The following is a 105,661-nucleotide window of genomic DNA, read 5'->3' as shown; positions in this document are numbered from 1 at the left end:
GACGCAACCCAGACGCAACCCAGACGCAACCCAGACGCAACCCAGACGCAACCCAGACGCAACCCAGACGCAACCCAGACGCAACCCAGACGCAACCCAGACGCAACCCAGACGCAACCCAGACGCAACCCAGGACGCAACCCAGACGCAACCCAGACGCAACCCAGACGCAACCCAGACGCAACCCAGACGCAACCCAGACGCAACCCAGACGCAACCCAGACGCAACCCAGACGCAACCCAGACGCAACCCAGACGCAACCCAGACGCAACCCAGACGCAACCCAGACGCAACCCAGACGCAACCCAGACGCAACCCAGACGCAACCCAGACGCAACCAGACGCAACCCAGACGCAACCCAGACGCAACCCAGACGCAACCCCAGACGCAACCCAGACGCAACCCAGACGCAACCCAGACGCAACCCAGACGCAACCCAGACGCAACCCAGACGCAACCCAGACGCAACCCAGACGCAACCCAGACGCAACCCAGACGCAACCCAGACGCAACCCAGACGCAACCCAGACGCAACCAGACGCAACCCAGACGCAACCCAGACGCAACCCAGACGCAACCAGACGCAACCCAGACGCAACCCAGACGCAACCCAGACGCAACCCAGACGCAACCCAGACGCAACCCAGACGCAACCCAGACGCAACCCAGACGCAACCCAGACGCAACCCAGACGCAACCCAGACGCAACCCAGACGCAACCCAGACGCAACCCAGACGCAACCCAGACGCAACCCAGACGCAACCCAGACGCAACCCAGACGCAACCCAGACGCAACCCAGACGCAACCCAGACGCAACCCAGACGCAACCCAGACGCAACCCAGACGCAACCCAGACGCAACCCAGACGCAACCCAGACGCAACCCAGACGCAACCCAGACGCAACCCAGACGCAACCCAGACGCAACCCAGACGCAACCCAGACGCAACCCAGACGCAACCCAGACGCACCCCAGACGCAACCCAGACGCAACCCAGACGCAACCCAGACGCAACCCAGACGCAACCCAGACGCAACCCAGACGCAACCCAGACGCAACCCAGACGCAACCCAGACGCAACCCAGACGCAACCCAGACGCAACCCAGACGCAACCCAGACGCAACCCAGACGCAACCCAGACGCAACCCAGACGCAACCCAGACGCAACCCAGACGCAACCCAGACGCAACCCAGACGCAACCCAGACGCAACCCAGACGCAACCCAGACGCAACCCAGACGCAACCCAGACGCAACCAGACGCAACCCAGACGCAACCCAGACGCAACCCAGACGCAACCCAGACGCAACCCAGACGCAACCCAGACGCAACCCAGACGCAACCCAGACGCAACCCAGACGCAACCCAGACGCAACCCAGACGCAACCCAGACGCAACCCAGACGCAACCCAGACGCAACCCAGACGCAACCCAGACGCAACCCAGACGCAACCCAGACGCAACCCAGACGCAACCCGCAACCCAGACGCAACCCAGACGCAACCCAGACGCAACCCAGACGCAACCCAGACGCAACCCAGACGCAACCCAGACGCAACCCAGACGCAACCCAGACGCAACCCAGACGCAACCCAGACGCAACCCAGACGCAACCCAGACGCAACCCAGACGCAACCCAGACGCAACCCAGACGCAACCCAGACGCAACCCAGACGCAACCCAGACGCAACCCAGACGCAACCCAGACGCAACCCAGACGCAACCCAGACGCAACCCAGACGCAACCCAGACGCAACCCAGACGCAACCCAGACGCAACCCAGACGCAACCCAGACGCAACCCAGACGCAACCCAGACGCAACCCAGACGCAACCCAGACGCAACCCAGACGCAACCCAGACGCAACCCAGACGCAACCCAGACGCAACCCAACGCAACCCAGACGCAACCCAGACGCAACCCAGACGCAACCCAGACGCAACCCAGACGCAACCCAGACGCAACCCAGACGCAACCCAGACGCAACCCAGACGCAACCCAGACGCAACCCAGACGCAACCCAGACGCAACCCAGACGCAACCCAGACGCAACCCAGACGCAACCCAGACGCAACCCCAGACGCAACCCAGACGCAACCCAGACGCAACCCAGACGCAACCCAGACGCAACCCAGACGCAACCCAGACGAACCCAGACGCAACCCAGACGCAACCCAGACGCAACCCAGGACGCAACCCAGACGCAACCCAGACGCAACCCAGACGCAACCCAGACGCAACCCAGACGCAACCCAGACGCAACCCAGACGCAACCCAGACGCAACCCAGACGCAACCCAGACGCAACCCAGACGCAACCCAGACGCAACCCAGACGCAACCCAGACGCAACCCAGACGCAACCCAGACGCAACCCAGACGCAACCCAGACGCAACCCAGACGCAACCCAGACGCAACCCAGACGCAACCCAGACGCAACCCAGACGCAACCCAGACGCAACCCAGACGCAACCCAGACGCAACCCAGACGCAACCCAGACGCAACCCAGACGCAACCCAGACGCAACCCAGACGCAACCCAGACGCAACCCAGACGCAACCCAGACGCAACCCAGACGCAACCCAGACGCAACCCAGACGCAACCCAGACGCAACCCAGACGCAACCCAGACGCAACCCAAGACGCAACCCAGACGCAACCCAGACGCAACCCAGACGCAACCCAGACGCAACCCAGACGCAACCCAGACGCAACCCAGACGCAACCCAGACGCAACCCAGACGCAACCCAGACGCAACCCAGACGCAACCCAGACGCAACCCAGACGCAACCCAGACGCAACCCAGACGCAACCCAGACGCAACCCAGACGCAACCCAGACGCAACCCAGACGCAACCCAGACGCAACCCAGACGCAACCCAGACGCAACCCAGACGCAACCCAGACGCAACCCAGACGCAACCCAGACGCAACCCAGACGCAACCCAGACGCAACCCAGACGCAACCCAGACGCAACCCAGACGCAACCCAGACGCAACCCAGACGCAACCCAGACGCAACCCAGACGCAACCCAGACGCAACCCCAGACGCAACCCAGACGCAACCCAGACGCAACCCAGACGCAACCCAGACGCAACCCAGACGCAACCCAGACGCAACCCAGACGCAACCCAGACGCAACCCAGACGCAACCCAGACGCAACCCAGACGCAACCCAGACGCAACCCAGACGCAACCCAGACGCAACCCAGACGCAACCCAGACGCAACCCAGACGCAACCCAGACGCAACCCAGACGCACCCCAGACGCAACCCAGACGCAACCCAGACGCAACCCAGACGCAACCCAGACGCAACCCAGACGCAACCCAGACGCAACCCAGACGCAACCCAGACGCAACCCAGACGCAACCAGACGCAACCCAGACGCAACCCAGACGCAACCCAGACGCAACCCAGACGCAACCCAGACGCAACCCAGACGCAACCCAGACGCAACCCAGACGCAACCCAGACGCAACCCAGACGCAACCCAGACGCAACCCAGACGCAACCCCAGACGCAACCCAGACGCAACCCAGACGCAACCCAGACGCAACCCAGACGCAACCCAGACGCAACCCAGACGCAACCCAGACGCAACCAGACGCAACCCAGACGCAACCCAGACGCAACCCAGACGCAACCCAGACGCAACCCAGACGCAACCCAGACGCAACCCAGACGCAACCCAGACGCAACCCAGACGCAACCCAGACGCAACCCAGACGCAACCCAGACGCAACCCAGACGCAACCCAGACGCAACCCAGACGCAACCCAGACGCAACCCAGACGCAACCCAGACGCAACCCAGACGCAACCCAGACGCAACCCAGACGCAACCCAGACGCAACCCAGACGCAACCCAGACGCAACCCAGACGCAACCCAGACGCACCAGACGCAACCCAGACGCAACCCAGACGCAACCCAGACGCAACCCAGACGCAACCCAGACGCAACCCAGACGCAACCCAGACGCAACCCAGACGCAACCAGACGCAACCCAGACGCAACCCAGACGCAACCCAGACGCAACCCAGACGCAACCCAGACGCAACCCAGACGCAACCCAGACGCAACCCAGACGCAACCCAGACGCAACCAGACGCAACCCAGACGCAACCCAGACGCAACCCAGACGCAACCCAGACGCAACCCAGACGCAACCCAGACGCAACCCAGACGCAACCCAGACGCAACCCAGACGCAACCCAGACGCAACCCAGACGCAACCCAGACGCAACCCAGACGCAACCCAGACGCAACCCAGACGCAACCCAGACGCAACCCAGACGCAACCCAGACGCAACCCAGACGCAACCCAGACGCAACCCAGACGCAACCCAGACGCAACCAGACGCAACCCAGACGCAACCAGACGCAACCCAGACGCAACCAGACGCAACCCAGACGCAACCCAGACGCAACCCAGACGCAACCCAGACGCAACCCAGACGCAACCCAGACGCAACCCAGACGCAACCAGACGCAACCCAGACGCAACCCAGACGCAACCAGACGCAACCCAGACGCAACCCAGACGCAACCCAGACGCAACCCAGACGCAACCCAGACGCAACCCAGACGCAACCCAGACGCAACCCAGACGCAACCCAGACGCAACCCAGACGCAACCCAGACGCAACCCAGACGCAACCCAGACGCAACCCAGACGCCACCCAGACGCAACCCAGACGCAACCCAGACGCAACCCAGACGCAACCCAGACGCAACCCAGACGCAACCCAGACGCAACCCAGACGCAACCCAGACGCAACCCAGACGCAACCCAGACGCAACCCAGACGCAACCCAGACGCAACCCAGACGCAACCCAGACGCAACCCAGACGCAACCCAGACGCAACCCAGACGCAACCCAGACGCAACCCAGACGCAACCCAGACGCAACCCAGACGCAACCCAGACGCAACCAGACGCAACCCAGACGCAACCCAGACGCAACCCAGACGCAACCCAGACGCAACCCAGACGCAACCCAGACGCAACCCAGACGCAACCCAGACGCAACCCAGACGCAACCCAGACGCAACCCAGACGCAACCCAGACGCAACCCAGACGCAACCCAGACGCAACCCAGACGCAACCCAGACGCAACCCAGACGCAACCCAGACGCAACCCAGACGCAACCAGACGCAACCCAGACGCAACCCAGACGCAACCCAGACGCAACCCAGACGCAACCCAGACGCAACCAGACGCAACCCAGACGCAACCCAGACGCAACCCAGACGCAACCCAGACGCAACCCAGACGCAACCCAGACGCAACCCAGACGCAACCCAGACGCAACCCAGACGCAACCCAGACGCAACCCAGACGCAACCCAGACGCAACCCAGACGCAACCCAGACGCAACCCAGACGCAACCCAGACGCAACCCAGACGCAACCCAGACGCAACCCAGACGCAACCCAGACGCAACCCAGACGCAACCCAGACGCAACCCAGACGCAACCCAGACGCAACCCAGACGCAACCCAGACGCAACCCAGACGCAACCCAGACGCAACCCAGACGCAACCCAGACGCAACCCAGACGCAACCCAGACGCAACCCAGACGCAACCCAGACGCAACCCAGACGCAACCCAGACGCAACCCAGACGCAACCCAGACGCAACCCAGACGCAACCCAGACGCAACCCAGACGCAACCCAGACGCAACCCAGACGCAACCCAGACGCAACCCAGACGCAACCCAGACGCAACCCAGACGCAACCCAGACGCAACCCAGACGCAACCCAGACGCAACCCAGACGCAACCCAGACGCAACCCAGACGCAACCCAGACGCAACCCAGACGCAACCCAGACGCAACCCAGACGCAACCCAGACGCAACCCAGACGCAACCCAGACGCAACCCAGACGCAACCCAGACGCAACCCAGACGCAACCCAGACGCAACCCAGACGCAACCCAGACGCAACCCAGACGCAACCCAGACGCAACCCAGACGCAACCCAGACGCAACCCAGACGCAACCCAGACGCAACCCAGACGCAACCCAGACGCAACCCAGACGCAACCCAGACGCAACCCAGACGCAACCCAGACGCAACCCAGACGCAACCCAGACGCAACCCAGACGCAACCCAGACGCAACCCAGACGCAACCCAGACGCAACCCAGACGCAACCCAGACGCAACCCAGACGCAACCCAGACGCAACCCAGACGCAACCCAGACGCAACCCAGACGCAACCCAGACGCAACCCAGACGCAACCCAGACGCAACCCAGACGCAACCCAGACGCAACCCAGACGCAACCCAGACGCAACCCAGACGCAACCCAGACGCAACCCAGACGCAACCCAGACGCAACCCAGACGCAACCCAGACGCAACCCAGACGCAACCCAGACGCAACCCAGACGCAACCCAGACGCAACCCAGACGCAACCCAGACGCAACCCAGACGCAACCCAGACGCAACCCAGACGCAACCCAGACGCAACCCAGACGCAACCCAGACGCAACCCAGACGCAACCCAGACGCAACCCAGACGCAACCCAGACGCAACCCAGACGCAACCCAGACGCAACCCAGACGCAACCCAGACGCAACCCAGACGCAACCCAGACGCAACCCAGACGCAACCCAGACGCAACCCAGACGCAACCCAGACGCAACCCAGACGCAACCCAGACGCAACCCAGACGCAACCCAGACGCAACCCAGACGCAACCCAGACGCAACCCAGACGCAACCCAGACGCAACCCAGACGCAACCCAGACGCAACCCAGACGCAACCCAGACGCAACCCAGACGCAACCCAGACGCAACCCAGACGCAACCCAGACGCAACCCAGACGCAACCCAGACGCAACCCAGACGCAACCCAGACGCAACCCAGACGCAACCCAGACGCAACCCAGACGCAACCCAGACGCAACCCAGACGCAACCCAGACGCAACCCAGACGCAACCCAGACGCAACCCAGACGCAACCCAGACGCAACCCAGACGCAACCCAGACGCAACCCAGACGCAACCCAGACGCAACCCAGACGCAACCCAGACGCAACCCAGAAGCAACCCAGACGCAACCCAGACGCAACCCAGACGCAACCCAGACGCAACCCAGACGCAACCCAGACGCAACCCAGACGCAACCCAGACGCAACCCAGACGCAACCCAGACGCAACCCAGACGCAACCCAGACGCAACCCAGACGCAACCCAGACGCAACCCAGACGCAACCCAGACGCAACCCAGACGCAACCCAGACGCAACCCAGACGCAACCCAGACGCAACCCAGACGCAACCCAGACGCAACCCAGACGCAACCCAGACGCAACCCAGACGCAACCCAGACGCAACCCAGACGCAACCCAGACGCAACCCAGACGCAACCCAGACGCAACCCAGACGCAACCCAGACGCAACCCAGACGCAACCCAGACGCAACCCAGACGCAACCCAGACGCAACCCAGACGCAACCCAGACGCAACCCAGACGCAACCCAGACGCAACCCAGACGCAACCCAGACGCAACCCAGACGCAACCCAGACGCAACCCAGACGCAACCCAGACGCAACCCAGACGCAACCCAGACGCAACCCAGACGCAACCCAGACGCAACCCAGACGCAACCCAGACGCAACCCAGACGCAACCCAGACGCAACCCAGACGCAACCCAGACGCAACCCAGACGCAACCCAGACGCAACCCAGACGCAACCCAGACGCAACCCAGACGCAACCCAGACGCAACCCAGACGCAACCCAGACGCAACCCAGACGCAACCCAGACGCAACCCAGACGCAACCCAGACGCAACCCAGACGCAACCCAGACGCAACCCAGACGCAACCCAGACGCAACCCAGACGCAACCCAGACGCAACCCAGACGCAACCCAGACGCAACCCAGACGCAACCCAGACGCAACCCAGACGCAACCCAGACGCAACCCAGACGCAACCCAGACGCAACCCAGACGCAACCCAGACGCAACCCAGACGCAACCCAGACGCAACCCAGACGCAACCCAGACGCAACCCAGACGCAACCCAGACGCAACCCAGACGCAACCCAGACGCAACCCAGACGCAACCCAGACGCAACCCAGACGCAACCCAGACGCAACCCAGACGCAACCCAGACGCAACCCAGACGCAACCCAGACGCAACCCAGACGCAACCCAGACGCAACCCAGACGCAACCCAGACGCAACCCAGACGCAACCCAGACGCAACCCAGACGCAACCCAGACGCAACCCAGACGCAACCCAGACGCAACCCAGACGCAACCCAGACGCAACCCAGACGCAACCCAGACGCAACCCAGACGCAACCCAGACGCAACCCAGACGCAACCCAGACGCAACCCAGACGCAACCCAGACGCAACCCAGACGCAACCCAGACGCAACCCAGACGCAACCCAGACGCAACCCAGACGCAACCCAGACGCAACCCAGACGCAACCCAGACGCAACCCAGACGCAACCCAGACGCAACCCAGACGCAACCCAGACGCAACCCAGACGCAACCCAGACGCAACCCAGACGCAACCCAGACGCAACCCAGACGCAACCCAGACGCAACCCAGACGCAACCCAGACGCAACCCAGACGCAACCCAGACGCAACCCAGACGCAACCCAGACGCAACCCAGACGCAACCCAGACGCAACCCAGACGCAACCCAGACGCAACCCAGACGCAACCCAGACGCAACCCAGACGCAACCCAGACGCAACCCAGACGCAACCCAGACGCAACCCAGACGCAACCCAGACGCAACCCAGACGCAACCCAGACGCAACCCAGACGCAACCCAGACGCAACCCAGACGCAACCCAGACGCAACCCAGACGCAACCCAGACGCAACCCAGACGCAACCCAGACGCAACCCAGACGCAACCCAGACGCAACCCAGACGCAACCCAGACGCAACCCAGACGCAACCCAGACGCAACCCAGACGCAACCCAGACGCAACCCAGACGCAACCCAGACGCAACCCAGACGCAACCCAGACGCAACCCAGACGCAACCCAGACGCAACCCAGACGCAACCCAGACGCAACCCAGACGCAACCCAGACGCAACCCAGACGCAACCCAGACGCAACCCAGACGCAACCCAGACGCAACCCAGACGCAACCCAGACGCAACCCAGACGCAACCCAGACGCAACCCAGACGCAACCCAGACGCAACCCAGACGCAACCCAGACGCAACCCAGACGCAACCCAGACGCAACCCAGACGCAACCCAGACGCAACCCAGACGCAACCCAGACGCAACCCAGACGCAACCCAGACGCAACCCAGACGCAACCCAGACGCAACCCAGACGCAACCCAGACGCAACCCAGACGCAACCCAGACGCAACCCAGACGCAACCCAGACGCAACCCAGACGCAACCCAGACGCAACCCAGACGCAACCCAGACGCAACCCAGACGCAACCCAGACGCAACCCAGACGCAACCCAGACGCAACCCAGACGCAACCCAGACGCAACCCAGACGCAACCCAGACGCAACCCAGACGCAACCCAGACGCAACCCAGACGCAACCCAGACGCAACCCAGACGCAACCCAGACGCAACCCAGACGCAACCCAGACGCAACCCAGACGCAACCCAGACGCAACCCAGACGCAACCCAGACGCAACCCAGACGCAACCCAGACGCAACCCAGACGCAACCCAGACGCAACCCAGACGCAACCCAGACGCAACCCAGACGCAACCCAGACGCAACCCAGACGCAACCCAGACGCAACCCAGACGCAACCCAGACGCAACCCAGACGCAACCCAGACGCAACCCAGACGCAACCCAGACGCAACCCAGACGCAACCCAGACGCAACCCAGACGCAACCCAGACGCAACCCAGACGCAACCCAGACGCAACCCAGACGCAACCCAGACGCAACCCAGACGCAACCCAGACGCAACCCAGACGCAACCCAGACGCAACCCAGACGCAACCCAGACGCAACCCAGACGCAACCCAGACGCAACCCAGACGCAACCCAGACGCAACCCAGACGCAACCCAGACGCAACCCAGACGCAACCCAGACGCAACCCAGACGCAACCCAGACGCAACCCAGACGCAACCCAGACGCAACCCAGACGCAACCCAGACGCAACCCAGACGCAACCCAGACGCAACCCAGACGCAACCCAGACGCAACCCAGACGCAACCCAGACGCAACCCAGACGCAACCCAGACGCAACCCAGACGCAACCCAGACGCAACCCAGACGCAACCCAGACGCAACCCAGACGCAACCCAGACGCAACCCAGACGCAACCCAGACGCAACCCAGACGCAACCCAGACGCAACCCAGACGCAACCCAGACGCAACCCAGACGCAACCCAGACGCAACCCAGACGCAACCCAGACGCAACCCAGACGCAACCCAGACGCAACCCAGACGCAACCCAGACGCAACCCAGACGCAACCCAGACGCAACCCAGACGCAACCCAGACGCAACCCAGACGCAACCCAGACGCAACCCAGACGCAACCCAGACGCAACCCAGACGCAACCCAGACGCAACCCAGACGCAACCCAGACGCAACCCAGACGCAACCCAGACGCAACCCAGACGCAACCCAGACGCAACCCAGACGCAACCCAGACGCAACCCAGACGCAACCCAGACGCAACCCAGACGCAACCCAGACGCAACCCAGACGCAACCCAGACGCAACCCAGACGCAACCCAGACGCAACCCAGACGCAACCCAGACGCAACCCAGACGCAACCCAGACGCAACCCAGACGCAACCCAGACGCAACCCAGACGCAACCCAGACGCAACCCAGACGCAACCCAGACGCAACCCAGACGCAACCCAGACGCAACCCAGACGCAACCCAGACGCAACCCAGACGCAACCCAGACGCAACCCAGACGCAACCCAGACGCAACCCAGACGCAACCCAGACGCAACCCAGACGCAACCCAGACGCAACCCAGACGCAACCCAGACGCAACCCAGACGCAACCCAGACGCAACCCAGACGCAACCCAGACGCAACCCAGACGCAACCCAGACGCAACCCAGACGCAACCCAGACGCAACCCAGACGCAACCCAGACGCAACCCAGACGCAACCCAGACGCAACCCAGACGCAACCCAGACGCAACCCAGACGCAACCCAGACGCAACCCAGACGCAACCCAGACGCAACCCAGACGCAACCCAGACGCAACCCAGACGCAACCCAGACGCAACCCAGACGCAACCCAGACGCAACCCAGACGCAACCCAGACGCAACCCAGACGCAACCCAGACGCAACCCAGACGCAACCCAGACGCAACCCAGACGCAACCCAGACGCAACCCAGACGCAACCCAGACGCAACCCAGACGCAACCCAGACGCAACCCAGACGCAACCCAGACGCAACCCAGACGCAACCCAGACGCAACCCAGACGCAACCCAGACGCAACCCAGACGCAACCCAGACGCAACCCAGACGCAACCCAGACGCAACCCAGACGCAACCCAGACGCAACCCAGACGCAACCCAGACGCAACCCAGACGCAACCCAGACGCAACCCAGACGCAACCCAGACGCAACCCAGACGCAACCCAGACGCAACCCAGACGCAACCCAGACGCAACCCAGACGCAACCCAGACGCAACCCAGACGCAACCCAGACGCAACCCAGACGCAACCCAGACGCAACCCAGACGCAACCCAGACGCAACCCAGACGCAACCCAGACGCAACCCAGACGCAACCCAGACGCAACCCAGACGCAACCCAGACGCAACCCAGACGCAACCCAGACGCAACCCAGACGCAACCCAGACGCAACCCAGACGCAACCCAGACGCAACCCAGACGCAACCCAGACGCAACCCAGACGCAACCCAGACGCAACCCAGACGCAACCCAGACGCAACCCAGACGCAACCCAGACGCAACCCAGACGCAACCCAGACGCAACCCAGACGCAACCCAGACGCAACCCAGACGCAACCCAGACGCAACCCAGACGCAACCCAGACGCAACCCAGACGCAACCCAGACGCAACCCAGACGCAACCCAGACGCAACCCAGACGCAACCCAGACGCAACCCAGACGCAACCCAGACGCAACCCAGACGCAACCCAGACGCAACCCAGACGCAACCCAGACGCAACCCAGACGCAACCCAGACGCAACCCAGACGCAACCCAGACGCAACCCAGACGCAACCCAGACGCAACCCAGACGCAACCCAGACGCAACCCAGACGCAACCCAGACGCAACCCAGACGCAACCCAGACGCAACCCAGACGCAACCCAGACGCAACCCAGACGCAACCCAGACGCAACCCAGACGCAACCCAGACGCAACCCAGACGCAACCCAGACGCAACCCAGACGCAACCCAGACGCAACCCAGACGCAACCCAGACGCAACCCAGACGCAACCCAGACGCAACCCAGACGCAACCCAGACGCAACCCAGACGCAACCCAGACGCAACCCAGACGCAACCCAGACGCAACCCAGACGCAACCCAGACGCAACCCAGACGCAACCCAGACGCAACCCAGACGCAACCCAGACGCAACCCAGACGCAACCCAGACGCAACCCAGACGCAACCCAGACGCAACCCAGACGCAACCCAGACGCAACCCAGACGCAACCCAGACGCAACCCAGACGCAACCCAGACGCAACCCAGACGCAACCCAGACGCAACCCAGACGCAACCCAGACGCAACCCAGACGCAACCCAGACGCAACCCAGACGCAACCCAGACGCAACCCAGACGCAACCCAGACGCAACCCAGACGCAACCCAGACGCAACCCAGACGCAACCCAGACGCAACCCAGACGCAACCCAGACGCAACCCAGACGCAACCCAGACGCAACCCAGACGCAACCCAGACGCAACCCAGACGCAACCCAGACGCAACCCAGACGCAACCCAGACGCAACCCAGACGCAACCCAGACGCAACCCAGACGCAACCCAGACGCAACCCAGACGCAACCCAGACGCAACCCAGACGCAACCCAGACGCAACCCAGACGCAACCCAGACGCAACCCAGACGCAACCCAGACGCAACCCAGACGCAACCCAGACGCAACCCAGACGCAACCCAGACGCAACCCAGACGCAACCCAGACGCAACCCAGACGCAACCCAGACGCAACCCAGACGCAACCCAGACGCAACCCAGACGCAACCCAGACGCAACCCAGACGCAACCCAGACGCAACCCAGACGCAACCCAGACGCAACCCAGACGCAACCCAGACGCAACCCAGACGCAACCCAGACGCAACCCAGACGCAACCCAGACGCAACCCAGACGCAACCCAGACGCAACCCAGACGCAACCCAGACGCAACCCAGACGCAACCCAGACGCAACCCAGACGCAACCCAGACGCAACCCAGACGCAACCCAGACGCAACCCAGACGCAACCCAGACGCAACCCAGACGCAACCCAGACGCAACCCAGACGCAACCCAGACGCAACCCAGACGCAACCCAGACGCAACCCAGACGCAACCCAGACGCAACCCAGACGCAACCCAGACGCAACCCAGACGCAACCCAGACGCAACCCAGACGCAACCCAGACGCAACCCAGACGCAACCCAGACGCAACCCAGACGCAACCCAGACGCAACCCAGACGCAACCCAGACGCAACCCAGACGCAACCCAGACGCAACCCAGACGCAACCCAGACGCAACCCAGACGCAACCCAGACGCAACCCAGACGCAACCCAGACGCAACCCAGACGCAACCCAGACGCAACCCAGACGCAACCCAGACGCAACCCAGACGCAACCCAGACGCAACCCAGACGCAACCCAGACGCAACCCAGACGCAACCCAGACGCAACCCAGACGCAACCCAGACGCAACCCAGACGCAACCCAGACGCAACCCAGACGCAACCCAGACGCAACCCAGACGCAACCCAGACGCAACCCAGACGCAACCCAGACGCAACCCAGACGCAACCCAGACGCAACCCAGACGCAACCCAGACGCAACCCAGACGCAACCCAGACGCAACCCAGACGCAACCCAGACGCAACCCAGACGCAACCCAGACGCAACCCAGACGCAACCCAGACGCAACCCAGACGCAACCCAGACGCAACCCAGACGCAACCCAGACGCAACCCAGACGCAACCCAGACGCAACCCAGACGCAACCCAGACGCAACCCTGACGCAACCCAGACGCAACCCAGACGCAACCCAGACGCAACCCAGACGCAACCCAGACGCAACCCAGACGCAACCCAGACGCAACCCAGACGCAACCCAGACGCAACCCAGACGCAACCCAGACGCAACCCAGACGCAACCCAGACGCAACCCAGACGCAACCCAGACGCAACCCAGACGCAACCCAGACGCAACCCAGACGCAACCCAGACGCACCCAGACGCAACCCAGACGCAACCCAGACGCAACCCAGACGCAACCCAGACGCAACCCAGACGCAACCCAGACGCAACCCAGACCGCAACCTCGGACGCAACCTGGGACACAACCTCGGACTCAACCTCGGACACAACCTCGGACACAACCTTCAGACACAACCTCGGACACAACCTTCAGACACAACCTTCAGACACAACCTTCGGACACAACCTTCCGACTCAACCTTCAGACACAACCTCGGACACAACCTCGGACACAACCTGCAGACACAACTTGGGACACAACCTTCAGACACAACCTCGGACACAACCTTCAGACACAACCTCGGACACAACCTCGGACACAACCTTCAGACACAACCTCGGACACAACCTTCAGACACAACCTTCAGACACAACCTCGGACACAACCTCGGACACAACCTCGGACACAACCTTCAGACACAACCTCGGACACAACCTCGGACACAACCTTGGACACAACCTTCAGACACAACCTCGGACACAACCTTCAGACACAACCTCGGACACAACCTTCAGACACAACCTCGGACACAACCTCGGACACAACCTTCAGACACAACCTCGGACACAACCTTCAGACACAACCTCGGACACAACCTTTGGACTAAACTTTTTACACAACTTCTACAGAATTTTCTCACAAGTTGTACGTATCTTTCACATAAGTCTCACACAACTTTTACACACATATTGGACTTCTTTCAAACAACGTTTTCTCAACTCTCATACAGTTCTTACACGTCTCTCTTACAATCTTTCCGCAGCTTATGACGCATAATTTAACATGAAACAGAAGAAAGTCTGGTAGAGTACTGATCGCAAATCAGACGTAACGCAAGTGGAATGTCATTGCTTCTCAGTCGCTTCTCTTATACAATAAAGACACAGGCTTGACGTAACCTTTTTCTCTTTAAGCGATTATTCGAAGGTGTCGTATAAATGATCAATCACAACCATTCCTATTCTGATGTCCACTTATAGCTTCTCCTGTGTTTAATATTATATAATAAAATCAGACAAATATGCAAAAAATTAGACAAATATTATATATTAAAATAAAACAAATATTATACAATAAAATCGGCAAATAGTATACAATAAAGTCAGACAAATATTATACTGTAGAATCAGACTAACACTGATTACTCGGAAATTACGGAGTCCCACTACCTGTTTCAGAAACCGGCCGATAGATGTACTCTACGCTCTCATTTTTACATACACACGTTCACAGGCATATGGCGGTGCCCCTAGGATTATGCAAATATGTTGTCATTTTTCGATTCTACGTAATATTAAGAAAAATAAGCTGTGCATTACAGATAAACCGGAAATTATGCGTGCTTGCTATGAGATATGAAATACCTATTAATTACCTAAGAGGGAGGAACATAAGAAAAATAATTACTCCACGTCACTGGATGGATTCGACACCATTTGTGTGGAATTACGTTGATCCACTGTAAACCAACGTAATACGAACTACAATTTTTGCAAAATTTGCTAGGGTACATAGAGACGAGCTTTATGGAAATGCTGATGGTTCCGCCGATTTTTCGATAATAACGCATACGCCACACGGTACATGCTTTTTATCAAATAATCACGTTAATATTTAGGATTAGCAAGTTGATGGAATAAGATACCCTGGAAATTACACGAACATCAACGAATGATGCAAAATTAACAAGAATTTTGACAAGCATTAGGTAAAAACATATTTATTCCCTTATGCGGACACTATGACGTTTCGCCTGACACTTGGAGGCCACCTAGATACGTTCTAGGATTGACGAAAAACTTGGGAATTGACGGCAAGTCAGGGACATCAGACGGACGTTGTGGACGTCAGGGACGTCAGACGGACGTCACGGCGTTGATACGGTCATCAGTGACATCACGGACCTGTGACAGAAATTAAGGCGTTGTTTCTATCATCTGTGACGTCACAGATCTCTGAGTGACGTTACGGCCTTGTTTCTATCATCTGTGTTTTTCTATCATCTGTGACGTCACAGATCTCTGAGATACGCTACAGCGTTGTTTTTCTGTCATCTGTGACGTCACGGACCTGTGACAGAAATTACGGCGTTGTTTCTATCATCTGTGACGTCACGGACCTGTGACAGAAATTACGGCGTTGTTTCGACCATCTGTTACGTCACAGATCTATTAGAGACGTTACGGCGTTGTTTCTATCATCTGTGACGTCACGGACCTGTGACAGAAATTACGGCGTTGTTTCTATCATCTGTGACGTCACGGACCTGTGACAGAAATTACGGCGTTGTTTCTATCATCTGTGACGTCACGGACCTGTGACAGAAATTACGGCGTTTTTTCTATTATCTGTGACGTCACAGATCTCTTAGAGATGTTACGGCGTTGTTTCTTTCATCTGTGACGTCACGGACCTGTGACAGAAATTACGGCGTTGTATCTATCATCTGTGACGTCACGGACCTGTGACAGAAATTACGGCGTTGTTTCGACCATCTGTGACGTCACAGATCTATTAGAGACGTTACGGCGTTGTTTTTCTGTCATCTGTGACGTCACGGACCTGTGACAGAAATTACGGCGTTTTTTCTATCATCTGTGACGTCACGGACCTGTGACAGAAATTACGGCGTTCTTTCTATCATCTGTGACGTCACGGACCTGTGACTGAAATTACGGCTTTGTTTCGACCATCTGTGACGTCACAGATCTATTAGAGACGTTACGGCGTTGTTTTTCTGTCATCTGTGACGTCACGGACCTGTGACAGAAATTACGGCGTTTTTTCTATCATCTGTGACGTCACAGATCTATTAGAGATGTTACGGCGTTGTTTCTATCATCTGTGACGTCACAGATCTATTAGAGACGTTACGGCCTTGTTTCTATCATCTGTGACGTCGCGGACCTGTGACAGAAATTACGGCGCTGTTTCGACCATCTGTGACGTCACGGACCTGTGACAGAAATTACGGCGTTGTTTCTATCATCTGTGACGTCACAGATCTATTAGAGCCGTTACGGCGTTGTTTTTCTATCATCTGTGACGTCACGGACCTGTGACAGAAATTACGGCGTTGTTTCTATCATCTGTGACGTCACCGATCCATTAGGGACGTTACGGCGTTGTTTTTCTATCATCTGTGACGTCACGGACCTGTGACAGAAATTACGGCGTTGCTTCGACCATCTGTGACGTCACAGATCTATTAGAGCCGTTACGATGTTGTTTTTCTATCATCTGTGACGTCACGGACCTGTGACAGAAATTACGGCGTTGTTTCTATCATCTGTGACGTCAGGGACCTGTGACAGAAATTACGGCGTTGTTTCCATCATCTGTGACGTCACGGACTTGTGACAGAAATTACGGCGTTGTTTCTATCATCTGTGACGTCAGGGACCTGTGACAGAAATTACGGCGTTGTCTCTATCATCTGTGACGTCACGGACCTGTGACAGAAATTACGGCGTTGTTTCTATCATCTGTGACGTCACAGATCTATTAGAGCCGTTACGGCGTTGTTTTTCTATCATCTGTGACGTCACGGACCTGTGACAGAAATCACGGCGTTGTTTCTATCATCTGTGACGTCACCGATCCATTAGGGACGTTACGGCGTTGTTTTTCTATCATCTGTGACGTCACGGACCTGTGACAGAAATTACGGCGTTGCTTCGACCATCTGTGACGTCACAGATCTATTAGAGCCGTTACGATGTTGTTTTTCTATCATCTGTGACGTCACGGACTTGTGACAGAAATTACGGCGTTGTTTCTATCATCTGTGACGTCGCGGACCTGTGACAGAAATTACGGCGCTGTTTCGACCATCTGTGACGTCACGGACCTGTGACAGAAATTACGGCGTTGTTTCTATCATCTGTGACGTCACAGATCTATTAGAGCCGTTACGGCGTTGTTTTTCTATCATCTGTGACGTCACGGACCTGTGACAGAAATTACGGCGTTGTTTCTATCATCTGTGACGTCACCGATCCATTAGGGACGTTACGGCGTTGTTTTTCTATCATCTGTGACGTCACGGACCTGTGACAGAAATTACGGCGTTGCTTCGACCATCTGTGACGTCACAGATCTATTAGAGCCGTTACGATGTTGTTTTTCTATCATCTGTGACGTCACGGACCTGTGACAGAAATTACGGCGTTGTTTCTATCATCTGTGACGTCAGGGACCTGTGACAGAAATTACGGCGTTGTTTCCATCATCTGTGACGTCACGGACTTGTGACAGAAATTACGGCGTTGTTTCTATCATCTGTGACGTCAGGGACCTGTGACAGAAATTACGGCGTTGTCTCTATCATCTGTGACGTCACGGACCTGTGACAGAAATTACGGCGTTGTTTCTATCATCTGTGACGTCACAGATCTATTAGAGCCGTTACGGCGTTGTTTTTCTATCATCTGTGACGTCAGGGACCTGTGACAGAAATTACGGCGTTGTTTCTATCATCTGTGACGTCACCGATCCATTAGGGACGTTACGGCGTTGTTTTTCTATCATCTGTGACGTCACGGACCTGTGACAGAAATTACGGCGTTGCTTCGACCATCTGTGACGTCACAGATCTATTAGAGCCGTTACGATGTTGTTTTTCTATCATCTGTGACGTCACGGACCTGTGACAGAAATTACGGCGTTGTTTCTATCATCTGTGACGTCAGGGACCTGTGACAGAAATTACGGCGTTGTTTCCATCATCTGTGACGTCACGGACCTGTGACAGAAATTACGGCGTTGTTTCTCTCATCTGTGACGTCACAGATCTATTAGAGCCGTTACGGCGTTGTTTTTCTATCATCTGTGACGTCAGGGACCTGTGACAGAAATTACGGCGTTGTTTCCATCATCTGTGACGTCACGGACCTGTGACAGAAATTACGGCGTTGTTTCTCTCATCTGTGACGTCACAGATCTATTAGAGCCGTTACGGCGTTGTTTTTCTATCATCTGTGACGTCACGGACCTGTGACAGAAATTACGGCGTTGTTTCTATCATCTGTGACGTCAGGGACCTGTGACAGAAATTACGGCGTTGTTTCCATCATCTGTGACGTCACGGACCTGTGACAGAAATTACGGCGTTGTTTCTCTCATCTGTGACGTCACAGATCTATTAGAGCCGTTACGGCGTTGTTTTTCTATCATCTGTGACGTCACGGACCTGTGACAGAAATTACGGCGTTGTTTCTATCATCTGTGACGTCACGGACCTGTGACAGAAATTACGGTGTTTTTTCTGTCATCTGTGACGTCACAGATCTATTAGAGATGTTACGGCGTTGTTTCTATCATCTGTGACGTCACGGACCTGTGACAGAAATGACGGCGTTGTTTCTATCATCTGTGACGTCACGGACCTGTGACAGAAATTACGGCGTTTTTTCTGTCATCTGTGACGTCACAGATCTATTAGAGATGTTACGGCGTTGTTTCTATCCTCTGTGACGTCACGGACCTGTGACAGAAATTACGGCGTTGTTTCGACCATCTGTGACGTCACGGACCTGTGAAAGAAATTACGGCGTTGTTTCTATCATCTGTGACGTCACCGATCTATTAGAGACGTTACGGCGTTGTTTTTCTATCATCTGTGACGTCACGGACCTGTGACAGAAGTTACGGCGTTGTTTCTATCATCTGTGACGTCACGGACCTGTGACAGAAATTACGGCGTTGTTTCTATCATCTGTGACGTCACGGACCTGTGACAAAATTACGGCGTTGTTTCTATCATCTGTGACGTCACGGACCTGTGACAAAATTACGGCGTTGTTTCTATCATCTGTGACGTCACAGATCTATTAGAGCCGTTACGGCGTTGTTTTTCTATCATCTGTGACGTCACGGACCGGTGACAGAAATTACGGCGTTGTTTCTATCATCTGTGACGTCACGGACCTGTGACAAAATTACGGCGTTGTTTCTATCATCTGTGACGTCACAGATCTATTAGAGCCGTTACGGCGTTGTTTTTCTATCATCTGTGACGTCACGGACCGGTGACAGAAATTACGGCGTTGTTTCTATCATCTGTGACGTCACGGACCTGTGACAGAAATTACGGCGTTGTTTCTATCATCTGTGACGTCACGGACCTGTGACAAAATTACGGCGTTGTTTCTATCATCTGTGACGTCACAGATCTATTAGAGCCGTTACGGCGTTGTTTTTCTATCATCTGTGACGTCACGGACCGGTGACAGAAATTACGGCGTTGTTTCTATCATCTGTGACGTCACGGACCTGTGACAGAAATTACGGCGTTGTTTCTATCATCTGTGACGTCACCGATCTATTAGAGACGTTACGGCGTTGTTTTTCTTTCATCTGTGACGTCACGGACCTGTGACAGAAATTGCGGCGTTGTTTCTATCATCTGTGACGTCACGGACCTGTGACAGCAGTTACGGCGTTGTTTATATCATCTGTGACGTCACAGATCTATTAGAGACGTTACGGCGTTGTTTTTCTATCATCTGTGACGTCACGGACCTGTTACAGAAGTTACGGCATTGTTTCGATCATCTATGACGTCACGGACCTGTGTCAGGAGTTACGGCGTTGTTTTTCTATCATCTGTGACGTCACAGATCTCTGAGAGACGTTACGGCCTTGTTTCTATCATCTGTGACGTCACGGACCTGTGACAGAAGTTACGGCGTTGTTTATATCATCTGTGACGTCACAGATCTATTAGAGACGTTACGGCGTTGTTTCTATCATCTGTGACGTCACGGACCTGTGACAGAAATTACGGCGTTGTTTCTATCATCTGTGACGTCACAGATCTATTAGAGACGTTACGGCGTTGTTTTTCTATCATCTGTGACGTCACGGACCTGTGACAGAAGTTACGGCGTTGTTTCTATCATCTGTGACGTCACGGACCTGTGACAGAAATTACGGCGTTGTTTCTATCATCTGTGACGTCACGGACCTGTGACAGAAATTACGGCGTTGTTTCTATCATCTGTGACGTCACAGATCTATTAGAGACGTTACGGCGTTGTTTTTCTATCATCTGTGACGTCACGGACCTGTGACAGAAATTACGGCGTTTTTTCTATCATCTGTGACGTCACAGATCTATTAGAGACGTTACGGCGTTGTTTTTCTATCATCTGTGACGTCACGGACCTGTGACAGAAATTACGGCGTTGTTTCTATCATCTGTGACGTCACGGACCTGTGACAGAAGTTACGGCGTTGTTTATATCATCTGTGACGTCACAGATCTATTAGAGACGTTACGGCGTTGTTTTTCTATCATCTGTGACGTCACGGACCTGTTACAGAAGTTACGGCCTTGTTTCGATCATCTGTGACGTCACGGACCTGTGACAGGAGTTACGGCGTTGTTTTTCTATCATCTGTGACGTCACAGATCTCTGAGAGACGTTACAGCGTTGTTTCGATCATCTATGACGTCACGGTCTTGTGACAGAAGTTACGGCCTTGTTTCGATCATCTGTGACGTCACGGACCTGTGACAGACTTTACGGCGTTGTTTCCATCATCTGTGACGTCACGGACCTGTGACAGACGTTACGGCGTTGTTTCGATCATCTGTGACGTCACGGACCTGTGACAGACGTTACGGCGTTGTTACGGCGTTGTTTCCATCATCTGTGACGTCACGGACCTGTGACAGACGTTAAGGTGTTGTTATGGACGTCAGGGACTTCAGACGGACATTACGGCGTTGTTACGGTCGTCACGGCCGTGTGACAGACGTTACGGCGTTATTTCGATCATCTGTGATGTCACGGAGCTGTGACAGACGTTACGGCGATGTTACCGACGTTACGGATGTTCGACAGACGTTTCGGATGTTCGAGTGAGGTTACGGCACTCTTACGGACGTAAGACAGACGTTATGGATGTTCGAGTGATGTTACGGCACTTTTACGGACGTTAGGTAGTTGCGGCGATATTACAGACGTTATGGAAGTTCGAGTGAGGTTAGAGCACTCTTACGGACGTTACAGCGGTTTACTGAAACTATAGCACCTAGAAGAACGGGACCGGACTCATGGGTGAGCTCTCGTTGCGCCCTCTAGGCGGATTTTTTTTTGTCCAGATCGGACCAATCATGTACGAGTGAAGTCTACAAACGATCTATATATAGTTTGGAAATTCTTCAGTCAACGCCATCTATGAGTCGATGGAAAATCTTTCCAATCAACTACTTGTACGCTAATGGCGTAATGTATAATTGGAATTGAATTATTTCTGGATTTACAAAGAAAAACAGCAAGACTTGCCGCAGCCAAAAGTATATCAACCGCTTTTATAGCTTCGGAAAAGAAAGAATCATCATCCTGGACAATCAAGAACCAATGGATCAGATTTTCTTTCACCAAAACATTTTTGTATGCATTGAAAAAGGTCAGTTTTTATTTCACGTTGCATGAAACACATAGCTATAACTTTTATTAATTTCTTTTTATTGTAGAAGTCAAAGTTACTTCTATGAAAGAATTACGAAACTTCTTAATTTCTGTTATCCTATTTTGTTGGAGATAGTTCTTGATCGATAAAAAAAGAGGCTATACGCGAAGCGTGTGACGTACAGTATGAAGAAAAGAATTGTGAAGCTGTGACAGATGAATGTCCAAAAAATAATCTTTTATAGGACCAAATCTTTCTGTAATAATTGGAGCATTTAAACCCGCAAAAATTGTCGGTATGTTTCCATCGTATATATTTCCATTTTAAACTATGCATTAACTTTCAAAAACCAGAAATAGCTACGTTACTTATTAGGTATTCCCAGAGGTTTGAAAAAACTTGTTTCCTCAAAAATGAAGAGTCTACGGTACACAGAACTTATATATTATATTATATAGAAATCCTTGGAATGCGCCACTTCTGAGTCTATTAAAAGTCTTTACAATCAATTACTTACCATACATGGCAGTAGTGTAATATAAATTTGAATGGAATTATTTCAGGACTTAGAAAGGTATCATAATCGGATATATGTGTAATCGTCTTTAATATGAATGGGTTTTTGATATAATTGTACTTTGGACGGCTCATGCTTCCTTATCGAGTGCCTCTTTGTCAAGAGCTAACAAAGTTTCATTTCAATTTAATCTCGATATCGTTCTTTGTTTTATTTCAATAATCGATTCGTTTACCCTTTCTCTCTCTCTCTCTCTCTATATATATATATATAGTATATAATACATAACAGAAATGAGTAACTAAGGGTTTACAAAAAAACATTATCATATACATATTCATATACGCCTCAATGCAATTACGACTTACATCTTGCATCAAAAAATGACAATAGTCGACTATAATTAGTGAATTTCTTAATCAGTGGTATTACATCTTACGTTGATACATTTGTGAAGAGTTTTGTTATCTACGGCCAGTTGAAAGGCATTTTAACTATTAACCGAAGTATTGAAATCTTTGATCAAAAGTCTTAACGTTAACGACAAACGAATAAAAGATTGTATTAGAGTTTAATTCGATATCTTCCATTGTATCTTCCAATATAATAATGTAAAGTTTATTAACGAGAAGTAGAATCATATATCTAATTAAAAATAAACAACTAATAGATTTCGTTCCATTACACAAATGTATATACATACATTTATGCGTACACATTAAAAGTATTGCTAATAAAAAATCAATGGAATTATAGAAAACATTTCATTGTAAATTGATGCCGACAATAACAAATACCCTTCAATAATGTGTAATTTTTTCTTTTTCTATTAAGTGTTAATTTCTTTGTTAATCAATTTAAACATTTTTAGTTCATAATGAATTCTATCAATAACAATATCAGATATTTAATTTTGGCTCATTGCAGAAGAAAGGTTGCTCGTTACTGTCTACACAATATAATAAACCTCAAGCAATACCCAAGGAAAGACTACTATATACTTTGTGTATGTGTGCGTGGGTGTGTATATTATGTATCTAGTTATGTACATATGTATCTATTTACAAACGTATGTTTATATGGGATCTTCCAACATTCCACCTTGGTGGTTGCCGAAAGATTGATCTCATACGATATTCGACAGAAAGTAAATAACATAAGGTGTATTTAGATATTTCACCTTATATAGAAACATATAAACATTGTAATAATTTTTGCTTTGTATATGTCAGCTAGTAAATGGTATAAACATTCTCTTTTTCTTTCAGTGTAATAATATTATATATATATATATATATATATATATATTAAAATTTTTATAATTTAATTAGTTAATTAATCAAAATCAAAAAATAAAAGAAAGCAACAGGAATAGAAAAATACGAGACCTCATCGAAAACTCCGTTTGTAAGAAAACAATGTACTTTCATCTCTCTCTCTCTCTCTCTCTCTCTTCCTCGCTCTGTTTTGCTATTTTTTTCTTAATTTTTCTGTATGCACGTGTACGCGTATGTACGTAATACGTATATGCCTTTTAACAAATGTAATATCGTTTGGTATCGATATATTTTATATATAGAAAGATCGTCGACGATCGAACGTGATGCGTGTACCTGATCGTGACACGCTTATTTGAATATTGTAAATATAATTTGTCAACGAGGTATAAATTCTATATTCATTTAAATACACATACATTGATATGTGTATGAATAATGCATATTAATCATAATACGCATTAAATAACACGTTTAAATAAAATCCCACATTAAAATTTACATTGTACTAGATACATATACCACATAAGAACAAGTAAGCAATATTGAATATACAAAGATACTTTATTCTTCTTCTTCTTCTTCATATTATTGTTGTTCTCATTATTGTTATTATTATCCTTATTGTATTTAGAAATCAATCATAATTGAAGATATTGGGAAATAAAGATGAGATTCCTTTCTTATTCTTCTTAACTGTTTTTTTTTCTTTTTCTTTTCTTTTATATGAGTAATAAGAAATATAAGGTATCATAATCAGATACATATGTAATCTTCATTAAGTTGAATGGGTTTTTGATATAATTGTACTTTGGACGCCTAATGCTTCCTTATCGAATGCCTTTTTGTCAAGAGCTAACAAAGTTTCTTTTCAATATAATCTCGATATCGCTCTTTGTTTTATTCAAATTCTCGATTCGTTTACACTTTCTTTCTCTCTCTCTCTCTCTCTCTCTCTCTCTCTCTGTATATATATATATATATATATATATATATATATATATATATATAATTTTAGTATATATGTATATATATATAAAATTTTAATATATATATATATATATATATATATATATATATATATATATATATATATCTGTATATATCTCAATCTGTATCAGAAATGAGTAACTCAGGGTTTATAAAAAACATTATCATATACGTATTCATCTGCGTATCAATGCAAATACGACTTACATCTTGCATCGAAAAATGACAATAGTCGACTATAATTAGTGAATTTCTTAATCAGTGGTATTACATCTTACGTTGATACATTTGTGAAGAGCTTTGTTATCTACGGCCAGTTGAAAGGCATTTTAACTATTAACCGAAGTATTGAAATCTTTTATCAAAAGTCTTAACGTTAACGACAAACGAATAAAAGATTGTATTAGAGTTTAATTCGATATCTTCCATTGTATCTTCCAATATAATAATGTAAAGTTTATTAACGAGAAGTAGAATCATATATCTAATTAAAAATAAACAACTAATAGATTTCGTTCCATTACACAAATGTATATACATACATTTATGCGTACACATTAAAAGTATTGCTAATAAAAAATCAATGGAATTATAGAAAACATTTCATTGTAAATTGATGCCGACAATAACAAATACCCTTCAATAATGTGTAATTTTTTCTTTTTCTATTAAGTGTTAATTTCTTTGTTAATCAATTTAAACATTTTTAGTTCATAATGAATTCTATCAATAACAATATCAGATATTTAATTTTGGCTCATTGCAGAAGAAAGGTTGCTCGTTACTGTCTACACAATATAATAAACCTCAAGCAATACCCAAGGAAAGACTACTATATACTTTGTGTATGTGTGCGTGGGTGTGTATATTATGTATCTAGTTATGTACATATGTATCTATTTACAAACGTATGTTTATATGGGATCTTCCAACATTCCACCTTGGTGGTTGCCGAAAGATTGATCTCATACGATATTCGACAGAAAGTAAATAACATAAGGTGTATTTAGATATTTCACCTTATATAGAAACATATAAACATTGTAATAATTTTTGCTTTGTATATGTCAGCTAGTAAATGGTATAAACATTCTCTTTTTCTTTCAGTGTAATAATATTATATATATATATATATATATATATTAAAATTTTTATAATTTAATTAGTTAATTAATCAAAATCAAAAAATAAAAGAAAGCAACAGGAATAGAAAAATACGAGACCTCATCGAAAACTCCGTTTGTAAGAAAACAATGTACTTTCATCTCTCTCTCTCTCTCTCTCTCTCTTCCTCGCTCTGTTTTGCTATTTTTTTCTTAATTTTTCTGTATGCACGTGTACGCGTATGTACGTAATACGTATATGCCTTTTAACAAATGTAATATCGTTTGGTATCGATATATTTTATATATAGAAAGATCGTCGACGATCGAACGTGATGCGTGTACCTGATCGTGACACGCTTATTTCAATATTGTAAATTTAATTTGTCAACGAGGTATAAATTCTATATTCATTTAAATACACATACATTGATATGTGTATGAATAATGCATATTAATCATAATACGCATTAAATAACACGTTTAAATAAAATCCCACATTAAAATTTACATTGTACTAGATACATATACCACATAAGAACAAGTAAGCAATATTGAATATACAAAGATACTTTATTCTTCTTCTTCTTCTTCATATTATTGTTGTTCTCATTATTGTTATTATTATCCTTATTGTATTTAGAAATCAATCATAATTGAAGATATTGGGAAATAAAGATGAGATTCCTTTCTTATTCTTCTTAACTGTTTTTTTTTCTTTTTCTTTTCTTTTATATGAGTAATAAGAAATATAAGGTATCATAATCAGATACATATGTAATCTTCATTAAGTTGAATGGGTTTTTGATATAATTGTACTTTGGACGCCTAATGCTTCCTTATCGAATGCCTTTTTGTCAAGAGCTAACAAAGTTTCTTTTCAATATAATCTCGATATCGCTCTTTGTTTTATTCAAATTCTCGATTCGTTTACACTTTCTTTCTCTCTCTCTCTCTCTCTCTCTCTCTCTCTCTGTATATATATATATATATATATATATATATATATATATAATTTTAGTATATATGTATATATATATAAAATTTTAATATATATATATATATATATATATATATATATATATATATATATCTGTATATATCTCAATCTGTATCAGAAATGAGTAACTCAGGGTTTATAAAAAACATTATCATATACGTATTCATCTGCGTATCAATGCAAATACGACTTACATCTTGCATCGAAAAATGACAATAGTCGACTATAATTAGTGAATTTCTTAATCAGTGGTATTACATCTTACGTTGATACATTTGTGAAGAGCTTTGTTATCTACGGCCAGTTGAAAGGCATTTTAACTATTAACCGAAGTATTGAAATCTTTTATCAAAAGTCTTAACGTTAACGACAAACGAATAAAAGATTGTATTAGAGTTTAATTCGATATCTTCCATTGTATCTTCCAATATAATAATGTAAAGTTTATTAACGAGAAGTAGAATCATATATCTAATTAAAAATAAACAACTAATAGATTTCGTTCCATTACAAAGATATATATACATACATTTATGCGTACACATTAAAAGTATTGCTAATAAAAAATCAAGAGGATTATAGAAAACATTTCATTGTAAATTGATGCAGAAAATAACAAATACCCTTCAATAATGTGTAATTTTTTCTTTTTCTATCAAGTATTAATTTCTTTTTAATCAATTTAAACATTTTTAGTTCATAATGTATCTATAACAATATCAGATATTTAATTTTGGCTCATTGCAGAACAAAGGTTGCTCGTTACTGTCCATACAATATAAGAAAATCTCAAGCAATACCCAAGAGAAAGACTGTGTGTGTGTATGTGCGTGTGGGTGTGTATATTATCTATCTAGTTATGTACATATGTACATATATACATATGTATCTATTTACAAACGTATATTTATATAAGATCTTTCAAGTTTCCACCTCGGTGGTTGCCGAAAGACTGATCTCAAACGATATTCGACAGAAAGTAAATAACATAAGGTGTACTTAGATATTTCAGCTTAGATAGAAACATATAAGCATTGTAATAAGATTTGCTTTGTATACGTCAGCTAGTAAATGGTATAAACATTCTCTTTTTCTTTCAGTGTAATAATATTATATATATATATATATATATATTTAAATTTTTATAATTTAATTAGTTAATTAATCAAAATCAAAAAATAAAAGAAAGCAACAGCAATAGAAAAATACGAGACCTCATCGAAAACTCCGTTCGTTTGGACAGACGTCCTTCCTCAAAAACAATGTACTTTCATCTCTCTCTCTCTCTCTCTCTCTCTCTCTCTCTCTCTCTCTCTCTCTCTCTCTCTCTTCCTCGCTCTGTTTTGCTATCTTTTTCTTAATTTTTCTGTATGCACGTCTACGAGTACGTACGTAATACGTATATGCATTTTAGCGAATGTAATATCGTTTGGTATCGATATATTTTATATATAGAAAGATCGTCGACGATCGAACGTGATGCGTGTACCTGATCGTGACACGCTTATTTCAATATTGTAAATTTAATTTGTCAACGAGGTATAAATTCTATATTCATTTAAATACACATACATTGATATGTGTATGAATAATGCATATTAATCATAATACGCATTAAATAACACGTTTAAATAAAATCCCACATTAAAATTTACATTGTACTAGATACATATACCACATAAGAACAAGTAAGCAATATTGAATATACAAAGATACTTTATTCTTCTTCTTCTTCTTCATATTATTGTTGTTCTCATTATTGTTATTATTATCCTTATTGTATTTAGAAATCAATCATAATTGAAGATATTGGGAAATAAAGATGAGATTCCTTTCTTATTCTTCTTAACTGTTTTTTTTTCTTTTTCTTTTCTTTTATATGAGTAATAAGAAATATAAGGTATCATAATCAGATACATATGTAATCTTCATTAAGTTGAATGGGTTTTTGATATAATTGTACTTTGGACGCCTAATGCTTCCTTATCGAATGCCTTTTTGTCAAGAGCTAACAAAGTTTCTTTTCAATATAATCTCGATATCGCTCTTTGTTTTATTCAAATTCTCGATTCGTTTACACTTTCTTTCTCTCTCTCTCTCTCTCTCTCTCTCTCTCTCTCTGTATATATATATATATATATATATATATATATATATATATAATTTTAGTATATATGTATATATATATAAAATTTTAATATATATATATATATATATATATATATATATATATATATATATATATCTGTATATATCTCAATCTGTATCAGAAATGAGTAACTCAGGGTTTATAAAAAACATTATCATATACGTATTCATCTGCGTATCAATGCAAATACGACTTACATCTTGCATCGAAAAATGACAATAGTCGACTATAATTAGTGAATTTCTTAATCAGTGGTATTACATCTTACGTTGATACATTTGTGAAGAGCTTTGTTATCTACGGCCAGTTGAAAGGCATTTTAACTATTAACCGAAGTATTGAAATCTTTTATCAAAAGTCTTAACGTTAACGACAAACGAATAAAAGATTGTATTAGAGTTTAATTCGATATCTTCCATTGTATCTTCCAATATAATAATGTAAAGTTTATTAACGAGAAGTAGAATCATATATCTAATTAAAAATAAACAACTAATAGATTTCGTTCCATTACAAAGATATATATACATACATTTATGCGTACACATTAAAAGTATTGCTAATAAAAAATCAAGAGGATTATAGAAAACATTTCATTGTAAATTGATGCAGAAAATAACAAATACCCTTCAATAATGTGTAATTTTTTCTTTTTCTATCAAGTATTAATTTCTTTTTAATCAATTTAAACATTTTTAGTTCATAATGTATCTATAACAATATCAGATATTTAATTTTGGCTCATTGCAGAACAAAGGTTGCTCGTTACTGTCCATACAATATAAGAAAATCTCAAGCAATACCCAAGAGAAAGACTGTGTGTGTGTATGTGCGTGTGGGTGTGTATATTATCTATCTAGTTATGTACATATGTACATATATACATATGTATCTATTTACAAACGTATATTTATATAAGATCTTTCAAGTTTCCACCTCGGTGGTTGCCGAAAGACTGATCTCAAACGATATTCGACAGAAAGTAAATAACATAAGGTGTACTTAGATATTTCAGCTTAGATAGAAACATATAAGCATTGTAATAAGATTTGCTTTGTATACGTCAGCTAGTAAATGGTATAAACATTCTCTTTTTCTTTCAGTGTAATAATATTATATATATATATATATATATATTTAAATTTTTATAATTTAATTAGTTAATTAATCAAAATCAAAAAATAAAAGAAAGCAACAGCAATAGAAAAATACGAGACCTCATCGAAAACTCCGTTCGTTTGGACAGACGTCCTTCCTCAAAAACAATGTACTTTCCTCTCTCTCTCTCTCTCTCTCTCTCTCTCTCTCTCTCTCTCTCTCTCTCTCTCTCTCTTCCTCGCTCTGTTTTGCTATCTTTTTCTTAATTTTTCTGTATGCACGTCTACGAGTACGTACGTAATACGTATATGCATTTTAGCGAATGTAATATCGTTTGGTATCGATATATTTTATATATAGAAAGATCGTCGACGATCGAACGTGATGCGTGTACCTGATCGTGACACGCTTATTTCAATATTGTAAATTTAATTTGTCAACAAGGTATAAATTCTATATTCATTTAAATATACATACATTCATATGTGTATGAATAATGCATATTAATCATAATACGCATTAAATGACACGTTTAATTGAAATCCCACATCAAAATTTACATTGTACTAGATACATATACCACATAAGAACAAGTAAGCAAAATTGAATATACCAAGATACTTTATTCTTCTTCTTCTTCTTCATATTATTGTTGTTGTCATTATTGTTATTATTATTCTTATTGTATTTAGAAATCAATCATAATTGAAGATATTGGGAAATAAAGATGAGATTTCTTTCTTATTCTTCTTAACTGTTTTTTTTTTCTTTTTCTTTTCTTTTATATGAGTAATAAGAAATATAAGGTATCATTATCAGATACATATGTAATCTTCTTTAATTTGAATGGGTTTTTGATATAATTGTACTTTGGACGCCTAATGCTTCCTTATCGAATGCCTTTTTGTCAAGAGCTAACAAAGTTTCTTTTCAATTTAATCTCGATATCGTTCTTTGTTTTATTCAAATTCTCGATTCGTTTACCCTTTCTTTCTCTCTCTCTCTCTCTCTCTCTCTCTCTCTCTCTCTCTCTCTCTGTATATATATATACATATTATATATAATATATAATATATATATATATATATATATATATATATCTCAATCTGTATCAGAAATGAGTAACTCAGGGTTTATAAAAAAACATTATCATATACGTATTCATCTGCGTATCAATGCAAATACGACTTACATCTTGCATCGAAAGATGACAATAGTCGACTATAGTTAGTGAATTTCTTAATCAGTGGTATTACATCTTACGTTGATACATTTGTGAAGAGCTTTGTTATCTACGGCCAGTTGAAAGGCATTTTAACTATTAACCGAAGTATTGAAATCTTTTATCAAAAGTCTTAACGTTAACGACAAACGAATAAAAGATTGTATAAGAGTTTAATTCGATATCTTCCATTGTATCTTCCAATATAATAATGTAAAGTTTATTAACTAGAAGTAGAATCATATATCTAATTAAAAATAAACAACTAATAGATTTCGTTCCATTACAAAAATATATATACATACATTTATGCGTACACATTAAAAGTATTGCTAATAAAAAATCAATGGAATTATAGAAAACAATTCATTGTAAATTGATGCCGAAAATAACAAATACCCTTCAATAATGTGTAATTTTTTCTTTTTCTACCAAGTATTAATTTCTCTGTTAATCAATTTAAACATTTTTAGTTCATAATGAATTCTATCAATAACAATATCAGATATTTAATTTTGGCTCATTGCAGAACAAAGGTTGCTCGTTACTGTCCATACAATATAAGAAAATCTCAAGCAATACCCAAGAGAAAGACTACTATATACTTTGTGTATGTGTGCGTGGGTGTGTATATTATGTATCTAGTTACGTACATATGTATCTATTTCCAAACGTATGTTTATATGGGATCTTCCAACAATCCACCTCGGTGGTTGCCGAAAGACTGAACTCATACGATATTCGACAGAAAGTAAATAACATAAGGTGTATTGAGATATTTCAGCTTATATAGAAACATATAAACATTGTAATAAGATTTGCATTGTAAACGTCAGCTAGTAAATGGTATAAACATTCTCTTTTTCTTTCAATGTAATAATATTATATATGTATATATATATATATATATATATATTAAAATTTTTATAATTTAATAAGTTAATTAATCAAAATCAAAAAATAAAAGAAAGCAACAGGAATAGAAAAATACGAGACCTCATCGAAAACTCCGTTTGTTCGGACAGACGTCCTTGCTCGAAAACAATGTACTTTCATCTCTCTCTCTCTCTCTCTCACTCTCTCTTCCTCGCTCTGTTTTGCTATTTTTTTCTTAATTTTTCTGTATGCACGTCTACGAGTACGTACGTAATACGTATATGCATTTTAGCGAATGTAATATCGTTTGGTATCGATATATTTTATATATAGAAAGATCGTCGATGATCGAACGTGATGCGTGTACCTGATCGTGACACGCTTATTTCAATATTGTAAATTTAATTTGTCAACAAGGTATAAATTCTATATTCATTTAAATATACATACATTCATATGTGTATGAATAATGCATATTAATCATAATACGCATTAAATGACACGTTTAATTGAAATCCCACATCAAAATTTACATTGTACTAGATACATATACCACATAAGAACAAGTAAGCAAAATTGAATATACCAAGATACTTTATTCTTCTTCTTCTTCTTCATATTATTGTTGTTGTCATTATTGTTATTATTATCCTTATTGTATTTAGAAATCAATCATAATTGAAGATATTGGGAAATAAAGATGAGATTTCTTTCTTATTCTTCTTAACTGTTTTTTTTCTTCTTCTTTTCTTTTATATGAGTAATAAGAAATATAAGGTATCATAATCAGATACATATGTAATCTTCTTTAATTTGAATGGGTTTTTGATATAATTGTACTTTGGACGCCTAATGCTTCCTTATCGAATGCCTTTTTGTCAAGAGCTAACAAAGTTTCTTTTCAATTTAATCTCGATATCGTTCTTTGTTTTATTCAAATTCTCGATTCCTTTACCCTTTTTCTTTCTCTCTCTCTCTCTTTCTCTCTCTGTATATATATTTATATATATATAATATATAATATATAATATATATAGATATCTGTATATATCTCAATCTGTATCAGAAATGAGTAACTCAGGGTTTATAAAAAACATTATCATATACGTATTCATCTGCGTATCAATGCAAATACGACTTACATCTTGCATCGAAAAATGACAATAGTCGACTATAATTAGTGAATTTCTTAATCAGTGGTATTACATCTTACGTTGATACATTTGTGAAGAGCTTTGTTATCTACGGCCAGTTGAAAGGCATTTTAACTATTAACCGAAGTATTGAAATCTTTTATCAAAATTCTTAACGTTAACGACAAACGAATAAAAGATTGTATTAGAGTTTAATTCGATATCTTCCATTGTGTCTTCCAATATAATAATGAAAAGTTTATTATCGAGAAGTAGAATCATATATCTAATTAAAAATAAACAACTAATAGATTTCGGTCCATTACAAAAATATATATACATACATTTATGCGTACACATTAAAAGTATTGCTAATAAAAAATCAATGGTATTATAGAAAACATTTCATTGTAAATTGATGCCGAATATAACAAATACCCTTCAATAATGTGTAATTTTTTCTTTTTCTACCAAGTATTAATTTCTTTTTAATCAATTTAAACATTTTTAGTTCATAATGTATCAATAACAATATCAGATATTTAATTTTGGCTCATTGCAGAACAAAGGTTGCTCGTTACTGTCCATACAATATAAGAAAATCTCAAGCAATACCCAAGAGAAAGCCTACTATATACTTTGTGTATGTGTGTGTGGGTGAGTATATTATGTATGTAGTTATGTACATATGTACATATATACATATGTATCTATTTACAAATGTATGTTTATATGGGATCTTCCAACATTCCACCTCGGTGGTTGCAGAAACACTGATCTCATACGATATTCTACAGAAAGTAAATAACATAAGTTGTATTTAGATATTTCAGCTTATATAGAAACATATAAACATTGTAATAAGATTTGCTTTGTATACGTCAGCTAGTAAATGGTATAAACATTCTCTTTTTCTTTCAGTGTAATAATATTATATATATATATATTAAAATTTTTATAATTTAATTAGTTAAATAATCAAAATCAAAAAATAAAAGAAAGCAACAGGAATAGAAAAATACGAGACCTCATCGAAAACTCCGTTTGTTAGGACAGACGTCCTTCCTCGTAAACAATGAACTTTCATCTCTCTCTCTCTCTCTCTCTTCCTCGCTCTATTTTGCTATTTTTTTCTTAATTTTTCTGTATGCACGTGTACGCGTATGTACGTAATACGTATATGCCTTCTAACAAATGTAATATCGTTTGGGATCGATATATTTTATATATAGAAAGATCGTCGACGATCGAACGTGATGCGTGTACCTGATCGTGACACGCTTATTTCAATATTGTAAATTTAATTTGTCAACAAGGTACAAATTCTATATTCATTTAAATATACATACATTCATATGTGTATGAATAATACATATTAATCATAATACGCATTAAATGACACGTTTAAATGAAATCCCACATTAAAATTTACATTGTACTAGATACATATACTACATAAGAACAAGAAAGCAAAATTGAATATACCAAGAGACTTTATTCTTCTTCTTCTTCTTCTTCATATTATTGTTGTTGTTATTATTGTTATCATTATCCTTATTGTATTTAGAAATCAATCATAATTGAAGATATTGGGAAATAAAGATGAGATTTCTTTCTTATTATTCTTAACTGTTTTTTTTTCTTTTTCTTTTCTTTTAAATGAATAATAAGAAATATAAGGTATCATAATCAGATACATACGTAATCTTCTTTAGTTTGAATGGGTTTTTGATATAATTGTACTTTGGACGACTAATGCTTCCTTATCGAATGCCTTTTTGTCAAGAGCTAACAAAGTTTCTTTTCAATTTAATCTCGATATCGTTCTTTGTTTCATTCAAATTCTCGATTCGTTTACCCTTTCTTTCTCTCTCTCTCTCTCTCTCTCTCTCTCTCTCTCTCTGTATATATATATACATATTATATATAATATATAATACATATATATATCTGTATATATCTGAATCTGTATCAGAAATGAGTAACTCAGGGTTTATAAAAAAAAATTATCATATACGTATTCATGTACGTATCAATGCAATTACAACTTACATTTTGCATCGAAAAATGACAATAGTCGACTCTAATTAGTGAATTTCTTAATCACTGGTATTACATCTTACGTTGATACATTTGTGAAGAGCTTTGTTATCTACGGCCAGTTGAAACGCATTTTAACTATTAACCGAAGTATCGAAATCATTTATCAAAACTCGTAACTTTAACGACAAACGAATAAAAGATTGTATTAGAGTTTATTTCAATATCTTCCAATGTATCTTCCAATATAATAATGTAAAGTTTATTAACGAGAAGTAGAATCATATATCTAATTAAAAATAAACAACTAATAGATTTCGTTCCATTACAAAAATATATATACATACATTTATGCGTACACATTAAAAGTATTGCTAATAAAAAATCAATGGAATTATAGAAAACATTTCATTGTAAATTGATGCCGAAAATAACAAATACCCTTCAATAATGTGCAATTTTTTCTTTTTCTATCAAGCATTAATTCCTTTTTTAAACAATATAAGCATTTTTAGTTCATAATGAATTCTATCAATAACAATATCAGATATTTAATTTTGGCTCATTGCAGAACAAAGGTTGCTCGTTACTGTCTATACAATATAATAAAATCTCAAGCAATACCCAAGAGAAAGACTACTATATACTTTGTGTATGAGTGTGTGGGTGTGTATATTGTGTCTAGTTATGTACATATGTACATATATACATATCTATCTATTTACAAACGTATGTTTAAACGGGATCTTTCAAGTTTCTAACTCGGTGGTTGCCGAAAGACTGATCTCATACGATATTCGACAGAAAGTAAATAACATAAGTTGTATTTAGATATTTCAGCTTATATAGAAACATATAAACATTGTAATAAGATTTGCTTTGTATAAGTCAGCTAGTAAATGGTATAAACATTCTCTTTTTCTTTCAGTGTGATAATATTATATATATATATATATATATATATATATATATATATATATATATATATTAAAATTTTAATAATTTAATTAGTTAAATAATCAAAATCAAAAAATAAAAGAAAGCAACAGGAATAGAAAAATACGAGACCTCATCGAAAACTCCGTTTGTTAGGACAGACGTCCTTCCTCGTAAACAATGAACTTTCATCTCTCTCTCTCTCACTCTTCCTCGCTCTATTTTGCTATTTTTTTCTTAATTTTTCTGTATGCACGTGTACGCGTATGTACGTAATACGTATATGCCTTTTAACAAATGTAATATCGTTTGGTATCGATATATTTTATATATAGAAAGATCGTCGACGATCGAACGTGATGCGTGTACCTGATCGTGACACCCTTATTTCAATATTGTAAATATAATTTGTCAACGAGGTATGAATTCTATATTCATTTAAATATGCATACATTCATATGTGTATGAATAATACATATTAATCATAATACGCATTAAATGACACGTTTAAATGAAATCCCACATTAAAATTTACATTGTACTAGCTACATATACCACATAAGAACAAGAAAGCAAAATTGAATATACCAAGATACTTTGTTCTTCTTCTTCTTCTTCATATTATTGTTGTTATTATTATTGTTATTATTATTCTTATTGTCTTTATAAATCAATCATAATTGAAGATATTGGGAAATAAACATGAAATTTCTTTCTTAATCTTCTTAACTGTTTTTTTTCTTCTTCTTTTCTTTTATATGAATAATAAGAAGTATAAGGATCATAATAGGATACCTATGTAATCGTCTTTCATTTGAATAGGTCTTTGATATAATTGTTATTTGGACGGCTAATGCTTCCTTATCGAATGCCTTTTTGTCAAGAGCTAACAAAGTTTCTTTTCAATTTAATCTCGATATCGTTCTTTGTTTCATTCAAATTCTCGATTCGTTTACCCTTTCTTTCTCTCTCTCTCTCTCTCTCTCTCTCTCTCTGTATATATATATACATATTATATATAATATATAATACATATATATATCTGTATATATCTGAATCTGTATCAGAAATGAGTAACTCAGGGTTTATAAAAAAACATTATCATATACGTATTCATGTACGTATCAATGCAATTACAACTAACATTTTGCATCGAAAAATGACAATAGTCGACTCTAATTAGTGAATTTCTTAATCACTGGTATTACATCTTACGTTGATACATTTGTGAAGAGCTTTGTTATCTACGGCCAGTTGAAACGCATTTTAACTATTAACCGAAGTATCGAAATCATTTATCAAAACTCGTAACTTTAACGACAAACGAATAAAAGATTGTATTAGAGTTTATTTCAATATCTTCCAATGTATCTTCCAATATAATAATGTAAAGTTTATTAACGAGAAGTAGAATCATATATGTAATTAAAAATAAACAACTAATAGATTTCGTTCCATTACAAAAATATATATACATACATTTATGCGTACACATTAAAAGTATTGCTAATAAAAAATCAATGGAATTATAGAAAACATTTCATTGTAAATTCATGCCGAAAATAACAAACACCCTTCAATAATGTGTAATTTTTTCTTTTTCTATCAAGCATTAATTCCTTTTTTAATCAATATAAGCATTTTTAGTTCATAATGAATTCTATCAATAACAATATCAGATATTTAATTTTGGCTCATTGCAGAACAAAGGTTGCTCGTTACTGTCTATACAATATAATAAAATCTCAAGCAATACCCAAGAGAAAGACTACTATATACTTTGTGTATGAGTGTGTGGGTGTGTATATTGTGACTAGTTATGTACATATGTACATATATACATATCTATCTATTTACAAACGTATGTTTAAACGGGATCTTTCAAGTTTCCAACTCGGTGGTTGCCGAAAGACTGATCTCATACGATATTCGACAGAAAGTAAATAACATAAGTTGTATTTAGATATTTCAGCTTATATAGAAACATATAAACATTGTAATAAGATTTGCTTTGTATAAGTCAGCTAGTAAATGGTATAAACATTCTCTTTTTCTTTCAGTGTGATAATATTATATATATATATTATATATATATATATATATATATATATATATATATATATATACATTAAAATTTTAATAATTTAATTAGTTAAATAATCAAAATCAAAAAATAAAAGAAAGCAACAGGAATAGAAAAATACGAGACCTCATCGAAAACTCCGTTTGTTAGGACAGACGTCCTTCCTCGTAAACAATGAACTTTCATCTCTCTCTCTCACTCTTCCTCGCTCTATTTTGCTATTTTTTTCTTAATTTTTCTGTATGCACGTGTACGCGTATGTACGTAATACGTATATGCCTTTTAACAAATGTAATATCGTTTGGTATCGATATATTTTATATATTGAAAGATCGTCGACGATCGAACGTGATGCGTGTACCTGATCGTGACACCCTTATTTCAATATTGTAAATTTAATTTGTCAACGAGGTATAAATTTTACATTCATTTAAATACACATACATTGATATGTGTATGAATAATGCATATTAATCATAATACGCATTAAATGACACGTTTAAATAAAATCCCACATTAAAATTTACAATGTACTAGCTACATATACCACATAAGAACAAGAAAGCAAAATTGAATATACCAAGATACTTTGTTCTTCTTCTTCTTCTTCATATTATTGTTGTTATTATTATTGTTATTATTATTCTTATTGTCTTTGTAAATCAATCATAATTGAAGATATTGGGAAATAAAGATGAGATTCCTTTCTTATTCTTCTTAACTGTTTTTTTTTTCTTTTTCTTTTCTTTTATATGAGTAATAAGAAATATAAGGTATCATAATCAGATACATATGTAATCTTCATTAAGTTGAATGGGTTTTTGATATAATTGTACTTTGGACGCCTAATGCTTCCTTATCGAATGCCTTTTTGTCAAGAGCTAACAAAGTTTCTTTTCAATATAATCTCGATATCGTTCTTTGTTTTATTCAAATTCTCGATTCGTTTACACTTTCTTTCTCTCTCTCTCTCTCTCTCTCTCTCTCTCTGTATATATATATATATATATATATATATATATATATATATAATTTTAGTATATATGTATATATATATATAAAATTTTAATATATATATATATATATATATATATATATATATATATATATATATCTGTATATATCTCAATCTGTATCAGAAATGAGTAACTCAGGGTTTATAAAAAAACATTATCATATACGTATTCATCTGCGTATCAATGCAAATACGACTTACATCTTGCATCGAAAAATGACAATAGTCGACTATAATTAGTGAATTTCTTAATCAGTGGTATTACATCTTACGTTGATACATTTGTGAAGAGCTTTGTTATCTACGGCCAGTTGAAAGGCATTTTAACTATTAACCGAAGTATTGAAATCTTTTATCAAAAGTCTTAACGTTAACGACAAACGAATAAAAGATTGTATTAGAGTTTAATTCGATATCTTCCATTGTATCTTCCAATATAATAATGTAAAGTTTATTAACTAGAAGTAGAATCATATATCTAATTAAAAATAAACAACTAATAGATTTCGTTCCATTACAAAAATATATATACATACATTTATGCGTACACATTAAAAGTATTGCTAATAAAAAATCAATAGGATTATAGAAAACATTTCATTGTAAATTGATGCCGAAAATATCAAATTCCCTTCAATAATGTGTAATTTTTTCATTTTCTATCAAGTATTAATTTCTTTTTAATCAATTTAAACATTTTTAGTTCATAGTGAATTGTATCAATAAGAATATCAGATATGTAATTTTGGCTCCTTGCAGCACAAAGGTTGCTCGTTACTGTCTATACAATGTAATAAAATCTCAAGCAATACCCAAGAGAAAGACTGTGTGTGTGTATGTGCGTGTGGGTGTGTATATTATCTATCTAGTTATGTACATATGTACATATATACGTATGTATCTATTTACAAACGTATATTTATATAAGATCTTTCAAGTTTCCACCTCGGTGGTTGCCGAAAGACTGATATCAAACGATATTCGACAGAAAGTAAATAACATAAGGTGTACTTAGATATTTCAGCTTAGATAGAAACATATAAGCATTGTAATAAGATTTGCTTTGTATACGTCAGCTAGTAAATGGTATAAACATTCTCTTTTTCTTTCAGTGTAATAATATTATATATATATATATATATTTAAATTTTTATAATTTAATTAGTTAATTAATCAAAATCAAAAAATAAAAGAAAGCAACAGCAATAGAAAAATACGAGACCTCATCGAAAACTCCGTTCGTTTGGACAGACGTCCTTCCTCAAAAACAATGTACTTTCATCTCTCTCTCTCTCTCTCTCTCTCTCTCTCTCTTCCTCGCTCTGTTTTGCTATTTTTTTCTTAATTTTTCTGTATGCACGTCTACGAGTACGTACGTAATACGTATATGCATTTTAGCGAATGTAATATCGTTTGGTATCGATATATTTTATATATAGAAAGATCGTCGACGATCGAACGTGATGCGTGTACCTGATCGTGACACCCTTATTTCAATATTGTAAATTTAATTTGTCAACAAGGTATAAATTCTATATTCATTTAAATATACATACATTCATATGTGTATGAATAATGCATATTAATCATAATACGCATTAAATGACACGTTTAATTGAAATCCCACATCAAAATTTACATTGTACTAGATACATATACCACATAAGAACAAGTAAGCAAAATTGAATATACCAAGATACTTTATTCTTCTTCTTCTTCTTCATATTATTGTTGTTGTCATTATTGTTATTATTATCCTTATTGTATTTAGAAATCAATCATAATTGAAGATATTGGGAAATAAAGATGAGATTCCTTTCTTATTCTTCTTAACTGTTTTTTTTTTCTTTTTCTTTTCTTTTATATGAGTAATAAGAAATATAAGGTATCATAATCAGATACATATGTAATCTTCATTAAGTTGAATGGGTTTTTGATATAATTGTACTTTGGACGCCTAATGCTTCCTTATCGAATGCCTTTTTGTCAAGAGCTAACAAAGTTTCTTTTCAATTTAATCTCGATATCGTTCTTTGTTTTATTCAAATTCTCGATTCGTTTACACTTTCTTTCTCTCTCTCTCTCTCTCTCTCTCTCTCTCTCTGTATATATATATATATATATATAATTTTAGTATATATATATATATATATAAAATTTTAATATATATATATATATATATATATATATATATATATATCTGTATATATCTCAATCTGTATCAGAAATGAGTAACTCAGGGTTTATAAAAAAGCATTATCATATACGTATTCATCTGCGTATCAATGCAAATACGACTTACATCTTGCATCGAAAAATGACAATAGTCGACTATAATTAGTGAATTTCTTAATCAGTGGTATTACATCTTACGTTGATACATTTGTGAAGAGCTTTGTTATCTACGGCCAGTTGAAAGGCATTTTAACTATTAACCGAAGTATTGAAATCTTTTATCAAAAGTCTTAACGTTAACGACAAACGAATAAAAGATTGTATAAGAGTTTAATTCGATATCTTCCATTGTATCTTCCAATATAATAATGTAAAGTTTATTAACTAGAAGTAGAATCATATATCTAATTAAAAATAAACAACTAATAGATTTCGTTCCATTACAAAAATATATATACATACATTTATGCGTACACATTAAAAGTATTGCTAATAAAAAATCAATGGAATTATAGAAAACATTTCATTGTAAATTGATGCCGAAAATAACAAATACCCTTCAATAATGTGTAATTCTTTCTTTTTCTACCAAGTATTAATTTCTCTGTTAATCAATTTAAACATTTTTAGTTCATAATGAATTCTATCAATAACAATATCAGATATTTAATTTTGGCTCATTGCAGAACAAAGGTTGCTCGTTACTGTCCATACAATATAAGAAAATCTCAAGCAATACCCAAGAGAAAGACTACTATATACTTTGTGTATGTGTGCGTGGGTGTGTATATTATGTATCTAGTTACGTACATATGTATCTATTTACAAACGTATGTTTATATGGGATCTTCCAACATTCCACCTCAGTGGTTGCCGAAAGACTGATCTCACACGATATTCGACAGAAAGTAAATAACATAAGGTGTATTGAGATATTTCAGCTTATATAGAAACATATAAACATTGTAATAAGATTTGCTTTGTAAACGTCAGCTAGTAAATGATATAAACATTCTCTTTTTCTTTCAATGTAATAATATTATATATGTATATATATATATATATATATATATATTAAAATTTTTATAATTTAATAAGTTAATTAATCAAAATCAAAAAATAAAAGAAAGCAACAGGAATAGAAAAATACGAGACCTCATCGAAAACTCCGTTTGTTCGGACAGACGTCCTTGCTCGAAAACAATGTACTTTCATCTCTCTCTCGCTCTCTCTCTCACTCTCTCTTCCTCGCTCTGTTTTGCTATTTTTTTCTTAATTTTTCTGTATGCACGTGTACGCGTATATACGTAATACGTATATGCCTTTTAACAAATGTAATAACGTTTGGTATCGATATATTTTATATATAGAAAGATCGTCGACGATCGAACGTGATGCGTGTACCTGATCGTGACACGCTTATTTCAATATTGTAAATTTAATTTGTCAACGAGGTATAAATTCTATATTCATTTAAATACACATACATTGATATGTGTATGAATAATGCATATTAATCATAATACGCATTAAATGACACGTTTAAATAAAATCCCACATTAAAATTTACATTGTACTAGATACATATACCACATAAGAACAAGTAAGCAAAATTGAATATACAAAGATACTTTATTCTTCTTCTTCTTCTTCATATTATTGTTGTTGTCATTATTGTTATTATTATCCTTATTGTATTTAGAAATCAATCATAATTGAAGATATTGGGAAATAAAGATGAGATTCCTTTCTTATTCTTCTTAACTGTTTTTTTTTCTTTTTCTTTTCTTTTATATGAGTAATAAGAAATATAAGGTATCATAATCAGATACATATGTAATCTTCATTAAGTTGAATGGGTTTTTGATATAATTGTACTTTGGACGCCTAATGCTTCCTTATCGAATGCCTTTTTGTCAAGAGCTAACAAAGTTTCTTTTCAATTTAATCTCGATATCGTTCTTTGTTTTATTCAAATTCTCGATTCGTTTACACTTTCTTTCTCTCTCTCTCTCTCTCTCTCTCTCTATATATATATATATATATATATATATATATATATATATATAATTTTAGTATATATGTATATATATATATAAAATTTTAATATATATATATATATATATATATATATATATATATATATATATATATATATCTGTATATATCTCAATCGGTATCAGAAATGAGTAACTCAGGGTTTATAAAAAAACATTATCATATACGTATTCATCTGCGTATCAATGCAAATACGACTTACATCTTGCATCGAAAAATGACAATAGTCGACTATAATTAGTGAATTTCTTAATCAGTGGTATTACATCTTACGTTGATACATTTGCGAAGAGCTTTGTTATCTACGGCCAGTTGAAAGGCATTTTAACTATTAACCGAAGTATTGAAATCTTTTATCAAAAGTCTTAACGTTAACGACAAACGAATAAAAGATTGTATAAGAGTTTAATTCGATATCTTCCATTGTATCTTCCAATATAATAATGTAAAGTTTATTAACTAGAAGTAGAATCATATATCTAATTAAAAATAAACAACTAATAGATTTCGTTCCATTACAAAAATATATATACATACATTTATGCGTACACATTAAAAGTATTGCTAATAAAAAATCAATGGAATTATAGAAAACATTTCATTGTAAATTGATGCCGAAAATAACAAATACCCTTCAATAATGTGTAATTTTTTCTTCTTCTACCAAGTATTAATTTCTCTGTTAATCAATCTAAACATTTTTAGTTCATAATGAATTCTATCAATAACAATATCAGATATTTAATTTTGGCTCATTGCAGAACAAAGGTTGCTCGTTACTGTCCATACAATATAAGAAAATCTCAAGCAATACCCAAGAGAAAGACTACTATATACTTTGTGTATGTGTGCGTGGGTGTGTATATTATGTATCTAGTTACGTACATATGTATCTATTAACAAACGTATGTTTATATGGGATCTTCCAACATTCCACCTCGGTGGTTGCCGAAAGACTGATCTCATACGATATTCGACAGAAAGTAAATAACATCAGGTGTATTGAGATATTTCAGCTTATATAGAAACATATAAACATTGTAATAAGATTTGCTTTGTAAACGTCAGCTAGTAAATGCTATAAACATTCTCTTTTTCTTTCAATGTAATAATATTATATATGTATATATATATATATATATATATATATATATATATTAAAATTTTTATAATTTAATAAGTTAATTAATCAAAATCAAAAAATAAAAGAAAGCAACAGGAATAGAAAAATACGAGACCTCATCGAAAACTCCGTTTGTTCGGACAGACGTCCTTGCTCGAAAACAATGTACTTTCATCTCTCTCTCTCTCTCTCTCTCTCTCTCTTCCTCGCTCTGTTTTGCTATTTTTTTCTTAATTTTTCTGTATGCACGTCTACGAGTACGTACGTAATACGTATATGCATTTTAGCGAATGTAATATCGTTTGGTATCGATATATTTTATATATAGAAAGATCGTCGACGATCGAACGTGATGCGCGTACCTGATCGTGACACGCTTATTTCAATATTGTAAATTTAATTTGTCAACAAGGTATAAATTCTATATTCATTTAAATATACATACATTCATATGTGTATGAATAATGGATATTAATCATAATACGCATTAAATGACACGTTTAATTGAAATCCCACATCAAAATTTACATTGTACTAGATACATATACCACATAAGAACAAGAAAGCAAAATTGAATATACCAAGATACTTTATTCTTCTTCTTCTTTTTCATCTTATTGTTGTTATTGTTGTTCTTATTATTGTTATTATTATTCTTATTGTCTTTAGAAATCAATCATAATTGAAGATATTGGGAAATAAAGATGAGATTTCTTTCTTAATCTTCTTAACTGTTTTTTTTCTTCTTCTTTTCTTTTATATGAATAATAAAAAGTATAAGGTATCGTAATCGGATACCTATGTAATCGTCTTTCATTTGAATGGGTCTTTGATATAATTGTACTTTGGATGGCTGATCTTTCCTAATCGAGTGCCTCTTTGTCAAGATCTAACAAAGTTTCTTTTCAATTTAATCTCGATATCGTTCTTTGTTCTATTCAAATTCCCGATTCCTTTACCCTTTTTCTTTCTCTCTCTCTCACACTCTCACTCTCTGTATATACATTAATATATATATAATATATAATATGTAATATATATATATATATATATATATATATTATTTTATATGTATATATCTGAATCTGTATCAGAAATGAGTAACTCAGGGTTTATAAAAAAACATTATCATATACGTATTCATCTGCCTATCAAAGCAAATACGACTTACATCTTGCATTGAAAAATGACAATAGTCGACTATAATTAGTGAATTTCTTAATCAGTGGTATTACATCTTACGTTGATACATTTGTGAAGAGCTTTGTTATCTACGGCCAGTTGAAAGGCATTTTAACTATTAACCGAAGTATTGAAATCTTTTATCAAAAGTCGTAACGTTAACGACAAACGAATAAAAGATTGTATTAGAGTTTATTTCCAATTTTCCAGCTCGGTGGTTGCCGAAAGACTGATCTCATACGATATTCGGCAGAAAGTAAATAACGTAAAGTGTATTTTGATATTTCAGCTTATATAGAAACAAATAAACATTGTAATAAGATTTGCTTTGTATACGTCAGCTAGTAAATGGTATAAACATTATCTTTTTCTTTCAGTGTAATAATATTATATATATATATATATATATATACATATATATATATATATATTAAAATTTTTATAATTTAATTAGTTAATTAATGAAAATCAAAAAAAAAAGAAAGGAACAGGAATAGAAAAATACGAGACCTCATCGAAAACTCCGTTTGTTAGGACAGACGTCCTTCCTCGTAAACAATGAACTTTCATCTCTCTCTCTCTCTCTTCCTCGCTCTATTTTGCTATTTTTTTCTTAATTTTTCTGTATGCACGTGTACGCGTATGTACGTAATACGTATATGCATTTTAACAAATGTAATATCGTTTGGTATCGATATATTTTATATATAGAAAGATCGTCGACGATCGAACGTGATGCGTGAACCTGATCGTGACACCCTTATTTCAATATTGTAAATTTAATTTTTCAACGAGGTATAAATTCGATATTCATTTAAATACACATACATTCATATGTGTATGAATAATGCATTTTAATCATAATACGCATTAAATGACACGTTTAATTGAAATCCCACATTAAAATTTACATTGTACTAGATACATATACCACATAAGAACAAGAAAGCAAAATTGAATATACCAAGATACTTTATTCTTCTTCTTCTTCTTCTTCATAATATTATTGTTGTTATTATTGTTATTATTATCCTTATTGTATTTAGAAATCAATCATAATTGAAGATATTGGGAAATAAAGATGAGATATCTTTCTTATTTTTCTTAACTGTTTTTTTTTCTTTTTTTTTTCTTTTATATGAATAATAAGAAATATAAGGTATCATAAACAGATACATATGTAATCTTCTTTAGTTTGAATGGGTTTTTGATATAATTGTACTTTGGACGGCTAATGCTTCCTTATCGAATGCCTTTTTGTCAAGAGCTAACAAAGTTTCTTTTCAATTTAATCTCGATATCGTTCTTTGTTTTATTCAAATTCTCGATTCCTTTACCCTTTTTCTTTCTCTCTCTCTCTCTTTCTCTCTCTGTATATATATTTATATATATATAATATAAAATATATAATATATATAGATATCTGTATATATCTCAATCTGTATCAGAAATGAGTAACTCAGTGTTTATAAAAAAACATTATCATATACGTATTTATCTGCCTATCAATGCAAATACGACTTACATCTTGCATTGAAAAATGACAATAGTCGACTATAATTAGTGAATTTCTTAGTCAGTGGTATTACATCTTACGTTGATACATTTGTGAAGAGCTTTGTTATCTACGGCCAGTTGAAAGGCATTTTAACTATTATCCGAAGTATTGAAATCTTTTATCAAAAGTCGTAACGTTAACGACAAACGAATAAAAGATTGTATTAGAGTTTATTTCCAATTTTCCAGCTCGGTGGTTGACGAAAGACTGATCTCATACGATATTCGACAGAAAGTAAATAACGTAAAGTGTATTTAGATATTTCAGCTTATATAGAAACAAATAAACATTGTAATAAGATTTGCTTTGTATACGTCAGCTAGTAAATGGTATAAACATTATCTTTTTCTTTCAGTGTAATAATATTATATATATATATATATATATTAAAATTTTTATAATTTAATTAGTTAATTAATGAAAATCAAAAAATAAAAGAAAGCAACAGGAATAGAAAAATACGAGACCTCATCGAAAACTCCGTTTGTTAGGACAGACGTCCTTCCTCGTAAACAATGACCTTTCATTTCTCTCTCTCTCTCTCTCTCTTCCTCGCTCTATTTTGCTATTTTTTTCTTAATTTTTCTGTATGCACGTGTACGCGTATGTACGTAATACGTACATGCCTTTTAACAAATGTAATATCGTTTGGTATCGATATATTTTATATAGAGAAAGATCGTCGACGATCGAACGTGATGCGTGTACCTGATCGTGACACCCTTATTTCAATATTGTAAATTTAATTTGTCAACGAGGTATGAATTCTATATTCATTTAAATATACATACATTCATATGTGTATGAATAATACATATTAATCATAATACGCATTAAATGACACGTTTAAATGAAATCCCACATTAAAATTTACATTGTACTAACTACATATACCACATAAGAACAAGAAAGCAAAATTGAATATACCAAGATACTTTGTTCTTCTTCTTCTTTTTCATATTATTGTTGTTATTATTATTGTTATTATTATTCTTATTGCCTTTATAAATCAATCACAATTGAAGATATTGGGAAATAAACATGAAATTTCTTTCTTAATCTTCTTAACTGCTTTTTTTCTTCTTCTTTTCTTTTATATGAATAATAAGAAGTATAAGGTATCATAATAGGATACCTATGTAATCGTCTTTCATTTGAATAGGTCTTTGATATAATTGTACTTTGGACGGCTAATGCTTCCTTATCGAATGCCTTTTTGTCAAGAGCTAACAAAGTTTCTTTTCAATTTAATCTCGATATCGTTCTTTGTTTCATTCAAATTCTCGATTCGTTTACCCTTTCTTTCTCTCTCTCTCTCTCTCTCTCTCTCTCTCTGTATATATATATACATATTATATATAATATATAATACATATATATATCTGTATATATCTGAATCTGTATCAGAAATGAGTAACTCAGGGTTTATAAAAAAACATTATCATATACGTATTCATGTACGTATCAATGCAATTACAACTTACATTTTGCATCGAAAAATGACAATAGTCGACTCTAATTAGTGAATTTCTTAATCACTGGTATTACTTCTTACGTTGATACATTTGTGAAGAGCTTTGTTATCTACGGCCAGTTGAAACGCATTTTAACTATTAACCGAAGTATCGAAATCATTTATCAAAACTCGTAACTTTAACGACAAACGAATAAAAGATTGTATTAGAGTTTATTTCAATATCTTCCAATGTATCTTCCAATATAATAATGTAAAGTTTATTAACGAGAAGTAGAATCATATATCTAATTAAAAATAAACAACTAATAGATTTCGTTCCATTACAAAAATATATATACATACATTTATGCGTACACATTAAAAGTATTGCTAATAAAAAATCAATGGAATTATAGAAAACATTTCATTGTAAATTGATGCCGAAAATAACAAATACCCTTCAATAATGTGCAATTTTTTCTTTTTCTATCAAGCATTAATTCCTTTTTTAATCAATATAAGCATTTTTAGTTCATAATGAATTCTATCAATAACAATATCAGATATTTAATTTTGGCTCATTGCAGAACAAAGGTTGCTCGTTACTGTCCATACAATATAATAAAATCTCAAGCAATACCCAAGAGAAAGACTACTATATACTTTGTGTATGAGTGTGTGGGTGTGTATATTGTGTCTAGTTATGTACATATGTACATATATACATATCTATCTATTTACAAACGTATGTTTAAACGGGATCTTTCAAGTTTCTAACTCGGTGGTTGCCGAAAGACTGATCTCATACGATATTCGACAGAAAGTAAATAACATAAGTTGTATTTAGATATTTCAGCTTATATAGAAACATATAACCATTGTAATAAGATTTGCTTTGTATACGTCCGCTAGTAAATGCTATAAACATTCTCTTTTTCTTTCAGGGTAATAATATTAGATATATATATATATATTTAAATTTTTATAATTTAATTAGTTAATTAATCAAAATCAAAAAAAGAAAAGAAAGCAACAGGAATAGAAAAATACGAGACCTCATCGAAAACTCCGTTTGTTAGGACAGACGTCCTTCCTCGTAAACAATGAACTTTCATCTCTCTCTCTCACTCTTCCTCGCTCTATTTTGCTATTTTTTTCTTAATTTTTCTGTATGCACGTGTACGCGTATGTACGTAATACGTATATGCCTTTTAACAAATGTAATATCGTTTGGTATCGATATATTTTATATATAGAAAGATCGTCGACGATCGAACGTGATGCGTGTACCTGATCGTGACACCCTTATTTCAATATTGTAAATATAATTTGTCAACGAGGTATGAATTCTATATTCATTTAAATATGCATACATTCATATGTGTATGAATAATACATATTAATCATAATACGCATTAAATGACACGTTTAAATGAAATCCCACATTAAAATTTACATTGTACTAGCTACATATACCACATAAGAACAAGAAAGCAAAATTGAATATACCAAGATACTTTGTTCTTCTTCTTCTTCTTCATATTATTGTTGTTATTATTATTGTTATTATTATTCTTATTGTCTTTATAAATCAATCATAATTGAAGATATTGGGAAATAAACATGAAATTTCTTTCTTAATCTTCTTAACTGTTTTTTTTCTTCTTCTTTTCTTTTATATGAATAATAAGAAGTATAAGGATCATAATAGGATACCTATGTAATCGTCTTTCATTTGAATAGGTCTTTGATATAATTGTTATTTGGACGGCTAATGCTTCCTTATCGAATGCCTTTTTGTCAAGAGCTAACAAAGTTTCTTTTCAATTTAATCTCGATATCGTTCTTTGTTTCATTCAAATTCTCGATTCGTTTACCCTTTCTTTCTCTCTCTCTCTCTCTCTCTCTCTCTCTCTGTATATATATATACATATTATATATAATATATAATACATATATATATCTGTATATATCTGAATCTGTATCAGAAATGAGTAACTCAGGGTTTATAAAAAAACATTATCATATACGTATTCATGTACGTATCAATGCAATTACAACTAACATTTTGCATCGAAAAATGATAATAGTCGACTCTAATTAGTGAATTTCTTAATCACTGGTATTACATCTTACGTTGATACATTTGTGAAGAGCTTTGTTATCTACGGCCAGTTGAAACGCATTTTAACTATTAACCGAAGTATCGAAATCATTTATCAAAACTCGTAACTTTAACGACAAACGAATAAAAGATTGTATTAGAGTTTATTTCAATATCTTCCAATGTATCTTCCAATATAATAATGTAAAGTTTATTAACGAGAAGTAGAATCATATATGTAATTAAAAATAAACAACTAATAGATTTCGTTCCATTACAAAAATATATATACATACATTTATGCGTACACATTAAAAGTATTGCTAATAAAAAATCAATGGAATTATAGAAAACATTTCATTGTAAATTGATGCCGAAAATAACAAATACCCTTCAATAATGTGTAATTTTTTCTTTTTCTATCAAGCATTAATTCCTTTTTTAATCAATATAAGCATTTTTAGTTCATAATGAATTCTATCAATAACAATATCAGATATTTAATTTTGGCTCATTGCAGAACAAAGGTTGCTCGTTACTGTCTATACAATATAATAAAATCTCAAGCAATACCCAAGAGAAAGACTACTATATACTTTGTGTATGAGTGTGTGGGTGTGTATATTGTGACTAGTTATGTACATATGTACATATATACATATCTATCTATTTACAAACGTATGTTTAAACGGGATCTTTCAAGTTTCCAACTCGGTGGTTGCCGAAAGACTGATCTCATACGATATTCGAAAGAAAGTAAATAACATAAGTTGTATTTAGATATTTCAGCTTATATAGAAACATATAAACATTGTAATAAAATTTGCTTTGTATAAGTCAGCTAGTAAATGGTATAAACATTCTCTTTTTCTTTCAGTGTGATAATATTATATATATATATATATATATATATATATATATATATATATATATACATTAAAATTTTAATAATTTAATTAGTTAAATAATCAAAATCAAAAAATAAAAGAAAGCAACAGGAATAGAAAAATACGAGACCTCATCGAAAACTCCGTTTGTTAGGACAGACGTCCTTCCTCGTAAACAATGAACTTTCATCTCTCTCTCTCACTCTTCCTCGCTCTATTTTGCTATTTTTTTCTTAATTTTTCTGTATGCACGTGTACGCGTATGTACGTAATACGTATATGCCTTTTAACAAATGTAATATCGTTTGGTATCGATATATTTTATATATTGAAAGATCGTCGACGATCGAACGTGATGCGTGTACCTGATCGTGACACCCTTATTTCAATATTGTAAATTTAATTTGTCAACGAGGTATAAATTTTACATTCATTTAAATACACATACATTGATATGTGTATGAATAATGCATATTAATCATAATACGCATTAAATGACACGTTTAAATAAAATCCCACATTAAAATTTACAATGTACTAGCTACATATACCACATAAGAACAAGAAAGCAAAATAGAATATACCAAGATACTTTGTTCTTCTTCTTCTTCTTCATATTATTGTTGTTATTATTATTGTTATTATTATTCTTATTGTCTTTGTAAATCAATCATAATTGAAGATATTGGGAAATAAAGATGAGATTCCTTTCTTATTCTTCTTAACTGTTTTTTTTTTCTTTTTCTTTTCTTTTATATGAGTAATAAGAAATATAAGGTATTATAATCAGATACATATGTAATCTTCATTAAGTTGAATGGGTTTTTGATATAATTGTACTTTGGACGCCTAATGCTTCCTTATCGAATGCCTTTTTGTCAAGAGCTAACAAAGTTTCTTTTCAATATAATCTCGATATCGTTCTTTGTTTTATTCAAATTCTCGATTCGTTTACACTTTCTTTCTCTCTCTCTCTCTCTCTCTCTCTCTGTATATATATATATATATATATATATATATATATATATATATATATATATATATAATTTTAGTATATATGTATATATATATATAAAATTTTAATATATATATATATATATATATATATATATATATATATCTGTATATATCTCAATCTGTATCAGAAATGAGTAACTCAGGGTTTATAAAAAAACATTATCATATACGTATTCATCTGCGTATCAATGCAAATACGACTTACATCTTGCATCGAAAAATGACAATAGTCGACTATAATTAGTGAATTTCTTAATCAGTGGTATTACATCTTACGTTGATACATTTGTGAAGAGCTTTGTTATCTACGGCCAGTTGAAAGGCATTTTAACTATTAACCGAAGTATTGAAATCTTTTATCAAAAGTCTTAACGTTAACGACAAACGAATAAAAGATTGTATTAGAGTTTAATTCGATATCTTCCATTGTATCTTCCAATATAATAATGTAAAGTTTATTAACTAGAAGTAGAATCATATATCTAATTAAAAATAAACAACTAATAGATTTCGTTCCATTACAAAAATATATATACATACATTTATGCGTACACATTAAAAGTATTGCTAATAAAAAATCAATGGAATTATAGAAAACATTTCATTGTAAATTGATGCCGAAAATAACAAGTACCCTTCAATAATGTGTAATTTTTTCTTTTTCTACCAAGTATTAATTTCTCTGTTAATCAATTTAAACATTTTTAGTTCATAATGAATTCTATCAATAACAATATCAGATATTTAATTTTGGCTCATTGCAGAACAAAGGTTGCTCGTTACTGTCCATACAATATAAGAAAATCTCAAGCAATACCCAAGAGAAAGACTACTATATACTTTGTGTATGTGTGCGTGGGTGTGTATATTATGTATCTAGTTACGTACATATGTATCTATTTACAAACGTATGTTTATATGGGATCTTCCAACATTCCACCTCGGTGGTTGCCGAAAGACTGATCTCAAACGATATTCGACAGAAAGTAAATAACATAAGGTGTACTTAGATATTTCAGCTTAGATAGAAACATATAAGCATTGTAATAAGATTTGCATTGTATACGTCAGCTAGTAAATGGTATAAACATTCTCTTTTTCTTTCAGTGTAATAATATTATATATATATATATATATATATATATATATATATATTTAAATTTTTATAATTTAATTAGTTAATTAATCAAAATCAAAAAATAAAAGAAAGCAACAGCAATAGAAAAATATGAGACCTCATCGAAAACTCCGTTCGTTTGGACAGACGTCCTTCCTCAAAAACAATGTACTTTCATCTCTCTCTCTCTCTCTTCCTCGCTCTGTTTTGCTATTTTTTTCTTAATTTTTCTGTATGCACGTCTACGAGTACGTACGTAATACGTATATGCATTTTAGCGAATGTAATATCGTTTGGTATCGATATATTTTATATATAGAAAGATCGTCGACGATCGAACGTGATGCGTGTACCTGATCGTGACACGCTTATTTCAATATTGTAAATTTAATTTGTCAACAAGGTACAAATTCTATATTCATTTAAATATACATACATTCATATGTGTATGAATAATGCATATTAATCATAATACGCATTAAATGACACGTTTAATTGAAATCCCACATCAAAATTTACATTGTACTAGATACATATACCACATAAGAACAAGTAAGCAAAATTGAATATACCAAGATACTTTATTCTTCTTCTTCTTCTTCATATTATTGTTGTTGTCATTATTGTTATTATTATCCTTATTGTATTTAGAAATCAATCATAATTGAAGATATTGGGAAATAAAGATGAGATTTCTTTCTTATTCTTCTTAACTGTTTTTTTTTTCTTTTTCTTTTCTTTTATATGAGTAATAAGAAATATAAGGTATCATAATCAGATACATATGTAATCCTCTTTAATTTGAATGGGTTTTTGATATAATTGTACTTTGGACGCCTCATGCTTCCTTATCGAATGCCTTTTTGTCAAGAGCTAACAAAGTTTCTTTTCAATTTAATCTCGATATCGTTCTTTGTTTTATTCAAATTCTCGATTCGTTTACCCTTTCTTTCCTCTCTCTCTCTCTCTCTCTCTCTCTGTATATATATATATATATAATTTTAGTATATATATATATATATATAAAATTTTAATATATATATATATATATATATATATATATATATATATATATATATATCTGTATATATCTCAATCTGTATCAGAAATGAGTAACTCAGGGTTTATAAAAAAACATTATCATATACGTATTCATCTGCGTATCAATGCAAATACGACTTACATCTTGCATCAAAAGATGACAATAGTCGACTATAATTAGTGAATTTCTTAATCAGTGGTATTACATCTTACGTTGATACATTTGTGAAGAGCTTTGTTATCTACGGCCAGTTGAAAGGCATTTTAACTATTAACCGAAGTATTGAAATCTTTTATCAAAAGTCTTAACGTTAACGACAAACGAATAAAAGATTGTATAAGAGTTTAATTCGATATCTTCCATTGTATCTTCCAATATAATAATGTAAAGTTTATTAACTAGAAGTAGAATCATATATCTAATTAAAAATAAACAACTAATAGATTTCGTTCCATTACAAAAATATATATACATACATTTATGCGTACACATTAAAAGTATTGCTAATAAAAAATCAATGGAATTATAGAAAACAATTCATTGTAAATTGATGCCGAAAATAACAAATACCCTTCAATAATGTGTAATTTTTTCTTTTTCTACCAAGTATTAATTTCTCTGTTAATCAATTTAAACATTTTTAGTTCATAATGAATTCTATCAATAACAATATCAGATATTTAATTTTGGCTCATTGCAGAACAAAGGTTGCTCGTTACTGTCCATACAATATAAGAAAATCTCAAGCAATACCCAAGAGAAAGACTACTATATACTTTGTGTATGTGTGCGTGGGTGTGTATATTATGTATCTAGTTACGTACATATGTATCTATTTCCAAACGTATGTTTATATGGGATCTTCCAACAATCCACCTCGGTGGTTGCCGAAAGACTGAACTCATACGATATTCGACAGAAAGTAAATAACATAAGGTGTATTGAGATATTTCAGCTTATATAGAAACATATAAACATTGTAATAAGATTTGCATTGTAAACGTCAGCTAGTAAATGGTATAAACATTCTCTTTTTCTTTCAATGTAATAATATTATATATGTATATATATATATATATATATATATATATATATATTAAAATTTTTATAATTTAATAAGTTAATTAATCAAAATCAAAAAATAAAAGAAAGCAACAGGAATAGAAAAATACGAGACCTCATCGAAAACTCCGTTTGTTCGAACAGACGTCCTTGCTCGAAAACAATGTACTTTCATCTCTCTCTCTCTCTCTCTCACTCTCTCTTCCTCGCTCTGTTTTGCTATTTTTTTCTTAATTTTTCTGTATGCACGTCTACGAGTACGTACGTAATACGTATATGCATTTTAGCGAATGTAATATCGTTTGGTATCGATATATTTTATATATAGAAAGATCGTCGATGATCGAACGTGATGCGTGTACCTGATCGTGACACGCTTATTTCAATATTGTAAATTTAATTTGTCAACAAGGTATAAATTCTATATTCATTTAAATATACATACATTCATATGTGTATGAATAATGCATATTAATCATAATACGCATTAAATGACACGTTTAATTGAAATCCCACATCAAAATTTACATTGTACTAGATACATATACCACATAAGAACAAGTAAGCAAAATTGAATATACCAAGATACTTTATTCTTCTTCTTCTTCTTCATATTATTGTTGTTGTCATTATTGTTATTATTATCCTTATTGTATTTAGAAATCAATCATAATTGAAGATATTGGGAAATAAAGATGAGATTCCTTTCTTATTCTTCTTAACTGTTTTTTTTTTCTTTTTCTTTTCTTTTATATGAGTAATAAGAAATATAAGGTATCATAATCAGATACATATGTAATCTTCATTAAGTTGAATGGGTTTTTGATATAATTGTACTTTGGACGCCTAATGCTTCCTTATCGAATGCCTTTTTGTCAAGAGCTAACAAAGTTTCTTTTCAATATAATCTCGATATCGTTCTTTGTTTTATTCAAATTCTCGATTCGTTTACACTTTCTTTCTCTCTCTCTCTCTCTCTCTCTCTCTCTGTATATATATATATATATATATATATATATATATATATATATATATATAATTTTAGTATATATGTATATATATATATAAAATTTTAATATATATATATATATATATATATATATATATATATATATCTATATATATCTGTATATATCTCAATCTGTATCAGAAATGAGTAACTCAGGGTTTATAAAAAAACATTATCATATACGTATTCATCTGCGTATCAATGCAAATACGACTTACATCTTGCATCGAAAAATGACAATAGTCGACTATAATTAGTGAATTTCTTAATCAGTGGTATTACATCTTACGTTGATACATTTGTGAAGAGCTTTGTTATCTACGGCCAGTTGAAAGGCATTTTAACTATTAACCGAAGTATTGAAATCTTTTATCAAAAGTCTTAACGTTAACGACAAACGAATAAAAGATTGTATTAGAGTTTAATTCGATATCTTCCATTGTATCTTCCAATATAATAATGTAAAGTTTATTAACTAGAAGTAGAATCATATATCTAATTAAAAATAAACAACTAATAGATTTCGTTCCATTACAAAAATATATATACATACATTTATGCGTACACATTAAAAGTATTGCTAATAAAAAATCAATAGGATTATAGAAAACATTTCATTGTAAATTGATGCCGAAAATATCAAATTCCCTTCAATAATGTGTAATTTTTTCATTTTCTATTAAGTATTAATTTCTTTTTAATCAATTTAAACATTTTTAGTTCATAGTGAATTGTATCAATAAGAATATCAGATATGTAATTTTGGCTCCTTGCAGCACAAAGGTTGCTCGTTACTGTCTATACAATGTAATAAAATCTCAAGCAATACCCAAGAGAAAGACTACTATATACTTTGTGTATGTGTGCGTGGGTGTGTATATTATGTATCTAGTTACGTACATATGTATCTATTTACAAACGTATGTTTATATGGGATCTTCCAACATTCCACCTCGGTGGTTGCCGAAAGACTGATCTCACACGATATTCGACAGAAAGTAAATAACATAAGGTGTATTGAGATATTACAGCTTATATAGAAACATATAAACATTGTAATAAGATTTGCTTTGTAAACGTCAGCTAGTAAATGATATAAACATTTTCTTTTTCTTTCAATGTAATAATATTATATATGTATATAGATATATATATATATATATTAAAATTTTTATAATTTAATAAGGTAATTAATCAAAATCAAAAAATAAAAGAAAGCAACAGGAATAGAAAAATACGAGACCTCATCGAAAACTCCGTTTGTTCGGACAGACGTCCTTGCTCGAAAACAATGTACTTTCATCTCTCTCTCTCTCTCTCTCTCTCACTCTCTCTTCCTCGCTCTGTTTTGCTATTTTTTTCTTAATTTTTCTGTATGCACGTGTACGCGTATGTACGTAATACGTATATGCCTTTTAACAAATGTAATATCGTTTGGTATCGATATATTTTATATATAGAAAGATCGTCGACGATCGAACGTGATGCGTGTACCTGATCGTGACACGCTTATTTCAATATTGTAAATTTAATTTGTCAACGAGGTATAAATTCTATATTCATTTAAATACACATACATTGATATGTGTATGAATAATGCATATTAATCATAATACGCATTAAATGACACGTTTAAATAAAATCCCACATTAAAATTTACATTGTACTAGATACATATACCACATAAGAACAAGTAAGCAAAATTGAATATACAAAGATACTTTATTCTTCTTCTTCTTCTTCATATTATTGTTGTTGTCATTATTGTTATTATTATCCTTATTGTATTTAGAAATCAATCATAATTGAAGATATTGGGAAATAAAGATTAGATTCCTTTCTTATTCTTCTTAACTGTTTTTTTTTCTTTTTCTTTTCTTTTATATGAGTAATAAGAAATATAAGGTATCATAATCAGATACATATGTAATCTTCATTAAGTTGAATGGGTTTTTGATATAATTGTACTTTGGACGCCTAATGCTTCCTTATCGAATGCCTTTTTGTCAAGAGCTAACAAAGTTTCTTTTCAATTTAATCTCGATATCGTTCTTTGTTTTATTCAAATTCTCGATTCGTTTACACTTTCTTTCTCTCTCTCTCTCTCTCTCTCTCTCTGTATATATATATATATATATATATATATATATATATATAATTTTAGTATATATGTATATATATATAAAATTTTAATATATATATATATATATATATATATATATATATATCTGTATATATCTCAATCTGTATCAGAAATGAGTAACTCAGGGTTTATAAAAAAACATTATCATATACGTATTCATCTGCGTATCAATGCAAATACGACTTACATCTTGCATCGAAAAATGACAATAGTCGACTATAATTAGTGAATTTCTTAATCAGTGGTATTACATCTTACGTTGATACATTTGTGAAGAGCTTTGTTATCTACGGCCAGTTGAAAGGCATTTTAACTATTAACCGAAGTATTGAAATCTTTTATCAAAAGTCTTAACTTTAACGACAAACGAATAAAAGATTGTATTAGAGTTTAATTCGATATCTTCCATTGTATCTGCCAATATAATAATGTAAAGTTTATTAACTAGAAGTAGAATCATATATCTAATTAAAAATAAACAACTAATAGATTTCGTTCCATTACAAAAATATATATACATACATTTATGCGTACACATTAAAAGTATTGCTAATAAAAAATCAATAGGATTATAGAAAACATTTCATTGTAAATTGATGCCGAAAATATCAAATTCCCTTCAATAATGTGTAATTTTTTCATTTTCTATCAAGTATTAATTTCTTTTTAATCAATTTAAACATTTTTAGTTCATAGTGAATTGTATCAATAACAATATCAGATATGTAATTTTGGCTCCTTGCAGCACAAAGGTTGCTCGTTACTGTCTATACAATGTAATAAAATCTCAAGCAATACCCAAGAGAAAGACTACTATATACTTTGTGTATGTGTGCGTGGGTGTGTATATTATGTATCTAGTTACGTACATATGTATCTATTTACAAACGTATGTTTATATGGGATCTTCCAACATTCCACCTCGGTGGTTGCCGAAAGACTGATCTCACACGATATTCGACAGAAAGTAAATAACATAAGGTGTATTGAGATATGTCAGCTTATATAGAAACATATAAACATTGTAATAAGATTTGCTTTGTAAACGTCAGCTAGTAAATGATATAAACATTCTCTTTTTCTTTCAATGTAATAATATTATATATGTATATAGATATATATATATATATATATATATATATTAAAATTTTTATAATTTAATAAGTTAATTAATCAAAATCAAAAAATAAAAGAAAGCAACAGGAATAGAAAAATACGAGACCTCATCGAAAACTCCGTTTGTTCGGACAGACGTCCTTGCTCGAAAACAATGTACTTTCATCTCTCTCTCTCTCTCTCTCTCTCTCACTCTCTCTTCCTCGCTCTGTTTTGCTATTTTTTTCTTAATTTTTCTGTATGCACGTGTACGCGTATGTATGTAATACGTATATGCCTTTTAACAAATGTAATATCGTTTGGTATCGATATATTTTATATATAGAAAGATCGTCGACGATCGAACGTGATGCGTGTACCTGATCGTGACACGCTTATTTCAATATTGTAAATTTAATTTGTCAACGAGGTATAAATTCTATATTCATTTAAATACACATACATTGATATGTGTATGAATAATGCATATTAATCATAATACGCATTAAATGACACGTTTAAATAAAATCCCTCATTAAAATTTACATTGTACTAGATACATATACCACATAAGAACAAGTAAGCAAAATTGAGTATACAAAGATACTTTATTCTTCTTCTTCTTCTTCATATTATTGTTGTTGTCATTATTGTTATTATTATCCTTATTGTATTTAGAAATCAATCATAATTGAAGATATTGGGAAATAAAGATGAGATTCCTTTCTTATTCTTCTTAACTGTTTTTTTTTCTTTTTCTTTTCTTTTATATGAGTAATAAGAAATATAAGGTATCATAATCAGATACATATGTAATCTTCATTAAGTTGAATGGGTTTTTGATATAATTGTACTTTGGACGCCTAATGCTTCCTTATCGAATGCCTTTTTGTCAAGAGCTAACAAAGTTTCTTTTCAATATAATCTCGATATCGTTCTTTGTTTTATTCAAATTCTCGATTCGTTTACACTTTCTTTCTCTCTCTCTCTCTCTCTCTCTCTCTCTCTGTATATATATATATATATATATAATTTTAGTATATATGTATATATATATATAAAATTTTAATATATATATATATATATATATATATATATATATATATATATATATATATCTGTATATATCTCAATCTGTATCAGAAATGAGTAACTCAGGGTTTATAAAAAAACATTATCATATACGTATTCATCTGCGTATCAATGCAAATACGACTTACATCTTGCATCGAAAAATGACAATAGTCGACTATAATTAGTGAATTTCTTAATCAGTGGTATTACATCTTACGTTGATACATTTGTGAAGAGCTTTGTTATCTACGGCCAGTTGAAAGGCATTTTAACTATTAACCGAAGTATTGAAATCTTTTATCAAAAGTCTTAACGTTAACGACAAACGAATAAAAGATTCTATTAGAGTTTAATTCGATATCTTCCGTTGTATCTTCCAATATAATAATGTAAAGTTTATTAACTAGAAGTAGAATCATATATCTAATTAAAAATAAACAACTAATAGATTTCGTTCCATTACAAAAATATATATACATACATTTATGCGTACACATTAAAAGTATTGCTAATAAAAAATCAATAGGATTATAGAAAACATTTCATTGTAAATTGATGCCGAAAATATCAAATTCCCTTCAATAATGTGTAATTTTTTCATTTTCTATCAAGTATTAATTTCTTTTTAATCAATTTAAACATTTTTAGTTCATAGTGAATTGTATCAATAACAATATCAGATATGTAATTTTGGCTCCTTGCAGCACAAAGGTTGCTCGTTACTGTCTATACAATGTAATAAAATCTCAAGCAATACCCAAGAGAAAGACTACTATATACTTTGTGTATGAGTGTGTGGGTGTGTATATTGTGACTAGTTATGTACATATGTACATATATACATATCTATCTATTTACAAAAGTATGTTTATACGGGATCTTTCAAGTTTCCAACTCGGTAGTTGCCGAAAGACTGATCTCATACGATATTCGACCAAAAGTAAATAAGATAAGGTGTATTTAGATATTTCAGCTTATATAGAAACATATAACCATTGTAATAAGATTTGCTTTGTATACGTCCGCTAGTAAATGCTATAAACATTCTCTTTTTCTTTCAGGGTAATAATATTATATATATATATATATATATATATATATATATATATATATTTAAATTTTTATAATTTAATTAATTAATTATTCAAAATCAAAAAAAGAAAAGAAAGCAACAGGAATAGAAAAATACGAGACCTCATCGAAAACTTCGTTCGTTAGGACAGACGTCCTTCCTCGTAAACAATGAACTTTCATCTCTCTCTCTCTCTCTTCCTCGCTCTATTTTGCTATTTTTTTCTCAATTTTTCTGTATGCACGTGTACGCGTATGTACGTCATACGTATATGCCTTTTAACAAATGTTATATCGTTTGGTATCGATATATTTTATATATTGAAAGATCGTCGACGATCGAACGTGATGCGTGTACCTGATCGTGACACCCTTATTTCAATATTGTAAATTTAATTTGTCAACGACGTATAAATTTTACATTCATTTAAATACACATACATTGATATGTGTATGAATAATGCATATTAATCATAATACGCATTAAATGACACGTTTAAATAAAATCCCACATTAAAATTTACATTGTACTAGCTACATATACCACATAAGAACAAGAAAGCAAAATTGAATATACCAAGATACTTTGTTCTTCTTCTTCTTCTTCATATTATTGTTGTTATTATTATTGTTATTATTATTCTTATTGTCTTTGTAAATCAATCATAATTGAAGATATTGGGAAATAAAGATGAGATTCCTTTCTTATTCTTCTTAACTGTTTTTTTTTTCTTTTTCTTTTCTTTTATATGAGTAATAAGAAATATAAGGTATCATAATCAGATACATATGTAATCTTCATTAAGTTGAATGGGTTTTTGATATAATTGTACTTTGGACGCCTAATGCTTCCTTATCGAATGCCTTTTTGTCAAGAGCTAACAAAGTTTCTTTTCAATTTAATCTCGATATCGTTCTTTGTTTTATTCAAATTCTCGATTCGTTTACACTTTCTTTCTCTCTCTCTCTCTCTCTCTCTCTCTCTCTCTGTATATATATATATATATAATTTTAGTATATATGTATATATATATATAAAATTTTAATATATATATATATATATATATATATATATATATATATATATATATATCTGTATATATCTCAATCTGTATCAGAAATGAGTAACTCAGGGTTTATAAAAAAACATTATCATATACGTATTCATCTGCGTATCAATGCAAATACGACTTACATCTTGCATCGAAAAATGACAATAGTCGACTATAATTAGTGAAATTCTTAATCAGTGGTATTACATCTTACGTTGATACATTTGTGAAGAGCTTTGTTATCTACGGCCAGTTGAAAGGCATTTTAACTATTAACCGAAGTATTGAAATCTTTTATCAAAACTCTTAACGTTAACGACAAACGAATAAAAGATTGTATTAGAGTTTAATTCGATATCTTCCATTGTATCTTCCAATATAATAATGTAAAGTTTATTAACTAGAAGTAGAATCATATATCTAATTAAAAATAAACAACTAATAGATTTCGTTCCATTACAAAAATATATATACATACATTTATGCGTACACATTAAAAGTATTGCTAATAAAAAATCAATAGGATTATAGAAAACATTTCATTGTAAATTGATGCCGAAAATATCAAATTCCCTTCAATAATGTGTAATTTTTTCATTTTCTATCAAGTATTAATTTCTTTTTAATCAATTTAAACATTTTTAGTTCATAGTGAATTGTATCAATAACAATATCAGATATGTAATTTTGGCTCCTTGCAGCACAAAGGTTGCTCGTTACTGTCTATACAATGTAATAAAATCTCAAGCAATACCCAAGAGAAAGACTGTGTGTGTGTATGTGCGTGTGGGTGTGTATATTATCTATCTAGTTATGTACATATGTACATATATACATATGTATCTATTTACAAACGTATATTTATATAAGATCTTTCAAGTTTCCACCTCGGTGGTTGCCGAAAGACTGATCTCAAACGATATTCGACAGAAAGTAAATAACATAAGGTGTACTTAGATATTTCAGCTTAGATAGAAACATATAAGCATTGTAATAAGATTTGCTTTGTATACGTCAGCTAGTAAATGGTATAAACATTCTCTTTTTCTTTCAGTGTAATAATATTATATATATATATATATATATATATATAAATTTTTATAATTTAATTAGTTAATTAATCAAAATCAAAAAATAAAAGAAAGCGACAGCAATAGAAAAATACGAGACCTCATCGAAAACTCCGTTCGTTTGGACAGACGTCCTTCCTCAAAAACAATGTACTTTCATCTCTCTCTCTCTCTCTCTCTCTCTCTCTCTCTCTTCCTCGCTCTGTTTTGCTATTTTTTTCTTAATTTTTCTGTATGCACGTCTACGAGTACGTACGTAATACGTATATGCATTTTAGCGAATGTAATATCGTTTGGTATCGATATATTTTATATATAGAAAGATCGTCGACGATCGAACGTGATGCGTGTACCTGATCGTGACACCCTTATTTCAATATTGTAAATTTAATTTGTCAACAAGGTATAAATTCTATATTCATTTAAATATACATACATTCATATGTGTATGAATAATGCATATTAATCATAATACGCATTAAATGACACGTTTAATTGAAATCCCACATCAAAATTTACATTGTACTAGATACATATACCACATAAGAACAAGTAAGCAAAATTGAATATACCAAGATACTTTATTCTTCTTCTTCTTCTTCATATTATTGTTGTTGTCATTATTGTTATTATTATCCTTATTGTATTTAGAAATCAATCATAATTGAAGATATTGGGAAATAACGATGAGATTCCTTTCTTATTCTTCTTAACTGTTTTTTTTTTCTTTTTCTTTTCTTTTATATGAGTAATAAGAAATATAAGGTATCATAATCAGATACATATGTAATCTTCATTAAGTTGAATGGGTTTTTGATATAATTGTACTTTGGACGCCTAATGCTTCCTTATCGAATGCCTTTTTGTCAAGAGCTAACAAAGTTTCTTTTCAATTTAATCTCGATATCGTTCTTTGTTTTATTCAAATTCTCGATTCGTTTACACTTTCTTTCTCTCTCTCTCTCTCTCTCTCTCTCTCTCTCTGTATATATATATATATATATATAATTTTAGTATATATATATATATATATAAAATTTTAATATATATATATATATATATATATATATATATATATATATATATATATATATATCTGTATATATCTCAATCTGTATCAGAAATGAGTAACTCAGGGTTTATAAAAAAGCATTATCATATACGTATTCATCTGCGTATCAATGCAAATACGACTTACATCTTGCATCGAAAAATGACAATAGTCGACTATAATTAGTGAATTTCTTAATCAGTGGTATTACATCTTACGTTGATACATTTGTGAAGAGCTTTGTTATCTACGGCCAGTTGAAAGGCATTTTAACTATTAACCGAAGTATTGAAATCTTTTATCAAAAGTCTTAACGTTAACGACAAACGAATAAAAGATTGTATAAGAGTTTAATTCGATATCTTCCATTGTATCTTCCAATATAATAATGTAAAGTTTATTAACTAGAAGTAGAATCATATATCTAATTAAAAATAAACAACTAATAGATTTCGTTCCATTACAAAAATATATATACATACATTTATGCGTACACATTAAAAGTATTGCTAATAAAAAATCAATGGAATTATAGAAAACATTTCATTGTAAATTGATGCCGAAAATAACAAATACCCTTCAATAATGTGTAATTTTTTCTTTTTCTACCAAGTATTAATTTCTCTGTTAATCAATTTAAACATTTTTAGTTCATAATGAAGTCTATCAATAACAATATCAGATATTTAATTTTGGCTCATTGCAGAACAAAGGTTGCTCGTTACTGTCCATACAATATAAGAAAATCTCAAGCAATACCCAAGAGAAAGACTACTATATACTTTGTGTATGTGTGCGTGGGTGTGTATATTATGTATCTAGTTACGTACATATGTATCTATTTACAAACGTATGTTTATATGGGATCTTCCAACATTCCACCTCGGTGGTTGCCGAAAGACTGATCTCACACGATATTCGACAGAAAGTAAATAACATAAGGTGTATTGAGATATTTCAGCTTATATAGAAACATATAAACATTGTAATAAGATTTGCTTTGTAAACGTCAGCTAGTAAATGATATAAACATTCTCTTTTTCTTTCAATGTAATAATATTATATATGTATATATATATATATATATATATATATATATTAAAATTTTTATAATTTAATAAGTTAATTAATCAAAATCAAAAAATAAAAGAAAGCAACAGGAATAGAAAAATACGAGACCTCATCGAAAACTCCGTTTGTTCGGACAGACGTCCTTGCTCGAAAACAATGTACTTTCATCTCTCTCTCTCTCTCTCTCTCACTCTCTCTTCCTCGCTCTGTTTTGCTATTTTTTTCTTAATTTTTCTGTATGCACGTGTACGCGTATATACGTAATACGTATATGCCTTTTAACAAATGTAATATCGTTTGGTATCGATATATTTTATATATAGAAAGATCGTCGACGATCGAACGTGATGCGTGTACCTGATCGTGACACGCTTATTTCAATATTGTAAATTTAATTTGTCAACGAGGTATAAATTCTATATTCATTTAAATACACATACATTGATATGTGTATGAATAATGCATATTAATCATAATACGCATTAAATGACACGTTTAAATAAAATCCCACATTAAAATTTACATTGTACTAGATACATATACCACATAAGAACAAGTAAGCAAAATTGAATATACAAAGATACTTTATTCTTCTTCTTCTTCTTCATATTATTGTTGTTGTCATTATTGTTATTATTATCCTTATTGTATTTAGAAATCAATCATAATTGAAGATATTGGGAAATAAAGATGAGATTCCTTTCTTATTCTTCTTAACTGTTTTTTTTTCTTTTTCTTTTCTTTTATATGAGTAATAAGAAATATAAGGTATCATAATCAGATACATATGTAATCTTCATTAAGTTGAATGGGTTTTTGATATAATTGTACTTTGGACGCCTAATGCTTCCTTATCGAATGCCTTTTTGTCAAGAGCTAACAAAGTTTCTTTTCAATTTAATCTCGATATCGTTCTTTGTTTTATTCAAATTCTCGATTCGTTTACACTTTCTTTCTCTCTCTCTCTCTCTCTCTCTCTCTGTATATATATATATATATATATATATATATATAATTTTAGTATATATGTATATATATATATAAAATTTTAATATATATATATATATATATATATATATATATATATATATATATATATATATATCTGTATATATCTCAATCGGTATCAGAAATGTGTAACTCAGGGTTTATAAAAAAACATTATCATATACGTATTCATCTGCGTATCAATGCAAATACGACTTACATCTTGCATCGAAAAATGACAATAGTCGACTATAATTAGTGAATTTCTTAATCAGTGGTATTACATCTTACGTTGATACATTTGCGAAGAGCTTTGTTATCTACGGCCAGTTGAAAGGCATTTTAACTATTAACCGAAGTATTGAAATCTTTTATCAAAAGTCTTAACGTTAACGACAAACGAATAAAAGATTGTATAAGAGTTTAATTCGATATCTTCCATTGTATCTTCCAATATAATAATGTAAAGTTTATTAACTAGAAGTAGAATCATATATCTAATTAAAAATAAACAACTAATAGATTTCGTTCCATTACAAAAATATATATACATACATTTATGCGTACACATTAAAAGTATTGCTAATAAAAAATCAATGGAATTATAGAAAACATTTCATTGTAAATTGATGCCGAAAATAACAAATACCCTTCAATAATGTGTAATTTTTTCTTCTTCTACCAAGTATTAATTTCTCTGTTAATCAATCTAAACATTTTTAGTTCATAATGAATTCTATCAATAACAATATCAGATATTTAATTTTGGCTCATTGCAGAACAAAGGTTGCTCGTTACTGTCCATACAATATAAGAAAATCTCAAGCAATACCCAAGAGAAAGACTACTATATACTTTGTGTATGTGTGCGTGGGTGTGTATATTATGTATCTAGTTACGTACATATGTATCTATTTACAAACGTATGTTTATATGGGATCTTCCAACATTCCACCTCGGTGGTTGCCGAAAGACTGAACTCATACGATATTCGACAGAAAGTAAATAACATAAGGTGTATTGAGATATTTCAGCTTATATAGAAACATATAAACATTGTAATAAGATTTGCTTTGTAAACGTCAGCTAGTAAATGCTATAAACATTCTCTTTTTCTTTCAATGTAATAATATTATATATGTATATATATATATATATATATATATATATATATATATATTAAAATTTTTATAATTTAATAAGTTAATTAATCAAAATCAAAAAATAAAAGAAAGCAACAGGAATAGAAAAATACGAGACCTCATCGAAAACTCCGTTTGTTCGGACAGACGTCCTTGCTCGAAAACAATGTACTTTCATCTCTCTCTCTCTCTCTCTCTCTCTCTCTTCCTCGCTCTGTTTTGCTATTTTTTTTCTTAATTTTTCTGTATGCACGTCTACGAGTACGTACGTAATACGTATATGCATTTTAGCGAATGTAATATCGTTTGGTATCGATATATTTTATATATAGAAAGATCGTCGACGATCGAACGTGATGCGCGTACCTGATCGTGACACGCTTATTTCAATATTGTAAATTTAATTTGTCAACAAGGTATAAATTCTATATTCATTTAAATATACATACATTCATATGTGTATGAATAATGGATATTAATCATAATACGCATTAAATGACACGTTTAATTGAAATCCCACATCAAAATTTACATTGTACTAGATACATATACCACATAAGAACAAGAAAGCAAAATTGAATATACCAAGATACTTTATTCTTCTTCTTCTTTTTCATCTTATTGTTGTTATTGTTGTTCTTATTATTGTTATTATTATTCTTATTGTCTTTAGAAATCAATCATAATTGAAGATATTGGGAAATAAAGATGAGATTTCTTTCTTAATCTTCTTAACTGTTTTTTTTCTTCTTCTTTTCTTTTATATGAATAATAAAAAGTATAAGGTATCATAATCGGATACCTATGTAATCGTCTTTCATTTGAATGGGTCTTTGATATAATTGTACTTTGGATGGCTGATCTTTCCTAATCGAGTGCCTCTTTGTCAAGATCTAACAAAGTTTCTTTTCAATTTAATCTCGATATCGTTCTTTGTTCTATTCAAATTCCCGATTCCTTTACCCTTTTTCTTTCTCTCTCTCTCACACTCTCACTCTCTGTATATACATTAATATATATATAATATATAATATGTAATATATATATATATATATATATATATATATATATATAATTTTATATGTATATATCTGAATCTGTATCAGAAATGAGTAACTCAGGGTTTATAAAAAAACATTATCATATACGTATTCATCTGCCTATCAAAGCAAATACGACTTACATCTTGCATTGAAAAATGACAATAGTCGACTATAATTAGTGAATTTCTTAATCAGTGGTATTACATCTTACGTTGATACATTTGTGAAGAGCTTTGTTATCTACGGCCAGTTGAAAGGCATTTTAACTATTAACCGAAGTATTGAAATCTTTTATCAAAAGTCGTAACGTTAACGACAAACGAATAAAAGATTGTATTAGAGTTTATTTCCAATTTTCCAGCTCGGTGGTTGCCGAAAGACTGATCTCATACGATATACGACAGAAAGTAAATAACGTAAAGTGTATTTTGATATTTCAGCTTATATAGAAACAAATAAACATTGTAATAAGATTTGCTTTGTATACGTCAGCTAGTAAATGGTATAAAGATTATCTTTTTCTTTCAGTGTAATAATATTATATATATATATATATATATATATATACATATATATATATATATATTAAAATTTTTATAATTTAATTAGTTAATTAATGAAAATCAAAAAAAAAAGAAAGGAACAGGAATAGAAAAATACGAGACCTCATCGAAAACTCCGTTTGTTAGGACAGACGTCCTTCCTCGTAAACAATGAACTTTCATCTCTCTCTCTCTCTCTTCCTCGCTCTATTTTGCTATTTTTTTCTTAATTTTTCTGTATGCACGTGTACGCGTATGTACGTAATACGTATATGCATTTTAACAAATGTAATATCGTTTGGTATCGATATATTTTATATATAGAAAGATCGTCGACGATCGAACGTGATGCGTGAACCTGATCGTGACACCCTTATTTCAATATTGTAAATTTAATTTTTCAACGAGGTATAAATTCGATATTCATTTAAATACACATACATTCATATGTGTATGAATAATGCATTTTAATCATAATACGCATTAAATGACACGTTTAATTGAAATCCCACATTAAAATTTACATTGTACTAGATACATATACCACATAAGAACAAGAAAGCAAAATTGAATATACCAAGATACTTTATTCTTCTTCTTCTTCTTCTTCATAATATTATTGTTGTTATTATTGTTATTATTATCCTTATTGTATTTAGAAATCAATCATAATTGAAGATATTGGGAAATAAAGATGAGATATCTTTCTTATTTTTCTTAACTGTTTTTTTTTCTTTTTCTTTTCTTTTAAATGAATAATAAGAAATATAAGGTATCATAATCAGATACATATGTAATCTTCTTTAGTTTGAATGGGTTTTTGATATAATTGTACTTTGGACGACTAATGCTTCCTTATCGAATGCCTTTTTGTCAAGAGCTAACAAAGTTTCTTTTCAATTTAATCTCGATATCGTTCTTTGTTTCATTCAAATTCTCGATTCGTTTACCCTTTCTTTCTCTCTCTCTCTCTCTCTCTCTCTCTCTCTCTGTATATATATATACATATTATATATAATATATAATACATATATATATCTGTATATATCTGAATCTGTATCAGAAATGAGTAACTCAGGGTTTATAAAAAAACATTATCATATACGTATTCATGTACGTATCAATGCAATTACAACTTACATTTTGCATCGAAAAATGACAATAGTCGACTCTAATTAGTGAATTTCTTAATCACTGGTATTACTTCTTACGTTGATACATTTGTGAAGAGCTTTGTTATCTACGGCCAGTTGAAACGCATTTTAACTATTAACCGAAGTATCGAAATCATTTATCAAAACTCGTAACTTTAACGACAAACGAATAAAAGATTGTATTAGAGTTTATTTCAATATCTTCCAATGTATCTTCCAATATAATAATGTAAAGTTTATTAACGAGAAGTAGAATCATATATCTAATTAAAAATAAACAACTAATAGATTTCGTTCCATTACAAAAATATATATACATACATTTATGCGTACACATTAAAAGTATTGCTAATAAAAAATCAATGGAATTATAGAAAACATTTCATTGTAAATTGATGCCGAAAATAACAAATACACTTCAATAATGTGCAATTTTTTCTTTTTCTATCAAGCATTAATTCCTTTTTTAATCAATATAAGCATTTTTAGTTCATAATGAATTCTATCAATAACAATATCAGATATTTAATTTTGGCTCATTGCAGAACAAAGGTTGCTCGTTACTGTCTATACAATATAATAAAATCTCAAGCAATACCCAAGAGAAAGACTACTATATACTTTGTGTATGAGTGTGTGGGTGTGTATATTGTGTCTAGTTATGTACATATGTACATATATACATATCTATCTATTTACAAACGTATGTTTAAACGGGATCTTTCAAGTTTCTAACTCGGTGGTTGCCGAAAGACTGATCTCATACGATATTCGACAGAAAGTAAATAACATAAGTTGTATTTAGATATTTCAGCTTATATAGAAACATATAACCATTGTAATAAGATTTGCTTTGTATACGTCCGCTAGTAAATGCTATAAACATTCTCTTTTTCTTTCAGGGTAATAATATTAGATATATATATATATATATTTAAATTTTTATAATTTAATTAGTTAATTAATCAAAATCAAAAAAAGAAAAGAAAGCAACAGGAATAGAAAAATACGAGACCTCATCGAAAACTCCGTTTGTTAGGACAGACGTCCTTCCTCGTAAACAATGAACTTTCATCTCTCTCTCTCACTCTTCCTCGCTCTATTTTGCTATTTTTTTCTTAATTTTTCTGTATGCACGTGTACGCGTATGTACGTAATACGTATATGCCTTTTAACAAATGTAATATCGTTTGGTATCGATATATTTTATATATAGAAAGATCGTCGACGATCGAACGTGATGCGTGTACCTGATCGTGACACCCTTATTTCAATATTGTAAATATAATTTGTCAACGAGGTATGAATTCTATATTCATTTAAATATGCATACATTCATATGTGTATGAATAATACATATTAATCATAATACGCATTAAATGACACGTTTAAATGAAATCCCACATTAAAATTTACATTGTACTAGCTACATATACCACATAAGAACAAGAAAGCAAAATTGAATATACCAAGATACTTTGTTCTTCTTCTTCTTCTTCATATTATTGTTGTTATTATTATTGTTATTATTATTCTTATTGTCTTTATAAATCAATCATAATTGAAGATATTGGGAAATAAACATGAAATTTCTTTCTTAATCTTCTTAACTGTTTTTTTTCTTCTTCTTTTCTTTTATATGAATAATAAGAAGTATAAGGATCATAATAGGATACCTATGTAATCGTCTTTCATTTGAATAGGTCTTTGATATAATTGTTATTTGGACGGCTAATGCTTCCTTATCGAATGCCTTTTTGTCAAGAGCTAACAAAGTTTCTTTTCAATTTAATCTCGATATCGTTCTTTGTTTCATTCAAATTCTCGATTCGTTTACCCTTTCTTTCTCTCTCTCTCTCTCTCTCTCTCTCTCTCTGTATATATATATACATATTATATATAATATATAATACATATATATATCTGTATATATCTGAATCTGTATCAGAAATGAGTAACTCAGGGTTTATAAAAAAACATTATCATATACGTATTCATGTACGTATCAATGCAATTACAACTAACATTTTGCATCGAAAAATGATAATAGTCGACTCTAATTAGTGAATTTCTTAATCAGTGGTATTACATCTTACGTTGATACATTTGTGAAGAGCTTTGTTATCTACGGCCAGTTGAAAGGCATTTTAACTATTAACCGAAGTATTGAAATCTTTTATCAAAAGTCTTAACGTTAACGACAAACGAATAAAAGATTGTATTAGAGTTTAATTCGATATCTTCCGTTGTATCTTCCAATATAATAATGTAAAGTTTATTAACTAGAAGTAGAATCATATATCTAATTAAAAATAAACAACTAATAGATTTCGTTCCATTACAAAAATATATATACATACATTTATGCGTACACATTAAAAGTATTGCTAATAAAAAATCAATAGGATTATAGAAAACATTTCATTGTAAATTGATGCCGAAAATATCAAATTCCCTTCAATAATGTGTAATTTTTTCATTTTCTATCAAGTATTAATTTCTTTTTAATCAATTTAAACATTTTTAGTTCATAGTGAATTGTATCAATAACAATATCAGATATGTAATTTTGGCTCCTTGCAGCACAAAGGTTGCTCGTTACTGTCTATACAATGTAATAAAATCTCAAGCAATACCCAAGAGAAAGACTACTATATACTTTGTGTATGAGTGTGTGGGTGTGTATATTGTGACTAGTTATGTACATATGTACATATATACATATCTATCTATTTACAAAAGTATGTTTATACGGGATCTTTCAAGTTTCCAACTCGGTAGTTGCCGAAAGACTGATCTCATACGATATTCGACCAAAAGTAAATAAGATAAGGTGTATTTAGATATTTCAGCTTATATAGAAACATATAACCATTGTAATAAGATTTGCTTTGTATACGTCCGCTAGTAAATGCTATAAACATTCTCTTTTTCTTTCAGGGTAATAATATTATATATATATATATATATATATATATATATATATATTTAAATTTTTATAATTTAATTAATTAATTATTCAAAATCAAAAAAAGAAAAGAAAGCAACAGGAATAGAAAAATACGAGACCTCATCGAAAACTTCGTTCGTTAGGACAGACGTCCTTCCTCGTAAACAATGAACTTTCATCTCTCTCTATCTCTCTTCCTCGCTCTATTTTGCTATTTTTTTCTCAATTTTTCTGTATGCACGTGTACGCGTATGTACGTCATACGTATATGCCTTTTAACAAATGTTATATCGTTTGGTATCGATATATTTTATATATTGAAAGATCGTCGACGATCGAACGTGATGCGTGTACCTGATCGTGACACCCTTATTTCAATATTGTAAATTTAATTTGTCAACGAGGTATAAATTTTACATTCATTTAAATACACATACATTGATATGTGTATGAATAATGCATATTAATCATAATACGCATTAAATGACACGTTTAAATAAAATCCCACATTAAAATTTACATTGTACTAGCTACATATACCACATAAGAACAAGAAAGCAAAATTGAATATACCAAGATACTTTGTTCTTCTTCTTCTTCTTCATATTATTGTTGTTATTATTATTGTTATTATTATTCTTATTGTCTTTGTAAATCAATCATAATTGAAGATATTGGGAAATAAAGATGAGATTCCTTTCTTATTCTTCTTAACTGTTTTTTTTTTCTTTTTCTTTTCTTTTATATGAGTAATAAGAAATATAAGGTATCATAATCAGATACATATGTAATCTTCATTAAGTTGAATGGGTTTTTGATATAATTGTACTTTGGACGCCTAATGCTTCCTTATCGAATGCCTTTTTGTCAAGAGCTAACAAAGTTTCTTTTCAATTTAATCTCGATATCGTTCTTTGTTTTATTCAAATTCTCGATTCGTTTACACTTTCTTTCTCTCTCTCTCTCTCTCTCTCTCTCTCTCTCTCTGTATATATATATATATATATATATATATATATATTTTTAGTATATATGTATATATATATATAAAATTTTAATATATATATATATATATATATATATATATATATATATATATATATATATATATATATATCTGTATATATCTCAATCTGTATCAGAAATGAGTAACTCAGGGTTTATAAAAAAACATTATCATATACGTATTCATCTGCGTATCAATGCAAATACGACTTACATCTTGCATCGAAAAATGACAATAGTCGACTATAATTAGTGAATTTCTTAATCAGTGGTATTACATCTTACGTTGATACATTTGTGAAGAGCTTTGTTATCTACGGCCAGTTGAAAGGCATTTTAGCTATTAACCGAAGTATTGAAATCTTTTATCAAAAGTCTTAACGTTAACGACAAACGAATAAAAGATTGTATTAGAGTTTAATTCGATATCTTCCATTGTATCTTCCAATATAATAATGTAAAGTTTATTAACTAGAAGTAGAATCATATATCTAGTTAAAAATAAACAACTAATAGATTTCGTTCCATTACAAAAATATATATACATACATTTATGCGTACACATTAAAAGTATTGCTAATAAAAAATCAATGGAATTATAGAAAACATTTCATTGTAAATTGATGCCGAAAATAACAAATACCCTTCAATAATGTGTAATTTTTTCTTTTTCTACCAAGTATTAATTTCTCTGTTAATCAATTTAAACATTTTTAGTTCATAATGAATTCTATCAATAACAATATCAGATATTTAATTTTGGCTCATTGCAGAACAAAGGTTGCTCGTTACTGTCCATACAATATAAGAAAATCTCAAGCAATACCCAAGAGAAAGACTACTATATACTTTGTGTATGTGTGCGTGGGTGTGTATATTATGTATCTAGTTACGTACATATGTATCTATTTACAAACGTATGTTTATATGGGATCTTCCAACATTCCACCTCGGTGGTTGCCGAAAGACTGATCTCACACGATATTCGACAGAAAGTAAATAACATAAGGTGTATTGAGATATTTCAGCTTATATAGAAACATATAAACATTGTAATAAGATTTGCTTTGTAAACGTCAGCTAGTAAATGATATAAACATTCTCTTTTTCTTTCAATGTAATAATATTATATATGTATATATATATATATATATATATATATATTAAAATTTTTATAATTTAATAAGTTAATTAATCAAAATCAAAAAATAAAAGAAAGCAACAGGAATAGAAAAATACGAGACCTCATCGAAAACTCCGTTTGTTCGGACAGACGTCCTTGCTCGAAAACAATGTACTTTCATCTCTCTCTCTCTCTCTCTCTGACTCTCTCTTCCTCGCTCTGTTTTGCTATTTTTTTCTTAATTTTTCTGTATGCACGTGTACGCGTATGTACGTAATACGTATATGCCTTTTACCAAATGTAATATCGTTTGGTATCGATATATTTTATATATAGAAAGATCGTCGACGATCGAACGTGATGCGTGTACCTGATCGTGACACGCTTATTTCAATATTGTAAATTTAATTTGTCAACGAGGTATAAATTCTATATTCATTTAAATACACATACATTGATATGTGTATGAATAATGCATATTAATCATAATACGCATTAAATGACACGTTTAAATAAAATCCCACATTAAAATTTACATTGTACTAGATACATATACCACATAAGAACAAGTAAGCAAAATTGAATATACAAAGATACTTTATTCTTCTTCTTCTTCTTCATATTATTGTTGTTGTCATTATTGTTATTATTATCCTTATTGTATTTAGAAATCAATCATAATTGAAGATATTGGGAAATAAAGATGAGATTCCTTTCTTATTCTTCTTAACTGTTTTTTTTTCTTTTTCTTTTCTTTTATATGAGTAATAAGAAATATAAGGTATCATAATCAGATACATATGTAATCTTCATTAAGTTGAATGGGTTTTTGATATAATTGTACTTTGGACGCCTAATGCTTCCTTATCGAATGCCTTTTTGTCAAGAGCTAACAAAGTTTCTTTTCAATTTAATCTCGATATCGTTCTTTGTTTTATTCAAATTCTCGATTCGTTTACACTTTCTTTCTCTCTCTCTCTCTCTCTCTCTCTCTGTATATATATATATATATATATATATATATATATATATATAATTTTAGTATATATGTATATATATATATATAAAATTTTAATATATATATATATATATATATATATATATATATATATATATATATATATATATATATCTGTATATATCTCAATCGGTATCAGAAATGAGTAACTCAGGGTTTATAAAAAAACATTATCATATACGTATTCATCTGCGTATCAATGCAAATACGACTTACATCTTGCATCGAAAAATGACAATAGTCGACTATAATTAGTGAATTTCTTAATCAGTGGTATTACATCTTACGTTGATACATTTGCGAAGAGCTTTGTTATCTACGGCCAGTTGAAAGGCATTTTAACTATTAACCGAAGTATTGAAATCTTTTATCAAAAGTCTTAACGTTAACGACAAACGAATAAAAGATTGTATAAGAGTTTAATTCGATATCTTCCATTGTATCTTCCAATATAATAATGTAAAGTTTATTAACTAGAAGTAGAATCATATATCTAATTAAAAATAAACAACTAATAGATTTCGTTCCATTACAAAAATATATATACATACATTTATGCGTACACATTAAAAGTATTGCTAATAAAAAATCAATGGAATTATAGAAAACATTTCATTGTAAATTGATGCCGAAAATAACAAATACCCTTCAATAATGTGTAATTTTTTCTTCTTCTACCAAGTATTAATTTCTCTGTTAATCAATCTAAACATTTTTAGTTCATAATGAATTCTATCAATAACAATATCAGATATTTAATTTTGGCTCATTGCAGAACAAAGGTTGCTCGTTACTGTCCATACAATATAAGAAAATCTCAAGCAATACCCAAGAGAAAGACTACTATATACTTTGTGTATGTGTGCGTGGGTGTGTATATTATGTATCTAGTTACGTACATATGTATCTATTTACAAACGTATGTTTATATGGGATCTTCCAACATTCCACCTCGGTGGTTGCCGAAAGACTGATCTCATACGATATTCGACAGAAAGTAAATAACATAAGGTGTATTGAGATATTTCAGCTTATATAGAAACATATAAACATTGTAATAAGATTTGCTTTGTAAACGTCAGCTAGTAAATGCTATAAACATTCTCTTTTTCTTTCAATGTAATAATATTATATATGTATATATATATATATATATATATATATATATATATTAAAATTTTTATAATTTAATAAGTTAATTAATCAAAATCAAAAAATAAAAGAAAGCAACAGGAATAGAAAAATACGAGACCTCATCGAAAACTCCGTTTGTTCGGACAGACGTCCTTGCTCGAAAACAATGTACTTTCATCTCTCTCTCTCTCTCTCTCTCTCTCTTCCTCGCTCTGTTTTGCTATTTTTTTTCTTAATTTTTCTGTATGCACGTCTACGAGTACGTACGTAATACGTATATGCATTTTAGCGAATGTAATATCGTTTGGTATCGATATATTTTATATATAGAAAGATCGTCGACGATCGAACGTGATGCGCGTACCTGATCGTGACACGCTTATTTCAATATTGTAAATTTAATTTGTCAACAAGGTATAAATTCTATATTCATTTAAATATACATACATTCATATGTGTATGAATAATGGATATTAATCATAATACGCATTAAATGACACGTTTAATTGAAATCCCACATCAAAATTTACATTGTACTAGATACATATACCACATAAGAACAAGAAAGCAAAATTGAATATACCAAGATACTTTATTCTTCTTCTTCTTTTTCATCTTATTGTTGTTATTGTTGTTCTTATTATTGTTATTATTATTCTTATTGTCTTTAGAAATCAATCATAATTGAAGATATTGGGAAATAAAGATGAGATTTCTTTCTTAATCTTCTTAACTGTTTTTTTTCTTCTTCTTTTCTTTTATATGAATAATAAAAAGTATAAGGTATCATAATCGGATACCTATGTAATCGTCTTTCATTTGAATGGGTCTTTGATATAATTGTACTTTGGATGGCTGATCTTTCCTAATCGAGTGCCTCTTTGTCAAGATCTAACAAAGTTTCTTTTCAATTTAATCTCGATATCGTTCTTTGTTCTATTCAAATTCCCGATTCCTTTACCCTTTTTCTTTCTCTCTCTCTCACACTCTCACTCTCTGTATATACATTAATATATATATAATATATAATATGTAATATATATATATATATATATATATATATATATATATATATATATTATTTTATATGTATATATCTGAATCTGTATCAGAAATGAGTAACTCAGGGTTTATAAAAAAACATTATCATATACGTATTCATCTGCCTATCAAAGCAAATACGACTTACATCTTGCATTGAAAAATGACAATAGTCGACTATAATTAGTGAATTTCTTAATCAGTGGTATTACATCTTACGTTGATACATTTGTGAAGAGCTTTGTTATCTACGGCCAGTTGAAAGGCATTTTAACTATTAACCGAAGTATTGAAATCTTTTATCAAAAGTCGTAACGTTAACGACAAACGAATAAAAGATTGTATTATAGTTTATTTCCAATTTTCCAGCTCGGTGGTTGCCGAAAGACTGATCTCATACGATATTCGACAGAAAGTAAATAACGTAAAGTGTATTTTGATATTTCAGCTTATATAGAAACAAATAAACATTGTAATAAGATTTGCTTTGTATACGTCAGCTAGTAAATGGTATAAACATTATCTTTTTCTTTCAGTGTAATAATATTATATATATATATATATATACATATATATATATATATATTAAAATTTTTATAATTTAATTAGTTAATTAATGAAAATCAAAAAAAAAAGAAAGGAACAGGAATAGAAAAATACGAGACCTCATCGAAAACTCCGTTTGTTAGGACAGACGTCCTTCCTCGTAAACAATGAACTTTCATCTCTCTCTCTCTCTCTTCCTCGCTCTATTTTGCTATTTTTTTCTTAATTTTTCTGTATGCACGTGTACGCGTATGTACGTAATACGTATATGCATTTTAACAAATGTAATATCGTTTGGTATCGATATATTTTATATATAGAAAGATCGTCGACGATCGAACGTGATGCGTGAACCTGATCGTGACACCCTTATTTCAATATTGTAAATTTAATTTTTCAACGAGGTATAAATTCGATATTCATTTAAATACACATACATTCATATGTGTATGAATAATGCATTTTAATCATAATACGCATTAAATGACACGTTTAATTGAAATCCCACATTAAAATTTACATTGTACTAGATACATATACCACATAAGAACAAGAAAGCAAAATTGAATATACCAAGATACTTTATTCTTCTTCTTCTTCTTCTTCATAATATTATTGTTGTTATTATTGTTATTATTATCCTTATTGTATTTAGAAATCAATCATAATTGAAGATATTGGGAAATAAAGATGAGATATCTTTCTTATTTTTCTTAACTGTTTTTTTTTCTTTTTTTTTTCTTTTATATGAATAATAAGAAATATAAGGTATCATAAACAGATACATATGTAATCTTCTTTAGTTTGAATGGGTTTTTGATATAATTGTACTTTGGACGGCTAATGCTTCCTTATCGAATGCCTTTTTGTCAAGAGCTAACAAAGTTTCTTTTCAATTTAATCTCGATATCGTTCTTTGTTTTATTCAAATTCTCGATTCCTTTACCCTTTTTCTTTCTCTCTCTGTATATATATTTATATATATATAATATAAAATATATAATATATATATATATATATATCTGTATATATCTCAATCGGTATCAGAAATGAGTAACTCAGGGTTTATAAAAAAACATTATCATATACGTATTCATCTGCGTATCAATGCAAATACGACTTACATCTTGCATCGAAAAATGACAATAGTCGACTATAATTAGTGAATTTCTTAATCAGTGGTATTACATCTTACGTTGATACATTTGCGAAGAGCTTTGTTATCTACGGCCAGTTGAAAGGCATTTTAACTATTAACCGAAGTATTGAAATCTTTTATCAAAAGTCTTAACGTTAACGACAAACGAATAAAAGATTGTATAAGAGTTTAATTCGATATCTTCCATTGTATCTTCCAATATAATAATGTAAAGTTTATTAACTAGAAGTAGAATCATATATCTAATTAAAAATAAACAACTAATAGATTTCGTTCCATTACAAAAATATATATACATACATTTATGCGTACACATTAAAAGTATTGCTAATAAAAAATCAATGGAATTATAGAAAACATTTCATTGTAAATTGATGCCGAAAATAACAAATACCCTTCAATAATGTGTAATTTTTTCTTCTTCTACCAAGTATTAATTTCTCTGTTAATCAATCTAAACATTTTTAGTTCATAATGAATTCTATCAATAACAATATCAGATATTTAATTTTGGCTCATTGCAGAATAAAGGTTGCTCGTTACTGTCCATACAATATAAGAAAATCTCAAGCAATACCCAAGAGAAAGACTACTATATACTTTGTGTATGTGTGCGTGGGTGTGTATATTATGTATCTAGTTACGTACATATGTATCTATTTACAAACGTATGTTTATATGGGATCTTCCAACATTCCACCTCGGTGGTTGCCGAAAGACTGAACTCATACGATATTCGACAGAAAGTAAATAACATAAGGTGTATTGAGATATTTCAGCTTATATAGAAACATATAAACATTGTAATAAGATTTGCTTTGTAAACGTCAGCTAGTAAATGCTATAAACATTCTCTTTTTCTTTCAATGTAATAATATTATATATGTATATATATATATATATATATATATATATATTAAAATTTTTATAATTTAATAAGTTAATTAATCAAAATCAAAAAATAAAAGAAAGCAACAGGAATAGAAAAATACGAGACCTCATCGAAAACTCCGTTTGTTCGGACAGACGTCCTTGCTCGAAAACAATGTACTTTCATCTCTCTCTCTCTCTCTCTCTCTCTCTTCCTCGCTCTGTTTTGCTATTTTTTTTCTTAATTTTTCTGTATGCACGTCTACGAGTACGTACGTAATACGTATATGCATTTTAGCGAATGTAATATCGTTTGGTATCGATATATTTTATATATAGAAAGATCGTCGACGATCGAACGTGATGCGCGTACCTGATCGTGACACGCTTATTTCAATATTGTAAATTTAATTTGTCAACAAGGTATAAATTCTATATTCATTTAAATATACATACATTCATATGTGTATGAATAATGGATATTAATCATAATACGCATTAAATGACACGTTTAATTGAAATCCCACATCAAAATTTACATTGTACTAGATACATATACCACATAAGAACAAGAAAGCAAAATTGAATATACCAAGATACTTTATTCTTCTTCTTCTTTTTCATCTTATTGTTGTTATTGTTGTTCTTATTATTGTTATTATTATTCTTATTGTCTTTAGAAATCAATCATAATTGAAGATATTGGGAAATAAAGATGAGATTTCTTTCTTAATCTTCTTAACTGTTTTTTTTCTTCTTCTTTTCTTTTATATGAATAATAAAAAGTATAAGGTATCATAATCGGATACCTATGTAATCGTCTTTCATTTGAATGGGTCTTTGATATAATTGTACTTTGGATGGCTGATCTTTCCTAATCGAGTGCCTCTTTGTCAAGATCTAACAAAGTTTCTTTTCAATTTAATCTCGATATCGTTCTTTGTTCTATTCAAATTCCCGATTCCTTTACCCTTTTTCTTTCTCTCTCTCTCACACTCTCCCTCTCTGTATATACATTAATATATATATAATATATAATATGTAATATATATATATATATATATATATATATATATATATATATATTATTTTATATGTATATATCTGAATCTGTATCAGAAATGAGTAACTCAGGGTTTATAAAAAAACATTATCATATACGTATTCATCTGCCTATCAAAGCAAATACGACTTACATCTTGCATTGAAAAATGACAATAGTCGACTATAATTAGTGAATTTCTTAATCAGTGGTATTACATCTTACGTTGATACATTTGTGAAGAGCTTTGTTATCTACGGCCAGTTGAAAGGCATTTTAACTATTAACCGAAGTATTGAAATCTTTTATCAAAAGTCGTAACGTTAACGACAAACGAATAAAAGATTGTATTATAGTTTATTTCCAATTTTCCAGCTCGGTGGTTGCCGAAAGACTGATCTCATACGATATTCGACAGAAAGTAAATAACGTAAAGTGTATTTTGATATTTCAGCTTATATAGAAACAAATAAACATTGTAATAAGATTTGCTTTGTATACGTCAGCTAGTAAATGGTATAAACATTATCTTTTTCTTTCAGTGTAATAATATTATATATATATATATATATACATATATATATATATATATTAAAATTTTTATAATTTAATTAGTTAATTAATGAAAATCAAAAAAAAAAGAAAGGAACAGGAATAGAAAAATACGAGACCTCATCGAAAACTCCGTTTGTTAGGACAGACGTCCTTCCTCGTAAACAATGAACTTTCATCTCTCTCTCTCTCTCTTCCTCGCTCTATTTTGCTATTTTTTTCTTAATTTTTCTGTATGCACGTGTACGCGTATGTACGTAATACGTATATGCATTTTAACAAATGTAATATCGTTTGGTATCGATATATTTTATATATAGAAAGATCGTCGACGATCGAACGTGATGCGTGAACCTGATCGTGACACCCTTATTTCAATATTGTAAATTTAATTTTTCAACGAGGTATAAATTCGATATTCATTTAAATACACATACATTCATATGTGTATGAATAATGCATTTTAATCATAATACGCATTAAATGACACGTTTAATTGAAATCCCACATTAAAATTTACATTGTACTAGATACATATACCACATAAGAACAAGAAAGCAAAATTGAATATACCAAGATACTTTATTCTTCTTCTTCTTCTTCTTCATAATATTATTGTTGTTATTATTGTTATTATTATCCTTATTGTATTTAGAAATCAATCATAATTGAAGATATTGGGAAATAAAGATGAGATATCTTTCTTATTTTTCTTAACTGTTTTTTTTTCTTTTTTTTTTCTTTTATATGAATAATAAGAAATATAAGGTATCATAAACAGATACATATGTAATCTTCTTTAGTTTGAATGGGTTTTTGATATAATTGTACTTTGGACGGCTAATGCTTCCTTATCGAATGCCTTTTTGTCAAGAGCTAACAAAGTTTCTTTTCAATTTAATCTCGATATCGTTCTTTGTTTTATTCAAATTCTCGATTCCTTTACCCTTTTTCTTTCTCTCTCTGTATATATATTTATATATATATAATATAAAATATATAATATATATATATATATATATCTGTATATATCTGAATCTGTATCAGAAATGAGTAACTCAGGGTTTATAAAAAAACATTATCATATACGTATTCATGTACGTATCAATGCAAATACGACTTACATCTTGCATCGAAAAATGACAATAGTCGACTATAATTAGTGAATTTCTTAATCAGTGGTATTACATCTTACGTTGATACATTTGTGAAGAGCTTTGTTATCTACGGCCAGTTGAAAGGCATTTTAACTATTATCCGAAGTATTGAAATCTTTTATCAAAAGTCGTAACGTTAACGACAAACGAATAAAAGATTGTATTAGAGTTTATTTCCAATTTTCCAGCTCGGTGGTTGACGAAAGACTGATCTCATACGATATTCGACAGAAAGTAAATAACGTAAAGTGTATTTAGATATTTCAGCTTATATAGAAACAAATAAACATTGTAATAAGATTTGCTTTGTATACGTCAGCTAGTAAATGGTATAAACATTATCTTTTTCTTTCAGTGTAATAATATTATATATATATATATATATATATATATATATATATATATATATTAAAATTTTTATAATTTAATTAGTTAATTAATGAAAATCAAAAAATAAAAGAAAGCAACAGGAATAGAAAAATACGAGACCTCATCGAAAACTCCGTTTGTTAGGACAGACGTCCTTCCTCGTAAACAATGATCTTTCATTTCTCTCTCTCTCTCTCTCTTCCTCGCTCTATTTTGCTATTTTTTTCTTAATTTTTCTGTATGCACGTGTACGCGTATGTACGTAATACGTACATGCCTTTTAACAAATGTAATATCGTTTGGTATCGATATATTTTATATAGAGAAAGATCGTCGACGATCGAACGTGATGCGTGTACCTGATCGTGACACCCTTATTTCAATATTGTAAATTTAATTTGTCAACGAGGTATGAATTCTATATTCATTTAAATATACATACATTCATATGTGTATGAATAATACATATTAATCATAATACGCATTAAATGACACGTTTAAATGAAATCCCACATTAAAATTTACATTGTACTAGATATATATACTACATAAGAACAAGAAAGCAAAATTGAATATACCAAGATACTTTATTCTTCTTCTTCTTCTTCTTCATATTATTGTTGTTGTTATTATTGTTATCATTATCCTTATTGTATTTAGAAATCAATCATAATTGAAGATATTGGGAAATAAAGATGAGATTTCTTTCTTATTTTTCTTAACTGTTTTTTTTTCTTTTTCTTTTCTTTTAAATGAATAATAAGAAATATAAGGTATCATAATCAGATACATATGTAATCTTCTTTAGTTTGAATGGGTTTTTGATATAATTGTACTTTGGACGACTAATGCTTCCTTATCGAATGCCTTTTTGTCAAGAGCTAACAAAGTTTCTTTTCAATTTAATCTCGATATCGTTCTTTGTTTCATTCAAATTCTCGATTCCTTTACCCTTTTTCTTTCTCTCTCTCTCTCTTTCTCTCTCTGTATATATATTTATATATATATAATATATAATATATAATACATATATATATCTGTATATATCTGAATCTGTATCAGAAATGAGTAACTCAGGGTTTATAAAAAAACATTATCATATACGTATTCATCTGCGTATCAATGCAAATACGACTTACATCTTGCATCGAAAAATGACAATAGTCGACTATAATTAGTGAATTTCTTAATCAGTGGTATTACATCTTACGTTGATACATTTGTGAAGAGCTTTGTTATCTACGGCCAGTTGAAAGGCATTTTAACTATTAACCGAAGTATTGAAATCTTTTATCAAAAGTCTTAACGTTAACGACAAACGAATAAAAGATTGTATAAGAGTTTAATTCGATATCTTCCATTGTATCTTCCAATATAATAATGTAAAGTTTATTAACTAGAAGTAGAATCATATATCTAATTAAAAATAAACAACTAATAGATTTCGTTCCATTACAAAAATATATATACATACATTTATGCGTACACATTAAAAGTATTGCTAATAAAAAATCAATGGAATTATAGAAAACAATTCATTGTAAATTGATGCCGAAAATAACAAATACCCTTCAATAATGTGTAATTTTTTCTTTTTCTACCAAGTATTAGTTTCTCTGTTAATCAATTTAAACATTTTTAGTTCATAATGAATTCTATCAATAACAATATCAGATATTTAATTTTGGCTCATTGCAGAACAAAGGTTGCTCGTTACTGTCCATACAATATAAGAAAATCTCAAGCAATACCCAAGAGAAAGACTACTATATACTTTGTGTATGTGTGCGTGGGTGTGTATATTATGTATCTAGTTACGTACATATGTATCTATTTACAAACGTATGTTTATATGGGATCTTCCAACATTCCACCTCGGTGGTTGCCGAAAGACTGAACTCATAATATTCGACAGAAAGTAAATAACATAAGGTGTATTGAGATATTTCAGCTTATATAGAAACATATAAACATTGTAATAAGATTTGCTTTGTAAACGTCAGCTAGTAAATGCTATAAACATTCTCTTTTTCTTTCAATGTAATAATATTATATATGTATATATATATATATATATATATATATATATATTAAAATTTTTATAATTTAATAAGTTAATTAATCAAAATCAAAAAATAAAAGAAAGCAACAGGAATAGAAAAATACGAGACCTCATCGAAAACTCCGTTTGTTCGGACAGACGTCCTTGCTCGAAAACAATGTACTTTCATCTCTCTCTCTCTCTCTCTCTCTCTCTCTTCCTCGCTCTGTTTTGCAATTTTTTTCTTAATTTTTCTGTATGCACGTCTACGAGTACGTACGTAATACGTATATGCATTTTAGCGAATGTAATATCGTTTGGTATCGATATATTTTATATATAGAAAGATCGTCGACGATCGAACGTGATGCGCGTACCTGATCGTGACACGCTTATTTCAATATTGTAAATTTAATTTGTCAACAAGGTATAAATTCTATATTCATTTAAATATACATACATTCATATGTGTATGAATAATGGATATTAATCATAATACGCATTAAATGACACGTTTAATTGAAATCCCACATCAAAATTTACATTGTACTAGATACATATACCACATAAGAACAAGAAAGCAAAATTGAATATACCAAGATACTTTATTCTTCTTCTTCTTTTTCATCTTATTGTTGTTATTGTTGTTCTTATTATTGTTATTATTATTCTTATTGTCTTTAGAAATCAATCATAATTGAAGATATTGGGAAATAAAGATGAGATTTCTTTCTTAATCTTCTTAACTGTTTTTTTTCTTCTTCTTTTCTTTTATATGAATAATAAAAAGTATAAGGTATCATAATCGGATACCTATGTAATCGTCTTTCATTTGAATGGGTCTTTGATATAATTGTACTTTGGATGGCTGATCTTTCCTAATCGAGTGCCTCTTTGTCAAGATCTAACAAAGTTTCTTTTCAATTTAATCTCGATATCGTTCTTTGTTCTATTCAAATTCCCGATTCCTTTACCCTTTTTCTTTCTCTCTCTCTCACACTCTCACTCTCTGTATATACATTAATATATATATAATATATAATATGTAATATATATATATATATATATATATATATATTATTTTATATGTATATATCTGAATCTGTATCAGAAATGAGTAACTCAGGGTTTATAAAAAAACATTATCATATACGTATTCATCTGCCTATCAAAGCAAATACGACTTACATCTTGCATTGAAAAATGACAATAGTCGACTATAATTAGTGAATTTCTTAATCAGTGGTATTACATCTTACGTTGATACATTTGTGAAGAGCTTTGTTATCTACGGCCAGTTGAAAGGCATTTTAACTATTATCCGAAGTATTGAAATCTTTTATCAAAAGTCGTAACGTTAACGACAAACGAATAAAAGATTGTATTAGAGTTTATTTCCAATTTTCCAGCTCGGTGGTTGACGAAAGACTGATCTCATACGATATTCGACAGAAAGTAAATAACGTAAAGTGTATTTAGATATTTCAGCTTATATAGAAACAAATAAACATTGTAATAAGATTTGCTTTGTATACGTCAGCTAGTAAATGGTATAAACATTATCTTTTTCTTTCAGTGTAATAATATTATATATATATATATATATTAAAATTTTTATAATTTAATTAGTTAATTAATGAAAATCAAAAAATAAAAGAAAGCAACAGGAATAGAAAAATACGAGACCTCATCGAAAACTCCGTTTGTTAGGACAGACGTCCTTCCTCGTAAACAATGACCTTTCATTTCTCTCTCTCTCTCTCTCTTCCTCGCTCTATTTTGCTATTTTTTTCTTAATTTTTCTGTATGCACGTGTACGCGTATGTACGTAATACGTACATGCCTTTTAACAAATGTAATATCGTTTGGTATCGATATATTTTATATAGAGAAAGATCGTCGACGATCGAACGTGATGCGTGTACCTGATCGTGACACCCTTATTTCAATATTGTAAATTTAATTTGTCAACGAGGTATGAATTCTATATTCATTTAAATATACATACATTCATATGTGTATGAATAATACATATTAATCATAATACGCATTAAATGACACGTTTAAATGAAATCCCACATTAAAATTTACATTGTACTAGATACATATACTACATAAGAACAAGAAAGCAAAATTGAATATACCAAGATACTTTATTCTTCTTCTTCTTCTTCTTCATATTATTGTTGTTGTTATTATTGTTATCATTATCCTTATTGTATTTAGAAATCAATCATAATTGAAGATATTGGGAAATAAAGATGAGATTTCTTTCTTATTTTTCTTAACTGTTTTTTTTTCTTTTTCTTTTCTTTTAAATGAATAATAAGAAATATAAGGTATCATAATCAGATACATATGTAATCTTCTTTAGTTTGAATGGGTTTTTGATATAATTGTACTTTGGACGACTAATGCTTCCTTATCGAATGCCTTTTTGTCAAGAGCTAACAAAGTTTCTTTTCAATTTAATCTCGATATCGTTCTTTGTTTCATTCAAATTCTCGATTCCTTTACCCTTTTTCTTTCTCTCTCTCTCTCTTTCTCTCTCTGTATATATATTTATATATATATAATATATAATATATAATACATATATATATCTGTATATATCTGAATCTGTATCAGAAATGAGTAACTCAGGGTTTATAAAAAAACATTATCATATACGTATTCATGTACGTATCAATGCAATTACAACTTACATTTTGCATCGAAAAATGACAATAGTCGACTCTAATTAGTGAATTTCTTAATCACTGGTATTACATCTTACGTTGATACATTTGTGAAGAGCTTTGTTATCTACGGCCAGTTGAAACGCATTTTAACTATTAACCGAAGTATCGAAATCATTTATCAAAACTCGTAACTTTAACGACAAACGAATAAAAGATTGTATTAGAGTTTATTTCAATATCTTCCAATGTATCTTCCAATATAATAATGTAAAGTTTATTAACGAGAAGTAGAATCATATATCTAATTAAAAATAAACAACTAATAGATTTCGTTCCATTACAAAAATATATATACATACATATATGCGTACACATTAAAAGTATTGCTAATAAAAAATCAATGGAATTATAGAAAACATTTCATTGTAAATTGATGCCGAAAATAACAAATACCCTTCAATAATGTGTAATTTTTTCTTTTTCTATCAAGCATTAATTCCTTTTTTAATCAATATAAGCATTTTTAGTTCATAATGAATTCTATCAATAACAATATCAGATATTTAATTTTGGCTCATTGCAGAACAAAGGTTGCTCGTTACTGTCTATACAATATAATAAAATCTCAAGCAACACCCAAGAGAAAGACTACTATATACTTTGTGTATGAGTGTGTGGGTGTGTATATTGTGTCTAGTTATGTACATATGTACATATATACATATCTATCTATTTACAAACGTATGTTTAAACGGGATCTTTCAAGTTTCCAACTCGGTGGTTGCCGAAAGACTGATCTCATACGATATTCGACAGAAAGTAAATAACATAAGTTGTATTTAGTTATTTCAGTTTATATAGAAACATATAAACATTGTAATAAGATTTGCTTTGTATAAGTCAGCTAGTAAATGGTATAAACATTCTCTTTTTCTTTCAGTGTGATAATATTATATATATATATATATATATATATATATATATATATATACATTAAAATTTTAATAATTTAATTAGTTAAATAATCAAAATCAAAAAATAAAAGAAAGCAACAGGAATAGAAAAATACGAGACCTCATCGAAAACTCCGTTTGTTAGGACAGACGTCCTTCCTCGTAAACAATGAACTTTCATCTCCCTCTCTCTCTCTTCCACGCTCTATTTTGCTATTTTTTTCTTAATTTTTCTGTATGCACGTGTACGCGTATGTACGTAATACGTATATGCCTTTTAACAAATGTAATATCGTTTGGTATCGATATATTTTATATATAGAAAGATCGTCGACGATCGAACGTGATGCGTGTACCTGATCGTGACACCCTTATTTCAATATTGTAAATTTAATTTGTCAACGAGGTATAAATTCTATATTCATTTAAATACACATACATTGATATGTGTATGAATAATGCATATTAATCATAATACACATTAAATGACACGTTTAAATAAAATCCCACATTAAAATTTACATTGTACTAGCTACATATACCACATAAGAACAAGAAAGCAAAATTGAATATACCAAGATACTTTGTTCTTCTTCTTCTTTTTCATATTATTGTTGTTATTATTATTGTTATTATTATTCTTATTGTCTTTATAAATCAATCACAATTGAAGATATTGGGAAATAAACATGAAATTTCTTTCTTAATCTTCTTAACTGTTTTTTTTCTTCTTCTTTTCTTTTATATGAATAATAAGAAGTATAAGGTATCATAATAGGATACCTATGTAATCGTCTTTCATTTGAATAGGTCTTTGATATAATTGTTATTTGGACGGCTAATGCTTCCTTATCGAATGCCTTTTTGTCAAGAGCTAACAAAGTTTCTTTTCAATTTAATCTCGATATCGTTCTTTGTTTCATTCAAATTCTCGATTCGTTTACCCTTTCTTTCTCTCTCTCTCGATCTCTCTCTCTCTCTCTCTCTCTCTCTCTCTCTCTGTATATATATATACATATTATATATAATATATAATACATATATATATCTGTATATATCTGAATCTGTATCAGAAATGAGTAACTCAGGGTTTATAAAAAAACATTATCATATACGTATTCATGTACGTATCAATGCAATTACAACTTACATTTTGCATCGAAAAATGACAATAGTCGACTCTAATTAGTGAATTTCTTAATCACTGGTATTACATCTTACGTTGATACATTTGTGAAGAGCTTTGTTATCTACGGCCAGTTGAAACGCATTTTAACTATTAACCGAAGTATCGAAATCATTTATCAAAACTCGTAACTTTAACGACAAACGAATAAAAGATTGTATTAGAGTTTATTTCAATATCTTCCAATGTATCTTCCAATATAATAATGTAAAGTTTATTAACGAGAAGTAGAATCATATATCTAATTAAAAATAAACAACTAATAGATTTCGTTCCATTACAAAAATATATATACATACATTTATGCGTAAACATTAAAAGTATTGCTAATAAAAAATCAATGGAATTATAGAAAACATTTCATTGTAAATTGATGCCGAAAATAACAAATACCCTTCAATAATGTGTAATTTTTTCTTTTTCTATCAAGCATTAATTCCTTTTTTAATCAATATAAGCATTTTTAGTTCATAATGAATTCTATCAATAACAATATCAGATATTTAATTTTGGCTCATTGCAGAACAAAGGTTGCTCGTTACTGTCTATACAATATAATAAAATCTCAAGCAATACCCAAGAGAAAGACTACTATATACTTTGTGTATGAGTGTGTGGGTGTGTATATTGTGACTAGTTATGTACATATGTACATATATACATATCTATCTGTTTACAAACGTATGTTTATATAGGATCTTTGAGGTTTCCAACTCGGTGGTTGCGGAAAGACTGATCTCATACGATATTCGACAAAAAGTAAATAACATAAGGTGTATTTAGATATTTCAGCTTATATAGAAACATATAACCATTGTAATAAGATTTGCTTTGTATACGTCCGCTAGTAAATGCTATAAACATTCTCTTTTTCTTTCAGGGTAATAATATTAGATATATATATATATATATTTAAATTTTTATAATTTAATTAGTTAATTAATCAAAATCAAAAAAAGAAAAGAAAGCAACAGGAATAGAAAAATACGAGACCTCATCGTAAACTTCGTTCGTTAGGACAGACGTCCTTCCTCGAAAACAATGAACTTTCATCTATCTCTCTCTCTCTGCCTCTTCCTTGCTCTATTTTGCTATTTTTTTCTTAATTTTTCTGTATGCACGTGTACGCGTACGTACGTAATACGTATATGCATTTTAACGAATGTAATATCGTTTGGTATCGATATATTTTATATATAGAAAGATCGTCGACGATCGAACGTGATGCGTGTACCTGATCGTGACACCCTTATTTCAATATTGTAAATTTAATTTGTCAACGAGGTATAAATTCTATATTCATTTAAATACACATACATTGATATGTGTATGAATAATGCATATTAATCATAATATGCATTAAATGACACGTTTAAATAAAATCCCACATTAAAATTTACATTGTACTAGCTACATATACCACATAAGAACAAGAAAGCAAAATTGAATATACCAAGATACTTTGTTCTTCTTCTTCTTCTTCATATTATTGTTGTTATTATTATTGTTATTATTATTCTTATTGTCTTTGTAAATCAATCATAATTGAAGATATTGGGAAATAAACATGAAATTTCTTTCTTAATCTTCTTAACTGTTTTTTTTCTTCTTTTCTTTTATATGAATAATAAGAAGTATAAGGTATCATAATAGGATACCTATGTAATCGTCTTTCATTTGAATAGGTCTTTGATATAATTGTACTTTGGACGGCTAATGCTTCCTTATCGAATGCCTTTTTGTCAAGAGCTAACAAAGTTTCTTTTCAATTTAATCTCGATATCGTTCTTTGTTTCATTCAAATTCTCGATTCGTTTACCCTTTCTTTCTCTCTCTCTCTCTCTCTCTGTATATATATATACATATTATATATAATATATAATACATATATATATCTGTATATATCTGAATCTGTATCAGAAATGAGTAACTCAGGGTTTATAAAAAAACATTATCATATACGTATTCATGTACGTATCAATGCAATTACAACTAACATTTTGCATCGAAAAATGACAATAGTCGACTCTAATTAGTGAATTTCTTAATCACTGGTATTACATCTTACGTTGATACATTTGTGAAGAGCTTTGTTATCTACGGCCAGTTGAAACGCATTTTAACTATTAACCGAAGTATCGAAATCATTTATCAAAACTCGTAACTTTAACGACAAACGAATAAAAGATTGTATTAGAGTTTATTTCAATATCTTCCAATGTATCTTCCAATATAATAATGTAAAGTTTATTAACGAGAAGTAGAATCATATATGTAATTAAAAATAAACAATTAATAGATTTCGTTCCACTACAAAAATATATATACATACATTTATGCGTACACATTAAAAGTATTGCTAATAAAAAATCAATGGAATTATAGAAAACATTTCATTGTAAATTGATGCCGAAAATAACAAATACCCTTCAATAATGTGTAATTTTTTCTTTTTCTATCAAGCATTAATTCCTTTTTTAATCAATATAAGCATTTTTAGTTCATAATGAATTCTATCAATAACAATATCAGATATTTAATTTTGGCTCATTGCAGAACAAAGGTTGCTCGTTACTGTCTATACAATATAATAAAATCTCAAGCAATACCCAAGAGAAAGACTACTATATACTTTGTGTATGAGTGTGTGGGTGTGTATATTGTGACTAGTTATGTACATATGTACATATATACATATCTATCTATTTACAAACGTATGTTTAAACGGGATCTTTCAAGTTTCCAACTCGGTGGTTGCCGAAAGACTGATCTCATACGATATTCGACAGAAAGTAAATAACATAAGTTGTATTTAGATATTTCAGTTTATATAGAAACATATAAACATTGTAATAAGATTTGCTTTGTATAAGTCAGCTAGTAAATGGTATAAACATTCTCTTTTTCTTTCAGTGTGATAATATTATATATATATATATATATATATATATATATATATATATATATACATTAAAATTTTAATAATTTAATTAGTTAAATAATCAAAATCAAAAAGTAAAAGAAAGCAACAGGAATAGAAAAATACGAGACCTCATCGAAAACTCCGTTTGTTAGGACAGACGTCCTTCCTCGTAAACAATGAACTTTCATCTCTCTCTCTCTCTCTTCCTCGCTCTATTTTGCTATTTTTTCTTAATTTTTCTGTATGCACGTGTACGCGTATGTACGTAATACGTATATGCCTTTTAACAAATGTAATATCGTTTGGTATCGATATATTTTATATATAGAAAGATCGTCGACGATCGAACGTGATGCGTGTACCTGATCGTGACACCCTTATTTCAATATTGTAAATTTAATTTGTCAACGAGGTATAAATTCTATATTCATTTAAATACACATACATTGATATGTGTATGAATAATGCATATTAATCATAATACACATTAAATGACACGTTTAAATAAAATCCCACATTAAAATTTACATTGTACTAGCTACATATACCACATAAGAACAAGAAAGCAAAATTGAATATACCAAGATACTTTGTTCTTCTTCTTCTTTTTCATATTATTGTTGTTATTATTATTGTTATTATTATTCTTATTGTCTTTATAAATCAATCACAATTGAAGATATTGGGAAATAAACATGAAATTTCTTTCTTAATCTTCTTAACTGTTTTTTTTCTTCTTCTTTTCTTTTATATGAATAATAAGAAGTATAAGGTATCATAATAGGATACCTATGTAATCGTCTTTCATTTGAATAGGTCTTTGATATAATTGTTATTTGGACGGCTAATGCTTCCTTATCGAATGCCTTTTTGTCAAGAGCTAACAAAGTTTCTTTTCAATTTAATCTCGATATCGTTCTTTGTTTCATTCAAATTCTCGATTCGTTTACCCTTTCTTTCTCTCTCTCTCTCTCTCTCTCTCTCTCTCTCTCTCTCTCTCTGTATATATATATACATATTATATATAATATATAATACATATATATATCTGTATATATCTGAATCTGTATCAGAAATGAGTAACTCAGGGTTTATAAAAAAACATTATCATATACGTATTCATGTACGTATCAATGCAATTACAACTAACATTTTGCATCGAAAAATGACAATAGTCGACTCTAATTAGTGAATTTCTTAATCACTGGTATTACATCTTACGTTGATACATTTGTGAAGAGCTTTGTTATCTACGGCCAGTTGAAACGCATTTTAACTATTAACCGAAGTATCGAAATCATTTATCAAAACTCGTAACTTTAACGACAAACGAATAAAAGATTGTATTAGAGTTTATTTCAATATCTTCCAATGTATCTTCCAATATAATAATGTAAAGTTTATTAACGAGAAGTAGAATCATATATGTAATTAAAAATAAACAACTAATAGATTTCGTTCCATTACAAAAATATATATACATACATTTATGCGTACACATTAAAAGTATTGCTAATAAAAAATCAATGGAATTATAGAAAACATTTCATTGTAAATTGATGCCGAAAATAACAAATACCCTTCAATAATGTGTAATTTTTTCTTTTTCTATCAAGCATTAATTCCTTTTTTAATCAATATAAGCATTTTTAGTTCATAATGAATTCTATCAATAACAATATCAGATATTTAATTTTGGCTCATTGCAGAACAAAGGTTGCTCGTTACTGTCTATACAATATAATAAAATCTCAAGCAATACCCAAGAGAAAGACTACTATATACTTTGTGTATGAGTGTGTGGGTGTGTATATTGTGACTAGTTATGTACATATGTACATATATACATATCTATCTATTTACAAACGTATGTTTAAACGGGATCTTTCAAGTTTCCAACTCGGTGGTTGCCGAAAGACTGATCTCATACGATATTCGACAGAAAGTAAATAACATAAGTTGTATTTAGATATTTCAGTTTATATAGAAACATATAAACATTGTAATAAGATTTGCTTTGTATAAGTCAGCTAGTAAATGGTATAAACATTCTCTTTTTCTTTCAGTGTGATAATATTATATATATATATATATATATATATATATATACATTAAAATTTTAATAATTTAATTAGTTAAATAATCAAAATCAAAAAATAAAAGAAAGCAACAGGAATAGAAAAATACGAGACCTCATCGAAAACTCCGTTTGTTAGGACAGACGTCCTTCCTCGTAAACAATGAACTTTCATCTCTCTCTCTCTCTCTTCCTCGCTCTATTTTGCTATTTTTTTCTTAATTTTTCTGTATGCACGTGTACGCGTATGTACGTAATACGTATATACCTTTTAACAAATGTAATATCGTTTGGTATCGATATATTTTATATATAGAAAGATCGTCGACGATCGAACGTGATGCGTGTACCTGATCGTGACACCCTTATTTCAATATTGTAAATTTAATTTGTCAACGAGGTATAAATTCTATATTCATTTAAATACACATACATTGATATGTGTATGAATAATGCATATTAATCATAATACACATTAAATGACACGTTTAAATAAAATCCCACATTAAAATTTACATTGTACTAACTACATATACCACATAAGAACAAGAAAGCAAAATTGAATATACCATGATACTTTGTTCTTCTTCTTCTTTTTCATATTATTGTTGTTATTATTATTGTTATTATTATTCTTATTGTCTTTGTAAATCAATCATAATTGAAGATATTGGGAAATAAACATGAAATTTCTTTCTTAATCTTCTTAACTGTTTTTTTTCTTCTTTTCTTTTATATGAATAATAAGAAGTATAAGGTATCATAATAGGATACCTATGTAATCGTCTTTCATTTGAATAGGTCTTTGATATAATTGTACTTTGGACGGCTAATGCTTCCTTATCGAATGCCTTTTTGTCAAGAGCTAACAAAGTTTCTTTTCAATTTAATCTCGATATCGTTCTTTGTTTCATTCAAATTCTCGATTCGTTTACCCTTTCTTTCTCTCTCTCTCTCTCTCTCTGTATATATATATACATATTATATATAATATATAATACATATATATATCTGTATATATCTGAATCTGTATCAGAAATGAGTAACTCAGGGTTTATAAAAAAACATTATCATATACGTATTCATGTACGTATCAATGCAATTACAACTAACATTTTGCATCGAAAAATGACAATAGTCGACTCTAATTAGTGAATTTCTTAATCACTGGTATTACATCTTACGTTGATACATTTGTGAAGAGCTTTGTTATCTACGGCCAGTTGAAACGCATTTTAACTATTAACCGAAGTATCGAAATCATTTATCAAAACTCGTAACTTTAACGACAAACGAATAAAAGATTGTATTAGAGTTTATTTCAATATCTTCCAATGTATCTTCCAATATAATAATGTAAAGTTTATTAACGAGAAGTAGAATCATATATGTAATTAAAAATAAACAATTAATAGATTTCGTTCCACTACAAAAATATATATACATACATTTATGCGTACACATTAAAAGTATTGCTAATAAAAAATCAATGGAATTATAGAAAACATTTCATTGTAAATTGATGCCGAAAATAACAAATACCCTTCAATAATGTGTAATTTTTTCTTTTTCTATCAAGCATTAATTCCTTTTTTAATCAATATAAGCATTTTTAGTTCATAATGAATTCTATCAATAACAATATCAGATATTTAATTTTGGCTCATTGCAGAACAAAGGTTGCTCGTTACTGTCTATACAATATAATAAAATCTCAAGCAATACCCAAGAGAAAGACTACTATATACTTTGTGTATGAGTGTGTGGGTGTGTATATTGTGACTAGTTATGTACATATGTACATATATACATATCTATCTATTTACAAACGTATGTTTAAACGGGATCTTTCAAGTTTCCAACTCGGTGGTTGCCGAAAGACTGATCTCATACGATATTCGACAGAAAGTAAATAACATAAGTTGTATTTAGATATTTCAGTTTATATAGAAACATATAAACATTGTAATAAGATTTGCTTTGTATAAGTCAGCTAGTAAATGGTATAAACATTCTCTTTTTCTTTCAGTGTGATAATATTATATATATATATATATATATATATATATACATTAAAATTTTAATAATTTAATTAGTTAAATAATCAAAATCAAAAAGTAAAAGAAAGCAACAGGAATAGAAAAATACGAGACCTCATCGAAAACTCCGTTTGTTAGGACAGACGTCCTTCCTCGTAAACAATGAACTTTCATCTCTCTCTCTCTCTCTTCCTCGCTCTATTTTGCTATTTTTTCTTAATTTTTCTGTATGCACGTGTACGCGTATGTACGTAATACGTATATGCCTTTTAACAAATGTAATATCGTTTGGTATCGATATATTTTATATATAGAAAGATCGTCGACGATCGAACGTGATGCGTGTACCTGATCGTGACACCCTTATTTCAATATTGTAAATTTAATTTGTCAACGAGGTATAAATTCTATATTCATTTAAATACACATACATTGATATGTGTATGAATAATGCATATTAATCATAATACACATTAAATGACACGTTTAAATAAAATCCCACATTAAAATTTACATTGTACTAGCTACATATACCACATAAGAACAAGAAAGCAAAATTGAATATACCAAGATACTTTGTTCTTCTTCTTCTTTTTCATATTATTGTTGTTATTATTATTGTTATTATTATTCTTATTGTCTTTATAAATCAATCACAATTGAAGATATTGGGAAATAAACATGAAATTTCTTTCTTAATCTTCTTAACTGTTTTTTTTCTTCTTCTTTTCTTTTATATGAATAATAAGAAGTATAAGGTATCATAATAGGATACCTATGTAATCGTCTTTCATTTGAATAGGTCTTTGATATAATTGTTATTTGGACGGCTAATGCTTCCTTATCGAATGCCTTTTTGTCAAGAGCTAACAAAGTTTCTTTTCAATTTAATCTCGATATCGTTCTTTGTTTCATTCAAATTCTCGATTCGTTTACCCTTTCTTTCTCTCTCTCTCTCTCTCTCTCTCTCTCTCTCTCTCTCTCTCTGTATATATATATACATATTATATATAATATATAATACATATATATATCTGTATATATCTGAATCTGTATCAGAAATGAGTAACTCAGGGTTTATAAAAAAACATTATCATATACGTATTCATGTACGTATCAATGCAATTACAACTTACATTTTGCATCGAAAAATGACAATAGTCGACTCTAATTAGTGAATTTCTTAATCACTGGTATTACATCTTACGTTGATACATTTGTGAAGAGCTTTGTTATCTACGGCCAGTTGAAACGCATTTTAACTATTAACCGAAGTATCGAAATCATTTATCAAAACTCGTAACTTTAACGACAAACGAATAAAAGATTGTATTAGAGTTTATTTCAATATCTTCCAATGTATCTTCCAATATAATAATGTAAAGTTTATTAACGAGAAGTAGAATCATATATGTAATTAAAAATAAACAACTAATAGATTTCGTTCCATTACAAAAATATATATACATACATTTATGCGTACACATTAAAAGTATTGCTAATAAAAAATCAATGGAATTATAGAAAACATTTCATTGTAAATTGATGCCGAAAATAACAAATACCCTTCAATAATGTGTAATTTTTTCTTTTTCTATCAAGCATTAATTCCTTTTTTAATCAATATAAGCATTTTTAGTTCATAATGAATTCTATCAATAACAATATCAGATATTTAATTTTGGCTCATTGCAGAACAAAGGTTGCTCGTTACTGTCTATACAATATAATAAAATCTCAAGCAATACCCAAGAGAAAGACTACTATATACTTTGTGTATGAGTGTGTGGGTGTGTATATTGTGACTAGTTATGTACATATGTACATATATACATATCTATCTATTTACAAACGTATGTTTAAACGGGATCTTTCAAGTTTCCAACTCGGTGGTTGCCGAAAGACTGATCTCATACGATATTCGACAGAAAGTAAATAACATAAGTTGTATTTAGATATTTCAGTTTATATAGAAACATATAAACATTGTAATAAGATTTGCTTTGTATAAGTCAGCTAGTAAATGGTATAAACATTCTCTTTTTCTTTCAGTGTGATAATATTATATATATATATATATATATATATATATATATACATTAAAATTTTAATAATTTAATTAGTTAAATAATCAAAATCAAAAAATAAAAGAAAGCAACAGGAATAGAAAAATACGAGACCTCATCGAAAACTCCGTTTGTTAGGACAGACGTCCTTCCTCGTAAACAATGAACTTTCATCTCTCTCTCTCTCTCTTCCTCGCTCTATTTTGCTATTTTTTTCTTAATTTTTCTGTATGCACGTGTACGCGTATGTACGTAATACGTATATACCTTTTAACAAATGTAATATCGTTTGGTATCGATATATTTTATATATAGAAAGATCGTCGACGATCGAACGTGATGCGTGTACCTGATCGTGACACCCTTATTTCAATATTGTAAATTTAATTTGTCAACGAGGTATAAATTCTATATTCATTTAAATACACATACATTGATATGTGTATGAATAATGCATATTAATCATAATACACATTAAATGACACGTTTAAATAAAATCCCACATTAAAATTTACATTGTACTAACTACATATACCACATAAGAACAAGAAAGCAAAATTGAATATACCATGATACTTTGTTCTTCTTCTTCTTTTTCATATTATTGTTGTTATTATTATTGTTATTATTATTCTTATTGTCTTTGTAAATCAATCATAATTGAAGATATTGGGAAATAAACATGAAATTTCTTTCTTAATCTTCTTAACTGTTTTTTTTCTTCTTTTCTTTTATATGAATAATAAGAAGTATAAGGTATCATAATAGGATACCTATGTAATCGTCTTTCATTTGAATAGGTCTTTGATATAATTGTACTTTGGACGGCTAATGCTTCCTTATCGAATGCCTTTTTGTCAAGAGCTAACAAAGTTTCTTTTCAATTTAATCTCGATATCGTTCTTTGTTTCATTCAAATTCTCGATTCGTTTACCCTTTCTTTCTCTCTCTCTCTCTCTCTCTGTATATATATATACATATTATATATAATATATAATACATATATATATCTGTATATATCTGAATCTGTATCAGAAATGAGTAACTCAGGGTTTATAAAAAAACATTATCATATACGTATTCATGTACGTATCAATGCAATTACAACTAACATTTTGCATCGAAAAATGACAATAGTCGACTCTAATTAGTGAATTTCTTAATCACTGGTATTACATCTTACGTTGATACATTTGTGAAGAGCTTTGTTATCTACGGCCAGTTGAAACGCATTTTAACTATTAACCGAAGTATCGAAATCATTTATCAAAACTCGTAACTTTAACGACAAACGAATAAAAGATTGTATTAGAGTTTATTTCAATATCTTCCAATGTATCTTCCAATATAATAATGTAAAGTTTATTAACGAGAAGTAGAATCATATATGTAATTAAAAATAAACAATTAATAGATTTCGTTCCACTACAAAAATATATATACATACATTTATGCGTACACATTAAAAGTATTGCTAATAAAAAATCAATGGAATTATAGAAAACATTTCATTGTAAATTGATGCCGAAAATAACAAATACCCTTCAATAATGTGTAATTTTTTCTTTTTCTATCAAGCATTAATTCCTTTTTTAATCAATATAAGCATTTTTAGTTCATAATGAATTCTATCAATAACAATATCAGATATTTAATTTTGGCTCATTGCAGAACAAAGGTTGCTCGTTACTGTCTATACAATATAATAAAATCTCAAGCAATACCCAAGAGAAAGACTACTATATACTTTGTGTATGAGTGTGTGGGTGTGTATATTGTGACTAGTTATGTACATATGTACATATATACATATCTATCTATTTACAAACGTATGTTTAAACGGGATCTTTCAAGTTTCCAACTCGGTGGTTGCCGAAAGACTGATCTCATACGATATTCGACAGAAAGTAAATAACATAAGTTGTATTTAGATATTTCAGTTTATATAGAAACATATAAACATTGTAATAAGATTTGCTTTGTATAAGTCAGCTAGTAAATGGTATAAACATTCTCTTTTTCTTTCAGTGTGATAATATTATATATATATATATATATATATATATATATATATATATATACATTAAAATTTTAATAATTTAATTAGTTAAATAATCAAAATCAAAAAGTAAAAGAAAGCAACAGGAATAGAAAAATACGAGACCTCATCGAAAACTCCGTTTGTTAGGACAGACGTCCTTCCTCGTAAACAATGAACTTTCATCTCTCTCTCTCTCTCTTCCTCGCTCTATTTTGCTATTTTTTCTTAATTTTTCTGTATGCACGTGTACGCGTATGTACGTAATACGTATATGCCTTTTAACAAATGTAATATCGTTTGGTATCGATATATTTTATATATAGAAAGATCGTCGACGATCGAACGTGATGCGTGTACCTGATCGTGACACCCTTATTTCAATATTGTAAATTTAATTTGTCAACGAGGTATAAATTCTATATTCATTTAAATACACATACATTGATATGTGTATGAATAATGCATATTAATCATAATACACATTAAATGACACGTTTAAATAAAATCCCACATTAAAATTTACATTGTACTAACTACATATACCACATAAGAACAAGAAAGCAAAATTGAATATACCAAGATACTTTGTTCTTCTTCTTCTTTTTCATATTATTGTTGTTATTATTATTGTTATTATTATTCTTATTGTCTTTATAAATCAATCACAATTGAAGATATTGGGAAATAAACATGAAATTTCTTTCTTAATCTTCTTAACTGTTTTTTTTCTTCTTCTTTTCTTTTATATGAATAATAAGAAGTATAAGGTATCATAATAGGATACCTATGTAATCGTCTTTCATTTGAATAGGTCTTTGATATAATTGTTATTTGGACGGCTAATGCTTCCTTATCGAATGCCTTTTTGTCAAGAGCTAACAAAGTTTCTTTTCAATTTAATCTCGATATCGTTCTTTGTTTCATTCAAATTCTCGATTCGTTTACCCTTTCTTTCTCTCTCTCTCTCTCTCTCTCTCTCTCTCTCTCTCTCTCTCTCTCTCTATATATATATACATATTATATATAATATATAATACATATATATATCTGTATATATCTGAATCTGTATCAG

General features: G+C 33.4%; 4 long non-coding RNA genes across 14 annotated transcripts; 1 reads left to right on the top strand and 3 right to left on the bottom strand.

The window, feature by feature from the left end:
* Window positions 1–14,565: 14,565 nt before the first annotated feature.
* LOC127069530 (uncharacterized) lies at window positions 14,566–15,045 on the bottom strand. Of its 3 annotated transcripts, none has more exons than XR_007783598.1 (3): window positions 14,956–15,045; window positions 14,746–14,918; window positions 14,566–14,618 (listed from the first exon to the last, which is right to left on the bottom strand). It is a non-coding gene; the product is annotated as an uncharacterized LOC127069530 (long non-coding RNA). The 3 variants fall into 3 exon arrangements; XR_007783596.1 differs by having other exon boundaries at window positions 14,571–14,631; XR_007783597.1 differs by lacking the exon at window positions 14,566–14,618 and adding an exon at window positions 14,675–14,695 and having other exon boundaries at window positions 14,733–14,918.
* Window positions 15,046–16,510: 1,465 nt separating this feature from the next.
* Window positions 16,511–22,095, bottom strand: LOC127069338 (uncharacterized). 8 transcript variants are annotated; one of them, XR_007783517.1, is made up of 4 exons: window positions 21,439–22,095; window positions 21,241–21,340; window positions 19,957–20,203; window positions 16,511–16,590 (listed from the first exon to the last, which is right to left on the bottom strand). It is a non-coding gene; the product is annotated as an uncharacterized LOC127069338 (long non-coding RNA). The 8 variants fall into 8 exon arrangements; XR_007783515.1 differs by lacking the exon at window positions 16,511–16,590 and adding an exon at window positions 16,603–16,786; XR_007783516.1 differs by lacking the exon at window positions 16,511–16,590 and adding an exon at window positions 16,603–16,737.
* A 587-nt stretch (window positions 22,096–22,682) lies between these two features.
* LOC127069554 (uncharacterized) lies at window positions 22,683–24,327 on the top strand. Of its 2 annotated transcripts, none has more exons than XR_007783608.1 (3): window positions 22,683–22,889; window positions 23,028–23,187; window positions 23,268–24,327. It is a non-coding gene; the product is annotated as an uncharacterized LOC127069554 (long non-coding RNA). The 2 variants fall into 2 exon arrangements; XR_007783607.1 differs by having other exon boundaries at window positions 22,957–23,187.
* A 9,330-nt stretch (window positions 24,328–33,657) lies between these two features.
* Window positions 33,658–92,141, bottom strand: LOC127069555 (uncharacterized). The gene is made up of 3 exons (XR_007783609.1): window positions 90,363–92,141; window positions 63,628–63,680; window positions 33,658–35,284 (listed from the first exon to the last, which is right to left on the bottom strand). It is a non-coding gene; the product is annotated as an uncharacterized LOC127069555 (long non-coding RNA).
* Between the last annotated feature and the right edge of the window lie 13,520 nt (window positions 92,142–105,661).

Source organism: Vespula vulgaris, chromosome 15 (genome assembly GCF_905475345.1).
Source record: "Vespula vulgaris chromosome 15, iyVesVulg1.1, whole genome shotgun sequence".
Classification (NCBI taxonomy): Eukaryota; Metazoa; Arthropoda; class Insecta; order Hymenoptera; family Vespidae; genus Vespula; species Vespula vulgaris.
Note: the sequence above shows the minus strand (reverse complement) of the source record. Positions and strands in the feature narration are given on the sequence as shown.